Raw genomic sequence first — 135,544 nt, 5'->3', positions numbered from 1 at the left:
CTGGCACCAACAACCATGCCACGCTCAAAATTGCTTAAATCACCTTTCTTTCCCATTCAGACATTCAGTTTGGAGTTCAGGAGATTGTCTTGACCAGGACCACACCCCTAAATGCATTGAAGCAACTGCCATGTGATTGGTTGGTTAGATAATTGCATTCATGAGAAATTGAACAGGTGTTCCTAATAATCCTTTAGGTGAGTGTATATTACAGCTTCATTTTGAAATGGTAACATTCCGTTGAGCTTCCACAGATGTTTGGAAATATAGATCGCGGAGATATCCTTATATAATATTAACAATACATGTATTATGCAAATCAGTGAGGCAAAAAGTTAATGCATGCAAATATATAAAAAATATTCACAGAGTAACTTACTTTATTACCAACAGTACTCTTCAGTGTGACCAGCCAGATGTCATTTAACAATTTAATGTCCCAGGCGTATAGCTGAGAGGGTTCTTCTGACACCACAGATTTGATCAGAATATTGCACATGAAACAGCACTGAGTGGGCCCTGTGATTAGAATATTGTTGAAAAAACACAAAGAGGAAGTATTTGATGCACCTGCTGCAAACTGCACACATATATTACATTTTCTATGTATTATATTAATTGATTTTGGTAAAGGGCTGTTGGGGTTGGAAAAACCTGAGAGTAAAGCCTGATAATCCATGCCATGAATACCACTGCCTTTTAGATTTTGCTGTTCAGTGAAAGGGTTTCTAATGGGACTTTCTCTTTCTCTATCTCTATCTAACCCATCATGATTTCTAAAATTTGGTACACATGGAAATGTTTTTTTTTTTATTAGTTTTAATCTATGATGATGACATTTACACAAACGTGTATCTAAAGGAAAGTGCCAAATGTTTTTTTTATTTCTTTAATGATGGCTTTGCAGAGATCAAAAGCACAAGAGGAAATGGCCCATGACTCATCAAGGCTTTTGCTCCCTTGAAAAGCTGTTGTAATCACAGTTGTCTATCACTTGACTGTTCATCGGTCTGGATAAAATGTTCCTTTCTCTGAGAACTGACTCAGGTATTGCTGTCCAACAAGCTCCCCCTGCTGTTATCTTAACTACGTGCAAAACACTACTGGCACAGCATTTATTTTTGTTGATAATAAAATTCATGTGTGACCTTTTCCATACAGACTAAACCTCTTTTGAAAGTGGCTCCCCTTTGCATTTTACAATATTCTATAAATCCATAAATTGTATATGAATAATCTACAGCATTCATTTTATCAACCATTAATATCACACATCTGTGTGTTAAAGAAAAACCCTTATCTCTTGTCTGCACAGATTGTTCTTCATACATTGCAAGAGATACATCGGTGTATAGCCTTAAGTAGTTAGAGACAAAATATAGTATTATTGCATTAATAATTAGTTGTGAAGGGCAAGATATTAATTTAAGATTAATTGACTGATTAATTGATTGAAACTGATTTTTGTCAAAGTGTTTAAAACTGCATTACATTACAGTGTGGTGTTTCAATACCTGTTCACATTTTAAAAGAGTATTAGTTTAAATGGCAATTTGTTTATTTAATTTTACTGTTCGTTTTTTTGTTTGTTAGTTGGTCTGTTTTCAATCTGTAAAACGCTCTGTGGCATCCCTGCGAACGACTCTATACGGTACTAAACTAGAATTGAATGATTGATTGGAAAGGGAACATGCTCTCACCGGGTCAGGAAAAACCACAAGTCCCACAATGCACTGCGAAATGCCGGCCAAACGAACTACACGTCGTAAGAAGGCACACGTGGAATCCGTGCGACGGCGGAGCTCGTGTTTCTGGCATGTGCTTTTTGTAAATATATTTAGAATATAAACATTACAATGTCCGTGTTTCACGACGAAGTAGAGATAGAAGATTTTGAATATGACGAAGAAACGGAGACTTACTATTTTCCCTGTCCGTGTGGGGATAAATTTGCTATAACTAAAGTAAGTGGTATCTTATCTTATCTTAGGCCTTTTGTCGCTTTAATGGAAATATTTCAACTAGTACATAAAACGAATTGCGTGATTTGTGTCGTGTGTAGAAGCGTGGTAGCCTACTATAATCGTGGAGGCAGCAAGGTCTTTTTGAAAGTGGTATCTGATGTTGTTTTAATCTTTTAAGTGTCTAAAAATAAAAGCAATTGTGTTTCAACATAGATCAGCTTGCCTATGGACGGGTGTGGGTGTGGAGGGGCTGTCATACATGATTTCAGGTATTACTGAATGATTAATTACTTAATAAAGTAATAGAGATCGTGATAAATTAAGTTAATTATAAATCTGAACAGATAACAAAAGTCACTGAAACGCGAAAACTACATGAATTGCTTATTACTAGTTTGCTATCCTAGCGTGTAGCCTAATAAGACTTGTTGAGATACCTGACACAAAAAATATTAGAGTCAATTATATAACTTTTTTAACTCCCCCAGGAAGACCTAGAAAATGGGGAGGAAGTAGCCACCTGCCCAAGCTGTTCATTGATAGTCAAAGTAATTTATGATAAGGTAAGTTGAATATTCATCTTGTATAAGATTTAGAATAAAGTTTCCCAGACACAGCCTTACTGGTTTGCAACTTACAAAGCACAGCTCAAAAAAAATCAAGTTTCTGAATATCAAAAGACTGAAACTGTTTCTGAATGTTTCTTCATATTTTAACTGGAATTTGAAGTTTACAGTGTGGTGTAAAGTAGTGCTTTGTTATAGATTTAAACTAGTTAGGAATTGCTCAAACTGAGTGAGAATGATTTTCATTAGTTATTGACTTCTGTTTCCACAGGAGGAATTCATGTCTGGGGAAATCGTAGAAGCTCCTGCAACAAACAAAGTGGAGCTCGTGAAGAGCTCGTGAAGAGCTGATGGCGTACAGCGAACCGTCACTGACGAAATACTTACACTCCCGGAGGCAATCCTCTCCGATTGCTTTGGATCAGCAGGGGACAGATGCTACATCTCTGTAGACCTGATCTCACAGACTGTAAAGCAGGAACATTAAATATCCTTGGCTTGATGGACAGAAGATGTATAAATCATCAGAACTGCTATCCCAGACACTATAGAGGACAATACATGCCAATCAATTGGAGAAACAATTGAGTGTTGCTTTAAGCTTTTTTTACCATAATTTATTTAACGAGTAAAGCAATTAAAATATGCAAAACTTACTTGTTTTGTTTATGATTGCATGGGAAAATCATCTGCAGTACTTCTTTGCAAGTATTTTCTTGCATTAACAATTTTTTTTACAATTGTGAGCAAAACATTCTGTTCCAAGTGTGTCAGTAGTTCTTCACATTATAGGGAGATTAAATATAAATATTGAAGCTAAAAGGAAATTGTAATTAAACCTGCTTTGGAATGGCATGACTGGCATTACTGTAACTTGGTTCAACTATCTCATTTTAATTAACTTAAGCCAGTTTGCTAAGTTAATGGAAACTAGTCACGAATAGAAGTAATTTGTTTACTGTGAATAATCTCAGAATTAGAGGGGCCCAGCACACTCTGTGCTCTCTGAACTGACCACGGCAGTCAAGTTGCAGATGACAAGAAAAAAACATATTGGCCCATGGCTGGTTTAGCTACCATGCTTGCAAAAGAGTATGTGTAGGAAACTACTCTCCGAATCTCTCTCAACTTACTATTTCCCGATGAGTTCGTCATCTTAACAAAAAACACCCGAAGACCTGCAGCTTCAAATTCAAGAACTCTCGAATGAAAGCAAGATAACTGGACTGAAAATGACCTTGGATAAAATCAAAGTCATGTTTAACAGCTTTGTTAAATCTTAAGAAAGTTGAGGTAGATCAATGGGTACTGGAAGAAATCAAGATGCATTTCTAACTTGCACAAAAATCAGCACAGTTTTAGATATTACGAATCAAATCAAAAGAATAGTGAAAATGGGATGGAGTGCATTTGGAAATCTAGTAATTTGCCTGAAAAGAAAAGTATCTGATCAGTGCATACTACCAGTGCTCACTTATGACCGTGAAACCTGGTTACTTAATGCAAAAATGATACAGAAACTGCAGACGACGCAAAGAAGCATGGAAAGAAGCTTGAATTAAAAAAGAGAAAAAGAGTTAAAATATTAAAATGGCAATGGGCCACACTGCACTGCATGGACACATTGCAAGAAGAACAGATCAAAGATGGACAAAGGTAGCTATCAAATCCCAAGAGATAAAAAAAATAGCTAGAAGATGGGACAATTAAATAATAAACTTTGCAGGCATGACGTGGAAGCTATAGATTGACACAAGTAGAAACATCTTAGGGAGGCCTACATCCAGCTGTGGATCGATTATAGGATGATGATGAGATGTATACTTTTCTTTTACATTTTTCATTTTCAATTTATACCAGGTTTTGTGTTCCTTAAAAATTGGTGTATAAGCATAGAAATGTTATATAATTGTATTACCCCTAAACTACCACATGGTGGAACTGTATTCCTAATGTAACAATGTTTGGGCCCTCAGTCCTCAGTCATGAGAATTTGCATGCTTTTTGTTTTTATTGTGAAGCAGTTGTGAACTGCCAAAAGCGAGGATATACATAGGGTGCTTATAGTGATACTCATATAGGAAGGACAGAAGTTTTACACTACAAATAAGAATCTTGGTAGTTTGGTACTCTACATTTCTGAATAGATGTACCTATCCTCTTTGACAGTATGCTGATATGCAGTACATATATAACGTTGCGTCCGTGACACAATAGTGATTCAAAGAGATGCACTAAACCTGACTCGAGATCAGGTCCTTGACAAGAAAACAAAAAACATCACCTATTAAACCAATTGTTAAAATGTATTGGTCGCTTTGAAATGTCCCTGAAACCCAGAACAATACTGGCAAGATTGTTACATCTATTCCGATAACCCACTAATGCTCTCTATGAGTTTTTCAACCAGGTGTTCAGATGTGACATTTGTTAGATTCTGTGACAATGGCTAGATGGTGCCACGACTATAATGTGGGAGGTTCATCCACAGATGCTCACTGGCAAACTGCTCTCTCATCACCAGCAGACTGTCTGTGTACTACTAGACGTTCGGAGACTAGAGTCTGGGAATCCCTCGTTTAGGATACAAACATTGATTTCAGTCCAAGGGGCGTTTCTGAAAATAGGTCCGTAAAAAAGGTCACATGGCTTCATTCATTGTTTGACCAATGAAGGTCTGTCTTTACTATCAATTTATCATCATGTAAAAACACACACAAATATATATCTGTATGCCGCTAAATTTCAATTCCATCTCAACAGTCCATAATATTACCATCTAATAAAACAGCCTCACACAACCATGAGGCAGAGGGGCAGCTGAGTCCCTTCACACGGTCTCATATTACAATTAGATACAGAACAGGTCCAAAATTATTAATAGCAAAACATCAATGACAGGATCTTTTATCCACTCGTTTGATAGTTATTTGGAGTGAGAGCTGCCAAAGGAGGCAGAGCGATTAATTCAGGAGGTTAGTGCGTTCCTTTGGTTTTGTGTGGCGACTGTGGACCGAACTTACAGCTATTGAATTAAACCACTTGAAAAAGATTTTATGTATGGATGTAAAGTAATAGTCAAACAGATGCTACCTTTCAGCTTTTCACTTTACAGGCGCTTAATGTCTAGTTGTATTTCATCTCTCAAAAACTAGCGAACATTCGAAGACTTCCAGAATTCTGTGCAGCAGCTGCATCTAATTTTACTTTTAGGCTCAAAGGACTTCATGTGAGCACTTAGTTACAAAAAATCAGTGCTACATTTCTGGGACTACATTAGACCCAGATCTCTGTGAGCCTTAATGTGAATTGTGTACCTCAGACCTAGTAAAGAGGTTATTGAATAAGGGAGCATTGTGGCCTTAGGGTTGACTATTTCCAGGGATTGCAGTATTGCCACTTAAAGAGAGAGACAAACTTGTAATGGGAAAATGAGTTCATGGAACCTACAGTGTTGGATTAATTGGACCAGAGTCAATTAGTATCACTTATAACATTAGCCTTTCATTACATTTCCAGTAACGAATTCTAGGAATTCAAATAAACCCACATCAAAGGAGTAGTAAACATACCCACATAAATACGTTTGGATTTTTGCAGAGTTTAATGTTTGAAAGTTACAGCATTACGTATTTAATTCAATTTGCTTGTTCTGTTAGAAGGAAAGGGACATTTCATTTTTATTTTTAAAAGATGATATGATAAATTCAATAATGGTATATTTCAAATATTTAGTATTTTATATTCATCCTCTGAGATAACTTCAACTTTTAAAACCCCGGTTTTTGATTTCATTTAAGTTCACTTTTCATTTTGCCTTCAAATGTAAGTTGGTAATTCAAGAGGATGATTAAGGCCTAGACCAATTAAAAAGTTGAACCTGCCCACAAATTGCAAATTACAAAGTTATACCCTACTGCAGTGTATTGTCAGGAGGTTCAGCTATGTAGGGTACAAGTTTGTGATTTCAGGGTAGGTCAAAGTTCAACATCTCTATGGCGTATGGAGAGAATATTCACTGCAACACACCTGTATTTTAGGAACCCCTTTCCAAGTGCTGTAATGAATAAAACCTTGAAAAAATTATTCCCTCACTTTTTTTCTGAGGTTTGCAGCCTGTCCTGAATCTAGAAGTAACTGTTAAAAAGCACGCCAACAACAAAATTATAAGTATTGTAAAAGGCATCTGATTTAGGCTGTCCTTGACCCTTTAATATTGTTATGACGATAAAGCGAACGCAGTGACTCGGGATGCATGACTTCCATTTGCTGCAGTTCCCTAGTTTGGAAAAGCAGAAAGATCTGATAACCGTGTTTCCTTACTGTAATTCTGCCAAGGCCTATAATGTTACTGTGCTGCTCTTAAATAATGCCATTTCAGCTGCCTGTTGTGCTGAAATGGGCCCCAGCAGCACCTGCAGTGAGGTCCCAAGTTTCCTCACCCGGCTTGATGGATGTAGGGAAGCCGGAACATTTTTATCTGGAAGCGATCTACTCCGAAGTGTATCACGCAGGGGAGGTTTCATGACAATACCCCTTGAGGCTTTTTTCCACTCTCGATCTGCTTAAAGTGCATGCAAAGTAAATCGATATATTTTTAAAGCTGTTAAATATTTTCTTATGAAGCTCTATAGCCTGGGACCTATGTGGTACTCTACACCTGTCCAAAACAGCACATCACTGAGCCCTTGTGTTTGTCACCGGCTTCAGTTTCCAGTCCTGTCTGGGGACCGGTGATGATGGCTAGATTAGGGTATGTGTTTCTCTGGGTTAGAATGGGGGAAAGTGTATCACAGGAACCCTATCATTTCCCTTCCTAGCTGCAAATCCACATATTCAAAACTAAATAAATAAGGGGAATTTAACAATGTCAATTCTGAGTAGAAGTATTTGGCATGTAATGTTTGCAGATATTTCTTTTTCAGTTCATTCAGTTTTGAGATTTATATAGAGTATATTTCAGGTGTTTTTGCTAATTGCTTCATTGGTATGGCATGTTCTTATTATACAATAAAATGGTTGCATAAACACATTTCTGAGAACCAAGCCTTACAGCCGAGAAGAGCAACTTGGTGACTTCGCCATAAGAAGTGTGGGGAATTTGTGCCCTCCATAGATTGCAGGACCGTAACGTCATTAACATCTGCTGGCAAATAATCGTATTTTCATTAAAAATCCATGAAGAGACTCTCCTGAAATGTAAATCAGTACCAAATGATGAATATGTAACTAATTAAGTCCTATTACATAATCTGATGTTTTGCAAAAGTTAGGCTAGTTTGCACAACGTTTGGCAAATGTGGGCGAACAAAGAAATGTGCGCATTGTTTCTGATCGTGTTCATAGCAGCCTTCCACTGTATAAGTCAACTAAGGCCTTTCTTGATTGTTTAGATAGCTGAGACTCCCATTGCATTTTGTTTATTCATTTTGTTTATTTATTTACCAGGGACACTGCACATTTTTAAACATCAATATAGTGCATCATAATTCAGAAACAACCTAATTTACATCAGCAGTCCCTGGACACATGAAAACACAAAATACAATGCAGAACTTAAGTGCAATATAATTGAAACAACAGCCCATATAAACCTTATTTGTTTAAAATGTTGTAATAAAACTAATAAAGCGAAAATACTGTAAATAGCCTAAAATACAACTAAAACTCACTGCACCAATACATATCCATCCAACCGACATAATATATCTGAAATCTTTTACACAATGACACAATAGATACCAAAACAAAATAATTGCAGCATAATACATAATACTGTGTTACAAAACACAGGGCAAATACCACAGATTTGAAGTAAAAGAAAGGTATAAGTCATGATTTATATTTGTCCCATTTAAAAAATAATTGTAAAGAAATGCCTTTCAGAATTAAGAGAACCTTTATGACCTCAATAGAGAGTTCTTAATTACAGGACCCTTAAATGAGAGGGTTGCTCAGGCAATATTACTATCTCATCTGGAAACCATGCTATCACCTCTTGTAGTTGCTATAATAATAATAATAATAATAATAATAATAATAATAATTAATATCTGAACAAAGTAACCTAATCTAGGAAGCCTCAATGTGTGAGTAAGTGTAAATTGTTTTATAAAATGACTTCAGAAATCAGTTTCCAGCTTAGTTTGTATTTGCTTCTTTTTGAAAAACAAGCTTTAAATGTGAGTCTTGAGAAAGGTGGTAAATGGAATTTGGGGGGAATATGAAATACATTGTGTGTGACAGCATGCACATCATCATGAGCAAAAGTACACTTCAATATGGAGAGAATGAAGGTCACAGAAACTGCTTAAGTGGTTTCATCTGGTTCAGTTCAGCAAAGCTTGGAATCATGAGTTTTGATATAAATATTTGTTAAATCTTGTGGTTGTATTTTGGTTTAAAGACTTAATGAGAATCATGCATTGTTTTTTATAAACTCTGAAATGGCTGGGTAAGGACTTCAAAATTAAATGGTATAATTTAAAGCTTTTGTAGTAATGTAAACACATCTTAACAAGCAGTTTCATCTGCTGACCCTTTCCTTATTTCTGTGTTTGTGATTTTGAATTGGCAATCACAGCGTGATACCATTAGTTTCTATATTTTATTATCAGAAACACACATCAATCATGTTTTGTCACTAATATAATTAGTATTTAACATAAAGAAGAGCAGAAAATCTGTCTTTGCATTGCCTGTTATTATTCATATGAAGATTCGCTGAGGAAAATATGGTTAACATTAGTACCTTATGTTTCATTACATGCTGATCATGGTATTTGACATTTGTGTTCACACATTCTAGAGTATGCATCTTATAAATATCTTGATACATATATAAATACAGCTGCAGTCTAAAGTATTTAAGTACACAACACATATTTATCAATGATATATTTTTAGAGTTGGTTGAGCTCTGATTCAGCCTAAATTAGCCTAAACTAATAATTCCAGCTGGCTAAACTGACATTTTAAGGGGTAACTGTGACACAGGCCTGCTTTTACTCAGATGACTGAGATGGAATTTTAACAGTTTTCTGGGCTGAGTGTTCAACAAAATCTGAAAGATATCTTTGATATGTATCTTTTTTCAGCAAATGATAATTAAGTTTACCACATAATGAGGAATGACTTGCTTGTGATGATTTTTGTTCCTACAGTTATCCTCCAATCTAAATGAAGGCAATGTTTCATGATATAATGCAGTCTATAGTACCTTCATTTATTTTTCATTTTAAGATCATCTACATTTTCCCACAGTGCCTACAAGGGCTACTTCACTAACTTCTAAAGACAAATGTAATTAAATTACCCTGAAACTTCTAAGTAGATTTAAGATGTATTGTATTTGTCTTAGTTTCTACATTATTGCTGAATAATTAAATTACTGGTACAGTTACTTAAGTTAATGTCACTTGGTTGATGAAAGTCTTTCCTTGAATCTTAATAAGCTTGTTCCTAGTGTTTACATATGACAAACCTAATAATACAGTCTATATTTTACCAAGAAAATGTCTATCGTTGATAGATAGACATTTATGTAGAATATATTACTGCCCAATTGAATTGAATTCTGAATAACTGTTCAAGGAAATCCAAGTGTAAGCAATTGGTAAGATATTTAATCTCTTTTTATGAGAAACAGTGTATTGCTGTAGGGTTTTATTGTCTTTTTTGTCATCAGGGATTTAAAAACTGTTCATATATGAAAACATACCTGCACTTTTTGTATTATTATGAATTACGTTTCATGGTCTGTAGAACAGACACCGTGCTGTGATCGTCCCTGTTAGATTGACTGTTGCATTGGTACATTTGTAAGTTTGAAGCATTCATACACTTGACAATATGAAGTTGAAACAAAACAATTACAAAGCATGTAAACATTCAATAATGCTGGCTAATGGAAAGAAGCCCTGTTCTTTGTATTACCTTCAAAAACAAGCAAAGGATAACAGGGAGAGGTAAAGGCAACAGAAGGGGAAAAAAGCAGGGTGGCCCACCACATACCACACAACTAAACACTAACTAGCACGCATACAACATTGGAGCAATTGCATCTCAATCAATTCAACATCCCTTTCCTCCACCCCACAGTCCTTTGCATAAAGTACATTGGCAAGTCCCAGGATGAACCCTCCATCTGTGAATACTGGAGAAGGGAACTCCCATGGTGAACTACTGGCAACTGCTCGAGATTAATGCTATTTTGGAATATTGCAGCTGCATAAGTATTAACAATTTCCACTTTAAATCTACAGATCTATTATATTCAAAGTAAATGTGTTTTATGAAACTGTACTAAGGTGATGTTCATTTGATCTTTATCTGCATGAGCAGACACTGTAGTCCCAGATACACAAGGGTACTTTGCATAACACAAAGGGTGTGTCAGATAGTCTGACATTGTTCTCCAGAATCTATAACCTAATAATGATACATAAAGAACAATTATATTATTTATTAGGGGTGTGTATGATAACTGCAAATGCTTTCAATTGAATTGGGATTAATCCAAGTTTATTTTTATAACCCCAGTCTTACAGGAAAGATTGTCTGTCCAACTGAAACATTTCATGCACTAAATCAGCACATCCCTGTATAGCAACAGCAAGGGCAGTCGGAAGATTTCCCAAATTCTTCAAAGTTCTGCTTAGTTTTTTAGGGAGAAAATCTTGGCACTTATGAGTCCTTTATTCTCTGCAAACAATAGCTGCCTGGGGATTGTGGTACTTTAGAGGTAGGACTGGAACCCCAAAATAGCATATTAGAAACTATGTGGAATGGAAATATGATAAGACGACAGTCCCAATCTTTTTAATCTGATGACCTGCTGAGCAGCTTTGTGAACTCAGTAGCATTGCTCTTAGCCCCATGCCAAATGCACAGCTGTCTGCATTACACAACTATTGGGGCTGTGTCCAGCTTTTCAAAATTAAAAAAGGAAATTACTGGTGGACCCTCATCCAGGTTGGTTTGGGAGATTAAAGTAAATGCATTGTTAAGACAATAAAAATATAATTTCAAAGATCTTAATCTTCCTTCCTGGGTGAGGGTTTAATGATCTAGATGTCAGCTTAGCATATCCCATGGACTTCAGATATGTAACAAGTACATATTTCTCCTGGGTAGTCTTGCAGAGGGTGTGGTTCCTGTTTCTTTATTATGGCCCATTATTATCATGTCAGACTGCCTCTCATTGGTTGTAGACTAATGTTCTAATTCCGTGTTGGATGTATAAATATGTAATAGGGATATTACTTCATTGTGAGAGGGAATCCCTCACTTAAATTAGTCTCTGTCGCCTGTGCACGTTTAACAATGTGTGAAAGAATGGGTTTCTTAAGAGAGGCAATATAAATAGTTAAAACCAAGCTAGTATTTGTTGCTGACATGTAAATTTAAACAAGACTATTATTATACAGTACAGTTATATCTCCCCACTGCCCTACTTTTCCTGCAGAAAATACAGACAGAAGAAGTGTTCCTTGAAGACTGATCTTTTTCACCTGGAAAATAGAAGAAAGTCTCTTCACAATTTGACTTTCAGTTTACACCCTCTTGATTTTTTGTCTCGCTGAATGGAAAAAGTACTTCAGAAGAGCTGCATAGTTCTGTTTTCTCATACCAAGAGTCACTGTGGTCCCCAAGAAAATTCAATGGACAATAAATCTTCACAGATAGACGAGTCCTGGTCTCTGTTTCTTTCTTTTATTCTTTTTTATTGTTGTAAATGTATAATGCTATTGTTTTGTGCAGTCTGACAGGATGTAACTATAAAAGAATGTTTAAAGAAACATTTTTGTTTTCAAAACTCCAGATGCACCCTGAACCAATTCCTTCACAATTTAGAGAGTTCAATATAATCTGATAATAAAGTGTGGTAGTTCCTACAGTTTAAGGCAGTACACTTTATGTTCTATTCAAATGAGCCATAAGGACTTTCATACACTATTTGTCATATGGAGAATGGAAAGCCCAGGTCTCTAACACATTTAAACATCAAAACATCTCAGGGAGTCCCACACAGCCAACTGTACCAGCAATTCTATTACTGGCCTTCCAATGCACACATTAGTCAAAACGTCAAAGTGGTCTGGTATGCGTTTTTTACTGTGATAAAGTTTTGACAAGCAGCTCTGGGCACCAAAATAAAAGACAACTGTTGTGAGTTACAAAGCCTCTAAACTATTTGGCCAATATTTGGGAGGATTTAGGGATTAGTGGACAAAGAAGATTCAAATTGCGAGCGCTTTTCCTGCTGTCATACTCTCCTAAATAAAACTCAGTTAATTATTCTGAGCACATGTCACTGGCCAATCTTTTCGGCTAAAACGCTGTATTTAGTGTTACCGTGAAGTGAGGCTTTCTCTATTACTTTGTGCTGTGCCATGTTGTACGGGCAAGCCAATTGAGATTAACTGAGGGGAAAGCAGTCACACAGGAGGATGTTCTGCTCCAGTTTATTAGTTTGGGGAATACTCAAAAGGGAATTGCTGCAAATAAAGATAAAGAAACACAAGCTAACAAACAAGAAGCTTTGGAAAATGAAAGGATATTTCACATTTTGTATTAGGGGTGTGTTTTTCTCCATTACTTTTAATGTTTATTATTATTTTTTATCTTACCTTGTTAGTTTCACTTTGAATTACTCAAATGTAGGATTTTTGGTGACCCACGGTCACTCCAGTCAGTGATGTTTTTTCATCTTCATTACACTGAGCTGTGTGAAGGGGCCAGAGCTGTAAACCAGGCACAATAACAGGTCTGCATTTGTCTGTACATCGCTGCATGAAGGCACACTTTTCTGATACTTACAGGGAATAGGCATAAATCACAAACATTTATCTGTACAAAAATGATTCTCCGGTGGAGTTATTGCTTAATGAAACAAAATCACTGCCTCTTACAGAACTACTTTACAGATTTCCGACACAAGAACACAGTGCTTTTGACACATTAGGTTTGTCAAATAGCATCATTACAACGTGGATTTTACAACTGAAAATGACCCTTTGGGAGTGATTTGGGGGTTTATCTGAAATGCAATGCTTGCCACAAAAACATTGTCCGTCTGTCTTGGAAATTTGCTGGTGCCTCAATGATAAAAATACGCCTAACTGTGTTTCTTTTTTGGAGGTAATGAGGCCACATAACTTGTACTTAATGAGACTAAATGAATGATGCACTTTAACTGACCCAAGAGACATCCTACACTTTATTTAATAATGGACAAGGTCTTTCTTTATGTAAAAGGACTGTTTGTTTTCCTTTTCCGCTTTGATTTATTTTGCCACGTTGCATCTTCAAATCCATTTTCAGTCTCTGAATGTATAGCAAAGGAAGATAATAGATAACATGAACAGCTAACTTAATTAAACAATTTACCTATATATGACTAAATAAATAATGGCTGACATGTTTAGTAGCAGTATTCCAAGATATTTATTCTTTCTGATTAAGACTATTCCCACCCTCTGCCTGTGAGAAGTGTGTCTTAAAAATGGGAGATGCCTACAAAGTCTGCTCTATGAAAAATATATAATTTACCCTATAATAGTATAATATTTGTTATGCCTTACTAGACAATATTTATTCTTGCCACAACCACAGAGAGTCTATTTCAAAACCCTGGATACTTAATATAATGTTACAGTGATAAGAGGATTTTGCATGACCTTTAGCGGTATCTGTTTTTGAAGTGGCTGTAAGAACCTGATTTGTACCCGCCCACCTCTTACTGTAAGCTTGACAGCTGTTACTACCATCTCTGACCGACTGGCAATGATATCTAACAGCTAAGTAGAGGAGTGATGCCTAACTTCAGCACACATATTGAAGTGTGAACTTGTCAGAGTAGCATTTACTAATGCTCCTCTCTAAACTGACGTCAGTGAAGCCAGCCAAATGCCAATGAGTGATAACTTCAGTCCATCACTGTTTTTTTCTAGTATCTCAGGTAACCATTTGTGGATTCCCACCTCAAACTGTTGAGAACTGGCATACATGTTTCTCTCTGTATCTTTCGATAGCGGCATGGTTAACACCCCCTACGTTGGAGGTTGTGTATTTTCTACAAACAAATCTTTTATCCTAATCAGTCCATTTGAATATCTAACTGTGAACTGTGGCTTTTATTTCAAATGTAAATCAGAAAGACAGGGCGGGGGTTGTGTACCCTGATTAACAAAATCTTTTTTCCTGAATGATCCTTACAAGATCGAAAAGCTACATGTAGCAACTCACAAGTGACTTATAAGGTTAACATGTTCATAAGGAATGCAGGATCAGAGCTTGATATGTTGTTAAAAATCAACTGCTGGCCACTGACTGATCTGCTGGGAGGCAGTGCTTATCATACTGGATGTGTCTGGGGTTGGGCTGATGGAGAGATCCTCTCCTAGGGCTCATCCTCACCGTGATCAAGCATCCCGAGTCTCAGTCACTCCGGTGTGCTGGAAGGCACTCCATTGATGGTGGAGCCCTTACACTTTGACCCTCGGTGTGCCACTGGGACCAGTCTGCCACCGAGTGGTGATGATGACAGATGTCTCCAAACAAGGTTGGGGAGCAGTCTGCGAAGGACGTGTTGTCCGAGGCAGGTGGACGGAACCCGCATGGGCCCTCCATATCAATGTCCTGGAGTTACAAGCATTGCTCCTCGGACTGTGTAATTTCCTGCCAGTCCTGCGGGACAGACATATGCTGGTTCAGACGGACAACACAGCAGTGGTTGCTAAGATCAACAGGCAAGGAGGTCTCCGGTCACACAGACTGTATGGCCAGCACGCTGTCTGCTTCTGTGGGCACAGCTCCGCTCCATCAGAGAAGATCAGTTCCCTGGCCTATCCAACACAGCGGTGAAACTCCTCTCTTGGGGAGGCCCCCTGGTTTTGGCAGAGCAGAAGTGGATCTCTTTGCCTAGGCAGAGTCCACCCACTGCCCACTATGGTTCTCCGTCCAAGACCGCTCAGGAACCCTGGTGATCGACGCTCTAGCCCAAGCGTGGCCGCGCTGTGTCCTTTACACGTTCCCACCATTCCCCCGGTGGTCCTAGAGAAGGTCAGGAGAGAACGAGCGGCAGTTCTGCTGATAGCCCCACGGTGGCCTCGCAGATTCTGGTTTGCAGACCTGATCGCCTCCTCCATGGAGAGCCTTGGCAACTCCCAATGAGAATGGACTCATTGTCCCAGATGCAGGGCACGCTTTGGCACCCCAATCCGGGCCTCCTCAAGCTTTGGGCCTAGCCCCTTAGCTGGAGCGTTTGATTGCCTGGGGTCTGTCAGACGCGGTAGTAGCCACTACCAGGATCAGGATTTCCTGGCTGTGCAGTTTTTAAAGGGAGTTGGACGGCTGCAGTCTCCTCGCACCCCTTCACTGCCCGCATGGCGCTTTGATGTAGTGCTGGATGCACTTTCCCAAGCCCCATTTGAACCACTGAACTCAGCTGAGCTGAAGCTGGTGTAAGACTGCGTTATTGCTGGCAATATGCGTGAGCGAGTTACACGCCCTGTCCGTACACCCATCGTGTGTCCATTTCGTTGGAGATGGCTCCAGGGTCACACTACGGCCTAACCTTGTGTTCCTCCCGAAAGTGCTGTCTCCATTACATGTCAACAGGCCTATTGAGTTGATGGCTTTTCATCCTTCTCCCTTCACTTCAGAGCAAGAGAGTCGGCTTCACCTGCTCTGCCCTGTGCGGGCCCTCAGGTGCTATTTGGAACACACTAAGGACATTAGGCGCTTGGTCAACTGCTCCAATGTTTCATGGTGGTGCATGATCTGCTTCCTGCACCCCGCAATGTGTATAGCTGTTACGACAGCACAGTGGAGCTGGCCACTCTGTACCATTCATACTGTTATGTCCAGCTGTGGCTACTCAGTTGACTAGCCAGCTGTATGTTATTCAGTGGGTCTGTGGCCCCGCTCCTGCAGGATCAGGGGTTCACTTCCACGTTAATGCGTGGAGGACGCACAAGTTGCTTGATTGTCCGCGACATATATTGTGCAAGTAGATATACGGCCTCGCTGCTAGATGCACTAGAGCAGTTGGCCTTGCAATTGTAAGCGGAGGGCGTAAGAGTTCTGGGAGTAAGACCTCTGTAGCCCCGCTGTTGTATACGCTCCTGGACAGCCCAGGTTGGCTACAAGGGGCTTCTGTGGCCTGGAGTTGTGTTGCCGAGGCCCCCTAGCAGTACGCCTCGGTGCAGGCTCTCTTATCAACTCACTGCCTCCTGCCTGGCGATGGTTTTATTATATAGTAACCCCTCCCCCTTGGGCAATGCTTGAAAGATAACGACAAATTGCAAATGCAACCCCGGATATCTGAAAAAGGAAGCACTGCCCAAGGGTTGCAAGGTCGCGTGGGAGTCCTGTCTCCCAGCAAAAGAGGATGAACCTGTGCATTCACAACCCTCGGAGAGACTGAGGGAACTGAACCTTTTCACCCTGGAACAGAGGAGACTACGTGGGGACTTGATCCAAGTCTTCAAAATCATGAAAGGCATCGATCACATCAAACCAGAGGAGCTTTTCCAGATCAGCAGGGACACACGCACCCAGGGACACAAATGGAAATTGGGCTTCAAGGCATTCAAAACAGAAAACAGGAGACACTTCTTCACACAGAGAGTCGTCACAATCTGAACAAACTCCCCAGCAATGTGGTTGAAGCTGAAAATTTGTGAACATTTAAAAATAGACTGGATAGGATCCTTGGATCACTTAGTTATTAATGGACACCAAATGAGCACGATGGGTCAAATGGCCTCCTCTCGTTTGTAAACTTTCTTATGTTCTTATGTTCTTATGTTAGTCTGGGTCCTATTCTCGTCATAGAAGACGTAAGTGATCAGGGTCCCTGGGTTCAATTAGCAGCTAAAAAACAAACAAGTCAGATGAACCAAATTACATCCTACCATGTTACCTTTATTATGTTCTCATGATTCAGCAGGGGTTATTCAGGTCCAATTTATCACCTCCATTGGTCACTCTGGATAACGAGTAATTACATTTCTATTAAATGATTATTCTTGCTGGAAGATGGTATGGGGCCAATGTAAACTGTGCTTATCCTCCGACTGACAAGCTCAGCTGTTTCCATTATTGTTCAGATGTGCAAAAAGACGTAAATAACCTGCTACCACGTGGCAAGATTGCATTAGAATCAGTTACCCTAAATTGGGGCATAAAAGATGGAAAAAAAAGGTTTGCCTGTTCATATAAAAGGAAAAAGAAGCGGGACATGGTGCGTGCTCATGGATTATGTAATGCATACTGAATGATGCTTTCACAGCTGGTATGAACTGCGAACACTCATCTGACTTCAATTTCCTAATGAAAATGTTCAAGTTGTGTCTTAAATGAGGGGAATGTTTTTTTACAAGTGGAGTTACAATAAATTTTGCAAATTTGACATGTAACTTAATTAGTCCATTTGTACACCAGAGAAGATGATCACATAATCACATGTATTGGGGATAAGTGCATCCTTAGGTTGAACATTGTAAGGCCTACGTAGATTTGTTTTATTTTATTTTATTGTCTTTACCTACTCAAATCAGTGCATATATTTTAGAAAAATGCTTCTAAATTCTGTGCACATGTAAGAGGAATCAGTTTAGTTCAAAGAGCTGGTGTTGTATTAAAGTAATTTCAGTGTATCGTCAATATCCATATTGAAACGAATAAAATACAGTATATTTTGTTACTCTATCTGTGGAAACCTTGTGTTTCTTGATGATATATGACTTCTAAAACCACAATTCTCCTCTGTACATTGAGTGGAAATTCACTGACTTCTAAGAATGATATATGAACCTCGTTATTCAATATTAAATGTAATAGCAACAGGTGTTTTCAATGCTAGGCTTCCCAGGAGTCACTTCATTAATCCATTTGTTATGGCAAACATGCTTCTCACTACATAACCTGTATCCACTTAAGATTTACTGACCCTCAATAAAGTTAGTTGATGACAATGCCACCATTGCCAAGTGCATTAAAATACCTACACAAAACCAAATACCCTGTCCACACACAAATAACATATACATCTTCCATCTTTTAACTCCTCCAACTTAAATAAGACTTTTTACACTTATCTTAACATGCAATTCAGATGGCAACATAGGACATGCTTCCAGTGTAAGGAGAAACAGAAAAGTACAGTGTGATCTTCTTGCAGAAAGTAGTGCACAGACGTTCCTTCAGGCATCTCAGTGCTGTTTCTTTAATCACATTTCTTGAAAATGTTTAATCTCTCACAAATTTTAAGATGACTATAGCCTAGGGACATACAACAACAGACCCTAATCTTTAAGAACTCATAAGAGTTGTTATTATTAATAGTAATAGTACATCATCATCATTATTACTATTGTATATATAATACTGCAGGAGTTATCATAAGATAATACAATATTCAAGTTTTTAAAAATGAGAAATGGGTGTTTTACAGGAAAGATTTTGTTTTTTAGAATTCATCTGCAAGCTGTCACAGCTGCAGTGAGCTTTTTTTTTTTTTTAATAAATGGTTGTCCTTGACGTGGGGGACAGCAGGATACAATTTCTCAGATCAGGCTGCAGGTTTTCCATTCAGGGGTATGCTGGACTACAATACGAAGCCTTAAATGGCCAGTGTGGCACACAAGTGAAAGTGGACTTATCTGTTGTGGACGTCGGGTGCTTTGGAGACACAGTATTTATAGCTCATCTGGATAACGAAAGCCCGTCCCTCCAATTACCAGATCCATATTTTAAGTAATCCAATAGAGAACTTCAGAGGCACTCTCTCAACCAGTTCATTCTCTCGACGGGGCTCAGGAAGGCAGCACATCGTTACTGGAAGGTAAGGACCTCCCCACTTCCTACAGACTTGCCACTGCAGAATATGCAAACAGATGCTTGTGCAGGGCATTTGTTTTCTCCTTCTTCTGAAATGGATGGTAGCATATTTATGAAGTTGCAATTTCTCACCACAGGCTGTTAATTTATTATTGCATGGATTAAAACAGGCTTTTGTTAAAGTGGAGAATATATATGTTTTATAGCATGTGGCTGAATCTGTAGGCAAAGTTCTGTGATATTATCCGAGTAAATGTTCTTTGTAGTTGTAGTTGTAATAGTATATTTGCAAATAAGGTTGACTTTTAAAGCTTGTGTTATATTTGTACACCAGTATTTTAAGTAGATTATTATTATTTTAATAAACTCATTGTATGCTCTCTGAGGGGATATCATTAATGTGTTATTGAAAGCAGATATCCCCCATAAAATAATAAGCCCTCCCTTTAGAACTGCCAAATGCTTTTGACTGACATTGTATAATCTTAATTTCATATCATCCTTAATTACAATAAAAATGATTTATTTTACTTACTTTGTTTTAACTTTCAATCCATATTGGTACTGCTTTATGCCTGATTTTCTCTTGAGAACTTAATTTGTACTTAAAACAGTTTAACATTTAAATGTAAATGCCATGCATTCAACACACATCTTCCTCTGTCCTAGAGCCAAATCACATTGGCAGTGTCGAATTAAATTGGCAAAGCGAACAGGATAGTTCGGGCATTCGGGAAGAGTTAATGTGCTTCACAGGACCAGAGTGAACTGAGACTGAACTCAGTGTTTTCTTGATAAAATCCGGTGTTAAAGAAGAGGTCTTCAGACAGTGAGATAGGAGGACACTCTTTGATTTTGGCAACCTTGTGACTTTGAAAGGCTAAGCAACTTAAACAAAGTTATACAGACCTGAGTGTATAGCCCCTGCCAAAGGGTGTCAGGAATCATGATCAGTAGTAAAAAGAACCAGATAAGCAAGGCATGTACCTTAGACCAAGAAATAGCGTTATAAACCATGTTTACAACATAAACTTATTGCCACATACAACACTTTGCAAATAACACTATATATACTTGCTTTTTGATAGTTATGACAAGCTTACATCTAAAAATGTTCCACTAAGTAGCATCACCTGTGAGACTCTTACTTCTATGCCTCTTCTTCAGATGGAAAGTGTTATGGACTGTGTGCCTTTATTATCACTGACACTATGATCTGGTGACTTTTGGCTAATGGCACGCTGTTTCCATGCTTTGGCAGCCTTCCCTGTCATAACCAAACCAGCATTCCCCCAGGAGGACGACAGTGGAACGTTTGTTCCTTAATTAGATCACTGTATTGTTAGGATATCTATTGAAGAGCATTTGCTTGAGTGTTGAGAGACAACAGGGATTAGAGATTGAACCCCTTGCCAACAATTTAAATTAGAAAGTGATTGAGAGGATGTGTGTGTTGGTACCTATGGCTTTTTCATGCCTGTGTCTTTAATGGAGCCCTGAGGCAAAATATAATTTCAGTGCAATACTTTTTGCTCCACCTGCCTATGGTAAACATCAATACCACTATGTGAAACTATTGTTACGTACCATATAAACAAGTTGTTTGTAATATTCATGGTATGAACCAAAAAACTATCCACAACCACAAGTGGTGCAACCAGGAGGAACTAGTGAGGTTCTGCATAGTAGTGTAGAACAAACTGAAGTGCTACTACTCTTCCATGTTCTCAAAGCCTAAGTTGATTCACAAAATGCTGATTACTGGAGACTGGATAATATCTAAATAACTGAGTAGATGGTTTTGATAGATTTGTTGTTGATGTACAATATTGATAGTCAGATCATGCTCTACTTGATGATTTGTCTGTAACTAAAATACAGAAAGAGTATATCTGCATTTTCTTGCTAAATACATTTTGCTCATTTCATCAAGGGTCTGAATTACGGTCAGTGTTTAATTGGGAATTTTGTATTCCTGTTGATACTGGGTATACATTATATCCTCAAAGGTAAATATCAATAAACCAGCTCCAGAATCTTTTTTTTTTTTCTTTGAATGAAAAATAAATTAGCTCAGTTCCCATGTCATTACATATTTTATGAAATGCTCTCATGGAAATAACTGTTGACCTCAAACAGAATTAAAAAGTCCTGCTCAATAGTTTCTGTCAAAACAGATCCCTGAACCAAAATAAAATAAAAAAGCTCCTGTGACTAAACCTCACATAATTTTGTGGAATTCCCCTTTTCTTGCTCTCAGAAAGAATGTTAATTGACAAATGATGTAGAAACTTGATTCTTTTCTACCAATTTGCCTTCAAAATTGTATTAAGAAGGAGGAAAATTAGATTTGTTCCTTGAAAAGGGTTTCTGGGATGCAGACCTCATGCTACTAATGAAGATTGTCTAGCATGAGAAAAGGATGACAGCTTAAACATATGTTATTCTTTACATTATAAACTGCAATTCTCCCACAGGATTTAAAGTTATATTTAAATTTTCCTTTTCTACTTGATTTATTTATTATTCAATTCAAGAAACACCATCTATATTTCTCTACAAATGGGCAAAAAGGAAACTGTGTGATTCAAATCACCTCCAGCTACAAGCCCTCTAATTATACTATTTTAAGAGCTGATCTTACCAGGAAAATCAGATGTCAGTAGAGGTGTTGGCAGACCAATAGGTGGTCCAGGAATGTCCTGATATAGGGAACAGTAGTGCAATCATGCAAAAGAGTTGCTCAGACCAAGGTCCTGACAACTTGTGATATTTAGATCTTCCCGTGGAACTATCTCACATAGCATAGATGATAAAACGATGATGAATTCGAACTTACCCAATTTAGCCAACAGAAAATGTGCTTCGTAGTGTAACCTGCTAATTGGTAATTTATCTGTCTTTTCTACTTTGTAACAAGCTGCTGGAGAAAAATAGGTAGTGTATACCACTACAATGGTGATTTTATGTATTTATTTATTTAGCTTTTACCTACCACAAACATCAATCAATTAATTGCTTAATTGTATCATGCAAAACACCTCTTTGGAGGCATCTGCATTCGTTCCTCCACTCATTTATTTTGAGTCACCCATCTGCATATTTTTGTTGTTACAATTGCTATAATATTTGTTGTTAGCTTTTATAAAGTCTTCACTTATTTGCTTAGACTTTTTGTCATGATTTTAACTTGGTCATTGTTGATGCAGTATTTTATGTATTGCAAATGTCCAGACTCTGAAGAGCATATTTCTTCAAATCTAGGAATTATATCTGCTGCCTCCCTCCTGAAGGAACTGTACAGCCAATTAGACAGCTGATTTAAAGCTGGATTCTTGTATTGCAGATATTTGGCACTCTTAATTCAAAATTGTTGATGAGATTTAAACAGATCAAAGAAATAACCTCCGGCTGCCCAAGAGAGGGCGTCATTAAGTGTTGCTCATAGTCTGAGAAATACTATTTAAAAGACATTGATTTCAAATCAATCTGCAGGATTGTGATAGTTATAACATCTGACAAGACTTCACATATTCAAAAAAATTAATTCCTTAATTGTCATGTATATCCTTGCATCCAAATGTATACTACAAAGTATAGATTTGTCAGTACATTTTTGTTAGAAATAATAATAATGAAAAACTAAACAACTGGATTTAATTTTTAAATGTATATAATTAGATTAATGTTGGCATATGTATTATTATTTTATGCAGGGGGGTTAGTTATTGTATATGTAGAATAATCTCCAGTACAAAGAAATACAGTCTAATCTCATTATTATTAATTCAGCATTTTCTATATACACTAAGAATTGAAAACACAATTCATACATTACTATAAATGTTTGTAAATTGTAAACCTCCCCTTTTTAATTTCTCTACATTTGCCCATTACAGAAATAAGCATCCTCCTATCAAACAGATCCTGCTCCCTGTGAAGTATTTCTGTGCTTGTGAATGTAGGCCTTGCTGTTCTGACAGAATGAGCGTGTCTCTGGCATTTGGCAAGAGCAAGGAAAGGAGAAATAGATAGACAGGGTTTTTGGAAAAGAAAACAGGAGGAAAATAAATAAATACAGATAAATAAACCACTGGAAAAGATGGTGTCTGCTGCCAGCTGCAGTCAGCATGAAAAGAGAGAGATTTCCCAGCTTTTACATCCTTATATGGTAAAACCGTGGAGGGGGTTTCTTAAGGCAGCAAAGCCCTCAGTGTGAGCACTCGCTGTGGAGCAGATAGAGGAGGTGTCGCAGGCGTGCAGACAGCAGACTCCAGACAGTTCAGTGGACAATGCTTTCATCGGAACTCGTCAGTGCCTGATCTGGACTGGTTCATGGCTTTGACAACCTGGGCTTTGTGGAGAGGACATTGCACAGCTCGCTTCTTACTTGTGAGTAGTGATTACCACAGCATTTCAGCAATTGCTTTTAAAGCAGTAGCTTCTTATTTTCAGATCGAAGAGAATGTCTTGGTCTGTGGCTGAACAATTGCAAAGTGCAAGTGTTTATTTGAATATATATATGCACAGTATATATATACACACACGGGGAATATATATTTAAATATTTTATATATACACATACAAAGAATGTGTCTGTCCCTTCCATCTGTCAACATAAAAATGGCTTGACCATTTACTATGACATGACATCACTACTGTTTTTATGCTGCTCAGTGTGTGCCCATAGTAAGCCTGCAGTCAGTGCATAATAGATTCATATGGATAGCCAGTGTGGTCCTCTTGCTAGTTATTCTATAGGTTAATGTAAATATGGTAGTTTACTGTATTGTGGTGTTTTGTATAATGGAAGAATAATACAGAAATACATTTACATAAATATTTCACTCTAAACTATAAAGATAGCAGTAAATATACCGCAAATTTAAGAGGGATTTATTTCCATCCAGATTTTTGTCTTGTGCTAGATGAAGTGTCAGTCTTTTCTATACATTTTTATGATCTACTCACAATCGCATTCTGGATTGATTGAATGGTTATTCTGTTTTGTTTGAATAACACATATATGGAGGCAGAAATGTCTATAGTTTAGCATTTATGTACACATTTATATTCCCTCTTGTTCTGTTCCACACGTAGCAGATAGAGAGCAAAACTGTTACATTCCAAGGAATATTGTATACTATAATTATAAAAACCTGTCTCCCTTCAAATCTGAATTAGTACAGCAGTTTACATTTTCAAATGAAGGCACATTCCAAATCCGTGCCACAAGGACTTTTCTGGCATTCCACATTAATCCCAGCTTTTTCATTTTTCAACAAAGATACTAAAACTAAGAATGCACAACTCCTGCCTGCAACTGCAGTGTTTATGGAGTTTAATTCCACTTGATCTGTAACTACCTAATTAATCTAATTGCTGGTTTATTTGGAGCCATTTAAAAACATTTCTGTTCTTAAGGTATTACAGATTTTAAGCAACCCATTGGACTGTGGCCCTACAGCATGGGAGTTGTGCACTCAATGTTTTGATGAATGACTATGGTTTACTGTTATTGTAGTGTTTCCTGTCTACAACTGTTCAACTGTTTTAATGATTAAATAATAGGTTAATATATTTGTACAAGACTTATTATTATTAAATGGGATCAACCATTATGCTCATTATTGCAGAAAAATCTGAGTTATACAAATACAAATGAAGGCCAGTAAAGAGCTTGTTATTAAGGCACAATAAGGCTATTTATAAGGTTAAGTGGCTTCCTTTTTCAACTTGTTTGCTCTATCTGGCAACATTGATGTATCTAATTTAAACTTGTCCCACTCTTACATACAATAACTTGAGTTTATGTTTCTGTCTTCAAGGCAAAACACTGCTGTGGTAAGATGAAATCACATTCAAGAGGAAAAAGTCACTTTAAAGTTTAAAGTTTTAGTAAACAAAAGCATAGATTACAAGAAAGGATCTCAGGAGAACTGCTGTTGCATGGATGCTAGCGAGCGAGGGCATCTTCAGTGGTTTTCTGTAATTTATAGAGCATGTGTTAATTACACAGAGTGGGGTTTGAAATTTGCAGGGCAGGCTCAACTGCCAGTGTCTGACTGGTTCCTCTGCTGTGTGCATCACAAATCTATCTAATGAACACACTTTTATAAATGCGGTTTAGACATCTAAACTAATGCACTTCTTAAATGCATTATATATATACACTCACCTAAAGGATTATTAGGAACACCTGTTCAATTTCTCATTAATGCAATTATCTAACCAACCAATCACATGGCAGTTGCTTCAATGCATTTAGGGGTGTGGTCCTGGTCAAGACAATCTCCTGAACTCCAAACTGAATGTCTGAATGGGAAAGAAAGGTGATTTAAGCAATTTTGAGCGTGGCATGGTTGTTGGTGCCAGACGGGCCGGTCTGAGTATTTCACAATCTGCTCAGTTACTGGGATTTTCACGCACAACCATTTCTAGGGTTTACAAAGAATGGTGTGAAAAGGGAAAAACATCCAGTATGCGGCAGTCCTGTGGGCGAAAATGCCTTGTTGATGCTAGAGGTCAGAGGAGAATGGGCCGACTGATTCAAGCTGATAGAAGAGCAACTTTGACTGAAATAACCACTCGTTACAACCGAGGTATGCAGCAAAGCATTTGTGAAGCCACAACACGTACAACCTTGAGGCGGATGGGCTACAACAGCAGAAGACCCCACCGGGTACCACTCATCTCCACTACAAATAGGAAAAAGAGGCTACAATTTGCACAAGCTCACCAAAATTGGACAGTTGAAGACTGGAAAAATGTTGACTGGTCTGATGAGTCTCGATTTCTGTTGAGACATTCAGATGGTAGAGTCAGAATTTGGCGTAAACAGAATGAGAACATGGATCCATCATGCCTTGTTACCACTGTGCAGGCTGGTGGTGGTGGTGTAATGGTGTGGGGGATGTTTTCTTGGCACACTTTAGGCCCCTTAGTGCCAATTGGGCATCGTTTAAATGCCACGGCCTACCTGAGCATTGTTTCTGACCATGTCCATCCCTTTATGACCACCATGTACCCATCCTCTGATGGCTACTTCCAGCAGGATAATGCACCATGTCACAAAGGTCGAATCATTTCAAATTGGTTTCTTGAACATGACAATGAGTTCACTGTACTAAACTGGCCCCCACAGTCACCAGATCTCAACCCAATAGAGCATCTTTGGGATGTGGTGGAACGGGAGCTTCGTGCCCTGGATGTGCATCCCACTAATCTCCATCAACTGCAAGATGCTATCCTATCAATATGGGCCAACATTTCTGAAGAATGCTTTCAGCACCTTGTTGAATCAATGCCACGTAGAATTAAGGCAGTTCTGAAGGCGAAAGGGGGTCAAACACAGTATTAGTATGGTGTTCCTAATAATCCTTTAGGTGAGTGTATATATATATATATATATATTTCCAAGTGTTCATATTCTGCAGCAGTATGGATGTGTGTTACTGTATCGTCCCCAACTGTCATGTTCATTGCAATCACTGTTTCCTATCAGTGCTTCTGCCTGTTTGTAAATGATAAAAGCAGGCAGTTTTAGGTTATGCTGAAGGTTGTGACTCTTTCTTAGGTCTTTATGTCTTGAAGTAGCCTGTAACTAATTATTTTAAATGTAATGTGATTTAATACAAAATGAACAAGAGGAGCTGCAATGGCAATACTCTGGGGGTACTGATGTTTCTACCCTTTTGAGGGGATTTCTCCAGAGTCCCAATGTTAACGAATCTGTGAAGTAATTATGTTTACCTGTAATACTAATGAAGCAGCAAACTGCTTTAACGTGTTCCTTCTCCACGATTAGGAGAGAGCCGACTCCCTGGAGTCAAGATGACTGAGCGGTTCGACTGCCACTACTGTAAAGAGTCCCTGTTTGGGAAGAAGTACATCCTTCGAGAGGAGAATCCGTACTGTGTCAAGTGCTATGAGAGCCTCTACTCCAATGCCTGCGAGGAATGCAAAAAACCCATCGGCTGCAACTGCAAAGTATGTCACATTTCCACCCTGTGGCAGCCATCACCTGGCCCACCAGGGGAGACGGGCCTGCCTACTGTCAATTATCCACGGTGTCACCTTCTGCTCCAAACACCCTGTTCGATTCATTAGGAATGCAGAGGCATATTTCAGATTCATTGGCTCTGAGTGTAAACATTGCCACAGGAACTGCTCGTGTGCAAATTAATTCAGACCCCTTTTTGAAGCTCGTACACCTTTGGGACTTAATTACGCTAGACTTACTCCCATTCTTTGACACTTTCCAGTGAGGTGTGAAGGTGCAGAGGTGATGTTATTGAGGTCTGGGCCTGAATTTTGTAGCAATATAATAATGATTAAGACAGCGCTAGCGCGTGCTCATAAAATCCTATATTGACATATCCTGTTGGCATTTCATTACCATCCATTTGAGTCTCAAGCTGTGAATCAAAACTAAATCTTACTCCTCATTACTTACTCCTCATGCTGAAACCAAATGATAATTCAGTCTGCTCATTTAAATAGAAAATTTAGTTCCAAAGCATAGATTTGAAAGTCACTGAACCCTGCAGAATAACAATATTATACAGTAATCTATTAATGAAGTATAAAATAAACCCAAGAGGATTTTAAATGAAATTGTTGTTTTATTTCATTTTGTTTTACTAACAATACAAGGGTTCGATGAGCTGTGCTTAGAATATATATGGAATGGCTTTAACTGTTCCCCTGCCTGCCACTATTATGCGTCTAAATGTTACAATACAGCTAGCCAATACACCACCATACTGTAACCCTGCTGCAGGGTTGCCACACTGGGTGGTTTCACACTCAATTTGGGCTTGTTTGTTTTTCATTGTGCATGAAAAAATGGCTTTGTGTGGGTACCTAAAGCTGGGCTACTTTTTTCTACATTGCGCAGGTGTTGATGTAATGTAATGTAAAATTATTTATATTAAATTCTATTTTTCAAAATTCGAAAGTGACAGAAACAAGTTTTCACTGCTAAACGCCCCAGTGTCACATCCTCAAAAAATCTGATTCCTGTGAGCATGTGGCTAAATTGTTTTGTTTCTGCGCAGAATGATCCACAACAATAGAGTGTGACTAAATAAATTATGTTTAAGACCTGCCTCGCACTATAGCTATAGTTTAGCAAGTCTGTACACTCTCCACAAATTGCTTTTTAAAAATATAGGGGCTGCTATTTTTTTATTATATATATATATTTTTAATACAATTATGGGTAAACAGTTTCAACACTAAAAAATAAAAAAAGGAAATAATGGGAAAGTGGGTTTATTAATTTATGTAATAAGGGTGGAAACACCACATATATTGATTTAATTTGGGTCTGTCATAAAAAAAATATATTGGGCTGGTTTTAAGCTAGAATTATCTTGATTTTGGGCTACTAGTTCATAGTGCATTTTTATGCATTTTTATTTTTATTTTTCTGGCATGAATAACATATATTCATTAATGGACACAGTCAAATTCACAAATATCGTAATTGCAGGGTGATGAACAAAGGCACCTAGAAAGGTATAGTAGCATACTGAAAAGATTTCAAACAACAATTCTATATTTTGAGGGAAGATTACTTTAACCCCCCCGTCACACACACAATTAATAAAATTCACTACAATCCTCATCATTGCATCATTTGCATGGCTGAGGCCCAGATCTGAATGGCTGGGATTCTTCAGCTCAGTCGTAGAAGGGTCTGTTCAGGAAGGCCAAACAGTAATGATGACTCATGGCGTTTGTAGCCACCGAATGTATTTACGAGTGAAAATAGAGCGTTACAATGTGAGACGACAATCCAGCGGTTCTGCAGAAAAATTACGGAAGTCATTGGTATGCGAATGAATGCTCCTCAGGCTGAAATCACTCACTGTGTAAATTAGCACAGCAGGACTTGCTCTGTCAGGAGCTCAGACTATCAGATCTGTGTTAGATTTTTTGTATTATTATTATTGCACTTCACTGAGCAGCTAGGCCATGGGGCTGCAACATATTTCCCAGTAGCTGCTAAATAATAAAAAAGAAACCCTTAGCTGGAGCTGCTGTAGCATGAAATTACTTGCAATTAATTAACATGCGGCAGAAGCAATTTGCAAAATCCATCCAGTTTCCACATTACAAAGAGTGACTGCAGCAAGATAAAGGAAACCGTGCAAGCAGAGATTAAAATGATATGACTAATCGGTCCTAAAACTGTGGCAATAGTTAAATGTCCATACAAATGACCACAGAAGTCAAGGAAAGAACATTATTTGGAAATCACTGGCTTTTATAAAGAGGTGTACACTAAGCTGCAATCAATAGTACAACAAACTACCAATACATATGAGAAAGTAGTGGCTCAAATTACTATTTCACTAGATCTTTATGATCAATGTAATTAATTATTCCTCAGCATATCTCAAGAAGAAGAAAGATGAGTACAATATTACATTATTTAAATTTAGTTTGTTGGTTACTAAGCTTCTGTAGATGTATGGTATTGCTACATGAGATACCCACATACAAATGAGACTTGGTATCACATGGAAAAGTTTGTCAGATCAGTGCTCTGTCCTTGGCAAGGAAACTGAATTGTGCAGCAGGGCTTCCCCTCTGAGCCCTTGCTGAGGATGACTGTCTTTCCAGTACTCAATTAGAAAACCCACAATGCACTTGACTACAGGCAAAGACTTCAGTCAGCTTACCAATAAACAGAGACTAGAAAGAAATGAAATGTGTATCTGCACTTTATGAATCCAAAGACTAAGCCATTATGAGAGAAACTAAGATGTTTATTAGATTTTTGTTTATTTACTTAGATGCATTCCTTATTAATTCACTCATGTACAGCTGCTGGACAATACTTTTAAAATGCTTGTTTTCCAGGGGGTATGTACATACACGCACACATTTTTAGAAGTCATATTACTTAATCTAGAATCCTGATTATTTTGGAAGTGTAGAATCTGATTGGGACCTGAAATGAAGTAACTGAAGTAACTCCCCAGTGATGTGGTAGAAGCTGAAAATTTGGAAACATTTAAAATCAGACTGGATAGGATCCTTGGATCACTTAGTTATTAATGGACACCAAACGAGCACGATGGGGCGAATGGCCTCCTCTCGTTTGCAAACTTTCTTATGTTCTTCTTCTTATGTAACTGCAACACTAGTAACTATTTTAATTGCACTCTGTACTTTGTTTATATTGGCCTATCCTACCACTTGCTTTTTTTGCTTTCATTTTATTTTTTTGTTCTTCATTGCAAATTTTATATTCACATTTCCTGGCATTCACAAAGTCTTTTAAATCGGCCCGCTACATTGTTATAGGATTCAGGTTAGGTGGTTGTGATAAATAATCCCTCACAAGAGCCTAGGTGACTGTAAAAGCAATAAGTGGTTGCCCATCTGCATATTCAATCCTGTAAGTATAGGTTACTGAGCTTCAGAACATTTCAAATAACACAAGGCATATGAAGACAATTTCTGTTGTTGCTGTTTTGTTTTGTTTTTCTGTCTGAAAAATAGATACATGTGATGTTCAGTTCATCCTTTTGTCCCAGTTGGAGTTCAGTGGCCTAACATAGCTGGGACTGCACATTTACTAAAGACTAGAAACAGGAGTCTGGTATATGGGAGTTATTAATGGATTGAGGAAACTTTCCATATTGTAAAAAAAGGCTTCCTGCAGGGCTGCTAACTCATGGCTCAGGAATCCTGAAAACTATTTGTATTGAGCTTTTCCAGCTCAAATAATCTCAATCAAACAAAGTATGTTTGGATATTGAAAATGCAATATCAACACATGGTATTAATAATGGTTCTGGCATCTGCAGAGCACTTTACTGTAAACTGGGCTTTGCGGTTTTGTTTGGAAAGACCAAACATTTGACCCCAGACTGTTGCATTTCCTGTGAATTGTTTTTGCAGTAGAGAATATGCCAGTCACTCCAGCCATGATCTGGTTATCACAGTTTGAGTGTCACCAACTTCCTGTGACCGAGGAACTTTTACTGTCATGAGATCTGAAATGTCAGCAGTGATTTAAATGGGAGTCAAAACATTGAAAAGAGAAATGGATATGTGGGTAATACTCCAGCACATTATCTTGGTGTTCCCACACAGTCAGCTTTGCGGAGCCAAGAACTAATTAAACAATATCACCACTCATACTGGTAATAAACTAAAGAAACACCAATAAGAAGTTCAACACCAGAAGCCAAAAACAGACAGGATTACTTAGACATGGATAGTGAGAGAGTGTGGGGGCACATTGTTCACTAACCCACTCTTGCAATATTTCAGGATCTCTCATACAAGGATCGTCACTGGCATGAAGAATGCTTCCATTGCTTCCAGTGCAAGCGCTCCCTGGTGGACAAGCCCTTCTCCACCAAGGATGAGCAGCTCCTGTGCACCGAGTGCTACTCCAATGAGTATTCATCCAAGTGCTACGAGTGCAAGAAGACCATCATGCCTGGTGAGTCTACTTTCTACCCAGACTACTGAAACTGATCACTGTTCATGCCTCCTGAGACACAAATGTCTGATATAGTAATGTGATCATGGTTGGTATCGAGATTGTCTTACTTTTCTAGGGAGACATACTTAGAGAGGCGTACTTGTTGGAATGGTTTAACCAGCTCCACAAAGACAGAGACACATGTAGACTGAGTCTCTACCTGATGGACAGAGATGGTTAAATCAGTCAAGGGAAATACGGCTCATTAGGATGTTCAGAAATAACCATGAGATAAGTCATCATAGTCTTACTGCAAGAGTACATAATGACTTTAAAAGACCAGGATCAAGATTACAAGTAGTAGCAGCAAAGAAAAGAAAGGCTGTGAAAATATGATAACAGCTTGTGCGTGGGAAACCAAGAGGCCTACTGCTCTTATTTGCAACCAAACTCTGAAATGCTATTTACCCAGTTTAAAATGCTTAGTGACTTACCGATTTAAATCAAAGACAGACCTTCTTCAGCCTGCTTGTGTGTAGATTGCATCTGTTTTGACCTATTTCATTTCCTTTGCTTGTATATAATAAGTCGTGTTTGTTATGTATGAATCCTGTGTCTGCTTGTGTAGAGCTGTGGGATGTACTGGCACATTCGTTCTGCTGTATTCAATAATGAAAATGTAAGTCTGGGGAATCATACTGAGATTCAGGTGGTGGACCAAAGCATGTCTTATATTTAGTAGCTATTAGAGCTGATTTGTGAATGTCTTTAAAAATGATGAAAATAAAAGAACCAGTAAAAAGGAAACCCCAAGCCTGAACAATGAGGTCTTGCTGCTTTTGGATTCTCTCATTTCTTAAAGGGATCTGCCAAATTAATAAGCCTCTCATTAAAGTGAATCCAATTAAGAGCACAACAGGCATTCTTTGCCATTTTTTTTTTAATGATAGGACTGAAAACCTTGCATTTATCTCCAACAGGCACCCGTAAGATGGAGCACAAAGGCAATAGCTGGCATGAGACCTGCTTCACCTGCCACCGCTGCCAGCAGCCCATAGGAACCAAGAGCTTCATTCCTAAGGAGACCCACAATTATTGCGTGCCATGTTACGAGAAGCAGTTTGCCATGCAATGTGTGCAGTGCAAAAAGGTAGGCATCTCAAAGTGTATAGCAGAGATATGGATTTTTCTAAGCATTCTCTGTAGTCTCCAAATATAAAATGATACTATTTTTGCCTACCTTTTCTAAAAAACAAGGTCCAAAGGCTCTAAAATATTATTTCCTAGCTCTGACAGATTAACCGCTGCTCTTTCGTGTTGTTACCTTTATTTGTGATTAGTGTCATATAATAAAATCACAAACTGAAATTGACATTGTAATGGCAGTAGCACCCACTAGTGTTCCAGTATTTTGAACTGCAAGTGTCTTGTACATATTTGCCAATGTTTCTGTCAAGGTATAATTAAACAGCCACCTTGCCTCATAAGATTTAAAATGATCCCTTCTTTCCTGACAGCCCATCACGACTGGCGGAGTGACTTACCGTGAGCAGCCCTGGCACAAGGACTGCTTTCTGTGCACTGGATGCAAGAAGCAGCTGTCTGGACAACGCTTCACGTCTCGGGATGATTTTGCATACTGCCTGAACTGCTTCTGTAATCTGTATGCCAAAAAGTGTGCTGGATGCACAAACCCAATCAGCGGTATGTCCTGTTATTATCCTTTCGCTCTTTGTGTGTCTGGAAAACACATTAAGATTTCATTAGAAGAGTGTCTCATGAATATCTAATTTCAAAGGCCTTTCAACCCCCAAATTAAATTCAACATTAGACAGAGAAAAATAAACCGACCACTGAATGCAATACCATCAAAAACGTTGATTGGTTAGATAATGTCATTTCTTACTAATTATTACCAAACTCTAATTAGCCTTGTTAAATGGAAAAATAAAGACTAATACACAGACTATTTTATAAAGTCAATAAACTAACATCTTCATTACTGTTCATCTCAGGATAAATTAATCCTTTCCCCTCAATATGACTTAATCTAAAGATCTTAATTTATCTTCACCTGCTGATTGAGCCTTTTCTTCTCAGTATACCATTTTCGGGGAATTCTAACTAATAACTAATCTTTTCACATAGTATACCTAACTGGTAGACCATTACTAATGTTGCTTGTTGAATTTCAAACAATATTCTTTAGAACCACAAGAAAAACATTCCTTGACACAGAACAAAGCAACAAAAAAGTGTTATTAATATAAATGTAATGGATTGTAATCAAGTAGATCTTTTTATCACGTCATTTAGAATTCTCAAAGTCCCCTTTAAAGTGCAACCACCTAATACTACTTGATTAACAGATAAACAAATCCATCTCTGGTTAGTTATTTGTTTTTGCTGATAAAATACATTACAATCACTCTGCCATAAAAATCGATTATAATAATTTACCCAGTGGGAAAAATCCACAGATCTCACCTCCACTTATGATAAATTGCCTCGGTTGGTGAATAGTACAGCCTGTATTAAATTATAATTCTCTAGCGGTAAGACTTATTCTTAGGATGGCAGCTTTCCAATGACTTCCTGAATGCCCAATGCTTTTTTCGAGGTATAAATTATACTTCCATTGTAAGGAATTCTTTGGCAAGAGTCTGAAGTATACAGTGTGAACAGGAATAACCTCTTGAAACGAATAGTCCTAATACACACAAAGGTCTTTTAGTTCTTCTCACACTATCATACATTATCCCCCGATTTATTTAGGCATTCTACACCTTCATATGCTTGTTGTTCTTTCATCTACATAGGACTTGGAGGGAGCAAATACATCTCCTTTGAGGAACGCCAGTGGCACAACGATTGCTTCAACTGCAAAAAGTGTTCCGTCTCCCTGGTCGGCCGAGGATTCCTGACCGAGAGAGACGACATCTTGTGCCCTGAATGTGGCAAAGACATGTGAAGAGAATTTGATCTGGAAAGATGTCTAATCAGATGCATACTGATTATAAAGAAGTACTACCAGTATTAATACTTCTACTAACAACCTTACTATTTGAATTCATATTAAAAAAATAACTAACATGGAGCTCTAGTGGCCTGATAGATGCTTTACAAAGAGCGTTTGCATGCACTGACATGAGATTTCCTTTTGAATGCATTTGAAGTGTAAGCATGATTATTAAATGTAACAAAATATAGAAAACAAACATCATTTAAAAACATATAAGTTATTACTCCCAGTGCCAAATGAAGGCAAATCATGATTATGAACATTTTGTACACCTAAAAGTGGAAAAGGTATTCCAGTTCAAAATTTGATATACTATGAATACCTTTTACAGAGTTTTATATAAAGTGAACCAACACTTAAAACGACTAATGATAAGACACAAGAGTGAGATGTTATGGGATCTAGTGTGCATGTACACATGACCAATCGATTCCAGTATTGCTTTTATCTTTCTTGTCTTGTATGTTCAGACACAATTACAGGAAATATTTTAAAATGTCTTTGGTGTTTGAGTTTTCTTTTACCACTCAAGGTGTACTGCTTTTAAATCTGCAATTCACTTCACAATTAAAAATGGTTATTCCTATACAATCTACCATGTAGCGCTTTTGTGGTGCTCTGGTAATGATTTATAACCTTTGCTGCTTTAAATGCAATCCATTTGACGAAGGTTCAGATCAATTTATGTGGTTGTGGTTGTGTATTTATTTTTTCCTTGAGATTCAATGATATATCTTAGGCACAACTATCCTTTTTGGGCACTTTATTTTCATGTGCATTTGTGAGTTTGCAACATCAAAATATATGATCTGATTGATGAGAGTAGTTCATGCAACACTTATAGTAGAGAATCAAACTTAAATTAAGGTAATCCAGGTAATTTTTAAGGGATCTAAACTATCAAGTGCCTGTTCTCAGCCCTTTTTACTTTTTAAATTTAAAGGCATATATTTAATTTTATGTAGAATACATGGCTGCAGTTTTAAAACCTGCTAATCATCAGCTCAACCCAGACGCAAGCAATCCCCTAATTTTGGGATAGGTTGTTTCAAAACATCATAAATTAAGAATAAGCACGTTCACTGTGTGTGCTGGCTGTACGTTAACTAGTCAAGAATTATTTCTATAAGAAACAGATGCATATATATTACATTATTACACACACACACAGACACAAATATACATAATGTATTAAAACAAATGCAATTATTTGGAAAAAAGGTGCAATTGAAAAAGTTACATCATTTTAAAAGTTCTGATTAAATTTACCATCCCCTGTGTAAATTAGATGTTTATTGCTGAAGAGGAACCAAATCAGTCAGAATGGTTTGCCAGTAGTGTGTAAAATAGAGTATTAGTAACATAACAATATAAAAGGCAAGTGAAGTACATTTATTATCTTAAATAGGCATTTCATACAAAAGGTTGGTTTTATTTCAAAATGTCAATATATAAAACCAAGTATACCACAGTATACAACAATTCTAGCAGTTTTTCCAGGTATGACAAAGTAGTATAGTGAATGGCTTTGTATCTGTTTTGAAATGATATGAAGGGTAGAGTGTTAAGTCAATTCAAGCTGAATTACTGTGTGTTGATCACAAGACATCTACATTTAACAAGCTGAACAATTTTGAATATTAGTTCACTACTAAGCAAAAATATACCATGTAGCATGTGTTACAAATGGCCAAACAGACATGGGTGTATAAAAAAAAACAAAAAACAGAACAACAGCCATCAGGGGGAAGGGACATACAGACGGACGGACAAACAGACGGACAGCTTTCATATTTGGAAGAATGTATTCTGAATTATAGATTAAAAATACACTTTAGAAAAGTAAGACATTAGGAATATTCAGTCCTTTACAGATAATGATCTAACAAATAATAAATAAAAAAACACAATCTTATATTCTGATATTCTACAATTAAAAATATAATTTATGAAGTATTAATTTTCTACTCTTTCCGGTAGAAAAGATGAAGAATGATCAAACTGTGACATCAATTATAGTAAAAAGACATCTGATGAATAAGAATAATGAATAAGCATGGTGAATAAATACAACTGGATGAGATCAAACTTTATATATACATTTACTACATTATTAAATCAAAATGCAAAATTAAATTTGAACATTTTAGTATGGCTTGAAAAATCCACACTGTTCTACTTTAGAAGTACTAATTTAATTTAAAAAATTAATATATGTGACATGTGTAATGTAAATCCCAAAGCACAATATATCAATTAAGCTTAAAACCAGTATGAATTTGGGTGTGATTTTGGAGTCTTCACAGAAAGTAGTGACCTAAACCTATGCATGATGAGTCTGGATCAATATTGCATGTCAGGCAAAGCTTTAAAAGCCATCTTCTATAATCCATCTATCATCATGTTGGCATCATTGAATTTATGTAAATCAGATTTACTATTTTTCTAGAAAAGCTGAATGTCTGATCATTTCTGGTAGGAACTTTGACAAGAAAACCATTTATTGGGAGATACTCTGCTCTGGTCATTCAAGCAATAAAAAACAAAAACAAAAAAAAACATTGCAGCAACATTGACAATACTACAAAATATTTGACAAGTAGAAGAAACAAATGTGGAGTGAAAACTTATCTAAATGCATGCAAAGTTGATCCATCAGATACACCAATCAGCCGTAACATTATGACCACTGACAGTGAAGTGAATAACACTGATAATCTCGTTATCATGGCACCTGTCAGTGGGTGGGATATATTAGGCAGCAAGTGAACATTTTGTCCTCAAAGTTGATGTGTTAGAAGCAGGAAAAATAAGCAAGCGTAAGGATCTGAGCGACTTTGACAAGGGCCAAATTGTGACGGCTAGACGACTGGGTCAGAGCATCTCCAAAACTGCAGCTCTTGTAGGGTGTTCCCGGTCTGCAGTGGTCATTACCTATCAAAAGTGGTCCAAGGAAGGAAAAGTGGTGAACCGGCGACAGGGTCATGGGCGGCCAAGGCTCATTGATGCACGTGGGGAGCGAAGGCTGGCCCGTGTGGTCCGATCCAACAGACGAGCTACTGTAGCTCAAATTGATGAAAAAGTTCATGCTGGTTCTGATAGAAAGGTGTCAGAACACACAGTGCATCGCAGTTTGTTGCGTATGGGGCTGCGTAGCCGCAGACCAGACAGGGTGCCCATGCTGACCCCTGTCCACTGCCGAAAGCGCCTACAACGGGCATGTGAGCATCAGAACTGGACCACGGAGCAATGGAGGAAGGTGGCCTGGTCTGATGAATCATGAGTTCAAGGTGTTGACTTGGCCTCCAAATTCCCCAGATCTCAATCCTATCGAACATCTGTGGGATGTGCTGGACAAACAAGTCCGATCCATGGAGGCCCCACCTCGCAACTTACAGGACTTAAAGGATCTGCTGCTAACGTCTTGGTGCCAGATACCACAGCACACCTTCAGAGGTCTAGTGGAGTCCATGCCTCGATGGGTCAGGGCTGTTTTGGCGGCAAAAGGGGGACCTACACAGTATTAGGCAGGTGGTCATAAAGTTATGGCTGATCGGTGTAACACTTACCCTCCCAACTACAGCTTGCTTAGTAAATAAATGCATTCCATCTGCAATTCTGAGAAGTCATTTTTAGCACACCTTGAGAGGGGAATGTTGAGGGAAGCCAGATTATTTGCAAGGCAAAAATTAAAACTGAAGTACAAGCAATACCTTCTTGAACACTTAGGTTGGGATTAAATCAAAACTTTGACCCACCCACTAACAGAAATCTACAGAACTGTACTCAGTTGCAGCTGCATTTTTAGTAAGATGCCACTTTCTTCTAATCATAAATGTAACCGCTATGATGTACAGTTTTTTAGTTTGCTATTAGCGGGTGGGTCAAAGTTTTGATTTAATTAGTCCTTTGATTTGTGTGGTATGTCAATGACTTCCAGAAAACAATTAAAATCATAACCCAATAGGGATAGGGATAACTAAACAAACACCATATTCATAAATGTTGTCAAAAGCACACTTCCAAAGCTTTTGTCCAGCAAATCCAAGCATACCATCTTCTTACTGGTAATTATAATTTATTTGGGACCAACTGATTGTTTTAAAAGGTATTCTATAGTGCAGAGGTGGGTATCCCTGGTCCTGAAGAGCCACAGGGCCTACAATGTTTTTGGTTTATCCAGATAATGAATTGCTTAATTGAGCCAATTGCGGATCTTAATTAGGCACAATGTACCCGTTTTCAGGACATTCAGTTCTTGGTGATTGAGAGAAATCTTAAAACCTGCAGGATTGGGGCTCTCCAAAAACAAGGCTGGCCATCCCTAGTATAGAGGATCTTATGAGACTTCATAAACAGCTGGCAATGCCATGATTCCTTTGCACTTTGTTTTGCACTTATGTTGTAAGTCACCCTGGATAAGGGCGTCTGCCAAGAAATAAAAATAATAATAATAATAATAACAACAAAGGAATTAAAAGGTTGTTGAGGGGGTCACACGGAGTACTTCCAAACTAGACGTCTTTCATTAGCAGAAATAAGAAATTTATGGTTTGCAATTCATAGTGCATTTTATTAAAAACTGGGAGAGAACCATCAATGCATCTTTAATTAAAATTGTTTCACATCAGAAAAATGTATTGCACACAAACACATACACACAAAGAAACACGAAAACACCAATGTCATTGAAAAAGCTGCTTTTCTGACATTGATTACTACTCATCCAATTCTCAGAGACTTTTAGATTAATCTATTAACATTTGGGACTTTAAGGGCACTTCAAAGAAAGGTAATTAACAGTACGGGTCCCTGAAAAATGCTAAGGTTTTCTTTTCAGGCAGCCAGACTAAAGGTCCAGTTATCCACAGGTTGCTGAAACACCAAACTATGAACTGCAGTAGGCTTAGCCTGCCCTTTTCAGAGACAAGAGGTTACTCTTTTGGTTTTCTGCAGCAGAATCGACTCATGGCCACGTTACATGCTGAATTTTCCTCTTGGGCTCGGATGACTTCAGGTCTGCCTGCAAAATGAAGAAACCTTTAATGAGGAAATTAGGTCAACACTGAACATGCTTATATGGATATGATGACTGTGTATTTCGCCAACACAGAAGATCAAATTATTTAGTACTTGTAATTGTGCTAAAATGACAAAAAAGCAAGCAATTCACAAGCCACATATGCTTTGGCATTGAAAAATTATTTTATAATGGTTCGCTAGGTAGATAAAGGTAGGCCTAATTGTTTCAGCCTTTGGATTGCTTGGTTACCGTATACTTAAAAAGACAAGGGAAGAGAATACCTCCATACAGTTTGAATATAAACACATTCACACAAAAATAATCCAAGAATAACTAAAGCTTGCAGTTAATCTTTTGGCAGTGATTTAACTGTAGAGGAAATTCCTTCACGCTTTTAATTTAAAGCCTTCTCCAAGATAAATTATACTGAAATACGGCAACAATTCTGTTATTTAAAACAAATAATACAAGAGATTGCACTTCAATTGAACTTTTCTGGGATCTGTGGGGGATTATATATATATCTGCCTTTTTGTCACCACTCACAGATAGTTATAGCCCTGTATTTCTTCCATTTACAATGTACACTACATGGCCAAAGGTTTGTGGACAACCCTTCTAATTAGCAGGGGTGTGAAATGAAAATCCCAAAATTCTGTGAAAGAAAATGTAGCGGGGGGGGGCATAACTACATAGTTTTACCTTCTCTTCTTTAGCATCAGTTTCTTCAGTTTAATGCAAATTAAACAATGGTAAACGTTTAAAGGTAGGGTATGCAATCTTTTCCATTATCATTTTTTGTTCTACTGGTTGAAAGTCTCTTCACATCCTGATAGAAACCAATAATTGAAGTGGTATAAATGTAAAAAAATATATATATATATCTTCTGTGGAAGGGACAGGGCTAAAAAAGGATCGACAAATCTTTGCATTCGGTCCGAATGTAATGATAGGATGTCCTTCCTGTCTGTCAATCTATATTTGCATACCGCCGCGCAACCTCTTCGCGCAGACAATAACACGTCATCAGCGCGGGAACCTTGACGCTATGCAGAGCGAGCGCGAGAATGGAAGGCGAGCCGCAGCTACTATTTTTAAAAACATAATAACGAACGTATACAACTTATTTACGGTTATTATTGTAATGTCTAACATATGAATGAGACGTGGTAATCTGAAACTGTTGCGATCGATTCCACCCACACGTCTCTCCTCCTGAGACACTGCTCTGTGTGCGCATGTGTGATGGAGGGGGCGTGGCTTTGGAGACGCCTCTGAAGTGAGGGCGGGGTCTATGCTTTCAAAACAAGCTGCTACTGCTGGCTTCTCAGGATTGCACACCATGGCTTTAAATCTACCTGTGTAACAGTCACATATTTAATGTTTAAACATTTAACACTGCTTTCTTGCATTAACTGTCAGTGTGGCCAAAGTACAAACATTATTTGGAGAAAATAATATTTGCAGGGATCTACTGTCAAGTGAAGTACTGCCCCTTGTGACACCCAGCAAAACATTGTACTTTTATTGCCTCTTGGCTAACAGTAGATTACTAATATAGCAGGGTTTTCAAAAAGCAAACATCAATATTGATCTACCTGCTGGTAGATAACGCCTGGATAAGGGTGTCTGCCAATAAATTAATACACAGCTGTCATCAACGGCAACTTTGGTATATATAAACAATTTTTTTCTTCTACTTATATTTGCAACCGCTACAAAGTACAGGTTTATACCCCTTCATGCGCCATCGCTGCTTCTCACAGGAGCTCTTGCTCTTCTGCCTCCATTTTATCTTGAATAACAAAAAAACGTGGTTGGCTTGCGCTGCCTGACCATTGCGGAAGCCAAACCAGCAAAACGGGTCTCCTCCCCATTCACAGGTCCTAATATTTTAGATGTAATTCAGCACGAAGCTGCACTGTGAGATTCCTTCCTGCCACTCTATCACAACTTTTTGCATTCACATCTTGTGAAAAACTCTTCATTCGGTCTCAAAGTCTGCAGAATTTCACAAATGCGCTGATATTTCAAACCCTTGAATTAGTGGATTCAGCCATTTCAGCACACCCATTGCTGTCAGGTGTATACAAATCAAGCACACAGCCATGCAATCTCCATAGACAAACACTGGCAGTAGAATGGGCCATACTGATGAGCTCAGTGACTTTCAACGTGGCACCGTTATAGGAAGCCACCTTTCCAACAAATACAGTTGACAGCTCTTGCAGGGCAGAAATGTAAGCGCTGTAATTGTGAAGTGAAAACATCTACGAGCAACATCAGCTCAGGCGTGAAGAGGTAGGCCACAGAACGGGACCACCGAGTGCTGAGCGTGTAGTGGTTGAAACACTCACTACCGAGTTCCAAGCTGCCTCTGGAAGCAATATCTGCACAAGAAAGTTTTTTCGGGAGCTTCATGAAATGGGTTTCCATGGCCGAGCAGCAGCACACAAGCCTAAGATGACTATGTGCAATACCAAGCTCGCTGTGATTGGACTATGGAGTATTGGAAACACGTTCTCTGGAGTGATGAATCACACTTCACCATGTGGCAGTCCGACAAACAAATCTAGGTTTGGCAGATGCCAGGAGAACAGTACCTGCAATAATGCATAGTTCCAACTGTAAAGTTTGGTGGAAGGGCTTGGCCCCCCGAGTTCCCCTGAAGGGAAATCTTAACGCTACAGCATACAATGACATTATAGACGATTTTGTGCTTCCAACTTTGTGGTAACAGTTTGGGGAAGGCCCTTTCTTGTTACAGCATGACAATGCCCCCATGCACAAAGTGAGGTCCATACAGAAATGGTTTGTCGAGATCAGTGTGGAAGAGCTTGATTGGCCTGTACAGAGCCCTGACCTCAAACCCATCGAACACCTTTGGGATGAATTTGAGCAAATTCCCCCCCCCAGCAATGTTAAAACATCTAGTGGAAAGCCTTCACAGAAGAGTAGAGGCTGATATAGCAGCAAAGGGGGGACCAACTCCACATTAATGCCCAGGATTTTGGAATGAGATGTGGACACCTGCTCATCAAACTTTTGGCCAAGTAGTGTATATACATATACTTAGAAAAACAAGTTAAAACCAAAAGATTTAACCAACCGTATCACCACATCATATCCCATATTATTAACCTCATGCTGATGCACACATTTTCACCATTTTCATTAAGTTTGCAGGCATTTGTGTGAAAATAGTAATTTCCCAGCTTTCCCAAGATTCATGTGAACCTGGTTACTACCTCAGAACTAAAAAATTGCATATCGAGAATGTGGGGATATTAACTTCACTTACTGCGTCTTCAGACTCTCCCTCTTTGGGCGCTTGTCGTTTTAATTTGACCACCGCTGTGCCTCCTGGGGGAGATGTGGGTGGGGGCGACATTCCGTTTCCCGAGGGACTCCTGTGAATGGGTGCTTCACTGCATTGCTTTTCTGTTGCCCCACTCACAAGGTCGACAGCACTCCTGTTGGAGCCATCTGAAGAGGAATTGGTCGATGAGCCCGACAGTCTGCGAATGGTGTTGGTAAGGTTCCCCGACGGAGGTGGCTTCAAGCGGTCCACCGGTCCAGAGCCATCGTCTGCCTTCTTTAGTTTTATGCTAGTGCTTGTGGAGCTGCCATCAAACACAATCAGGGGTCTTTTTCTAGAGCTTTCACTCCAAGAACTAAAACAAAGACCCAAAAGACAGACCAATTCAATTCAGGCAAAACAGTAAACACTTTTCATACCGTAAAAATCTTACATTCGCACTTTAAAACAATTGTATTAATGCATATAAAATATGAATGCTTTCTTCACCTAGAATTAGTTTACTATGATTAATCATAAATTCAAACATTTCCCACACAATGAATAGCAAATGTGTCATAATGTATTCTATGCTACTGAGAAATAAACTGAACAAATAAGGGAGAGTGCTACTGCAATGAATCAGTCATGTAATGTTTGTTCTAAAGCACACTGTGAGTTTAAAGAAGATGGACGAATTACAAAAAATATATACATCTGATTTATGCAGACATTAAACAGGCATAAGCAGTACTGCACCAGCGTTTCTGTGAATTTGTTGCAGACTGGCACGCTCTGCTCTTCTGCATCCTTCTCCCCCAGCGGCTGTTGGGCAGGGCCCTTTGAGGCAGAGGAATGACATGCTGAAGGTACAGCTCTGTGAGGCAGTCTCTGTTGGCAGCCTTCTCATTTTCAACAGGGATTTTTTTCTGAAATGACATTTGACATGATTTAAGAAAAACCTATACACTTGCATTTGCACAATGTTGCTTTTGATTGTGGGAAAGGTTTTATACACTGCATTTAAATTAAGTTGTGTTTCCAGGTATAGCCATAATACCAGCTAGTTACTTAAACAAGCAGTTCATACAAAGTAATTTAGTGGCTACACAAATATTGCAAGACATCATGCTGGGTGTTTTTGACAAGCATCTTCTGCTAGCATAACTACACCAGAAAAATACTCCAGATTTCCACAACTGTCACAGTACAGCACTTCAAGACAAAGAGGCAAACAAGTATGCATTATGAATGGAAAAAACATGCTATATTCCACGTTAACATTTACATTACTGAAAGTAACTATGCCCTAATTTCTATAAAACTGGTTCTTGCATTATTATGGCCAGTGACTGTGTTCAGTACTTGGCTGGTTGGTGGCATGAGCTGAGTGCAAGAGCTATGTAAAATTCCCATTTGAAGAATCTGATAAAGCTTCATTTGGAAAGGCAGTTTTCAAAGCAAAATCTTTTTCATACAAATTCAATAAAGCAGAGGTAATGACATCATAAAAAAGGCAACTGGTTTTCAAGGTCTCGTACATAACTAATTTAAACCAAAATAGAATACAAAAGTGACTGAATTGACACGGAATATAACCGACTGATGCCAACCCTGATGCTTTAAACCTTCAAAATAGCCCATTACAATAGAAGCTGCCTTAAAACAATACATTATTTCAAAGTTACACATTTCTTCGATGCTAATCACATTTTAACGCTGTATAGTAGCATCAGATTGTGTGACATAAAGTAACTACTCACTTCAAACATTTTAAAACAAGTAGGGCCTACAGTAGCAGATACCAACGTATGCATAGCTATAAATAATAACATATAACTTTGTAACGAGTAAAACTAAGCAGTTGCTACATATCTACAGATAATATATATATATTATGCTGAAGTAGTGTTGTTAATCCTGTCCCTCGATATATCTATAGCGGGGGAAGGGAAAAACAAAAAACCTACTCACTGACCTCTTGTAGTGTAAGAAGTAAAAAATCCCGAGAGAGCAATTCGGGGTGCAACAGGAGATCTAGATTACCCCCGCTTTTGCCGATATGTGCACCTTTCCCTCCACTCAAATTGCAACCATCCGCCATTTTCATCTTCGGTTCTGCACAGACGCACATCCCACAATGCTCCGCGGCGCCGGTCAGATGTCTCTTTAAACTTTGCCATGACTAGATCCAAATAGCGGCTTTTTGGAAAATGTCCTGCATACTATTTCACATTGAATCAAACAACAACAAACTTAAAAAAATGCATGTTTCTCTCCATTATAAAAATGATATTAAGTCCTGTCTATCAGAATAAATTACTTGATTACCCTTTGTCACAAGTTCGAGAAATCCCAATTTTTTAAATATACAAAATGGTACAATACGAGCTCGCTTCTTGTGCACTTAGTAATAGTGCATACCTGTGTTTTCTCGCTCAAATGTCGCTAAATAAAATAGAAATGATGATCATTTTGGTGTGCAGGTTATTTCCTGTGCATGCAATGTTCACAACACTCATCTATAGCTTTTCCTTCTCAAAACCACCACTCAGTATAACCACATCGATAAGTGAAGATAACTCGCTGTACGGCACACATGCGCTCATCCAATGCGCTTCCACATCCACACCACAACACCGCCGTACAGTAGACCATGTGACCGGATGTAGCGTGACACGGGAGCCGGAAACAGAGCGCAGGATCTGAGCTTGGAAACAGGGGAGTTAAGTGAGGAAGCACAGAGGCCGAGGGACGTTGTCATCTTAAACCAAATTGTAACATACATGGTTTAGGTAAGAAATGATTTCCACACTCTGTTATCTGTGCCCGCATCGAATCGCTAGATATGTGCTGCGGATGCAACTTTCGTAGCTTGTACACATCAGGCTGAGGCTAACCAATTCATTGTGCACAGGGGAATAACAAGTGCCGTGTAAAGAGATGTGATGACAGGGTTTATGTCCAAAGACAACAACTGTTCCTCCTGTCGCTATTTCAGCATCTCCTTTATAAAACATCAAATACAAGCAGGCCGTCCTCCTCCAGTTTGCCTGGTTACACTGTGGTGTCCTTGTCGCATAAACACGAGTCCAGCAGATGTGTGTTACACATAGATTAATAAAATGTTAGATTGTGTGCCACATGTGGTCAACTGCATTTAGCTTTCGTTATATTTCTTAAATCTACTAGTGACGTTTCGGTTTTAAGTGTAGGGTTTTGATTGGTTGTGTATGGAAGACATACTTGACACGCTTATTGTCATGTAAGTGGTGGTGGTTATAAGATACGCCTTGAATGTGTCCTCTTCGCTTGGTTTGGTATCCTGGACATTTCAAATTGGTGCAAATGGTTTTGTAAAGCTGTAAGGATGGAGAGACGAAATAACTTGCCTGTCAACCGCAGCAGAAAAGATAGCAACCCTCAAGGCATCAGATGGTGTCAGGTCGTTTGTCGTTAACTTGTATCTGATCCATTGTGTTATATTCACTTCTGAATCCTGTTTGTTCTCTTGGTTGGGCGAAGTCCAGTGTTCTTGAAGGTGATGTGTTACTATCTTTGTAAATACTTTGTATAAGATATATTATTACATTTCCTATATAACTTATTACATACATGTACAACAATGCTACATCAATAATCTGACTCTACCAAGTCACTGACCAGGTCAAGAGTAAGTCAAGGAGACACAATCTCTCCAGAACTCTCAAAAGTTGTCAAGACTTTGGACAGGGAAGAAAAAGGAATCAATAAGGGCTTAAAAATGAACAAACAAAAGTCATGTTAAACAGCTTTGTTAAATCTTAGAAAATTTAAGTAGATCTACAGATACTTGAATAAGTCAAACGTTATGTCTAGCTTGGACAACAGTCCATGGAGATATTATGAAATAAATCAAAAGGAGTGAAAATGGGATGGAGTGCATTTGGAAGAAACTGCAGACTGTTGAAAGGAAATCTACCCACTTGCCTGAAGAGAATAGTATTTGATCAATGCATATTACCAGTGCTCACTCATTGAAATAATTAAAATGTTTAATGGCAATGGGCTGGACACATTGCAAGAAGAATATATAAAAGAAGCACGAATTATGCTATTGAATGGATACCAAAAGATGACCACATAAAAGATGTGAAGATTAAATCATACACTTCAGTTGTGTTATGGAAAAGAGAAGCTGTAGATTGAAGCAAGTGAAAATATCTTGGGAGGTCTTTATCCAGCAGAGGATCAATATACACTGATGATGTTTATGTATGAAATAATATCTACTGTATTATCATTTTTATATATTGTTTTTGATCTGGTACTATCTTAGACTTGTACTTGTATTGAATTCTTACAAAGATGTTCTATAGCATGTTAAGATCATAAAATTAAAGACATACATTATATGGCTGTATTTGTTCCTTATTTTGGAAGGAGTCTGTGGCTTGTAGTACAAAATGTATACATTTTCTTACTACACCTGTTGTAAAGTTACAGTTACATTACCATTCTGGAGTTTTAATGCCTGAGATGGAGGTTTCATTTTATAAATACAAAAGTGGGAATAGTTGATGGTGGATTATTTGTGCTTTGTAAAAAAAATAATATTTATACACATTCATGTTAATGAAAAAATACTCTCATATATATAGTTTACACACAATATTGATAATGGCACACGTTAAAGTCCATAGGTATAAAATATAAATAAATCATAAACCGTAGTTATTGAAATGACACTTGAAATGAAATGTGCACCATTTCAGTGTGGAATGGAAGAAGGTTGCCATATCATTTATAGAACATTCTGGTTCCCAATACCCACTACTATATCATAAGGGAAATGTAATTCAGTGAGATATGGTTTAGATAAACTAGGTATCCAACCTCAAAACCATCAATGACCAGACAGGTCTCCCTGCCAGCATTAGTTCTTTACATTGGGGGTTCAATGCATTCATTTTTTCTCGGGACTGCTACCTACAAGCCACTGATCAAAATGATTTCATAGTCAGTCAGGGTGTTCTTGTGACCATTCACATTGGTGATGGCTCCTGTTGAAGGATGAGTCCCATTATAAGATGTCCAGGTCACAAAGCTGAAATGAATGGATCAAGGTTAAAAGTGTTATAAATGTGTCACATTGTTTTAGAGTAATTACCTACATCTCTTACAATCTGTGTGATAACCTTGACTGGCAATCCACGAAAAAAAGCTAGAGAAACTTAATTGTCTCAATCCATTGTAAATTTCACTTTGAGTAATAGGAAAGCATTCCGTCAGCCATTTATGAGAAGTTGGTCAATCACATTCCTAGGGTTGCATCCATTAAGGCCAGGGATGGGCCTACACTCTGTGAAATGCATCTTACAGGTGTTCATTTATACTTTCTGTTGTTGCATTCCTTTTGATTAGTATAGGAATGTATGTGCATGTATGTACAGTGAGGGGAAAAAGTATTTGATCCCCTGCTGATTTTGTATGTTTGCCCACTGACAAAGAAATGATCAGTCTATAATTTTAATGGTAGGTGTATTTTAACAGTGAGAGACAGAATAACAACAAAAAAATCCAGAAAATGCGTTTCAAAAAAGTTATAAATTGATTTGCATGTTAATGAGTGAAATAAGTATTTGACCCCTTCGACTTAGTACTTGGTGGCAAAACCCTTGTTGGCAATCACAGAGGTCAGACGTTTCTTGTATTTGGTCACCAGGTTTGCACTCATCTCAGGAGGGATTTTGTCCCACTCCTCTTTGCAGATCCTCTCCAAGTCATTAAGGTTTCGAGGCTGACGTTTGGCAACTCGAACCTTCAGCTCCCTCCACAGATTTTCTATGGGATTAAGGTCTGGAGACTGGCTAGGCCACTCCAGGACCTTAATGTGCTTCTTCTTGAGCCACTCCTTTGTTGCCTTGGCTGTGTGTTTTGGGTCATTGTCATGCTGGAATACCCATCCACGACCCATTTTCAATGCCCTGGCTGAGGGAAGGAGGTTCTCACCCAAGATTTGACAGTACATGGCCCTGTCAATCGTCCCATCGATGCGGTGCAGTTGTCCTGTCCCCTTAGCAGAAAAACACCCCCAAAGCATAATGTTTCCACCTCCATGTTTGACGGTGGGGATGGTGTTCTTGGGGTCATTCCTCCTCCTCCAAACACGGCGAGTTGAGTTGATGCCAAAGTGCTCGATTTTGGTCTCATCTGACCACAACACTTTCACCTCTGAATCATTCAGATGTTCATTGGCAAACTTCAGACGGGCCTGTACATGTGCTTTCTTGAGCAGGGGCACCTTGCGGGCGCTGCAGGATTTAAAGTCCTTCACGGCATAGAGTGTTACCAATTGTTTTCTTGGTGACTATGGTTCCACTGCCTTGAGATCATTAACAAGATCCTCCCATAGTTCTGGACTGATTCCTCTGGTCCTGTAGCCCATTCCAGCCTTGTGTAGGTCTACAATCTTGTCCCTGACATCCTTGGACAGCTCTTTGGTCTTGGCCATGGTGGAGAGTTTGGAATCTGATTGATTGATTGCTTCTGTGGACAGGTGTCTTATATACAGGTAACCAGCTGAGATTAGGAGCACTCCCTTTAAGAGAGTGCTCCTAATCTCAGCTCGTTACCTGTATAAAAGACACCTGGGAGCCAGAAATCTTGCTGATTGATAGGGGATCAAATACTTATTTCCCTCATTAACATGCAAATCAATTTATAACTTTTTTGAAATGCGTTTTTCTGGATTTTTTTGTTGTTATTCTGTCTCTCACTGTTAAAATTCACCTATCACTAAAATTATAGACTGATCATTTCTTTGTCAGTGGGCAAACGTACAAAATCAGCAGGGGATCAAATACTTTTTTCCCTCACTGTATGTACCCTGGATAAATTAATTAAGGCATATTAATACATATGTGGTCCTCAAGGATGTGCAAACAGTGATAAAGATGCTAGGTCTCTCAGTGATATGAAGCGTTGGAGCCTGTGTGCCTGACTGTTTTGTCTGTTTTTCTCCCATTAGATGACTGTGTCAACATGAGCGTGAAAGCCTTTGAACTCCTTCCCGCAGTAGAGCGGGAGCTCCTGATGGGAGACAAACCGCGGATCAACATCGAGTGTATCGAATGCTGCGGCAAAAACATCTACATTGGGACCAATGACTGCTTCATCCACCATTTTCTGCTTGAAGAGCAGTGTACAGCAAAAGGGAAGCTGACCTTTTCAGCCCAAAAGCAGTTGCACAAATACCTAGGTCTCAAAAAGCCTGTAAACGAGTTGAAGGCCGCCTCTGCCCTGAACCGCCTAATCGTGCTCTGTGACAACACTATCATGGTTGTGAACATGCTGAACTTGGAGCCCATTCCGTCTGGGGCCAAAATCAAAGGTGTGGTCACTTTCACTATGAATGAGAACCCTGTCAATGGTGACCCCTTCTGTGTGGAAATTGGGATAATCTCTGTGAAGAAAAGGACCATACAGATCTACATGGTTTTTGAGGATCGAGTGCAGATTGTCAAGGAGTTGTCCACCCCTGAGCAGCCCTCAGCTATCAGTCTGGATGGCTATTTCCTCTGCTTGGCACTAACAACACAGTACATTATCCTGAATTATAACACTGGAGCCTCCCAGGACTTATTTCCCTATGACAGTGAAGAGAAGAAACCAATAGTAAAGAGAATAGGCAGAGAGGAGTTTCTCTTAGCTGCTCCTGGTGGTTTAGGTGAGTCAGTTTATACATGTATATGTTCACACTGTGTTTTTGTGTAAGGGAGGGGCATCTAGGCTGGTGATGCCAAAACCTCACACTGAATTAATGCTGGTCATACATCATTGATAACATGCAAGTCCAGAGTGCCGACTGTGGATCCTTCATGTCTGCAGTGTACCCAAGATAACCGTGTGATTTCCCATTATGAAAGGGATTGTCATTTGGGGTTTTCTCTGTTGATGCATCTTGCAGGGATGTTTGCTACCGCAGCAGGAATTTCTCAGCGGGCCCCGGTGCGCTGGTCAGAGAATGTGATCGGAGCCGCTGTGTGCTTTCCCTATGTCGTGGCTCTGGATGAGGGCTTTGTTACTGTGCATAGCATGCTGGACCAGCAACTCAAGCAGACTCTTGCTTTCCGGGATGGCCACATACTGCAGGATTTTGAAGGTACTATAAAAACTGCTCCATCTCACATTTTGCATTTTAGTTGTCAGCATATCCCTTGTATACACTTATACCGTAGCATAATTGAAACATTATGTATATACATTTCAGTTTTAAATGTCTTTTTTCATATACAGAAACATGATTGTGCTGTGTGTTACAGAAAATCCCATAATGTGCACAGCAGATACATCACTTACTTTTCACTTGCACTACATTGCTCAAAATCCAAAACCATTGTTCAGTAAATTGGTAGTTTATACTATTAATTGGCATTGCCTAACACAAATCAATTAATGGAGCATGAAAAAGCTAATTGAAGTATAACATCCTTTATTTTTCATCCACTTTGCTTTTCTTTGGCTTTCCTGAAATGCAGGGAAAATGGTTTTAGCCACTACAAAAGCTGTATATATGCTAGTGCCCTTACCTCTGGAAAGACAAATCCAGGATCTTCTTGCCAGTCACCGAGTGGAAGAAGCCCTTGTCCTGGCGGAGGGAGCCAGGAGAAACATTCCTAAAGACAAATTCCAGGTAATTTTTTGAACAAGTTTGTTAACAGTACTACAAAGTTAAGTTGAAGTGAAGCCACTTTATTTCCCCCCAACATTTTCTTATATGCTGAAAACAAGCCATTGTAGGTCAACTGCATCAGAATATCCTGAATATAAAATAAAAGTTTACTTTAATTTCTCCCTGATAGAAAATATAAACAAATATAGCCTACACAAATAATATAAAATAGTTACATAACAGACAATGTTGCAATTAAATTAGTTTGGTTATGCTATACCAATGTTTTTTACTGAATGTGATGCATTTTTATCATGATGGTACATCTGAAGGGAGATCTTTATTTGGTTTGAATTGTGTTTTTACTTTTAGTGTTCTTATACTAACACAGATTTCCCTTTTTCATCCAGATAATGTACAGAAGAATTCTTCAGCAAGCAGGATTCATACAGTTTGGACAGCTTCAGTTTTTAGAAGCTAAAGAACACTTCAGGTGACTTCAGGTTCTAACATAATTGATCCTACTGCTTATTGTGTGTCATTTTATTTTTTACAATGCAACACATTTAAACTAAAAAACATGGAGATTTAAATTGCTATTTTGCATTATTGAAAGTAGTGTTTATCATTATCACAGATCAAATGCAGAGTCCCAGTTGTTTGCTCTTTGAGGGTTTAGATGTCTTGCAGTATAGGGTTTATGTGTAATTTATCAGTGATCGTGCACTTCAATAATTTAAAAATTGGACAGAACTTTGAAGTACTTCAATATGTCTTTCCTAATTAACAAAGCAGTGCATTCTTCAAACCTGCATGTATGTAAAGTACTCGCGAGCAGGATTTTAGGTCTATGTATGTATTTTCTTTCAGCATTCTTGATGTGATCCTTGCAGGAAAGGCCATTTGGATGTGCGAGAACTTATTTCCCTGTGTCCTCTGCTCCTGCCGGCGACGTCCACCTTCACACGCTGCCACCCTCCACTCCATGAGTTCGCCGATCTCAACCATCTGACGCAGGGAGACCAGGAGAAGATCCTCAAGTGCAAGAGGTTTCTCATCAGTTACTTGAATGAGATCCGCAGCACCGAAGTGGCCAACGGCTACAGGGATGATGTCGACACGGCCCTGCTGAAGCTGTATGCGGAAGCCAACCATGAAAGCCTGCTGGACTTGTTGGTTTCTGAGAATTCGTGTCTCCTTCTGGATAGTGCTCCATGGCTAGAGAAACACAAAAAGTATGTAAATCAGATGTCCTCTCCTTAGAAGCTCTATGAAGCTGAGCAGAGTCAGGGATTTGTTCTAATCCCTTGAGGGCTTTTTTTGGGCACTGAGCAGTTCTTAAAGGAGAAATCCAGGTTTCATTCTAAAACCAGAACACAGTATGTATTTGTACACCAAGGGCTGTGATAATACAGGGTACTATGGTGCCAGAAAGTAACTGTGTAGAATAAGGGGTATAACAGATTTGTAGAAAGTTTTTATTTTCAAATCTTGTGTTACAATACAAAACTTGAGCTAGTGTGCGTAATTATTTTGGTCAGGTGATCATGTATGTGAAAAGCACACCAGTTGAAATAATGATTCCCACCTAGTTATATCAAAACATGTTGTCATAAACCCCATTTAATGTTAATTTGGTAAAACTTTCTTGGAAGCAATTGTGAAAGCTGGATTTCCTGCATACACCTTTAAATAAGAAATAGGCAAGGCTTAAGTATTACACTACCCTAGGCAGTTTCAGTATAAGGGCATGTTAATCATTATGTAGCATAAGATCACAAACCAAGAGAACTCAATACACTTTTTTTTTTTTTTTTTTTGACCCTGCAGCAAAACAGACATACAGTGGGGGAAAAAAGAATTTGATCCCCTGCTGATTTTTACGTTTGCCCACTGACAAAGAAATGATCAGTCTATAATTTTAATGGTAGGTGAATTTTAACAGTGAGAGACAGAATAACAACAAAAAAATCCAGAAAAACGCATTTCAAAAAAGTTATACATTGATTTGCATGTTAATGAGGGAAATAAGTATTTGACCCCTTCGACTTAGTACTTGGTGGCAAAACCCTCGTTGGCAATCACAGAGGTCAGACGTTTCTTGTAGTTGGCCACCAGGTTTGCACACATCTCAGGAGGGATTTTGTCCCACTCCTCTTTGCAGATCCTCTCCAAGTCATTAAGGTTTCGAGGCTGACGTTTGGCAACTCGAACCTTCAGCTCCCTCCACAGATTTTCTATGGGATTAAGGTCTGGAGACTGGCTAGGCCACTCCAGGACCTTAATGTGCTTCTTCTTGAGCCACTCCTTTGTTGCCTTGGCTGTGTGTTTTGGGTCATTGTCATGCTGGAATACCCATCCACGACCCATTTTCAATGCCCTGGCTGAGGGAAGGAGGTTCTCAGCCAAGATTTGACGGTACATGGCCCCATCCATCATCCCTTTGATGGGGTGCAGTTGTCCTGTCCCCTTAGCAGAAAAACACCCCCAAAGCATAATGTTTCCACCTCCATGTTTGACGGTGGGGATGGTGTTCTTGGGGTCATTCCTCCTCCTCCAAACACGGCGAGTTGAGTTGATGCCAAAGAGCTCGATTTTGGTCTCATCTGACCACAACACTTTCACCCAGTTCTCCTCTGAATCATTCAGATGTTCATTGGCAAACTTCAGACGGGCCTGTACATGTGCTTTCTTGAGCAGGGGGACCTTGCGGGCGCTGCAGGATTTCAGTCCTTCACGGCGTAGTGTGTTACCAATTGTTCTTGGTGACTATGGTCCCAGCTGCCTTGAGATCATTAACAAGATCCTCCCGTGTAGTTCTGGGCTGATTCCTCACTGTTCTCATGATCATTGAAACTCCACGAGGTGAGATCTTGCATGGAGCCCCAGACCGAGGGAGACTGACAGTTATTTTGTGTTTCTTCCATTTGCGAATAATCGCACCAACTGTTGTCACCTTCTCACCAAGCTGCTTGGCGATGGTCTTGTAGCCCATTCCAGCCTTGTGTAGGTCTACAATCTTGTCCCTGACATCCTTGGACAGCTCTTTGGTCTTGGCCATGGTGGAGAGTTTGGAATCTGATTGATTGATTGCTTCTGTGGACAGGTGTCCCTTTAAGAGAGTGCTCCTAATCTCAGCTCGTTACCTGTATAAAAGACACCTGGGAGCCAGAAATCTTGCTGATTGATAGGGGATCAAATACTTATTTCACTCATTATCATGCAAATCAATTTATAACTTTTTTGAAATGCATTTTTCTGGATTTTTTTGTTGTTTTTCTGTCTCTCACTGTTAAAATACACCTACCATTAAAATTATAGACTGATCATTTCTTTGTCAGTGGGCAAACGTACAAAATCAGCAGGGGATCAAATACTTTTTTCCCTCACTGTATCTCTAAAGTGGTGTCTCTTTTTTCTTTGATTTTTCAGATACTTTGCACTAGGATTGCTCTATCATTACAATGCCCAAGATGATGCTGCATTACAGGTAAGATTCCTTTTGAACAGCAGAGAATGTAAAAGTGTGGAATATTCATCTTAGGGTGCCATTGTGATACTAAATATAATTATAACCACTGAACTGAGATCATTTGTCTTTCATTATACAAATTGACATCATTCTGTTATGTTACTTGAATTACTTATAATTAAAGTTTATTTTTTGTATGAAAGACTGAGCCTTTATTCTGGATCATCCTGTTCTGAATGTGTAATGAGGAGATATTTGGGGATAAGTGAAATGTTATGTAGCCTTTCTTTCTTGCTCATTGATTCATCCCTGCTGGGAACATTGCCATTCATCCTCGATAATTGATAGACATATAGCTTGATGTCTGAAATGTTTGCTGATGGAAGCTTTTCCATAATATACTTAAACCATGTCTTGGATGTGACAATGACTGTTGAATAACTGAAATAGAAGGTCTTTTGCAATAATCTTTTTAAGGATTTGGTTTTGTGGAAGGAAACAATCTGGATTATGGGTTACTACCCCTATTTTGTGCTAATCTTTTTTTTTAATGTTTCAATGCACAATATTTACATAAAATGCAATTGTATATATAGTGGGAGCGCATGTATATAAAAATACAATAATAATATGTATTTCAAAGATTCAGCTGCCACAGTTCCCCTTAGTAGTTTCACTAAGTGTGTTTATTTTCTGAATCTCCCATTTTAGTAAAGGGAGATAAGGCAGTAGTTCCCTTTTCATTACAGATAGCTCTTATGCCATTTATTCAATGGACAACCAAGGAAAGGTGTAGCTGAGATGTACTTTTCACTTGGTTTATCAATCATGTTTACCTCTCTCTTTTATCCTTTAGCTGTGGGTACGAATAGTAAACGGTGAGCTTCAGGATGGTACCCGGACTGATCTGTATGATTATGTCGTGGATTTCCTCAGTTTCTGCTCCAACCAAGACCTGATCTGGAAATATGCAGATTGGGCTCTCAAGAAAAATGAGAAGGTCTGTAGCATTATTTAGTATGATGTTAGCTCTGCAGCTGTTTCTGTTTTTTTAGCTCTGGTTTAGTAGGCCTACTGTATTTGTTTTTGCATACACTCTAAAGAGAAAATAAAGCATTTAATTTAAGCACAATACAAATACTCAGTGTTTTTGGAGGTTTCCACAAAATCTGGTGCAAGGGCACTGCCAAGGCCCAGACTTTTACATATCATAGATTTATGTTTTTATATTTTGTATTTAGTATAAATACCTTCAGGAACCTGCAGTATACTTTGTAGCGGTAGCTGTTGAATCAGATGGTCATAAACAATTGCATGTGGTCTGACATGAAAATAGTAACCATAGTAAACATGAACAGAATGTATATATCATTCTCATCCCTGTTATTTGTGTCTGTAGGTGGCAGTTCAGATTTTTACAAGGAGGCCAGTAGATGAAGAGAAAGCGGGCAAGCTGAACCCAGACGATGTCATCAAGTACCTACACAAATACTCCCAAGCCATCATACTGTATCTCGAACACCTAGTTTTGGAAAGAAATATTCAGGTACTGATCTTGTATAACAATCTTTTGATGTATTAACTTCATAGTATTAATTAAAAAATATATATAAAATATAATATAATATAATAGGTCTCTTAAATGGTCAAATTCTTCATGTTCATTTGTTTCCTCCTTGGGGCCAGACGATTGTGCAAGCCACAATCTCTATACATCTATACATGTATATATATTGTGCCTTCCAAAAGTATTCAGACCCTTCTTATGGTGTCCCATTTGTGAAATCACAAAAAAAAACGTATTGATTGCTCAAACTGAAGATTTCTAGGATGAGATAAGTTACCCTAAATGTCATCATGAACTAAAGAGAAAAAACTGAAATCTGTTGATTGTGTGAGTATTCAGATCCGTCAACTGGAAGCACCTTTTTAGGTCTTTACCAACTTTGCACATAGTCTTGGTGAAATTTACTTCTAGTATTTGCCTTTACGTTGCTCCATCCATCCAGTTGTTTGGTGTTGTTGAAGTCTGTGACTGCAGCTAAATATTTGGAGCCTCTCTCTCTGTTTTACTGATTAAAGAGTCCGACTGTTATGACTACGCTAACAGCGCATTCACCTCGGGACAAGGCCCTACCTTTTCTTTACATATCAACAACGCTGATGTCTTGATTACAATTCCTCCTCACACCAGTCAGATTTTGCTGTGCTTTGTTTCTGTTTAGAAAGAAAAGTTCCACACTCACCTGGCAGTGCTCTACCTCGATAGCGTACTGCAGCTACAGTCTCAGAGCGCCACGCCTGCAGAGGATTTAACCTGTGCCAGGGCCAAGCTGCAAAACCTGCTGCGGCAGTCCAGTATCTGTAGAGTGCAGCTGCTGCTAGGTAAGGGCTTCTAATCTCAACACAGTCTCATTATTTTAGTTTTTAGTTTTTTGAGTGGTTAGAATGCAGATTTTCAATTTTATGAATATTTTCCTGAGTATGTCACAAAAACAGAAATGGTCTTCTCAAAAATAATTACAAAATAAATAAATTGATATTTATGATTTGTTTTGAAGAAGCATTTGGCAGAGTTTGTAGAATCCTCTCAAGTCATGTGACATGGCTTCCCCTCATAGGCCACCATAGTATCCATGTTATGTCACTATGACACTGAAGTTCTAACCACACAACCATGCTTATCAAGACACAATCTGAAGGCATCCGGTGTACACTATTAAATACCAAGGAAATAATGCATGTGAAAGTGCAAAGTTGTACTGCTTATTGCAATGATTTAAAAGGAGCATTGCTTCTGATCATGTCGGTGTGTCCGCAGACTCTGCTCAGTCTGTCTCGATATCCCTGCAGGTAAGATCAAAGACACGGGTCTTCACTTGGAGTGTGCGACGCTGTACGGAAAGCTGGAGGAGCACGACAAGGCCCTGCACATCCTGGTCCACCAGCTCAAAGACTTCCAGGCCGCAGAAAGGTATTGCCTGTGGACGTCTGAGGACAGGGACTCGTCTTACAGGCAGCGGCTCTTCCACATGCTGCTGGCTGTGTACATGGACCCCGCCATCTCCAGCGATGCCTTAGTCATGGCTGCCGTGGACCTGCTGAACCGGCACGCCGAGGTCTTCGACGCAGTCCGTGTTTTAAGACTCGTCCCGGAGAGCTGGTCGATACAGCTGCTCGGGCCCTTCCTGAGCGGAGCCATGAGGGAGAGCATGCACTCCAAGCGCATGACTCAGATCGCACTGGGCTTGGCCAGATCGGAGAACCTCATCCATAAATACGAGAAGGTGAGCTCGTCTCTTCTGTCAAGCAAGGGCTGGGCTTGTATTTGATTAAATGACAGTACAGGTGCTTTTCTTTACTTGTATAGTTTTGTTTTAATAAATACAAAATATTGGTTAATCGCTTTACATCACTCTGCTGATCACTTTCTGTAATTGCTTTGGTCAACATGCTTGCAAAATATTTTCTAATAGTAAAGCTTTTATACCTTGAAAGGTATAATCTTTAATACTCATTCAATATTTTATTTTTCTAAGCTCTCTATGAGCTGATTTGTGTAATGTATAATGTATTGTTCCTATAGATTGCTATATAAGTTTGTTTTATTGTGGGGTTATTTCTATATTGTATTAGTAGCCAAAGTAATACAATTGCAAAGAAAGATCATTACTATTTCACATACTTATAAATGTTTGTATCCAGTCTTCATGTATTTTTTCATTTTCATTATTTCCTCATTTCTTGGGTGTGAAAGTGTTTGAGCCATTCTTATACATGACACACTCTGAAAAGCAAAACCTCACTCTTTTCATCTTCATAGTTGAAGTGCAAAGGAGGGCCAGTCCTCTTGTCGGAGAAGAAGGGATGCCAGCTGTGCCACAACACCTTTAGCGAGCCTGAGTTTGTATGTTACCCCAATGGCATTCCAGTCCACACTCACTGTGCAGCCAAGAGGAACAGAGAATCTCCCAGCAAGAGGCACTTTACAAACGCCAGCAACCACACCTGAAACCGCCATTGCTCTCAAAACTGGTAATCCCTCCTGAAAATCTTCTGGAAGTGCAGAAATGGTGCTTGATTTGCATTTGTTAAACGCATGGAGAAGCACACACCCGCTGGGGTCCAGCAGAACTGCTGTCAGGATGTGAAATGTGAGCATTCACCCTTTCTACATGAACAAGTCTTTTGTGTAAAACTTGAAGCTATTTATTCTGTGTTCCTGTCCATTTAAACCGTAATAACCGTGAACACTGCTCTTTCTCCCAACAGTTCCATCCAAATGCAACTGCAAAATAAACTTTTATGATAAAAGATGTAACATAAAGGGCTGTACCAATTCTGTACTGAATTCTTCCCTTCAGATACCAGATACCACGTCTTCATGAGGTTTGTGATAGGAGTGTCTTTCTCTGCCATTTCTCTTTCTGGACAGCCCAGACACAGGTCCTGTCAGAGCTCCAGTTGGGAGATGATTGTGAAGTATTGGTATAAAACATTACTTAATTGAGCTTCCAGTTACTGTGTGGCTGCTGTAGTGATAATCTTCCTTGTGTGCCATCACGGTCAGAGATTTGTCATATTGTTTGACTACCCCACCTATCAGTAGCTGTCAAAATGGGGGACAAAGGAAATACAATATGACACTTGCCACTTAAACTACATATGAGAGTGGTTTGTGTTTCTTGCAGTTTGTGTTCTTCAAGCCTCGCCTATTTCTGTGAAGTTTTCAATGCTGAATCCTATATCTGATATCTCACTTCAGCAAAGTAAATATAAACCAGTTCTGCTTCCTCAACCCAGGGAAGCTGAAGAGTTTTTTTTCTCTCCACATGGTTCTAAAGCCATAATATGGCAGCTACAGGGATAATTACTACATTATATGAAATTAGTCTGATAACACATATTTTTGTTTATTATGTTCTGTAGGCAACATTTTGTTATTATACTAAACATTTTTACTCCACTGTTATCAGATTATTTTTAAGACCGATATCAATTTACATCCTAAAATTACTGGATTCTTCAGCCATTTTGGATTTTAGTTTCAAGTCTTTAAACTTCAAATGCACTGTTCTGCTTTTTGACTAAAAGGCACAGTGTTTTTACTAACATTTCTTATCAGATTTGACCCCACAGGCAATGAATGAACGTGTGCGCAACATCAAATGAATTGGTGCCACACAAATAGCAGTTGACACAACACAAATGTGGGTTTGGTTAAGGCAGAGCACGTGAATCCTTTTTCGTCTTTATTGAAGAGCTTTGGCTTTTTCATTAAACATGTAAAGTAGGAACCACATATTTTCTGTTGTGAGTAACGTTAAAAAGGTGTGGTGACAGACACAGTACAACCTTGTTCATTCCTTCTCTAGTAGATTTCTGCTGAAATACAAATCCCTGCCATGTGCTGGTGCTTTGAATGCAGAAAACATACAGGAAAACACTTGAACTAAGGATGCTATTAAAGCAGAGTAAGAATCAACGATGTTGTATTTGGCAAAGTTTGTATCACCATTAATATATCATAATGTTTTTGGTTTGCACTTAACGCAGAAAATAGTGCCCTCAATTTGATGTTTTTATAGTTAATTTTTAATATGACAAAATATGTTTTGCCCTTTTACAGATTCTAAAAAAATAGTTTTCCACACAAAAATTATATCTGCAATGTAGAATACCATTGATGGATTTTGATAATGAGCTTAAAAAGCTATACATATCATAAAAATATAGTACCCTGGAATAAGCTAAAAAAGTAAATTTTACCTATAGGCCATCACACTTTTATGATATGAATTATTTCCATCAAAGCTGAAAATCAATGTGTGTGCACGTCAGAAACCTAAAGATGCTTTTAGAAGGGTTTCCTGAAAAAACATGTAGAAGTTTGTCATTCTTATACTTGTTTTTTAATAATAATTAAAATAAAACCAAGGTTTGGGTATCAAGGGTTATTTCCCCAATTTAACTTTCTCTAATCTTTTTTAAGTAAAAGATCATACCATGAAGATAAAAAAAGTTCAATAAAAAATTCCAGTTATGTGCACATTTTTTTTTTATTGCCAATTTAATTCAACGACAACCAATATTCCATCTGTAACCCATCTCTTTGAGAAAGTTATTATTCACAAGTATTTTGAGGCTTCGCCCCTCATAGGTTTACTTCAGGAGATGTATAAACAAGCACAATATGTCTGAAAGCAATATGAAGATTATATTGTCAAGCCTAACTGGTTCAGCTGGTTCATTGTTTTTCGAATGGAGTCATGAGCAGTGCATGAAGCAGACACCAAACAGAAAAGGCATGTTGGAAGGCTCCTTGGTACACTATTCCACAAATGGGGTTCGTGCAAAACCTGTCACCCAGCATGCACTGCACCTTTCTGCCAGTTTCCAAACATTGTTTTTGTGTGTGTTGATTTGAGCTGCATTGAAGTTGATTATTTTTGCAGCGTAACCTTTGACAAGTATATGAAATTTCAAAACTGTAACGGCGCCGCAGAATTGGGAAAGCACTCAAGCCAAAACAGCTTTTTCTATTAATAGCCTTATAAACTACTCTATATGCCATTAAATTATCATAATTCAACATACTTTGTATTTTATAAACAGGATTGCTTTCCTAGATCATGTGATTAAAATTCATGCATTATAGTATGCCTGTAATTACTCTTACATTTAATTTTCTGCGTTGTATGCAGAACTGTATGTTACTTTTTTGTTTGCTAATCCTTGTACAGTTTATATTATCTTTCCAATTCTGCTAAGGAATACAAGAGTGAAAGAATAACTGGCTACAGATTTTAGATGCAGTGGTTGCCATCGAAGGAATGTGTTAATTTGTGCATTTTTTTATTTCGATTTTCTGTAGTCTGGTATGCTTAGCATCAAAATCAGCAAAGTAGGAGGTTTTTAAAACCTTTCAATATAAGTAATTCAAATATCTTAAAATATTAAAGAAGCCCTTTGACAAATCTTACAATAATTAAATATGTCCATAATTTCAATTATAGTTTGTCTACACATGGTTAATAATACATTCACTGGAATTCCCTACCAAAAATAATACTGTGTTTTAAAATGTTTTATTATTCTTTTGAAATGTGTATTTTAGGGGCCCGTGTCTGTACCAAAGATCATATTGTCACAGAGAAGTACACAATACATGGCCACCCACCCTCCACTGTGTCCACATAATTTGAAAAAATTAAACTATCAGTGCTTTTGAATTATTTAAGAACCCCTCAATAGAAGAGTATGATTTATGGATTGTTAAACATTGTTCCACTACATTAAATATAAAACAGCATATTTAATACGTCATGATAAATGCATTAAACCAATCTTAGTCAAGCTAGTTCATGAATTTTGAGATTGCCCTCATATATTTGTTTGTTTTATTTGTAATTCTCTAAGCTTGTTTTCAAAACCCTACTGAATAAATCCAGCGGACAATATCCTAGGTTTTGGCACATATTCCTTTCCTTCTTTAAACTAATAAAGTAACAGTTTTCATTGGATGGGGGAGAGTTTTCCAGTACAAAATAAAAGGAAAGAGAAAAGGAAGTGAATGCCCTGCCAGTGCATATATGTGGACATTGTCTCTTTCTAGCTGATGCAAGGATCAAAACAGAGACAACTCAATAGCAATTGGCAATTCTGAATTATTCGAAAGACACTAATTTAAAGATATAACAAACAAATAACAGATTTACACTTTTCTTAAATGTGTATAATATGGAATGGCAGATCTATTGAAGACTTTTCAAGACCAATCCATTGAGATACTGTGTTTTTTTTTTTTTTAATTACAATCATAAATTATTACATTTGTTTAGAAAACATTGACCAGGGAAAGCTACCATTGCATAAACTTTCCATCATCTATAACTGATTTAAAACACTTCATAAAGCATAACCTTCTTCTTCAGTGCCTGCATGACTTTATTTATGTTAAAGCCATTTCACTACAGAACCAAACATGAACCAAAGTGGAGATTTTCTTACAATTGAGATGATCTTAGTATTGTTCAGTGGTTTATACAGGGTAATTGGGCATTTTCTCATCCCCATCATGACATGAAGATTAAGACTTCCATTTTGTTTAACTCTTTGCTCCTCAAAGCCTTATTCTTTTCCAAATTAGGATGTTTAAACTCTAAAGTACTTATATGTATGCACATACACACACGTATAAATGTGTATGTGTGTGTGTATAAATATGTGTATATACTTTTATACATACATAGATATGCATATGTATGTGACATATATAGTGTATGTATGTATGTACTGTTTCTTACTTTGTAGATCTAAACCATAGTAGGTGGAATGTACAAATGTAAAGTTGTCCATTTTAATAAACTTGAATATGTTTATTCTACCAGCTGTTTTCTCATGATTATATTCGATTATCTTTAGGTAAAGCTTGACTTAATTATACATAAAAGTGGTGATTGAGCAATTCTATGATAAATAATTTGTATTTCAGTTCAGTGCTGTCCCTCATTGGTGTATTGGAGGATTTCTTGATTTTTTTCCCTCAATTTATTATGTTCCCAATTTGTTGCCGTCACTTCACAAGCCCATCTTGTGTCAGAGGCTGTGTCTCGCTGGTCTTACTCCACTGTGCTAAACCACCAAACAAATCTACTGCTCCTCACAATTAAATAGACGCTATAAACAGAATATATCATTTGTTTTGGGTAACAACTTGCTTCCAGTGGTGATCTCAGTTAATCTTTGATATCTTTCATCTTCCTGTCAAATCCACTTCTCCAGTGAGTTATCCAGTTTTGTAATGGTGCTGTTTCCTCTGTAGTTCTTGTTTGGAAATTTGCTGGATCTTTAAATTGTATTTTTCAACTGTAATATTGATTTATGTAACAGGTTCCCATCCCCTTTCCTTACACAATTTTAAGTCCTCAGTCATTACGTTGTATTGATTTATTTACTTCTGTGAGTATAAACTAGCATACATTTAAAAAATACACCAACCGGAGGGTATAAAGGAAAGGTACAAGACATAGGAAATTAAATCCTTTATAGCAACTGTGAATACAAAATCCTTTAAACAATACAGATACCAACGATGTTTGATCAGCCATCCACAAGTCAACTTACTCTTACATTCAATATAAATTTGTAAAAAAATGCACAGGTAAGAAATATGTGGCTTACAAAATAAATTATATCCTAGCTACAATGTTAATATTGTATGGGCAAAATTGAATATATCTAGGAATACTGGATGATAGCAAGAAACATCATCAATTCTAATATGGCATCACATGCATGCTGCCTCAAAAGGACAGTAGGTACAAATAAGAAAATCAGCTTAAATGTTTGATTCATATGAAATGTATAAAGAAGATGCAACAGTTTATTGTTTGATCGTGTGACTGCTCAGAGGCCGCCTCTCACTGGTCTTACTCCACTGTGCCGAACCACTCAACGTATCTACTGCTGCTCACAGTGAAATACACACTGTAAACACAATAGAGATAACAAGGCTGAGTTTATCTCTGTTTTGGCTCGGGATGTTTCTTTGTGTTTTTCTTATTTGTATTTCAGTAAGACTGTCCTGCAGTGACCACGTTTTTACATTAAAATGAAGTGGTTTGTCTAGAAGTAAAACATTTTGCATATTTAAAAAAGATACAATACATATTACAATTATCAATAAAATAACGAATCATAATATATTTTAATAAATAACTTTATTTGTATCTTTCTGAATAGTTTTATTGTGATGACCTGGTTTCACATTTTCTTTATAGTTACATATAACTATAGTTATAATATATTGTTAGATATGACATTTGTCATTAAAAAACATATTTTTGCATAGAATTTGTAGTCTTTTTAAACTCATTTATCTGTATGGGAACACTATAAATGAAATATTGCCTTATTTAGATAAATAATGAAGTATTCCTATTAAATATAAGTATCAGGTAATGAAATGAGGGACCTGCAAGTCCTCAACAGTAATGATACATGGTAATTGAAAGCAGATTCCAAGGATACTGAAGTCACAGTTAAATGACAAAAAAACCAAACCATACATTTCAATACTCTCATCATTTCTTAAAGTGTCAATTATTACGATTGGTTATTGTCCTTATCTGGCAATTCCACCAAATTTCAATAAAGATCTGCGTTTATCTCACAATGCTACAAGTTGTTCCTCTTCAACATTACTTACATGAATAATGATGAGTTGAGAATATCACCTTTATTTTAATGAACACATACATTCATGTTAATTACTTAAAGTGATTTCAATGACCTTTGTAAACAAAACACCAAAAAAGAAAATGTACATGTACATGTAAATTACACATTGTAATTAATGATGGAACAGTACATTTATGGTCCTGGTATTCTGCAGGTGAGGGTTAAAAATTGACGAGAAAAAAAACATACAAAATGTATTATGAAGGAAGTACCAAACCAGGCCACAATGTTGAAAACATTTTCCCCAAGGAATAAACCATTTGATCACGTTCATCAATGATAATTTGCAATTTACTAAAAGAAAAGTCATAGTTTGTGTTCCTCATGAAAGACAACCAAAAGATGCTCCTAAAACATATTCAAAACACTGTGATATAACATTGGATAAACTCTGCATTATTACATAAAGCAGCACAAATAGTGCTCGGCAGAATTATTGTTATTATGATTTTAATCTGAGGTATCACAAACGTACTTCAGTGTATAATTGTTGCTGGGGCAAGATGGATTTGGATCCTTATTGTAATGAAAGGCACTATACAAGTTGTAATGTGTAATCTATGTCTTCTGTATTTGGTTGAAAACATTTCGGTGGAGCACTACTTTGTGTTGCACTATCGAAACAAACAAAAGGGTTCTTTATTGTGTACATTCAATAGGCGACAGACTAAGACAATGGAAATGGAAGAGAGGAGAAGTAATCAGGGCTACAGATGAAGATGAAAGGTAGTTTCCAACTCAATCACAGGGGCAGGTACAAAACAAGCCCTAACTGTGGCTTGATTCAATTTCCATCTCGTTTCAAACGGAAGACTGAAGCTCGCTACAGACATAAATGTTACTGGGCCGAATCCTCCTACGGCTCCTGCCAGGCATTTTCGGGAAGATCTTGAAGGTCTTGGGCATGAACTCCATGCAGGCCTCTCTGAACTTCTTGATTCTCCAGCAGTAGATGATGGGGTTGAAGACCGTCTTCAGGTAGCTGAGCCAGAGAGCGCCAGCGCTGACGGCGTAGAACGAGGGGCTGAAGTAGAAACGGTGGCTGAAAACCGCCAGCAGACTGACCACGGTGTGAGGCAGCCAGCACACGGAGAATCCGATGAAGAGGATGAGGATAGTAGTGAAGGCCCGGGTCTTGAAGCTCATGTCTACGTTCATCTGCTGGGGCCTCTGCAAGCCGGTGAGGCCCAATTTGCTCACCTGGTTCAGGCACAAGCTGTCTGCGTGATTGTGGATGCGCACGGCGTTGCGGCGCACCGTGTTGAGGATACAGAGGTAAGAATACAACATGATGCCGAAAGGGATGAAGAAGACGGCCACAACCAGGAACACCGCGTAGGCCCGGTCGGCCAGGGATTCTGTGTAACCCAGGACACACTGGGGAGCCCGGGTCGGAACTTCAACCATCGTCCAGCCCACAACCGAGGGGAAGGAAATGCAGAATGAGAGCAGCCAGGAGGTGGTGATCATTATTTTCGCCCGGTGTGGGTTGAGCTTGTCCTGACGCTGCACTATGATCAGGAAGCGGTCCACGCTGATGATCAGGAGTATGGACACACCCTCAAGAACAAAGAACCAATAGAGCATGACGGACAGTCTGCAGAAGTGGGCACCGAAGTGCCAGTCCACTGTAATGATGGTCACCGCAGTGAAGGGCATGCACAGCAGGGACAGCATGATGTCAGAAAAGGCCAGCGTTGCCAAGAGCAGGTTGATGGCAGATCGCATGGCCGGCTTCTGGTAGACAATCAAGCACACGATCGCGTTGCCCAAGAAACCAATGGTAATCATAAATATCATGACTGCCGCCAACAATATCCTTAGAGTTATGGGCATGACTGTGTATTGAGCAGTGAGCACGCCTGAGACATTCACGTCCTGCAAGATGCAAGTCTGAGGCAAGCTGCCGTTGCACCCAGTCATTGTTACCAGGTGTTTTTCATTAGCAGCAGAAAATCGTCATTCTTTGGCATAGTACTCCACCATCTGAGCCATGTTTGTGACAAAGATCTGGAAAATAAATAAATAGATAGCATCATTTTCAGAACATTTATCTTTATATCCTAGTATTTCTTACTTTAATTCGTCTCTCTTATGCAAACTGTAGTGGCCGTATCTAAGACTATTTTATAACGTGAACATGACTTGTAGTCTTGTAGTCTCTGTTGCAAGGATAAATAATTTGTGATCATACAGCTCATATACTGCTGACTGAGATCCACATGGATATTGTAATAGTTTCAAACTGTGGGGGTTCCCAGACACAGAAACAGGAACTGCTATTTAATGAAGGTACGACACTTAACCGGATCTTACAAGAGCTACAGACTAGACACTGACCTTACCCCACACTCACAGACAGAGGGGGATGGAAAGAAGCTGTGTCTTCTGCACAAGCAGGGCAGACAGAGGAACACACAGGGAAATGAATGAATACACATCCACCCCCCACAGTACCCACAGCAACCATGTGCAGCAGGCACTGACCGTTGCCCTGGCCCCACAGTCCACCTAGAGCCCCAGGGCCGCTCCCAGGATCCCCCGGGCCCCAGGAATGTGCAGATACAGCTGTTGATGCTCCAGTCTACCAGCAGAGAACATTACAATACCAAATACATATTGCATTTAAAATAAGGGCAGTAATGTTCAGACTGTACAATGCACTAGTTAGAGCTCATCTGGATACTGTGGACAGTTCTGGGCTCCACACTTCAAGAAAGATATCGCTGCTCTAGAGGCAGTTCAGAGGAGAGCAACCAGACTTATTCCAGGTCTGAAGGGAATGTCCTACTGAGAGACTGAGGACCTGAACCTTTTCACCCTGGAACAGAGGAGACTACGTGGGGACTTGATCCAAGTCTTCAAAATCATGAAAGGCATCGACCACATCAAACCAGAGGAGCTTTTCCAGATCAGCAGGGACACACGCACCCAGGGACACAAATGGAAATTGAAAACAGGAGACGCTTCTTCACACAGAGAGTCTCACAATCTGAACAAACTCCCCAGCAATGTGGTTGAAGCTGAAAATTTGGGAACATTTAAAATCAGACTGGATAGGATTCTTGGATCACTTAGTTATTAATGGACACCAAATGAGCACAATGGGTCGAATGGCCTCCTCTCGTTTGTACACCTTCTTATGTTCTTATGTTCTAATATACATACCTAACATACAGTATTATTATGGATAGTCAATATAGTTTTAGTAAAAGATGGACCTTGTGTATTAACTCTGCTTCAAAACACTAGAGAAAAACACTTTACTGAAGTTACTGAAAGTCACCAGAAATGTAAATGTCAGATATAAGAGAGCTAAACGCTAAATGATAAGCATTGTTTAAGAGGTTGGCTTTCATCCCATGCCCTTGAATATGTTAACAGTTAGGGATCATGCCAAAAATTACAGCAAAAATATAAGATATTATTTGTACAGTGTAAGGTAAGAGAAACACATCTTGACTATGAGGATCAATAGCATTTACGCATCATTTGTCCCTGGTATTCTATGATGGTGGGACAAAGGCCTATGGCCATTATACACATAAAATACTACAGTGAACTCCTTTCTACTGCTCCAGCATTCCAGGCATTTGATGTTCTCAGATTAAAGTGATTCATGTTCAAAGCAGCAAATATAGAAAATGTATCCGTTGCTATAGCTACGCCTGGCTGTACCACACTAACAGAGATCTCCCCTCATGGCCTCCATAGCAATACATCAATGTGTAAACAGAGCTGGACTTTTCATTTAAACTGAGTAATCAACACATCCCTTCACTGGTTTGCTTGCCTTGTGAATAAAGGATGTCATGATACCAGGTTAAAATAAAACATTAGGATTCCAATACCTTTTCTATATGTCAATATGTTATACATATGAAGCCACGTGTTATTACCTTGTATTAGCTTAGAAAATACTATAGAAAATACAGGGAAAGCTATATATAAAGTTGTGAAAAATCAGGAGAAGGAAGAAATTAGTAGAAGAATGGTGAAACAATCTAAAGTACATGTTGTTAAATGTATATCTGATGCAGCGCTGTGTTTAATTAGCAAAATGCTATTAAAGCTAGGTCTGTTTTCATTGATTATAATCAATTCAATACTTGAATGCAGGTAAATATTTGGCATGGCCAGAGGTCATTAGTGTCATACGTGATGTCAGCGGACAACCGGTTTGGCAAAGCCACAAAGAATGTCATGATACGTGCCTCAACGTTTCCAAAGGCTGTGAAGAGGAAAAGGCACCTCGCTCTGATTTAATGAGCACATTTGTTAACACGTGTCAGTGTGCTGTGAGATCTCACTTTCTCAGTTCCCTTCCTTCGGGTTAATAATAGCGTGACTAAATTAACTTTTTAGGTTCACCAGGTAAATTGAAGATCCGAATTAACTAGACGATCTTGAAGCATCTTCAGTCCATCCTGCCCACCTTTCACCCAAATTGAAATGGACTTTCCAAACTATGAAGATTAGATTAGCAAAAACAATTCTGGGTCTGTGTAACTGCATTAAACTGGGTGTTGGTGGATCTACCGTACATTGAAACCATCTAACAGAAATCCAAACCTAAAGAAATCTGCTGGAGTTTCACACATCCATTTGTTTTCACATGCTGCCTGAGGTTAAGACTGTATCACGTGCTGAAGAGATGCTAATAAGTATTGCACTGTAGGTTACATTATTTCTAAGACTTAATTTTGATCTCCAGTACTCAGAAAAGTCAAAGTTTGAAAATATACTGTACCCAACTCTATAATTTTTCTCATTGTCTATATTGACAAATGTACACTTTTCTGGAACATACTCAATTATATTTTTGAACTCCCGAGCTCTCTGAAGTCACATCCTTTTAAATACTAACAACCTCCAGTGAGTGTGTGCTGAAGAATGAACTGCATACAGTGGGGGAAAAAAGTATTTGATCCCCTGCTGATTTTGTACGTTTGCCCACTGACAAAGAAATGATCAGTCTATAATTTTAATGGTAGGTGTATTTTAACAGTGAGAGAGAATAACAACAACAAAATCCAGAAAAACGCATTTCAAAAATGCCTTGGCTGTGTGTTTTGGGTCATTGTCATGCTGGAATACCCATCCACGACCCATTTTCAATGCTCTGGCTGAGGAGGAGGTTCTCAGCCAAGATTTGACGGTACATGGCCCCGTCCATCGTCCCTTTGATGCGGTGCAGTTGTCCTGTCCCCTTAGCAGAAAAACACCCCCAAAGCATAATGTTTCCACCTCCATGTTTGACGGTGGGGATGGTGTTCTTGGGGTCATTCCTCCTCCTCCAAACACGGCGAGTTGAGTTGATGCCAAAGAGCTCGATTTTGGTCTCATCTGACCACAACACTTTCACCCAGTTCTCCTCTGAATCATTCAGATGTTCATTGGCAAACTTCAGACGGGCCTGTACATGTGCTTTCTTGAGCAGGGGGACCTTGCGGGCGCTGCAGGATTTCAGTCCTTCACGGCGTAGTGTGTTACCAATTGTTTTCTTGGTGACTATGGTCCCAGCTGCCTTGAGATCATTAACAAGATCCTCCCGTGTAGTTCTGGGCTGATTCCTCACCGTTCTCATGATCATTGAAACTCCACGAGGTGAGATCTTGCATGGAGCCCCAGACCGAGGGAGACTGACAGTTATTTTGTGTTTCTTCCATTTGCGAATAATCGCACCAACTGTTGTCACCTTCTCACCAAGCTGCTTGGCGATGGTCTTGTAGCCCATTCCAGCCTTGTGTAGGTCTACAATCTTGTCCCTGACATCCTTGGACAGCTCTATGGTCTTGGCCATGGTGGAGAGTTTGGAATCTGATTGATTGATTGCTTTTGTGGACAGGTGTCTTTTATACAGGTAACGAGCTGAGATTAGGAGCAGTCCCTTTAAGAGAGTGCTCCTAATCTCAGCTCGTTACCTGTATAAAAGACACCTGGGAGCCAGAAATCTTGCTGATTGATAGGGGATCAAATACTTATTTCCCTCATTAAAATGCAAATCAATGTATAACTCTTTTGAAATGCGTTTTTCTGGATTTATTTGCTGTTATTCTGTCTCTAACTGTTAAAATACACCTACCACTAAAATTATAGACTGATCATTTCTTTGTCAGTGGGCAAACGTACAAAATCAGCAGGGGATCAAATACTTTTTTCCCTCACTGTACATTGTGTATTAGCAGAATAATGTTTCATAACTCAGGTTATCACTCTACAGTATGTGCTTAAATCAGATGATGACTGACTAAATAATCTGAAGCTTTCATCCTGGGAGCAGACAGTGTTCTAGAATGTAATTCTTTGCTAATAAGGAATTCTCACGTGGCATAAATATCTTCGCAAAATACACACATGATCTCTGAAGAGTATTATACTTGCCTGCAACTAAGGAAGCATACCAGAACTCAACATTTTACTATAAAATCAAATATTACTGTGAGTGTATTTTCCTTAATTCTTAAGAGAGGCTACACTATCTGCTTCTTGTAGATTCATTGGAATTTCTTAGTTCTCCATCCTGATATGTAGGTATCTAGAGATCAGCCTTTTCCAAGAGAAAGAAAGAAAGGAAGATTAAATTGTATCCCCCTAACATTTTCAATTCATCAGCAGGGTGTCTACAAGTATGATTTAAAAAATTTACAACAACAGTGGTTTGGGTTCAGGTCCAGGAATAGAACGTTACGTTGACAGGGCCAAGTGTGATGACAAGTTGAATGCAGTGAAGAGATTAACAGTTGCGGATAGAATTAAGTCCTGGAAGAAGATGGATGGAAGAATCAGAGGGAGGGAGCATCACAACAAGACAGGAATTGCAATTTCCTGAGGCTTCCTGGTCAAAGCAAAATTGCTGGTTGAAATAGGAAATGTACATCTTAATGAGCGAAGGACCAGAGCATGAACTGACAGCGATCCAGTTAGCGGAAATGGACATGGAAGAAATGGACTATTGCAAAATTAGGAGTATGTAGTTCAATACACTTGCTCTGGCAACAAAGACTCAGAGGTTGTCGGAATTCATCATATTCATATAACCTGTCTTAAGTAAAAGGAAAGTAATGCCTATTATAAAAGCATTAACTTTCAAGTTAAACATGGAGAGGCTTAGTAATCTGTATTTCACACAAATGTATCTTACCGAAATATACACCTCAAACTGTATTTTTGAGAAAAACATTTTTACATGTAAGGCCTTAAATAGCCAAACTAGATATGCTTCATGAATAAAATGAAAGAATACAATAAATATAACATAAATAATACAAAAATAAAATAAATAAAATTCTTAGTACAAAACTGTGAATATCATTAAATGACAAGGGCATTACATACATACATACATACATACATACATAAATAACATGTATTACACAATCCATTTTAATGTGGTATTTTTGGTAAATAAACAAATTAAAAAGTAGACCAAGTGTGAAAATGTGTATATTGTATAAACAAAAACTGTTTATTTTCTACATAATTGGGCCTGAACATATGATATTTATTATTGCTTTGTCAGCAGTAATTTGTTTTTCAACTACTGATGTAAATTACATAAGCTATATAAACAGGAACAAATATAAATACTCATGAAATATAATTGTTGTGCTTTTAAAACATGTCTTATGGTGAATGATGTTCACATTTCCTCCTCTGCTGCCTAGGCAACCAGTTCATTACTTCCATAGCAACAGGAAAATGCCAAATTGTTAGATTTGTTTTATAATGATGTTGAGTGAAAACAGTATTATTGGTCCCCCTTTTTTCTCAGTTATACATTTTGGGTGAAATTGTCATTGTTCCTAACATTCATCATCCCATTTCAGTACTACTTAATTCAGAAAACAAAGCTTATATAGGTGTGGCCAGTAGCAAGTGTTGTTATACAAGACTAAAAATATTCCGAGTGGGTAGCACAGAGATGATACAAAGCCATAATGTGAAAATATTACGTAAAGCTGTTATGTACAGTTCTGAACTTGAAAAATATCTTTCTTCCAACATAAACTGCCACTGCTTTTCCAAAAAGATACCATAGAGGGACAAGGCCAAAAAACCCATAAGAACCAAGCAGTGGAAAACAGTATCTTACAATGTGTTCAAAATCCAACAAACAAACAAAAGATCATATTTACTGAAACCATTCAAGCTCAAATGCTTAAATATGTATGCATTTCCAGATCTGCATCACTGTTTCCTTACTATCTTTTCATTACAGGGACTAAAGCAATATTGTTGATTGTCCTTAAACATGGTCTCTCTCCTGGCTTCACTTCTCTTGATGGCCCACTACCTTGTTAAGGATATTCACCCATGCATTATCAATAACAGTTCAAACACATGTATTTAAAAAAACATGGACCATTAAGCTAATGTTAAGGCTACTGCCCTATGCATAGAGTCAATCCTGAGAAACATGATCGAGGAATTCTCTTTCCAATGAACATAAATTACTAAGCTTCACTTGCGATCACAATACACCCTTATGGGTGATTAAGATGCTCAAGGGCTCTTTCAAAGCTTTTAGTTGCTAATGACTGGCTTAATGTATGCACAAACAAGGAGGAACCGCCTGCATTTCATTCGTATCAGACCACGAAGCCTAAAGACCACAGTGGTAAGTTTTCATTAACATATGTGTGTATTCCCAGGAGCACATTTTACACAGCAAACCCTTATAGACACTTCAATGTAAGACTTGAATTTCTAGTTACATTTCTGAAGAATTAATATGCAAAACATTAAATGAGGACTATAAAATGTGATTTTAGATGCAAAGTCTACTAACTGCCTTGGGTGTGGCCAGCAATGCCGATTAAAAAGCTCTGTCTTTAGTTTGTTGGTATTGTTTCATTGGATTGAAGAGAAAGATAACATTTCCCTCAATATACAGTTAGGTCCATAAATATTTAGACAGTGACACAATTGTCATCATTTTGGCTCTGTACGCCACCACAATGGATTTAAAAGGAAACAATCAAGATGGGCTTTAAGCGTAGAATGGTCTTTAATTTGAGGGTAATTACATCCAAATTGAGTGAACGGTGTAGGAATTACACCCATTTTTATATGTGGTCCCCACAATTATAGGGACTCAAAAGTATTTTGATGAACTAACATAATCATGAATTAAATTGTGAGTTTCAATACTTGGTTGCAAATCCTTTGCAGTCAATGACTGTCTGAAGTCGGGAACCCATAGACATCACCAGATGCTGGGTTTCTTCCCTGGTGATGCTCTGCCAGGCCTGCACTGCAGCTGTCTTCAGTTCCTGCTTGTTCTTGGGGCGTAAAAGAAGTAGAGTCTGGTACGTGGCATGTGCAAAAGCAGAAGGCTTAAATATAGTAAATTAATATTCTTAGCTTGCAGTGGATATTAGCTTCTCCCTGCACTACTCTCCCTTTTTCTGCCCTCTTTACCAGAACAAACTGCTGAACAATCTTACCATATGTTTACCTGCTTCAGAACCATTAACCCTCAATGTTGGTAGATCAAGCAATTAGGCTGTCCAATATGTTGCATCAATTCAAAACAGATGTGATGTAAAAGTTTACAGAAATCTATGTATAAACTAGAAAACACATCCTTTGATGATGATCAATAAATTGTGTGTGGAAAATGGCAACATTGTAAAATGCATATTAATAAAAGCTTGGTGAAAAAAAACACATATAACCTACTTAAATGATGGTAGTTTTAAGATGTGCATAACATGATATAATATATACAATGTAGGTTCTTTCTGATTATAGCCATTCTAGTGTTACAAGTTGAAGCTATGTTGTAACACAGACCTCTAGCCAGTGCTTTGGCTCAGAGTGACCGCTGTCACAATTCACCTGCTCCTGATCGGCGTGTATCTAATTGTGCACAGGGATGGGATGTGTTTCTATTTCAGTGACTACTCACAATGAACACCGTTATACACTGATATTTATTTTGTAACACGTTTATGTGTTTACCGATTGCTTCAGCCAAAGAAGTGACCACTTCGTAGGGTCCCAATGAATATAATGAATGAACACCGCACAGAAGCAATGCGAAACTATACAAAGAGGAGAAAACAGGTTAGGAAACACAGCAATGGCAATGGCTCACTGAGGGCAGCGCTTCTCTCATGGGTTTCATAATGGGTTCATGTCTGACTGATTCTTATGAAATCTGTTCTCTGCAGCTAAAGCACTGAAATAATGGGTTTCATAAGCAAAAACACAAGATAAGCGACAATCGGATTAAATAATAATCTTACAGTAACATGACGCTAATTATAAATGATCTATATACGAGCTACAAAAACACTAATTCCGTTAACAGAAAAATAAGTTTTAAATATATATACATACACACACATAGATATTTCGTCATAAATGATCGCCGTACCTACAATACATAAGTGCATAATGTACATATTATGTACATAATCTCAGACTGGAGCCCACATATGTGTCAAATACTCACATTTACATTTGCAGCATCTCCAGCAACCCTTTGTCCCATGCTGAAGATCATTTCACGACATTTCCCCCGTGTCCTGGCAAAAGACATGAAGTTTATTCTGAGGCAATGCTATGCTGCTCTTCACACCACAATCTGTCCAGAGGATGCGCTGCAGCAGCCACACCGCCATACCGACTCCTTAAAGGGAACCAGTGACTGTTGCTTTTATTGTTGGCCGACTCAAACGAATTTAAAGGAACTGCAGTTCTACATGATATAATTATGATTAATTATTATTATTATTATTATTGTTTAAATTGTAATAATTACATTTCACGACATGTGTTTAATGTGCCACATAAACATAAGACACGTACCCATGTTTTATATAAAACTGATACACACACTGCTGGTAGTAAAATAGTAGGTTTTCAAAAGGTTTCATCTCAGCCAGCCTAGACTGACAGCTGCCACACATGATTCAACACAGAGGTTCTCTTAGCTGACCAACATGCAGCATGCATTAGTCTGAAGACTGTAAGAACGATTACAAATAAGGTGAGGCAATGTGGCCCAATTTAGCCTTTGCATCCTGCAGTGTCCCCTTGGAAAAGCCTGGGGCTCAATGAGATTGCGGATTGCTTTTGAAATGTGGATGACACCTGCCAGTATCATGCCGGGTAACAGCCAGCAATATTGCCACTCTGTATAACACAAGCACTTTACATAAATCAACAGATTCATATTTGAAAAGACTGCTGTTAATTCTGGGACTATACATTCCACTGGTGAAGCAGGAGTGGATTAATGCTATGTGTTGACACCCTATGCCTTATTCAAGAACTGCAGTGCAAGTATGGCCATATCATCTGTATTAGCATTACAATCAATGGGATTCAGGTCTGGTGATTGTCCAGGTCATTGCTGATTTTTCCCTCTTAGAACAGATGACCAGTGGTATATACAGGGACAGTTCCTCACAGATAATCAGCTCAAAATAATTTAATAAAACATAAAAATATTCAAATTAACATTTTCCATGCATCTTCCATCACAACCATTTAGAAGGATATAAGTATGAATGTCATTTAAATACACAAAACTAACCATACAAACAGGACTCAGAGACATTTACCTTTCTGAACCTGTGTGCCACAGGTGGAAAATAGCTGGAGTGGTGGCCATTGGGATATTGTGGCTCAGGGATCTCTGAGCCAAAATGGTTTATCCTACAGAGGAGTCTGTGGGTATTGTCAGCCTGGATAAACATCCCCTCTCTTTCATGATCATTTATTTTATAATATTATTTTATCTATAGTCTGCGGTGCGTAAACAGATTTAAATTGTGTACAGTACAAAGCCACACAGTACATAGTTACAATAAAACAAGACAAATTCAGACTGGTGATTAGCCATGTGTTCTCAGGCATTCCCTTTTAATGTGCAGTACCAGGAGGTACCTGGAAGCAATCTGAATAGATGGGAAATAAAGACAGCAGACAAAAACACAGTATGTTATAGTAGGGGCAGGAGTAGTTGTTTCCATAGTGATCGACTGACCATAAATCCAGTCAATAATTGGCGAAATACAGTGCACTCTGTGTGAATGATGCATGTATAGCGCAGAATACATATCAACCTGTCTCTGTCAATACACTAAACAGTCGTAGAAGTATCAAGTGTAGCCGGACAAAAGCTTGCCTCTCGTCACAGTAATGAAATAAAGACATTTCTGATAAGGTTTCCAAAATAGGTTCACAATGATAACAGCTTGGTCTTACATAAAGAAACAGAAAACAACAGTTGCCTACAGTGACAACGAGCGGGACCAAATCCCACATAATAGACCAATAGACAGTGCAAACAATTACAAGTTGTACTTTTCATCAGGAAGGTTTCCACATTTATTTATTTTTTTAGATCTTCCTGTTCACAATTTACAAAACAAAGAAAAAAATGTGTCCCCATGCAAAAAGGATTTATGAATTAAGTAATGCAGCTTGGAAGGAATATGGGGATAATTTAAGGAAGCCCCTCATTTGGTAGAAAACATTGTGTTTATTGTGCAGATTAATCAAATCTAGCTTTACGCATGCTTTTACTTTTTAACTTATTGTGAACAATATTTACACAATTTGTCATTGGTTAATAGTACAAATAAATGGAGGCAGACAAACTGCAAACAAGTGTAATGTATAAGAACAATAATAACCTTTAAGATTTAAAAGCTGTCATTTCATCATGAAATTGTGAGGTCTGTGAACAAACAGAAAATGCACTTCAGATTTCTTCTGCTGAAAGGCACATCTTTCTTTAACTTCCCCTTTCTTTTAAATGAAGACATTTTTCCTTGTTGCCTTCCAATGTGTGACCGATTTCTTCTATATTAAGCTAATCTATTATAACGCAAAATATAACCTGAAAAAGAGCAAAGGAAAGTCAGCGAGATCTTGCCCACCTTGAGTGGTTTCTTTTAGTTGTGTAGAAGTCTGTGCATCTGATTCATAAGAGGCCTTGGCCAATGTGGGAGATTGCATTACAATATCTTCAATATTATAACCCACACAGATTGAAAGTTAGGAGTTAAAAATGAAAAAGGACATTTAGTAAGGCACATGGAGGTAAAAATATGTTGGGGTGAGAAAATGCTTACATTCAAAATATTTTTTCTTTTAACCTTCAGGACAACTTCATGGATCATTCATCAACTGAATTATACACCGCTGTCTGCTGCTGACAGACACAGAGAAAGGCATATTGATATAGCAAGAGCAGTTGGCTAATTTTAGTTACTTGGATAGCAGAGCAACAGGACGTCAAGGGCGGGACCAGGTCGGGCTGAGGCCACCCCACTGCACCCTGCTGTCGCTCCAATTTTCATGAGAAAGTTATAAATGAATAAATAATAAGTGGCAAAGCTGGAGTGTAGATTCACACAGCTGGCATTTCTTCAAACAACTAAATATGTATAAACTACTAACTAAATACTGCAACACCAAATAAGTCCATTACCATTTTCCATGATATGAACTACCAAGTCCAAGTCCTCTTATTGAATCATACATAACAAATTAAATATTAGCTTTTGATTAAAACCATTCTATGAAATGAATGTGAGAAAGGGACAGCTGATATTACCTGGTGTGAAGGGAAGATAATTTTGATTGCTCTTGGTAACTGCAAGAAAAGTTCTGCTACTTGTAATTGCAGCTGTGCAAATGCTCATTGGCCTTAATAAAGGATGCATAAAATCACACACAATGAATACGTCTGTTTAAGCTCATAAACTAAACAAAGTCAATCTTGTGTAGAAAGACAAGCTGGTTTCAGGGACAAAATAACCCTGAATCTAGTGCCCTCTAGTGGTACTTTCAAAACCCTGCACAAGAAAGAAAGAGGAAAAAAAGCTCAAGTAACTAAAAGCTAAATCACAAATTTTCGATTATTATTTGTATTTAAAATTAAAATATGATTTGATGATCAAATGAAATACACTGATTGTCTATGTTTTTGATGGTTATTTATCTTTCTATGTGTAATGTAAGTTAGCAGACACCCATATCCAGGTCAAGTTACAGTTTACATGAGAAACATTTTACATTATTAAAAAACTGCAGTAATACAATCAGTACAGAATCGATTTTAAATTGTAATGTCAAAATGTGTTTAACTCTACTTTAATACTAACATTTCTACTGACTGAGGTCATTACAAACATCGGCACCTGGCGGTATTATCTGCCTCCCCTTCACAGTGTGTTCACACTGCTTTTTCCCTCCTTGCATATCCAACTGATAAAAAGGTTTACATTTGTTAATTGGGAAATTGTGAGGGAAAAGAAACATATGGCTTATTTATAAAAGAAACTACCTTGCAAATGCCATAGACACCGTACATTTATTCTAGTGAATTCTCATGATTTGGAAACACGTGACATACGTTGGGGAATACGGGTTAATGAACTCATCATTGCATCGTTTTCAGTAAACAGACTGTATCCAGAATTAATTTAAATATATTTATTTCCACAGATTGTTAGAAGGCATGTGGACCTCTTGAGTGTCGAGACTGACAGCTTGTCCACACAGCCCTATCGCTTCTTCCAGGTGAATTTCTTGCGCGCTCCCTCCTGCCCAGGCTTCTTCCGCTCCTTCACCCGGGGGTCAGAAGTCAACAGCCCAGCTGGGGAAGGACAGGGAGAAGAGACGCTTTAATAATACAGCCTCCATCAAATCACAGGCTGCTTGAGGCTTCGCAAAATCTCATTCTAAGGGTTGTACCGAGTTGCACTACTTCTCATTAAAAACACCTTTGGGATATTCATCTCCATAGTTAGTACATTTTAAACTATTGCTCTTGTATATAGGATGGCAAAATACACTGGTTTGAGACTCCTGCACTTAGTCACATATCATTTATTAACCATAACATGATAAAAATACAAAACATTCTTTGTCGAACATACAGTTTCTTTCTATGCTTTAACCTTCTCTTCACATTATTATGAGGTTGCTGTAAACATCGTTCACTAATTTTAGCTGAAAAAATAAACTTGCCAAATGCAAGAGAAAAATTAATTTGAATATGTATATTATATATATATATATATATATACACACACACACATTATATATATATATATATATGAATGTAATGAAATTTGCTAAAATAAGACAATCAATAAGAAAAGAAAGATTAAATAAAATGCAATATTGAAACATCATTCATCAATATAATACACAGTGCCACAGAGCAGACAGTCCCTCACCCTGCCTCATTGTCTCCACCTCACTCTCCTCCACAAAGCTCAGCAGAGCTCGTGAGATGGCCAATCGCAGGGCCCCTGCCTGGGCAGACCTCCCACCCCCAGTGACAGTGCACTGTAGGTCATGTCTGCCCAGCCGGCCCAGAAACTGCAGGGGGAACATCAGCTGTTCCCTAGGAAAGAAGAGAAAGGCTATCACATAAAAACTAAAAGACCTGCCTATTCAGTGCTTAAAAGTAGTAATTTATAGATGCCTGCTTAAAGGCAAATGAGCAGAACATTTATAGACTCAAACAATGTATTTAATTCACATGAAAAAGTAGGATGAACATAATATGTAGATGTTTTTAACTCAAAGTCAAAGGTGTTTTCTGCTTTTGCCATTAAATTTCATCTGGACTTGGGCCACTTATCTCTGATCAGATCAAATGTTATACTCTTATCCTGAGGGTGTCTATAATTCCATCCCTCCCATCTCAGACTCCAATCCCTCATCTCTCCCTGTACCCAGTTTAGTTCTCTGCTCATCCTTTGCTAGCTTTGTTATTTCTTCCCTTCCTGCTCCTGTTTTCTGTGCGTCACGGAGGTGAAATCAGCTACCAAAGAATAACTCGATGGCAGCATGTCGGATCACCTCCCAAACACTCATCTTATCCCACTGCCTTGTACATCATATGATGCTTCTCTCTGCATTGCAACCTATAAACTTATTAGCATTGTAGTGCATTGTATTCTAGCCTTTCCCCATCACTATTTAGCTTTTACTCTATGTAATGTTTTGCAGGTCCCCATGAGCTAATGCAATGTTTTCAAGGTTTGAAAGGCATCAGCCAAATAAAGACTCAATAACAATAATACATTACATATATAAATCACACACACCCACAATACATGCTAATAGATGAAAATACATCTACAACAATGATGTTTTCCAAGCAGTATTATTTAAATTCTTGGTATCCACTGGTTTTATACCTGGATTAACTCTGAGAGCATTCTTGCCCTTTTTAACAGGAGTGAGCAGTAACAATGCACGCCTCCATTCATGCCTGTTTGTCCTTCAATGCATCTTCTATTGCTGCCATTCTGCTGTCCTTGCAATAAATGGTGTGAAGTCTATTTATGCCAGTCACACTAATAATGCTTTTCTTGGACACTGATAAAGCTGCAAGGCTTTACGAAAAAAAAGAACTTGTTGCAAACATAGCAAAGTCAAGTGACAAAGAAAGCCTTATGCACTCAACTGTGTAATTAACTTTTAAAGATTAAACTGCAATTAAGAGTAAAAATGCAGAATTTCAACTTTTATTTTAGCTCATGTAACGTGGTTTGAATCAAAAGTGCAGAAGCATTCTGGACCGAAGTTGGCAGACAGTTAAAGTACTATCGGAGGAATGGTCAACTAGACATGACAAAGTATTAAAAGAAAGAATTTAAATAAATGAGATTAGATAACTGTAGTGAAGGTTTAAACATGCTGGTAAATGCTTACGTTTTACCAATGAAGGATCTATGTTTTACACATATAAGTTTATAAATTATTATATTTCAATAAAACTGGCATGTTGCACAGATTTGTTGTACTTATGTATAGCTATGCTACTCAAATTCAGATTTTGAGAAAGAATAAAAAGTCCAAAGGAACATCTAGAATAATTTCACAATAAGTATTAAATATTTATAATAATTTATTTGATCATATTAACTACTCTGCATCTGCATGACTTTCTGCACGCATAAACTATCCACTTGAAACTGTTTTAATCGGAAAAGAAAAATGACAATCGGCCAGTAGATGGCTATATTGTAATACAGAATGTTATTATTAGGTGTACTGGTGCTTTTCCATCTAGATTGCACACTGAACAAACGGTTTCAAGATACGACTTGCATGAAGGAACATTTTAGGTTAAATCTGTAGTTCACAGTGCATCCACATTTTGTTTAATGAATTTCAGGGCAACAACTTCCACTGGAAGGAGAACAAAAACCTGAAGTAGACTTGTAAAGATCAATCTTGGTATGAAATTTACTCAAGGAGCAATGTAGGGCATATCATTGCTTTAGATTTGTAACACTAGAGAAGTTCCCAGTTTTAAATGCGCGCTGCAGGAAGCTGCCCAATTCTCAAAACAAAAACAGCATTTCTGTTCTGTTTCTGTTCATCAATGAAAAGTAGGTGTAATGTTCTGGATAAATGTTTGGAATTTTAAAGCTTTGAGATTTCACAAAGAGCTTGGTTAGTATAACATGTAACGCCCATCAAAAAATATAATCACAAGAACAGAAATATACCTGTCCTGGAGAACTGGGAAATACTGGAGGTAATCAACTCCATTGATAGAGATTTTCCCTAAGCCATTGTCTCGAACAACTGTGGTAGCAGTGGCAGTCTTTCTTCGGCCTACAAGAGGAAAAGTTAACAGACCATTTTACATCAATGCAAGAGCGGTTAAGAAGGTCTTAGAAATGTGCTTGAATTTCAAACATAAATCTTGATATAAATCTTAAGATTATGTAAATGTAACAACAACTCTACCAGGATCGGGGTCAATTCTAATTCCCTTCTTCAGATCAATTCCAAATTCCAATTCCAATCATGTGTGCCGTTGACATAATAGGCTCTACTGGAATTGGAATTGAATTGAAAAAACTACAAAACGAATTGAAATGGAAAAACTGGAATTGACCCACAACCCTGCTCACATCACACATAGGCAAACTACAATTATTTAAAAAAATGAATATTAACTTGGAAATGAACAGGAGAGGGCTGCAACATTGTGTCCACTGTTGTACAGAACACAACATATTTATGAATCCGATCCATAGCTGTCCAATCACGATCATAGATGCCAAAACCCCAAAATCTCTGAGGAAATGTAATGCAACCTTGTTCTTAAACTGTTTATTAACATTCAGACATCCGAATCTTAGTGACCACTGCTCGTGAAGTGTAAAAACGGAGTAGAAACCTTCTCCCATGCTGAAGGCGATGCCGTCAGCGTCATACTGCAGCGGCTCAATCTTCTGTTTCTTGGATTGCACCTCCAATTGCCTCCTGAACTTGTGAATGTATTCCTCCTCTATAGAGCAGTATGGCTGTGCCAGGATCCGCTCCAGCAGCTGGACAAAACGAGTGTACTACACACACACACACATACATGGAAATGAGTGTCAAGGATAATTGTCTTTTTTCAACAAGCCATTAAAATAACAGGCCCATCATTATCAAAATTGCCTTAACTTACAAAAGAATTCTAATTATAAGCAACAGAATGGTATGGGTCTCATTTGTATGGAAGGTTAAAAAATGAAAAAGAAGAAAAAAAACAAAAAGGGACGTCTGCTACTGGAATACTGAATTCCAATCTCGAATAAACAGGAAGATATGCATCCGATGGTATGCAAATATAATAAAGTGCATTTTCACCTGCATGAGGACAAATGTACTTAGGATATATGAGGCTGCCTTGAGCAGGTGTCACACTAGCAGTGGCCATGTGAGAGCAGCAGAGTCTTTCTGATGGCTTATGTTTGTGCTGCTCTTCAGACAGTGATTTCTGCTAAATTCAATTCTGTAACAGTGACTGACTCCTGTAAGTGGAAGATCTCTGAAAGCCGTAAAATAGATCTGTTGGGCAACAAAGGGTCTTGCCATAGGGGAGCTGGTGAAAGATAGTGCACTGTATGGCACTCACTGTCTTAGGAAAAGGAACAGCCCAAAAAAATGTAAAACACTTAACATTTTAAATTTTAATTTTTAAAGTTAAAACATAAATTTCAACCATATTAATACAAGAACAGATGTTAGTTAACAACACATTAAATGTTTCCTAAATAATGGAATGTTCTGTCAGGGATGCTCCAGCGATTGCAGCAATTAAAACAATGTTTACTTAAGACCTCTTTATTATACTAACACAATTATGTTAATGCTATTGTCCTTGTTTTGGTTTCATTGTATTTATTGGAATTCCTTTTCATTGCTTATGGATTATTTTCACTACTGTTTATATCATATTTTTAGCTATGCAAAGGACTTTGAAGCCTACTTTTATTTAGTAGTTTTGTTAGTTGTTACTTAATTTTCTTTAATGAGTTCTAGATAGTCTAAACCACCAGCTCCAAATATGTAATAACATCATATGATGTATATGTAAAACTAAAATTGTATATACCTGACAAGACTATACATTTTCATTCTCTCACTTTAAATGACAAACACCACCCTCTGCTGTTCTTATTGAAAACAGCAGTCTCTACAGATCAACTAAACACTATTCCATAAGGAATCTAACCACTCTTTTTTATATTTATTTTACCTCAGCATATAATGTTGTGACCCTGAAATGCTGCAGAAAATTGAGGAGCACACTTGCAGGTATAATTCACAATGAGAAAGAGAAATATACTGCAATACATTTTCGTCAAGGGAAAATATATTCTTACATCATGATCAGAAATGGGTTCCACAAGAATTTCCTCGAGTTCCTCCTTGGAAAGCCACCGGCTGTCAGCAAGGGTGCTGGATTTATTGAAGGTGAAAAAATATATACATTAAAAACATGCATATTTTATAACCTTAAAAAAACACCAATAATAATAATATACTGTGAATTTCACTTACACTTCCTTAGTAACCTCTGAGAAAAGCCCCTTTGCTCTCATTCGATCTTGGTACTTTTCAATTTCTAGGAACTTTCCATACGTGTCCTACAAAGAAACACAGTGTTGGTACCATTTCAGGGAAGCAATCTCTCCACAGGTACTGCGGACTCGGAAAGCAGAGACAGCCAGGAAGTGGTGCAAATTACGCTAACTATTGATAGTTTACAAAAGTGAACACAGAGTTGTCACTTGTTTCTAACCAATGCGATTAGAGACGCTAAGCAAGGAGGTTGATTTAGAACAAATGCTATGGTCACATTTTATAGAATATCATTACTTAGTTAGGCCATTGCAAATGTATTTTGAAATACAGTTTTGTCAAATAAAAATCTGTTCCACACGCTGCTTATTCAAAAGTATTGTTAGAAACCACAGATTAACTGAACTGTAACTGTACTATAAATGTTCATCTGTACACAGGAACACAATGTACAGTTATCACTTCTGTGCTTTCAGTTGAAAATGAACAAAATTTGAAAAAAACTAAAATACAAAAGTGGCAATGCATCCTTTATATATGAAGTAAATACTAGTGACACAAACACACAAATATACACAAAACCAAACTATATCATATATACTTAAACATATCAAATGGAAGTAGATTACATCTTTTTATAAAAACCTAAATGTATTTAATTGTCTGAGAAATTGAATTGTATGAGCAATCTACTCGCCATTCCCCCCCTTTTAACAAAGTCTGTGATGCAGAGCAGGCTGCAGTGGCTGACATGCTTGTCTAAATTGGCATCAAGCCTTTGAGCTTAGAGTGCCCATCAACTGTGCATTTCATGTATTACATTTAGTCAACCTTACAAATGAATGCTTGTCACGTTGTAAATCGTGAACCCCAGTGTGAGAATTCATTTCCCTGTCAATTATTCTGCAGATGTTTGCTTTAATTCTTTCTTGATAGTGTGCATTTAATCCTCCAACAGTCATCAAAAAGCAAACATCAAGCAAAAGCCAATTTTCTACTAACAAAAAAAAAAAAAAAACAGGGAAGCAAAGTTTATTTAACACATTTCTGAAAATGCCATTTCAGTGTGACTAAATTAATTCAAATAGCCTCAATATTGGAAAAAAGGTGGTTCATAGAGAAATGTATTCTTAGCACTGGATTTGCTTTGTTCTTCTAATGCTTTTCAGCATTTAAGATTTAAAGTTCTGAATGAACAAAAGGAAAACCCCCACCTTTTGTTTCCAATGCATACATGTTAAAATTCTTTATCATGACTGAAATGTTAATGATATCTTGCCTGAAGGAATTTCAGAGTGTATCATATGAGCTTTTACACTTAGCTGCTGCAGCTCTATGGCTTCGTCACGCAAGCATTGCTCCGAGTACACTACTGAGAGTCTCTGCCAAGCAGTTTTGTGTACAGCAGGCTGTGTCAGTGCTGCAAGACTGTTCACAAACTATGAGGCTTGTTGGCACTAACAAACCCTACACTACCCCTCAAATCTATTGTATAGCTCTACTTACAGACCCCATAAGAATTCCATAGTTGCAAGTGAACAGATATCAAAGATGAAGTCAACTGAATTCCAGGACATATACATATAAGTTTCCTGGCTGTTGCTAAAAAAGTGTTAAACATTCTATAATCAAAATAAATATGAAGACACATTTTCAATAAATCACAAAACTGGAGATTCGATATGAGAACATCACAGAATACCTGACTGTTGTTGACCTCTATAAAGTGTCCAACAGCGTGAGGAACTCAAGTCTGCAGTTCAGATTCTTTATAATCTCCTCCACAGGTATTTCTTGGCAGCTGAGCTGAGCAGTATGTTTGATAGTATTATATTTATGAAGTTATATTTAAAGGTTATTAATATTCCATGGTGTGGTACTCACAATAAATTTGCCCATGAGATTTTGGATTCCACAGACAGGGCTGACAACCTGAATGGTTTACACAATTGATCCTGCCTTTGTAGAAGCCTGTCACTTATTAAGTTACACACTGCATATTCAAACAAATATTCAATACCGAATCCCAAATTGTATGATATTTTTGTTTTTAATGTTATTTTGACAGCATTGATCAACTGCTTCCAACTTATACAACAATACAATAATAAAATAGAGTATATGTGCACAAACTGAACCGAGTTTATATAACAGGTGATGCCCTGTTGTGTTAATTGTGTTTTTGGAAACTGAAGATTTAGCAAATTAATAGTTTGATGGTGACCTTGTTCTTCCTTCAGATCAATCCACATTAAGATGGGCATCTTTGTCTTCCCCTGCAGTTATTTCCATGCATGCATCAAAACTGTAAAAATGTGGCTAAAAGGGCACTGTACTTATCGATAAACAGTATCTTACACAAAACTATTCCGTTCTGGCAAAAGGCCACTGAGAACATTCTCCCTGGAAATGGTTTCTAAACTCTATAAAGTCTGAGTAAAGTGTATACTCGTGTGTGGGTATCAATAAGCTTTTCAGTAATTTATTTGACAGACAATCAATAAAGTGACAGAGTTCACCAGCTAACTAACTAACCAACCAAGCAAAACCATGGAAAAGCACCTGAAAACCTGCATGTCTGTGTAAACAAGGTCACGGTCTACAATGTCTTACTGTGCTATGGTACTGTGCCATAGTTTAACCCTGATACCCAGAAGAACAGGGTCTGATAAGAACCAGTTTTCACCAGCAATTTAAGTTCGATACACCATACAAGCCTCCCTTATATTAAACATTTTGTATGCCTTCATTTTCCCATTTCCCTCATGCTTACTAGGATCGTTTGAATTGAGCTCACATTTGCACAGTGGGGTTCATGTGAAGTGAATAGCCAGGTCATAGCAGTTGTGTAGCACGGACTCCATTTCTTTTGGGCTACGTGTAGCCTGAGAGAACATAGAACATAAGAAAGTTTAGAAACGAGAGGAGGCCATTGGACCCATCCTGCTCATTTGCTGTCCATCAATAACTAAGTGATCCAAGGATGCTATCCAGTCTAAAAGAGAGCGAGAGAAAAAGTGGTCTTTCCTTCTTGGAAATACATTTATATATTTCTCTAATATCTTCACTACAGTGTATTGGAAGCATCATAACACCACAGTCCCCTATGTTTATAATATGCATTCTCTCTATATAAAACTAAACAGTTAAAATGTAAAAATCTGGCACCTTTTTGTAGTACACCTTAAATCAAAACATCTATCTTAAGCCCTGCAAAATAGAGTAAAACGACAGAAATGTCAAGATATCCCTTGTCATTGGACTGCTACTATGAACATTTGTAACTGTTTTGTTAGATGAAACAAAATATTCATACGGTTTAATCATTACAAATTTCAACTTCAAAGTCCATAATATAGCCTATTATTTACTTAAAGCATTGTATAGCTAGAGTGATACAGCTATAAGATATATACATATACATACACACAAATAAAAAGTGTCACACCAGCAATTATACTGGAATACATATGTTAAATGTAATGTAATTATTTGTGTGATTAGACCATTGTATTGAGCTTCTCTCTCTCAGAACATCACTTTCCACAGACGGGCCTTTCACAGTTCCATGTGATTTCTAAAGTATGCTTTCTATTATTTCAAACAAGAAACACAGAAAAAGCAAAACTGCATAAAGAGAAACGCTCTGCCGTTTACCTCATGCCTGCTGGTTGTAAAGATCCTGAACCAAAAACAATTCCTTCAGGTTTCCCAGCACTCTGCTATTTTCTGAACAGTGGTGCCACCAGCTGAGCTACATCAAGACCCAAGACTTCAGCTCACACCTCATGCCAAAATCTTGTATATTTCTCCATCTTTGTGAAATACAAATAAGAGGGTACTGGGGCAAGAAGGGAATTAATGTAGCATGTACTCTAGAGGCATGATTTAGTGGGAAAGTTGAAAGGCCACTTTTTTTTATTTTATTTTTTTATTTGCAGATCACTCAGCCAGGAGTCTATCTACAATGACAGCACCACCTCTCTCTGGCTCCATCACCATTTCTGACAGCAAAAATGTGATGCACTGTGTGTGTGTGTGTGTGTGTGTGTGTGTGTGCGCGCGCTTGTGCGTTTTCCTCTTTCCCCCTCCTTATAGAGAGAAAATTCACATCTGCACCATGAAGCGTTGTACATTATTTCTTTGCACTGCAGGGGGCTCAAGTCCGCATGGAACCTTTTTCAAATATTACCACAGATCAAACAGGCAGCGTTTCAAGGCAGATTTGACATACCTATTTAAATGAACAGTAGGGGTCCTTGGGCTGCTTCAGGCGGAGCTGCAGCAAAGCACAGTGGATAGTCAGAGCAGCAGCTCCATTACTCAGCAAAGACACTTTCTGCATTTATCATTCATTTCATTTCTGCCAGGGCAAGAAGCTCATTTGCCCAAGGTCGACAGAAAGCACGGGGGGGGTGGGGAAGGTTCTGGAGAATGAATTCTCTGGACAAAGTCTGGGAGGTAGACTTCAGTCCTCTGGGTGTATTATTTCTTCCTAACCCTGTCGCAAAATGCAACCGGTATAATACAACAAAGCATGACAAGCTTTAAATTGTTGAAAATACAAGCCTGAAATACGATTTTGGGGTACAGGGGACTGCCACGTTAATTCTCTTTTCAAGTTTTTTTTGTATTCTCTTATTTATTTATTTATTTTAGTTCCAAAGCCTGTGAAATGAGATCTGACAGGGTTGCCGTAGGGGAATAGAAAACCCTCTACATTAAAAGGCTACGGGCTGGGACTATACACCAGAACATATAATCACAGCACAGAGCTCATTTTTACCCTTCTCCCTGGGGGGCAGCTGCTCAGTAAGCTCTCTACTGCCAAATCACATCTCCACCACCTCGTACTCGGCTGAGACGAATATTCTCACAGCCGGGTTATTCCATCGAAAATTAGATTTATCAGCAAAATAAATTAATGTTGAATCTCCTTCCAGGTCTCCAGAATTGTGAACACATTTAGTTTTCATAATAATTAAGCGTATTGTGTGAAGAGAAAAACAAAAACCAAAGATGCATTAAGGCCCGCGTTCCGTAATACTGATAAGATTCAGGAAAGTGCTGTACTGGAATGGGGGGTTTGTACTTCGTGCGAATCAGCAGAAGACACGTTTTCAGGACGGGAGTCAGAGAGCATGCACACTTGACAGAAAAGTTGTGCTGATGTGACGGTGGAAATAAGGACAACATGGAGCACCATAACTTAAAAACACATCACCCTTGGTGGTTGTTGTAAGCAGTATTTTGTCACAGCAAGTAAACACCTTCTTTAATATGTAGGCTCCATATTTATTTTTAATGTATACAATTTTCATCAGTTGGAAAGTTGCAATTTTAAACAGATAATGGAAGATAAATGATTTATTTTAACAGGTTGCTTTATTATTAAAGTTAAACTGGTGCATAATTGTATTCAAGACAAATTTCATACAAAATAAACTTGAAAAGAGCAAGCCTAGATATTATTTAATTATCCAAGTTTAATTGAATTATGGAAAGTGTGGTGAGGTTTGCTTGCAGTGCCTGCAGGCTATTTTCTATAGCCTTTCCAGAAAGTTTACTCGGCATATTTAGAAAAGTATTCTGAAATCCATCCTGTCCGAAACATGAACTCAGGTTTTAAGAGAATAATAGGATGGATTCTGGAATGTAATGTGTTATGCAACATATTCTCAATACAAGTTAGTGCAGAATCGGTCCTCTCATTCTGGTGTGAACACCTCTTATTAAACATGATAACTTACTGTACAAATCCTCAGAATTGTGTAGCTGTACTGGACAAGGGTATGTCAAAGTGTGTAACACAGAAATCTAAGAACTAGGAACTTCTGTTGTTTCAATTCACTATGTCAAAGAAAAGTAAAGAATAACTTACACATTCAGGCTAGGAGCATATTATAATAATGCGTGCATGAAGAAGACTTAAATACTTTGAATATTGGGACAAGATCAGTTTCACAAGTTATTGGTAGGCACATATTTTCACCACTTCACCAAAAGTAGAACAACAATAACAACCCACAAATTCGGAGGTGGACCCCGAGGCCCATATCCCTCGTCATTCAAATACGAATGACTTACTGGAAAGTAGGGCTGTGCGATATGACGATAGAAAATTAGATTTATCAGCAAAATAAATTAATGTTGAATCTCCTTCCAGGTCTCCAGAATTTCATATCGTATGACGATAGTAAAACGTTTCATATTATGCTATATCGTGATGTCACAAATTGCAATCTTTACGGCAGTATTTTTCGTCATTAGGACGCTTCCACACGTGTCGGATGCGTCAAGACATGAGCATCAGAAACACAGAGAGAAATGAGGAGAGAGACCTGACACACAATAACACACAACCAAGAGAGACTTTAATGCGCAAGCGCACACGCTGCGCCCCTCGCCCCTCGCCGCCGGGCTGAACAGTTTTTAGGACAGTTTTTAGACGGGAGCTGCTGTACCATCCTAATATAATACGGATAATTGTTCTATATAAAATCCCTGGGATAAGGCACCCCGCATTTAAGATTTATTAAAACTATTGTAACGCCAGCTATTTTTAAACTTATGCGTGTATATATATATCCCATAACAACATAACACACATAATAGTAATCACACAACACTTGCCCTGTGATGTGTTGCATTCTGCATATATTTACCATGACAGCCTGCATGTAGTATTTGTTAGTTTTGCTTATTGAAGGATTAACGAAATACTTGTAGTTTGAATGTCTTTGGTCTTATTTTGTGGCTTGATTGGATAAAATCAAGAAATACCGAGATATATCGTGTATCGCCCAAACTTCTAAAAATATTGAGATATTATTTTTAAGTCATATCACCCAGCCCTACTGGAAAGGAATGTCAATTAGGTTATAACTTTTCAACCAAAGATGTTTCTATTTTTCTTCATTGCAGTGCACACTATACACTGTAAATATTTATCTTAAAGTGAACAAATGGGTAATGGCAGGTGTGTCATTAAACATTACTACACTGGCTTTGTGTGCTGGTCGTCATCTAACGGATTAGTCAAGAGTACTGTGCCAGCTATTTGGAGTCTTTATTGTTTAATACAAATGTCCCAGCACTGACTATGTGAGGTAAAAAGAAATGCATAAATAAAATACTTACATGCATGAGTGAGTAATAAGACTGCTTTCCGGTGTAGAAAAGGAAATGAAAAGGACGCCCATCTTTTCCCCATTGGACAGCTGGAAAAAGAGGAAAGTGAATTTACTTGAATTCCTCAAAACCATGATTTAAAAAGGGTGGTGAAATTCCCAATAGGCTTTGAATTCATCCAAATAGGATCAGTTAAACAGACTTGTTGTTGTTTAACTAGTATCAATGTATTTTGTTAGGGTGTCACTGGGATACCATGTGAGGGTTATTTGACCGTCCCTCCCCTGTCCCAGTGGTAGCAGGAAGCCGTAGGGAAACCGCTGAAAAACAGACTGACTAATAATTTGGAGGGTTGTCAAATCATAACTTCCACTCAACTTGCCAATTTCAATTCAAAAATAAATCTTTCTACACAAGTGAAAAGGGCACAACTCATAGATGACAAGGTGATTGCGTCTGTTTTGTTGAGATGGGGAATATGTCAGAAACAATCAGAAAACTAGCTAAATCATAAAGTATTCAATACTGTAAAGGAGCTATATGGACAAATACTGTAATATTTCACTTGCAAGACTAAACAGTGTGTGAAAAGCAATAAATGTTGAATTCCTACATTCAATTATGGAAATGATAAAGGGAAGGTTTTGCTTCTGCACAACCAGGAGATACGGAAAGGCACAATTTCATTCCAGCCCTGTATGTACATAATATTAATCCTAAACATATGGTCAGCATGTAACTTAAACAGAAAGAATGACATTTAGTACAGATGAAGCTGGTGAATTGCTAAGAGTGGGGGGTATTCAAATGAGAAATGTTCACAATAATATGATAGAGGACCATGTCATATATTTCCATTTTATTTTGAAAAGGTTAAACATGTTCATATGAATCAGTAGTTTATGTTTTTAATTACCCATTATAAGTAATGAATATTATTATGCAAAGTGAACACAGTGCAATAATTAATTTACCTCGCTGCTTTGGAAATATATCGTCTGGATGCTGCAAATGAACAAAATAAAAGTTACAAAGCAGGCACATATATTTAAGTTAATTAAACAAACAAATAAAGAAAGAAGAAGTCATCTGTACCTTCATAAGTGGTCTAGCCTTTTTCTCAAAAAGCCCAGAAGGGAAAAGGTAGGAAATGCTCCTCTGTGAAAGACAATAAAACAGAAAACAACTTAAGATTTGTTTGCTTCTATCATTTCTATCCCCATGACATACCACAAAATACAATAACAGCACCTTATATTCATTTTTTCACCCCTCCATGTATTCAATAAACTTTTCCCCATTATAGACTGGAATCTGATTGATGGATATATTCAGCACAACACAACACATAGGGATCTGTTCATAAACTTTTAATGTTCCAGTAAATCCTACGAGTCCTGTGGATTTACAGGCACATGACGGCTTTAAGAACGAACCCCCCCGTCTTCAAAAGACACACAGCATATCTGCATAGGGAAGAGACAGATATAAAGGCTTATATTAAAAGTGGACATGGCTATAAAACGCCTTTGCTCTTTGGTTTGGTGCTAGAGATAATTAAAGATTTATGCAAGACGATAGATTTTAGATATGTAGTGTGTAATGCTTTTTTGAATAATGTGTATTAATAGATAACTTAACTGAGGGTGGAAATATATTTTGACTCATTGATAAATGAGGCTCAAGAACAAATCTCATACTTTTTGTGTTTTTTAAAAGCCTGATTGTGTGTATACTACAATTGCAAAAACTGTACTCCAAAGGGCCTTTTCCAAATTATTATACACACACACACACACATATATATATATATATATAAATATAAATAAAAAGTACTAATGTTTGTAATATTAAGTTTTGGCAGTGGAATGATTTGATTTAAGAGAGGCAGTAATTTGTATTTGCATTTAAATGCATCTCTGAATATAGAATGCTGGGTTGGGGTGGGACACACTAATAGCTTAGATTTCAAGCTGACAGTTACGTTTACTGAGAGAGAATTAAAAAAAAAAAAAAAAAAAAAAAAAAAAAAGTCAAATTGAGTAAAATGTTCACTTTTGTATTACGAATGACAGTCAATGGGTTCAAACAAACCTGGAAAACAATGAGTTCCTTTTAATGTAATGGTTTATTAGCAAACATGCAGATGGTAGCTGCTGCAAAGAAGCTGAATTTTCACGCTAGTCACAAACCATGACAATTTGTCTTAAAGTATGTCCATTTCATTACAGTACTGATATGAAGCGGGTTTTATCTTTAACTTGTATTCAATTAAAAACAGCAGATGCTGAAGTGGGATCAGACTCCAGCCTCTCGAGTTGTCAAAACAACAGAAATCATAAAAGAAGGGGCCAGACAAAAAATAAATGCACAACAGCAGCAGATGAATGTAGCACCTGTTCATACCTCAGGCTGCAATATGGCAGCACCCTTGGGACCATGAATAAGGCTCCCTGTGCTTCTAATTTGACTGTGTTCACTATATTCCGGATGTATTTAAATTCCGTTAGCCAGTAAACATGAAAGAGAATACAAAAACAATGAAACCACTATCTGGACTACTACTAGTGGTTTCAGTATGTGGTCTGAGGGCATCTGGGTACTATCTATTGTTAATTTGGGTGTCTTCCCTTTTGGGCACACTCTTCAACCCAGAAACAAACAATACAGAAGAACTTCAAAATTAATTAAACATTTAAAGAATTACACAGATTGAATATGCATGTATTTGATAGACGTAGTCATTGAAGAGTTAATGTTCTTCCCAAAGAAACAAAAACAAAGAAAACTTGAAAAAACAGACCCTTAGTAAATTCATGTTATTAAATTCCTGAAATAACCTGTTGGCAAACACTTGTTGGTTTGAGTGCAAATTGTCACTTTAAAATAAGGAGTTTATTATTATTATCCAAATTAATTGAGGTAAGCATTTAAAAAGTTGCTACAAGTAAAGCAAAACAGTGAAATATGAAAGGAGTAACAGTAACACATGACCAAAAACACTTTAAACTTAACTCATAGTTAATACACAATAGGTCAGCTGTGGTTTCATTATTTTCTATTCACTTTGAACTTGTAATTTTATTATATTTTTATCTGTACTGTATTATTGGACTTTTGTATTGCTCTTATATTTTGTAGTAAGGGTGTCTGCTAAGAAATAAATAAAAATAATTATGATTATTATAAAAAGACAGTCAAACAAAATCAATTATGTAAATTAAATATAGCCTATTAAATATATCTGCATCCCTGGTCTGACTGGAAGCACACATATACCTTAAGAAAAAAGTCTGACATGATTAATGAACTTATTGTTCTATTCACTTTCATGTACATATTTAGAAAATCAGAAAAGTGACTATACAAGTACAATTAATGTTTCAAGAGTATGCCAGTAGGACACAGCAATGTTTGAATAATGGTTTGTGTAAGCTCTGGTTCATTTGCATTAGCAATTACCTTACACAGCAGGTATTTAACACCTCCTTTGACACTGCCTTAGCATTGATGCCTGATCTCAGCAAAGCAGCCAGAGCTGCAGTGCAATATCAGAAATGCTTATCTTGCCATTGATGTAGAAAGTCATGTGGCGTTGTCTTCCTGCACATAGTTGTCTCTAGTATTTGACATGACTGCATTTTCAAATACTGTAAAAAAAAAAAAAACTAAGCATACCTAAACGGATGACTGCAGTTTGCAATTAAATAAGTGCAACAATTGTAATATACAGGTTTCACTCACATACAATTAATTTGTACCTTTTGTAGAATTTTAATTTCTCATTTCATACACACCATAAGTTAACTTAAAGTTCAAAGCCTTGTGTAACCCTGTATTCATTTTGGACACTAATACTTTCCATAATGATCACACTAAAACATCTCAAAATATTTTCTATTTCTTTGTTGCGTATTTTGTATGGTTTATTATATTGCTTTATTCACAATTCAATATTTGTCCTTTAGAGGTTGCAAATACTGCATATAATTGTAGTATGTCATTGAAGTGCAGCATTCTAGTATTGAATTGTAGATTGTTTTTAAAATGTTGGCAAAGTACTATAAAAAACGATAAAATAAGAACTGGATGGCTTTGCTCATTATGTAGCCTTCAGAAAGCCTTTATTCACACTAGATGTCCAGACTAATCTAAAACCACTACTAAAACAACATTGTTTCATAAATTTAAGGGTTAAACATTTTAAATCTTGACAATTACTTTTATTTATTACATTCAATCACATTTATTAATATGTATTTTAAATATTGTAATTGTTGACAGATATTACAATATTTAATGAATAGATCAATAAATGCATGTGTCTAAACAAAACTTCAGATCCCATTGCTTGGGTGTGAAATATAGAAACCAATGTTTTCCTTACATTCTCATACCATTTATTTTATATATTTTACCAACTGATCTTGTAGGCCTACTTGATCACAAAAATAATGCTGAATGGAAATGAGGGTAATGTATTCACAGATTTTATTATGTAATGTATCTCAATCCATTCAGCAAGCGAGTTATACCATACAGTGCCTACAGTAAGTCTACCCCGCCCTGAACTATTTTGTGTCAGTGCCTCAGTGTTTCATGCATTTAAATTAGGATTGTTTTCCACTTATCTACATACCATACTCCATACTGGCAAGGGGAAAAAAAGCTTTTATTGTGGAATATATATAGTCCACATTAGTAAAATACTGTGGGGTTCTGGGCACAGCAAGACTCAAACCACGTTCTCCAGCACAACTAAAGGCCCAGGCCACTTAGTGAGGCTCCAGAATCGATACAATATATTAAAAAATATAATAATTGGATGGATGAGTCTCCATCCCAGGTTCTAATTTCTTGCAGTGGGCAGCAGATTTTCCTCAAGGACTTTTCTATATTTTGCCCCATTTAATTTCCCTTTCTTGCCATGTGGCTACAGAATCTCATACAGCAAATTGGATTCAGTGTGGGCTCTTGCAAACTTGCCATTGGCCTCTTGGTAGCCTCTCTGATCAGTCTCCTTCTTGCTTGGTTGTCCAGTTTGGAGGGACAACCTGATCTAGGCAGGGTCTTGGAGGTACCATACACCTTCCAATTCTTAATAATCCTCTTGACCATGCTCCAAGAGATATTCAAGGCCTTTCATACATTTATTTTTAATACCTATCCCCTGATCTGTGCCTTTCAACAATTTTGTCCCAGAGTTATTTTAAAAGCTCCTTGGTGCTCACAGGAGGAGGCTACTTAACTTGGAGCTAATTTAGGAATGCTATTAAAAGGGTCTATGGACACTTATCTAACCAAGCTATTTCAGTTTTTATTATTAATCAATTTTCTACAAATTTCATTAATATTTTTTCACTTGGAAGTTGTGGGGTAGGATGTGTAGATTTTATGATTATGATTTTTTTTTAACTACATTTTAATTAAATAAGGCAACAAAAGGTGAAATTTTGATTTTAACTTTCTATAGGCACTGCATCTTATTATAACTTATTATATCAGTTTGCACATTTTACAATTGAATTAGATGCTCAGCAGTGGATTAGCACTAGAGACAATTTTCTGAACTATTTAACCAAAGTGTTGCCTGTGAAGAGATAGCTGAGTGCTATGAAGAAACAGTTACACTTTTCATTTTGTTTTTCGTTTGTTATCTTTTCCTTTTTACACATGAGGTAGGCTGTTTACCATTCCTTTTAATGTGCGCCACTGAATCAGAATTGACTCTGGTATCGACTGGGGAAAAGCAGTGGGTCATGTTTGTTGTCTTTATTAATTAGCTTTCCCAGCTGGGCAGTAGAATGCAGCTGTTTATTTGATCAATGACTTACACAAATGTCATCTCTACTGATTCGCTTATAAATTACCGGCAAGTGCAACGAATGTACAGGTGCTAATTTATTTAAACTGGTCTCTACAGCTCCACATCTCTCTCTGAAATGCATCTGGCATCCGCTGTTAGCCGTCAATTTTGCTTAGGCATGCCTGTCCTAATGACTCTATTCATTAGAAATGTGTTGAAATCTTAATATATGGTGAATAATGATAGATAAAAATGAATCAGCAAGGCAAATCAATTAGAGGATTTTTTTACACCCTCTAATTGTAGATGTGTTTTTTTAAAATGAGCTCCTTTCCATGCTGGTATGGTAATAAACGATTAGATAAACACATTACAGAAAATAGGAGAAAGCTTCAACTGGATATTTCCTTCCTGTTTGATAGGTTACATTACAAAAGGTTTCTTGCGTTTACATAAAAGCAGGCTACAACTGCCCTAAAACAAGCGCCTTGTGCCACACTTACATTCTGATAAAGTATCAATTACTGTATTCAATCAATGTCTAGCTATTTCTCTACTTATTAGATGCAAATGAATGTATTTATTTGGAGGTGGGGAAGTCAGTGAAGGTCTCAGTACTTGTGAAGTAAAACAAAACTAAATATTAAATAACATTTTCACCAGGAAAAACAAAACAAAAAAGCTAAGAAGAAACTAAAATTATTGAAACTTTGATTTATAATAACCTAGAATGAGTGTTGGCCTTCATATTCAAAGATGATTTACGGACCTCTAAGTTTACTCACTGTTGCAATTGCATTGCTTGTTCAGCTTTAATTCAACCAATCACTCAATACAGAAAATGTAAAAAATAAATAAGGGAAATCAAAAAATGTCTTATAGACTGAGTAGGGCAAAAGTACAAAATATTGTTGGTTAATCCATATACTACCTAGATATCTAATACACCCATATGCCCAAAGAGAAAATGAAATGCACTTTTACAGTGCTGAACACATGGTCTCAGAAGTTTAATGGCATTTTAAAATGATCCCTATTTGAAGAAGGTATGCATCTTTTTTAATAAATAAAAAATATATATAGTTTGCTTACTCCAAATTCTAAAAAGCCAGATAATCACCCCTCAGTCTGTAAAACAAAAAAATGTTTTAGCTTGCACAAAAATAAAGTGTATGCCTCTTTGCCATTATTTCACATTTCATACACTGGGAATATTATATAAAATAATAATTAAAATATAATCAACTTCTAAATACCTCAAAATAATGAAGTATTTATTTGATGTTTCAACACAGTAACTGAAGTGCCACAGAGAGAATTGTTTACTTTACAGGATTTAGAACAAAATTTCTCAATGGATATTTAGGTTCTTAGAACATAAGAAAGTTTACAATGGAGAGGAGGCCATTCGACCCATCGTGCTTGTTTGGTGTCCATTAATAACTGAGTGATCCAAGGATCCTATCCAGTGTTTCTAAATCTTCCCAAATTCAACCACATCGCTGGGGAGTTTGTTCCAGATTGTGACGACTCTCTGTGTGAAGGACTTTCTTGAAGAAAGTTTCACAATTGTATTGTGTTATTCATCTAGTATAATTTCCAGATATTAAAAACAGTAACCCTCCCCCCGATTAAGTAAAACAACTTACTTAATAAATGGTTACTTATATGAAAGAAGGAGATCAATTACAATAAATAGTTAAACAAACAGAACTACATATGCAAATCACGACTAAGGTCTGGATGAAACTTTGAGACTAGTAATAGAGACTAGTTCTAATAGATAAACACTTGATAAAGCATTTTCCTTTACGTTCATCCAGATATGTTTAGTACCCACAATGCTATCTGGAATTAATATATGATTAATACATGAATATGCCCTCAGCCCTCAGCTATGAATTATGCAACAGAAATGTACAGTTCGCTCATTGAAACGAACCTCCGGGTGCATCAGTAAAACACCTTCGTTAGCAGTTACTCACGTCAATGTCTTCCTGTGTGAACGTTTCCGGATCTTCGCCCATCATGTTGGCCAGGTGCCTTTTCCCAATATTAAACTCCTCGATCTGCTTCTTGATGAACTCATCGGTGTACTTCTCAGGACCTTCCGCAGCTATGTTCCTTCTCTGAAGTGTTGAGGTGGTGTACACTAGCCGTGCCAGCACCTGAAGGGTATGTAATAAGTATAGGTTGCCTGAGTAATGCAGTTTGTCATCAGGTTGTAGTGCATTTAGCATGGAAAAATCTTCCTTTGCATTAGCCTATCAGAAGGTTTGGACGGGCACTTTTACATTGATTCCAGTGCACTTCCACTCAGGATAGCTAAAGTATTTTCAAACCATTGTAGTACAGACCTTCATAAACCTATTGTGGGTGATTTCTTTCATAGATTTTTTTAAGAACATGAAAACAAACCATGAGCTAGCTAATAACTAAACCAGGTAAAACAAATAAGTGGAACATTGTTGTGTACTCAAAGGTTTGAAAAGGTAAGATCATACTTTTATGTTTATCATGGACAATGCAGTAATATATACATGTCTGTGTGGTTCAAAGCTTACAATTCTGATTCTGTCTAAGCCATCGATTAACATTTGAGTTAAAATCTTTAAAATATGTGAATGTGTTTAATCATAAAAAAAGCTAATCTTTTTGGTGTCTTGTACCAGAATCTGTGTTGTGACAGGAAATACAAAGTATTCCCCTGATCAGCATAAGGTGATGAAATGACCCTGCTAGGTCTGCAGCAGTCGGTAGGGCCTACAACCCAATACACACATTGTACACATCTTGTTATTTCGTCTGGTGTGCCAATATCGGTAATTTACCGTATATATAATACAATCAAATGTGCATATATCAAATTGTGTGTATCTGAGTTTATAACACCAGGTATTGACTTAACACTTGAACAACTCACCTGACACTAGCATTTGCTTCTTGTTCTATTTCCTGACATTTCAGTTACACAACTGCTATAACCTTATACAGATGTATAACTGAAATACTAGTTTCTTTAATTATTATGGTGTCTTGCTGTAACCGGTTAAGTTTCACTGCATAATGTTGCGTATTGACTACACTAAGGTTAGCACTGACACAACCGTCTGGTTAAAAAAATAAATAAAGACAAAACATATTTAAAACGGTAAGTATATAGCACGCAAAAGTGACTTACGGGAAAGGCGAGATTTTGTCGAGTTATAGTTGTTCTGGCAGACGGTGCTATCACAGAGTAACAGCCACAGCATCCCCTCAGCAAGGACCTCACGACTCTGCCACTGGAAGCAGCCATGTTTGACACTATGAATCCACAACGCGCAGGCGCAAGCGTACGCCAACTCACGTTCACACGTATACGTGAGCAGCGGTGACGTCAGATGCTAAATCTTCCCCTCGAAACCAAGCCGAAGGGAGAGCGACTGGTTTGGCTGCTTTCCAACGCCGGGGTCTTTATTACAGGTGATGATAAAACATCCTGTCTTGTAAAATACACAGAGTGAAATCCAATATGTTTGTTCCCCTTGAAATGACTGCTGAAAAATAGAGTGGGTTTTATGTAAATTAAAGTTGCAAGAGATGTCAGTTGAACTAGTGCACTGTTGTGTGTTTATGCATTTTTAAAGTTGAGCAGATACATTTATTTTACGTTTGTGGTAATTCCATCTCAACAGGTCCCAAGCAATGGAGGTTGGAGCAGTAGTGCTTCATAAAGCTTTTAAATGTGTTGAACCACCTTATGACTTTTAGAACTGAATATCATCAAATATTATGCAATCTGAAATGGGGTTAATTTTAATCCCAAACGGTTTATTTTGTCAGATGAGAGAATAGGTGGACTGGGTGGTAGTCCAGCTCTCAAACAACACTTTATTTGAAGGATGCCTGATAATTTTATAGCATGAGTTATTATGGTCATACTAATTACACTGCTACACTTAATGACAGTATAATTATTGTTGCTTTAACAAAAAAATTAACATTTAACTAACATTTTCACCCCCTAATAGTTTAGATTAAAAAACAAACACAAACTATCAAGAGTAAAGTAATAATAATAACTACTGGCCTCCTGTAATGGTAATATTTATATTTGTACAGCCATCCTGCCCATTAAATAAGTTAATAAATTGCCACTGTTAAGTAAAGGAAAGCTATTTTAGTTCAATGTGGTTGTTCCACAAGTTAATCTTTATTTTTTATTTTTATGCATAGACCAAATCAAAACTTGAACATATCCTCAAATAGCAAATTACCAACTTGTACCCAGTTGCCTTCTACTACTTATAACTAAAAAGGGGACACTGTACAAATCTGTAATTTGCAATTTGCGGATAGGTCGATTGTTATTTATTTCTTCTAGGCCTTTCATGCTCCAAGATTATTTCTATACTATACATTTACTTCTCTATTTTTGCAGAAATAAGAATTTGCTAACCAGCTTTTGGGTATTAAAAAACAACTGGGTTGTTTGTTCGAATTTTTGCTAAGGGGTGCACCAGCAGTTTAGACAATTTGTGAAGGACACTGACTTGGGACACAACTATTTTCTTGCTGAACAAGGAGATACGAAAGTAATTACTTCACTGAAAAATCTATCCCACAGACGATAGATCCAGGAGAGAAGAAGAGGGAAAACACTGTTCAAATGGCCTGACTTCAGCTGACAACAACATATAACTACAAAGATGAGTAATATCTACCACTGGTGAAGTTAGAGTTTCTGATGCTAATAGAGTTTTTCTTGTGTTAGATTCTTTACATAGTTTTAATTCAATATCTGTTAAACTATAAAGCTGAATGTCTGTCTATTGTTACACCTGGGACTATACATTTTGAGCTTTTTCAAATTTTTCTAACACTGTGCTAGAAGGTCTTTCCAGTGATTTTTAATTTTCCTTTCCCAAAAGTGAAAGGTCTCTTAAAACAAGGCAAGTCTAGACCTCACCCAAGAAAATATGAGTTATAGATTTAAAACATATTTTGCACACATGTTGTTTGCCATGTTTCTGAATTAGTAACATTATTAAAGTGAGTAGAGTTAACAAGTTGTTGGTATGATTTTTCATGTCATAACATTTTTTTTTTCACTATTTGTGAATGCCTGGCCCCTCTAAGACCTTTGGCTGTCATTTGGTGAATGTCAGCCCCACACGAGAGTCACTGCTCCGACTTCTAATTGGAAGGTGGCTGTAGTCTGTGGTATTTTTTTGCATGCCGGCTCTGTGCCCCCCAAATGTCAATGTTCAGAATCCTAATGAGCAACATTTATGGGAGTGCCTATGATATGCAATACATGTTTGGGAAATCATTTCAAGCTCAAGTGGTACAGTGTTGTGATGCCTGTCACCAAATTACAGTTGCATTACTGCAGTTAACACTAATTAGAATTTTAACAAAAATCAATTTTTAATTGTTTTAAAGAAAACCAGACGAGGGCTTCAATCTCTTGACATCTGGCACCATTCCCAGTCGGTAGGAATCTTGTTTTCTGTTTAAATATGAAACAGGAAAAAAAACAAGGAGGAGAGGAGTATTTTGACATTTTCTGTGTTTTCTTTCTTTTCTCTTTTGTTTGTTTTTGTGCAATAGATACTATTTCTATCACACTTTTGAAATATTTGAGAAATCTGTTGCTATTTTTATTATGTGACATTTGGCTAAACCAGCTGCTTTTCTTCGATGTCTATTTTGGGTCTCATACATTTTTGGATGCTTTAATTGCACCCTGGCACTGAGACACTGTCCTCCAAAGCTAACGGAAATCAAATGGAAACATATAACCTTGTGTGCCAACCAGAGTTGCACTGACACATCCTGTAGACACCTTGTTACTTGTATGCAGGTAAATTAGTATCTCAACAGCTTAGCCCTTCCAAGCTCTGTTTGTCTGCAGCCTTCCCTCGAATTGCATATCTCCAGGGATTGGATCTCACATGGCACTGGAAGCAGGGACAGTTAGCAGAAAAGCCATATGATACATTTGCCAAGCTTCACTTCCAGCCCACACCGAAGCATTACAAAATCTATTACAAAACCTATTCAATTAACGCCTTAGCGCATATTATTGTTTGATGTGATTAATATGGTTCTGATATGTTCCCCACAGAATGCAGTTTCCATGGTGGGTAAAAAAATAACAAAAGTTTATTTGCCTCAATTCCTCTCTGCGCTCGGTGATTCACTGACTGCACTCTTTTTCTAATGTGCAGAAGCAAACATATTTACCCTAATTCATCATTGTTACTTTGTGCGCCCACATCATATATATAACAAATGCAATATTTAAAGGAGAGCAAACTCATTTTAATGTTTTGTATGGCGTAAAAATGGCAGGGAGCAATTTAATTTAGAGATAAGCACTCAAATGGTTTCTCACTGCAACACAGTGTAGAAGGACAGCTCTGATTTCCTCTATTATCTATTAATACAAGGGTATCAGGGGAACAGAGCATTACTTTTAAGTTGGATTCTAATAGCAGTTTAATGAGACTGATATATCATTTTTTAACATGCACTTGTTTTTGTAATTTAGCAAAATATTATTTGCCTGGAAACATTTCATGTTTGTTTTTTATATTGTTTATTAATCTTGGTTGTTCATTGTTATCTCCATATCTTGGCATTCTTGTATGTATTGAATACATTAATAAAGAGGATTTTTCATACTAGAAATGGGAAATCAACCTCATTTTTTAGGAAAGTCATGTAACTGGGGAGAGTATGTACATCAGTTAAGTATATTTTAGCTTGGGTTTATTATGTATAGCCCATATAGGAAGTCATAAAGATAGCAGAATTTAATTTATAAGATGTAACTGGATATTTAATGTACAACTGATAATAATTAATGTCTGTGAATGTACTTCTTCTGCATAAAATATGATGAATAATGTGAGACCGTTTAGATGTTACAGTTGATATTTGTCTAGGGTAATATATTCAATTAATTTTAAGTACATGGAATAGGTATAGAATAAGCAAACCAATTATTGTATTAACATTAGGTTTATTAATTAATGTATGTATGTTTTGTTTTCTTATTCTTTCACCAGTGTTTGAAGTAAAACGAGGTTTAGTCACAGATCAAGATTACATTTTTGCAGTGCTGCTGGTGATAGAGTTAGAATTGGGGTTCCAGGAGATAAATCAAGTTGAATTGGCACTCAGAGCTGCTCTAATTCCAACCTCTCTCAGTCAGTGTTGTCAAATGGCAAATACACCCAAGGAAAGCAATTGGCAGGAAAATGATAAACTGTGCTTTCACTCATTTTTAGCCACAAGCACGATTTTGCTTGCTAAGAAAAATACTTTCATCCCGTGGTCACTAATTCATAGTAGGGGGTGAAAGGTATGCCATAAATCACAGATTTGCCTCAGTCTTGGTCCGATAACAATAAGCCACCCGCGATGTGGAGTTTTGTTTGCAAGAAAGTGCCTGTTTTCTTTATTCCTTGGCTTACATTTTTATTATTATTATTATTATTATTATTATTATTATTATTATTATTATTATTATTATTATTGTATTATTATTATTATTATTATTATTATTATTGTTATTGTTATCTTGCTCTGGAAAAGACAAAAAGGTGAATCATTTGGTTGTGATCAATTCTAATTACCAGTATCTACACACAGAAAAACTATAATGAAATAAAACAATTTATTTTAATAGCTTTTATCAACACTTGTACATTATCAGCTGATTCCTAATTGAATTCTGCACATCAAAGTTTTTAGCTTAAGTAGCACAGATATGTTTTTAAAATAGGTTTAATGATTCCAATATCCTTGAACACGATGATCACTGCACACTGAAATCTTACCCACCAGGGACTATGGATGCTTTACTTTTAATTTTTTTTAATTTTAACAGATTGGTCTATGTATGTTTTACACAAACATACTTGAAACAAAAATGAAATGTATTACACAGTTAAGTACTTTTCGTGTGAGAAAACAGGAAAAACTGAATATATCAGTGTTGGTTGTTGGAGAATTATGGAAGGAAATGTTATTTGATTTATGCCATAATTATAAGCAAAGTACTAAGCTTTTAGTACATTATCTAAATGCTGATAGATAATTGGAGTTAATTCTACTTCTTCAAATATGATGTCTTCTTGTGAAATAAAAAATAATTATTGGTTGAATACTGATGACTATTGTTAGCCTCATACAAGGGTAAAAGGCAGAATGACTCATCTAAGCAGACATATTAATTACATTAAATAAAAATACTAAATTGATAACAATTATGTTGATTATATAAGCATTGCTGTATACCATGACGTATCTAGTATATAATCACATATAATCATATATGTTGAGATGATTACAGTATTAATATTTCAATGCCCCCCTAACCTAGGACTGATCCTCCAAGGTAATTCAGGTTAATTTCCATACTTGGTCTGTTTTTTATAAAATACATGAAAATCATTGATGTTACGAATCTATTCAGGTTATAATAAACATAAATGCTTGTAGTGAATAGTGTGCTCAGCAATATCCTGCTTGAGACTCCCAACCGTTAAATAGTCAATGAGTAGAGACCTGGAAACCATGTTCAGTTATTCTAATTAAGTTTTACATAATATATCGTTAGTCAAATTATGTAATTAAGAACTCAGCTGGGATGAAGACCAGAAGACAGTCTGGATCTAGGAACAGGAAACAGACTGTAATATTTTAACACACATATCTGCAGTTTAAATGTTTTGTTGTTGTTGTTTTTAAAACATTAAGGTCCAAATGTGACAACTATAAGAGCAGACATGTAAATGACAATGACATTTCCAATGATTAGGAGATATATATATATCCTAAAACTGCAGTAGTTGTGAATAATTTGTATTGTTTGTTTCTCTCAGCAGGTCACATAAAGAAAGGGATGGTAATAAGACTTACTCATAAGTGACCACTTGGGGGCATCAGTCTGCAAAAAGATGTTTGAGATTTAAAATTACTACAGTGAAGAAAAGGGTCATACATTGACTATAATGTGTCTAAGTAAAGCAACTAGTTACACATATGTTAATATACACAACCACATTTTATTCTTTAAAAAACAAATAGTTCATAAAATACCCCTTCCATACTGCAATGTGTTTACAATCATTATAGAATATCGTCAAAATAATATAATATACTCTTGATATCCTTCTTACACAGTGGTAAAATAAACCTGTAAGACATTGGTCTTCTATACAATAATTTGAGGGGCTATAGTATGCCACTTGAATAAAATCTAAATAAATAAAAAAACAGTAAAATGTTATAGTTGCACCAACATTAACTATTAAAACTCTTCATAATATTTATATATTTTCACTTCTAGCATCCATAGCAAAGTTTAAATCATTGACTAGTTGATTCTCATTGGATATTTGTATGCCATTGTCTGCTGTGTCTGAACTCTGGGGAAACAATAAACAAATAAAAAATGTGTGCAAACTCCATAGCATTGAATTTGAAGCCTGGAGATAAGACAAAGAGCAGAATTAAATGGGCATTTTGTGCCCCCAAAAGTGGAACTCTGTCATACCACCTGAAATGATAAGGCTGGAAGCATACTGCATTGATCAGAAACTGTCCAGGGAAGCAAAACAATAGATTTCAGCTGCCAGTCCTTGGGCTGTATCAATGTGGTTTAAGCATTACTCAAAATGTCCAGTTTACAGGAGGATATAATTTTAAATAAAAGCATTTGACATCTAAAGGGAAACTGAAATCTGCCGTCTGGGAGTGAAGGCATTCAATAAGCTATCTGAAAAAAGAAGGGGAAAATGTACAAAGGCCATCATTAAGATATTCTTCTAGTGTCATTGCATACTACTTCTGACCAAATCTTACTCCAGGCTGATACCCTGCTCAATTAATACATCAGCATCGCCTTTTTTATGCATATAGATTGTCATAATACTGATATCTTCTATTGCTAATGAAACATCAACAACCGAGTAATATACACAGTAAACAGTATTCAAGAGCTAGAATTTATTTATATAGCTAGAATATATATATATATATATATATATATATATATATATATAAGAAAAAATAATAGACATAAATGGCAAGATATATATCATCCAATTCCATTCACTTTGATTAATGTTTTAGGGCACCACAAGCTCCACCCTAAATAGACTATGAAGTCGCAATGTCCATTTAAAATCTGGATTTGTGCAGAAACTTTCAGAAGCAACTGTGTGACAGATACAACAAAGATTAATGAGCCACGACTGAAGGTTTCATTTTTCTGTCAAGCACTCCCAACCATTTTTAATAAACCGAGCAGCACCAAGCACCAAGTCAAACCACCTTTTCACCACATTTCAAACTGAGTGTGTGTAGGTTTTTCATAAAACGTTATAGTATGAATGGCTTGTTGATTTAAATTGTTGCTAAATGTGTTCCAGGCTCTTTCAGATTTTAATGTTGGGTGCTACTGTTCTTTGTCACAGTACACACTATAAATATAACAAGTGCATTGATGGAACATACTCTATGTAGTGTTTTTCAGAATTGTAAATGGTGTTCCAAGACATCGATTTCCAGTGATTAGAATGATCAGCATTAACAGTATAACACAAGCAAATTTGCATAATTAAAACCATATATTTGCTGACAGTAAGCTGCATTATCTGCTAGTGGTGTGAGAAAAGTGTCTTGATATGATCTAAGGACTCTGCAGGTTATGGTTTGTTTTTTTAGCTGTTTTGTAATGTTCGAACATGGACGGTGTCTGTTTGCATTGTATTGGTGTTTCTCCATCTTATTTTTGGGATATGGGGAAGTGCAGACTGCTCACAATAATTCTATTAGTATTCAAAAAATTATGTCAGGAAGTGGGACATGTTGTGAGACCATCATGACCTTGACTTTTCATGTTTGTGTTTAAACGCTTTCTATATAGTTAAACCTGTTTCAACCTGCTTACTTATTAATAATCCAGCGCTGAGAACTGTGATTGGCAAAGACGATGCCCCTACTCCAGAATTAAAAACTACAGAAGACTTAATATTGAACAACACACTCTCACTCCATTAGCTGAATCTCATCAGCACGCAATGCCGGTGTAATGGACACTGGTAGAAGCTCTTTAAAGGTGATTTAATCCCCACCGAGGAGCTGTTATCCCTGCACTTGCCTGTTAAGTTGCCGGTGTCCTGCGCCTTGTATGCAGCAAGGCTCTGCAGCAGTTGAAGGATGCTGCTGGATGTCTTGTCTATATCATGCTATGACTGGGGTCTATAAATTGACTTCAAGCCGAGGTTACTCTGGAAAGTTGTAAATGGGAGAGGGTTACATGAGTTTGTCACACCAAGGTACTGATGTAAAAAAAATTGAAAGTACTGCAGTAACCATACCCAGAGGACAAATTAAAGAGTAGAAAAGGGAATACAAGAAACATTTTATTTCAAATGCATTATATAGACCCTATGCAATATTGGTACATTCTACAGTTTTTTAAGCAATCAGTATTAACAGAAATTGTAAATGTAGCATGTTTTCTTAAGAAAAGAGATACAGTAGAGTGTGTATATATATATATATATATATATATATATTAGGGCTGGGTGATATGACTTAAAAATAATATCTCGGTATTTTTAGAAGTTTGGACGATACACAATATATATCTCGATATTTCTTGTGTTTATCCAATCAAGCCACAAAATAAGACCAAAGACATTCAAACTACAAGTATTTCGTTAATCCTTCAATAAGCAAAACTAACAAATACTACATGCAGGCTGTCATGGTAAATATATGCAGAATGCAACACATCACAGGGCAAGTGTTGTGTGATTACTATTACGTGTGTTATGTTGTTATGGGATATATATATATATATACACTCACCTAAAGGATTATTAGGAACACCTGTTCAATTTCTCATTAATGCAATTATCTAACCAACCAATCACATGGCAGTTGCTTCAATGCATTTAGGGGTGTGGTCCTGGTCAAGACAATCTCCTGAACTCCAAACTGAATGTCTGAATGGGAAAGAAAGGTGATTTAAGCAATTTTGAGCGTGGCATGGTTGTTGGTGCCAGACGGGCCGGTCTGAGTATTTCACAATCTGCTCAGTTACTGGGATTTTCACGCACAACCATTTCTAGGGTTTACAAAGAATGGTGTGAAAAGGGAAAAACATCCAGTATGCGGCAGTCCTGTGGGCGAAAATGCCTTGTTGATGCTAGAGGTCAGAGGAGAATGGGCCGACTGATTCAAGCTGATAGAAGAGCAACTTTGACTGAAATAACCACTCGTTACAACTGAGGTATGCAGCAAAGCATTTGTGAAGCCACAACACGTACAACCTTGAGGCGGATGGGCTACAACAGCAGAAGACCCCACCGGGTACCACTCATCTCCACTACAAATAGGAAAAAGAGGCTACAATTTGCACAAGCTCACCAAAATTGGACAGTTGAAGACTATAAAAATGTTGCCTGGTCTGATGAGTCTCGATTTCTGTTGAGACATTCAGATGGTAGAGTCAGAATTTGGCGTAAACAGAATGAGAAAATGGATCCATCATGCCTTGTTACCACTGTGCAGGCTGGTGGTGGTGGTGTAATGGTGTGGAGGATGTTTTCTTGGCACACTTTAGGCCCCTTAGTGCCAATTGGGCATCGTTTAAATGCCACGGCCTACCTGAGCATTGTTTCTGACCATGTCCATCCCTTTATGACCACCATGTACCCATCCTCTGATGGCTACTTCCAGCAGGATAATGCACCATGTCACAAAGGTCGAATCATTTCAAATTGGTTTCTTGAACATGACAATGAGTTCACTGTACTAAACTGGCCCCCACAGTCACCAGATCTCAACCCAATAGAGCATCTTTGGGATGTGGTGGAACGGGAGCTTCGTGCCCTGGATGTGCATCCCACAAATCTCCATCAACTGCAAGATGCTATCCTATCAATATGGGCCAACATTTCTAAAGAATGCTTTCAGCACCTTGTTGACTCAATGCCACGTAGAATTAAGGCAGTTCTGAAGGCAAAAGGGGGTCAAACACAGTATTAGTATGGTGTTCCTAATAATCCTTTAGGTGAGTGTATATATATATATATAGCTGGCGTTACAACAGTTTTAATACATCTTAAATGCGGGGTGCCTTATCCCAGGGATTTTATATAGAACAATTATCCGTATTATATTAGGATGGTACAGCAGCTCCCGTCTAAAAACTGTCCATATTCACCGATGTCTCAAAAATGATTTATTAGAGAAAAAGTGAACATCATAATGCTTACGCGTTTCGACTTCTCTTCCTCAGAGCACAAATATACACACACAGTATGATTTACTGTCACATAACAACAGTAACACAAGCGATAGTGATCACGCAGCACATGCGCAGCACAGCCGGGTCTATAGCGGCGCATTAACATCTGCTGGACAGACATTTCTCCTGTGACTGTCGCGTCTCGATTCTACTTACAAATACAGCACGATGTTAATACAAAATAGTTATAATAATAATAATAATAATAATAATAATAATAATAATAATAATAATCAATATTATTTTTATACAAATGATATCAGTCTAAATTAGCGGGGGTGGGGGTGCCTGCAGATCCAGTTCAGCCCGGCGCTTGCGCATTAAAGTCTCTCTTGGTTGTGTGTTATTGTGTGTCAGGTCTCTCTCCTCATGTCCGTCTGTGTTTCTGATGCTCATGTCTTGACGCATCCGACACGTGTGGAAGAACCGGGAAGAACGCAAGAGCGCACAGACCTTATATATATATATATATATATATTACCATCACCAGCAGCCTATGTCGATCCCCGAGATGCTTCCGCTTCAATCTACATTTTCCCTTTTCCAGGTCATGTCTGCAAAGTTTATGATTTAATCTTTGCACCTTATATGTGGTCGTCTTCTAGGTATTTTTTCATCATTTAGTATTCCTTCCTTCCTTCCTTCCTTCCTTTGCCCATCTTTCATGTGTTCTACTTGCAACTTTTCCAGTCCAATACCATTTTAACATTTTCACTCTTTCAACAATTTTGTTTCAGATCAATTCATTTATTTTTCTATCTCTTCTTGTTATTCCAAGCATACAGTGAGGGAAAAAAGTATTTGATCCCCTGCTGATTTTGTACGTTTTCCCACTGACAAAGAAATGATCAGTCTATAATTTTAATGGTAGGTGTATTTTAACAGTGAGAGACAGAATATCAACAAAAAAATCCAGAAAAACGCATTTCAAAAAAGTTATAAATTGATTTGCATGTTAATGAGGGAAATAAGTATTTGATCCCCTATCAATCAGCAAGATTTCTGGCTCCCAGGTGTCTTTTATACAGGTAAGGAGCTGAGATTAGGAGCAGTCTCTTAAAGGGAGTGCTCCTAATCTCAGCTCGTTACCTGTATAAAAGACACCTGTCCACAGAAGCAATCAATCAATCAGATTCCAAACTCTCCACCATGGCCAAGACCAAAGAGCTGTCCAAGGATGTCAGGGACAAGATTGTAGACCTACACAAGGCTGGAATGGGCTACAAGACCATCGCCAAGCAGCTTGGTGAGAAGGTGACAACAGTTGGTGCGATTATTCGCAAATGGAAGAAACACAAAATAACTGTCAGTCTCCCTCGGTCTGGGGCACCATGAAAGATCTCACCTCGTTTAGTTTCAATGATCATGAGAACGGTGAGGAATCAGCCCAGAACTACACGGGAGGATCTTGTTAATGATCTCAAGGCAGCTGGGACCATAGTCACCAAGAAAACAATTGGTAACACACTACGCCATGAAGGACTGAAATCCTGCAGCGCCCGCAAGGTCCCCCTGCTCAAGAAAGCACATGTACAGGCCCGTCTGAAGTTTGCCAATGAACATCTGAATGATTCAGAGGAGAACTTGGTGAAAGTGTTGTGGTCAGATGAGACCAAAATCGAGCTCTTTGGCATCAACTCAACTCGCCATGTTTGGAGGAGGAGGAATGACCCCAAGAACACCATCCCCACCGTCAAACATGGAGGTGAAAAACATTATGCTTTGGGGGTGTTTTTCTGCTAAGGAGACAGGACAACTGCACTGCATCAAAGGGACGATGGACGGGGCCATGTACCGTCAAATCTTGGGTGAGAACCTCCTTCCCTCAGCCAGGGCATTGAAAATGGGTCGTGGATGGGTATTCCAGCATGACAATGACCCAAAACACACAGCCAAGGCAACAAAGGAGTGGCTCAAGAAGAAGCACATTAAGGTCCTGGAGTGGCCTAGCCAGTCTCCAGACCTTAATCCCATAGAAAATCTGTGGAGGGAGCTGAAGGTTCGAGTTGCCAAACATCAGCCTTGAAACCTTAATGACTTGGAGAGGATCTGCAAAGAGGAGTGGGACAAAATCCCTCCTGAGATGTGTGCAAACCTGGTGGCCAACTACAAGAAACGTCTGACCTCTGTGATTGCCAACAAGGGTTTTGCCACCAAGTACTAAGTCGAAGGGGTCAAATACTTATTTCCCTCATTAACATGCAAATCAAGTTATAACTTTTTTGAAATGCGTTTTTCTGGATTTTTTTGTTGTTATTCTGTCTCTCACTGTTAAAATACACCTACCATTAAAATGATAGACTGATCATTTCTTTGTCAGTGGGCAAATGTACAAAATCAGCAGGGGATCAAATACTTTTTTCCCTCACTGTATATCTTTTCATGCTCCTTTGTGTCGTTCGTAGATTCTGTATAGTTTTTTGCATTAAATGACCAGGTTTCACAGCCATAAGTGAGCACTGGTAGTATGCGTTGATCAAATACTTTTATGTTCAGGCAACTGTGTAGATTTCCTGTCAGCAGTGTGCTGTTTCTTCCAAAGGCACTTTATTTTTACTCTTATTTTAATTTCTTCCATCATATCCCTGTCTGTGCTGATTTGTTGTCCAAGGAAGACATAGCTTTTGACTTCTGTGAATTGAATTGTTTTTGCAAACATAACGATGTTATCGGCAAATCGTAATTGATCAAATAAGCTCCGTTTAACTGGATTCCCTTTTCTTCTTGAACACTTCTTCAGGAGTTGCTGTGAAGTGTGTTGGAGAGATTGTATCTCCTTGATGTACTCCAAATCTTGATCTGGTCTTGGTGGTGTAGGATTGTTAATGTAGTATTGTTGTAGATATATACAATAAGAGTTTATAGGTTTCCTCAATGTTTTGATTTCTTAGAGCTCAGATGACTGAGTTTGTATATATTGAATCAAATGCTTTCTCATAGTCAACAAAGCCCAGGCACAGAGGAAGCTCATCATTTTTGCATCTTTCTAATAATTCTTGTATAATTTGTATATGATAGTTATATCCACTTCTGAATCCTGCTTGTTCTCCTCGTTGGGAAAAGTCTTGAAGGTGATGTGTTAATGTTGTCATAAATACTTTGTGTAAGATGGGAAGTAGAATAATGGGCCTATAGTTCTTCAGATCTTTGTCTTCTTTCTTGTGAAGGAGAAGGATGATTTCATTGTTCCATTTATCTGGTATTTGTTTATTTTTGAGACACTGAAAAGTTTTGCCACAATCCATTTCTTCTCCAGCTTCTTTTAGGATCTCCACTGTGATTCCATTTTCATCTTCTTTATGGTATAGCCTACGTCTTCTGCAATCACATCTGGTATTTCACTGGTGTTCATTGAGACCTCTTCTTCTTTACTGCTGTCATACATATTTTTTGTAGAAATCTTCAACTCTTCTGCTAATTGCATTTTTTTTTGTTATTTTATGTCAGTCATCTTTTAGCAATTTGCAGTTTTTTAATTTGGCAGTATTGGCACTATACATGGCTTCATACGTTTCATCTAATGTTCTTTATTAATCAATATCTTTCATTCAGGCTTCTCAAAAAGTTATAGCTGAATGCAGACTGTTGATAAAATAGAAAATATAATGTTGTGAACCAATGTTGTGTAATGTTGTATATGTAATGTTTTGGTCTCATCAAGGTTCCAAAACAAGCAAATGAGTTGGTAAAACCCATGCAATTGTTGAATGTGTTCAGTTGTTGGCTTGGAAATATATATAGTTTATATGTAAAATAAAAATAAAAAACGTGAATACACAATACAAATGAAAATTAAACTGAACAAATGTACACACTCATATTTCCAGCTAGATATGCTTTATGTTTATATGTACCAACACACTGTGCCCTAAAGACATTTGTTCAGTCTTTCACCAGGAATAACAGCATGTAAGGTATCCAGGACTGATTGGCTTCTTATCTGTAGGGAATAAATTGCTGATTGGAAAAGGTAGCCAGGGGATATGAGTATGCCACATGGTGCCTTTGCCACTGCTGGAGACCGAATGAAAGCCAGAGGCAGTGTAACCTAAAGGAAGCCAGCAAAAACCTTTTTTTTTTTTTCAAGCACTTGCACACACACACATTCGCCAGCCTGCCAACATGGGAGCTTTGCATGTATTTTTTCTGTATGAAATACTGCCATTCTCATTTTAACTATTAAAAGTTCCCCTGCACCTTTGCTGAAACAAGAGAAAGACTATAGAAAGGAAATCAATTATGTTGACATGCCTCTTCAATCTGCACAGTATGTATCTGGTCAGAATTAATTTCAGGGTCCCTTGCTCTTCTCGGCTTGCTTAACAAAAGAGAACAATCCTGAAACAAAATATCCAAGGTCCATATACTTGGTCTGATTTTGTTTTCTCATGAAAATCAGATGCAAAATAACTGCTTCTTAATTCACTGACCAGGTGCATAACGTTTCCAGTAACTAGTATAGTTGCATCAATGTGTTAAGGTTGCTTGATGCAAATCCTAAAATTCAAAGAACAGTTAAGGTGAAACTTTACTTGTTTTTTTCTTGCAGCTGGCTGCAGGTACCACTCAAAGGTGGAAATGGCAGGCTATCAAAATAATATCCCCCCTGCAGCTCTAATGCTTTGACTTGGCATGGCTATTACTTGTATCAACAACCAGGTTTTTAAGCATTAATTTTGACCACAATACATGGATGTTGGCTTCAGTTCAGAATACCCATATTAATCTGTGAACCCCAGTTTCTAAACCTTACAAGCTATAAACAAGAAAAAAAACATATTACTTATATATTACATTACAGAGTTCCTTACTATAATACAGCTTTAACTTACATACATACAGACAAACCTACATCTATGATTCGATGCAAAAAGAGGTCCTTGCCCACCCTAGAAATGCCGTAATATGAAGAAATCCCAGCTGATTTGTATCCACCTTCATTGAATAAGTGGGGCAGTGTTTTCAAATTACCAATGAATATTTGCCAATCAAATGTTCCCTTTCCCCCACAGTTTCTTTAAGAGCTGAGACTCACATTTGCAGCACTTTTAAAGTTGTGAATTAATTGTTTGCAATTAACTGTACTTTCACTAGTATTTAAAGTACCATGCTGTGGCAAATGCTATCAGGAAACTTACAGTAGCCAAGAAATACCAGAAACCATAATTTGACTGTAATTGACTCCATTGAGTACATCAAACATTCCATAGTAGATGGAATCTGTTGACTGCTTCGATAAAACAAACATGTTTAATTTGGAATCACATTGACATTCTATTTCTGTTCTGTTTAGCCGGAACACAATTAGGAGGGATCACAGCTGAACACAGAGGTGCAGGAATGACCTAATACATAAGAAATGAGCTAACTAATAGCTCGGGCCATGGGCCAGCACCCTGTGGCACATTTGCAAACTAATTTGCCTCCCTACCTACACTGTAGACAGTCTTGCCAACACATTAAGTAGGTGGATAGCTCACTCACTCAAGGGGTTGAAACAGGAGATATTGTGTGATAGCCCGTGTTTTCCAAATTATTAAATATATCACTGTCTACACTTTCAATGACACATTTTGCAAATCATGCTGTGCTGACAGCCAATGCTGAAGTACAAGACTATCTTTTTTTGTCACTTTGGAAAATGATGAAATTCACTGCTGGTATTAATATAGAATTAACATTTTTTTTTACCTTGTAAATGGAAATCCAAATGTACTAGCCAGTTTTGTTAGTATCAGAAGAAGACTATCTGCTTATCTCACTTGTTATTGTTGTTGAGATTCTAAGTTGTATAAAGTTAATATTCATAATTCTTAACCGGCCTTAATGGTCCTTAAATCTAGGAACTGCCAATGGATGTCCTGCCACTGCAATTACTCTACTCTATGAATGGGATTTTGTTTTCTTTTTAAGGGCCTTGCTATCATTTAAGACAAAACATCCAGAAGCATACATAAAAAAGATACATAAATGTAGAAAGATGTATATACATACCTCATATTGTACCTCATACATACTCATATTTTACAGTATATGCAGGTACCTGCTTAAATAATGTTTGATCAATATCTATCTAATTACCAAATACTTCTGGCAGTCAGTGTCTGTTGCCTTGACTGGAGCAGGCTGTGTTGTAGGCATGGATGTCCAGAAATATTAGTCCTGTTAGGTTCACCAGCAATGGGACTATACTGCACACCTGAGAATTACTCTCTAAATAGTTATAAAGTGGATAAAAATGATTCAGACCAGTAAAGCATAAAAGTGCTTCATATACCCTGGGAGTTAAAGCTTCAAACACATTGGTGTTTTTCAACTAAACACTTTCATAGCCCTCTTACATACACACACACACACTCGCACACACACTTTAGAAGCAAATACATCTTTCTTCAACTGTATTACACGATTATACAGTAGTGTGCCAGCAGTTAGCCCCCCTGATGCCACTGTTAAGCTTTTCAGGTTTAGGCTGATTGATGGCGGTTCTCAAATAGACCTACATTGTTAGATGTTAGTGCAAGTTTCCATTTACCCTCTGTGCTTCTTTGTGTACTGAAACAGACAAACTAAAAAACACAATTTTAATAGGTAACACACCAAGTATGACATGAAATACATTGTCAATGTCTACAGTAAAGATTACAATTTGATGTTTATGGCCAACAGACACTAAGCACCAGTGTCCAGACAGGGGGGTGTCAATACTTATGTCTCCAACTCCATGTGTGTGTTTGCAGACATAAGTATTGACAACACCTGTGTTTAGTTAGTTCAATCAGCTGGGATCTTTATGACTACTCCCTGGGATGACTCAGTGTCCAGTAAAATCGTCGCTATCGTTTCATCAACTATACTTATTGAACTAAATGAACGAATCGTAAACAGCTGAACATAATGTGGTCAGTACCTCCAATAACGAAGAGCCCGTTGTCCACCCCTGGAGTGATGATGGTCGGAAATGATGAAACACTGCAGTATGAGTCAAACCTGAGCAGTGGTTGACCAGGGTTTTTATTTATTTTATTTTATAGCAAATGTGCAGCAAACAACTCTTCTTCTACTTAAAACTATAAAACAGGTTATAGATTTGTGTGTGTGTGTGTATATATATATATATATATATATATATATATACACACACACACACACACACACACATTCATACATATATATTTTAGTTCATCACTATATTTGTTGAGTTTGTGTAATGAGTACAAAAGAGCAGCTGGCAACAATGTGGGATTCATGCTCTGCCAATGTTTTAAGGAACCAACTGCTGTCAGCTCTGAATCAGTTTAATTCTGTTTTGTGTGTGTTTGTGTGTGGGAAGTGAATGCTAAGCAGTATCATTATATCTATAATGAACTTTGTGCATTTTATTATTACTAGCAAGGCACTTACTCTACCTAATGTGACCTGTTCTGGTCATTTTGTTCATAAGACTCTTGTTCACATTTTTGTTTTTTGACCACTTCAAATAATATACAGTACACAGCTCACAACGGGATGTGCAATGAGCCCTTATATAATGTTTTAAACTGGAATTACAAAATTGTCAACAATAGTCATAATTCAAGGTTACCAAGTGTCTCCACAGAACAGTGTGATTAGATTTTGTGTATGTTGTTAATAAAAAGTCAACCCCCATTAAGGTCTAAAGAAGACGCCTTCGGTCTCAATAGATGCCTTAATATTGTGACTGGTGACCTTGAGCTACAGCACAACCCTGACTCTGACCTTCTCCACCATCAAAGGAAAAGACATCCCTTGTTATTAAACAATAAAACAAAATTGAATATCAGCTACGGATACCAAGTTAAGATTTACACATGAGACTAATAGTTTATGATGTGAGGAAAGTAAATGCAATTTAATTGGCTGCCTGTTTCATGCTTGGGAATTTTAAATTATGTTAGAAATTACATTCAATAGCTGAATGATTATAACAGCAATGTGCATATATGTATATGTCTCCAATACTTAATAACCTAATTAATTAATTGTCCATATTCAACTGATTTTATTCAACTGTTGTTATAAAACCATTATTAATGTTTCTTGCAATCTCTACATAAAGGTAGCCCATAAACCCCATCTGTTGCATTAAATACTGATCAAATGCCTCTAGAATGTTATTCCATTACGACCTGCACAATTTTAGACCAAATGAACACAATAAAGCAGCAAACGCACAACATACTGGTATTGTTATCTCCCTTCATTTTCAACACGCATCAGCTAAAGGAGTATCAAGCAAACTTAATGAACTTTAGTTAGTGTCATGGCTTTGCTGTCATTATTTTCACTCTGACCCTGAATTGCTTAAAGCTCCTGAGGTTTATAATTTATTCAAAGCCATTAAAATAGTAGGATGTACCGTGTTGCAGATTACTCGGTTTGTTTTATTGTTACTTTATTGTTCTCTGTTTGTTTTCCCTCAGAAATAACATTAATAAGTAAAATTGAGAATGTAGCTCTTCGACTGTAAACAACTCTATAAAATATGAACTATCTTCACAGTTGTGGACACATCTTTCAATACACTATATAATTCATAGTGAGGGGAAAGAAGAAAATTAGGCGATGTGGAGGAAGATAGCATACTTCTCCATTTACAAAGGGGTATTTGGACTAATGCGCATTACCAATTAATCAATCCACAAGAGCAACCTTTAGGTGTGAAAGGTTGGATTTTAATTATTTATTTGTTTATCTGAGAACTAACCAAGACATATCTAACTGAGCAGGGTAATATATTTATTATGTTCAGGAATTTGATAGCTCCAGGGCCCCTCTTTCGATTGCAGCCCTCGGTATCTGTGGAGTTTGCATGTTCTCCTCATGTCTGCATAGGTTTTCTCCCGGTGCTTTGGTTTCATCCCAAAGACATGCTGCTTAGTTTGATTGGCTACTCTAAATTGCCCTGTGTATGTGAGCTGCCCTACGATAGACTGACTTCCTGTCCAAAGTGTACCTTACCTTGTGCCCCGTGCCCTGTGCCCCGTGCCTGCTGGGCCATGGCTCACTGTGACCCTACACCGGATGAACTGTTTATTGATAACGAATGGATACTGGGGTTAATGTCTCTGTTCTTCTAAGTAACATAATTTTATTTTGCGCAGTACTGACAGGTTTCCAGTTTAACACCTCATATAAAATATGGCACCTCCTACAGCTGGGCGCCTTCAGTCACCCCGCATGGGAATTTATTTCTAATAAAAGTAATATAATTATACTTTCAAAGCATTTCTGTCATTTTTCTGAGAAGTACGTTGACCGTGTTATGTAAGACAATGTTAACTCTGCAGACAAACATGCATGACTGCTGCAAATTACTTTCAGACTGAAATAATTGAAACACATGAAATTGTAATTAAAAAAGCTTTGGTCACTTAATTTGTGAAGTATTTTTATTTACACAAAATATAGACTCACATGGGGTTGAAATAGTTATTTAATTCAGAGAGACAGAAACCAGACAAGCCTCCATTCATAGCAATAACAATATTTTCAATAGGGCAAGGGTTAGAACTGGGATACTTTTTTTGTCTGTTATTATTTATTTGTAGTTACTAGTAGGATTTTATTCCTTTTGATATTTTCTGGTCTACGATTCCACAGTTAGGGTTTCTGTGCTCACAGGCTCCCAAGATGCTGCTGTCTACATCCTGTGCGATCACGGCTGCTCTGTTTGCTTTATTAATCCCGAAGACCACGGCAGAATTTGTTCTTGGCTGGGCGGGCTGATTAGCGAGACAGCTCAGTCGGGCTTGCCAACATGTCTGCCCTAGTCTGCAGGTGCATGCGAAACAGCCTGGGGCCCACTATGTCCAAGCCCGTCTTAAAGAGTCCACCGAGCTTCTGTCTCCCAGATGGTACCAATTTGTGGCCTCCTCTTTACCTAGTAGTTGTATTGAGTTTCTACCCTGAAAGCAGCAAGGCCTGCTTTGGCATTTCGCTTGGAAGACAGTTTTTCTTTTTTCTTTTCTTCTTTTTACCTTTTTTTTGTGGCGATGTGGGGCAGAAGAGGGAGTCCCTATTGCCACAGAAGGAAGGAAATCATTACAAGGCTGTGAAGGAGTCAGACACAGGCTACAGCTGCTCATAGTTTAAGAGGAAGGAGCATGGGACCTGAAACAGGGGGGGAAACCTGACACCATGAAAATACTTGAGAGCGACCCAAGAAAAACTTCCTCAGAGGCTTGTTTAATAAACATTATGCATAATAGTCTCAATGTGTGCGCATATTTCCTGAGGATCTCACACCTACGTCCCCAAGCTAACGAGATTCCAAAATAGAGTGGCAAATAATTTAATGAAGGGATTTTAATAGTTTGTGTTAAACTTAATATGCCCCATTAGGAGCTGTCATTTTTATAAACAATGAAGATATATTACACTCCTCCCGAGTCTGTGCGATACCCAGCAGGATTTTTAACCCAAATGAGTAAAATGAACTGTACCGAATGAGCTCGAGTGAGGGAGTTGGGTGTGCACACTTGTGTGTCTTCTTAAATATTTATATTGATTTTTTTTTCAGCTTCAGTTACTAACTGTCAAGTGTATTTGAGAGGAATCTGGCATGTTGTTCCACATCAATCATGGTTTATTATAGCAGGATCAGTTTCTAAATAAAGCCCTATCTATCTCATTCATCCCAAGGTTTTGAAAGCTGGCAGAGCAGCAGGAACTGTTGAGCACAGCAGTCGTGAGAACAGTTCTTTATTTTTAAGATTTCTTCTAGCAAGGATCCAATGATCAGTATTAAGCTGTAAAACTTCAAGATTTTAAGAAGGACCTGTTTAATTGACTTCTACACAACAACAACAACAACGATATATTATTATTATTATTATTATTATTATTATTATTATTATTATTATTATTATTATTATTATTATTATTATTTTATTATTTCAGTCTACTATTTCCACCACTGAAGAGTTTTGTCCACTTGCTTAGAACCTTTTTCTGACACTGTGATTTTTAGGTGATTAAAAACTGTACCACTATTTTTACTATTATTAGTATTATTTATTTCCTGGCAGACACCCTTATCCAGGGTGACTTACAAAATGTAAGAGCATTACAAAAGGGCAATCATACAGTACAGTTCAAAACATAATACAATTACAAGTTCAAAATTACACAAGTGTAGAGGAAAATATACAGTAAATACAAAATATATGTCCTACATCCTAGATTGTAGTAGCTAATAGGTTGCAAACATGGTGTGAACAGACAGATCTGATGGATCCATGAATAATGTGTAAAACAAAGAGAAAATAAATAATACATCAAACATAAAGATTAAAAATGAGAAACTTAATAGTGCAAAGATAACCAGTACAGTTAAGTAATTATCCAGAAATAATAAAATGAATTCTCAAATGAACTAGGTCATGCAAGTTCTCAGCGAAAGCCTTCAGCGGTCTTACCTCAAATCAAATTAGCACTTATAATAGATGTCAGGTGTTGAATTCTTTCTTTGCCTCACCTTCTGTTAATAAAGTTCTTACAATAACTTTAAATATTCTGCTCTGTTTTTATGTCATAATACACAAGTCCTAAAACCCTCTAAATTTAGCTTCAGTGGCTACTGGGCCAATACTTATTATCTGACTATTTTATTCATTAAAATAAATACCCATTTATACCTGCACTTGTTGAGCCGACATTGCCTCACTCTGTTTACAGCTTCCCAATTGTCATGCAATGATAACGATAAACAATAATACTTTGATTAGTATTATCTCTGCCAAATTATGATTCATACAGTGTAACAGTAATACATTATTATTATAATGATGATGATTATTATATATTAATGACTGCCAAATTATACAACTCTTAATTGCTCAGTATAACACAACAAAAAAATGAAACAAAAGGACAAAGTCAAAAACTGTAACTGCAAATCCAGCTCTGATGCCCTGGAAACCTCAGTGGGTGTTTACTACCTGGCCATTAAACATTAACATCGCACATGTGTTTCATAGCTTTTGTCAGAGGCAATGCTTCACTTCCATTGACTGCAGTCTCTAAACTAGTATATGGCAAAACACTCAAGCTGACTCATGCCATTTGTTTTCAGAGACTCGAGGAGCATCGATGTGAGTCGAGAATGTGCTCATTTTTCAGAAATGATTTTGGTTGATGAAGACAAAAACTTGTGGGCTGTAAAACAATGGATAAATGGTACAACATTCAGTAACAGAAGTGTGAAAGCACTTGATGAATTCAATAATAACACTTACCATTTTCCGATATCATCTCGGTAGGACAGAAAACCTGCTACTGGACCTCGCAAACATCTGGTCAGACAATTTAACTGCATTCTAACTTGCAAAGGTTAAATTACCGGAATCAGACTTAAAAACACATATGAGCCTGGAGGGTTTATAGTGCTTCAATTACAAAATCCAACATAAAGACTAATCAGTTAGCACAGCTTTAAGAAATTGGGGCAGCGAGTAAAGTCAAGATCACAGGATCAGATTAGCCTTTCTTTGTTTATTGATTGTAATTGTTCAATTTTAAATTGTCCATTGAAGAAACACATCATTCACAGGCATGTCAGATTTGTGTGAAATTTTAAATACCTTTGTTTACAATCTAAAATTAGATACTAACAAAGATAAAAGTACAAAACACATGGTCAAGTCAGGTTAATAAGCATTTGCTTCCCTGTAAATGTTTTCAGTGTATTTGCTGAGCTGGTAATCATTAGCACATATAACATAAAAATAGATGCCCTTAGTTTAGCCTGATTTCAAGAAAACGGAAATAAAACTATTGTGCCAATGTATATATTTCTCACAATGTGAGATCACATTCTTTCGGCATGTGGATGCATTTATTAGTGAACTTTGATATAAAGACCCTAATGACTATGATATCAAAAGTGGGGATTAGTACTTTGAATGCATAATCACTGTCTAGTGTACAATACTTCTGAATAACAAGGTTTTGAGAACAATTACTAGTAATTAAATATGTGCTGGTTACCAAAAAAGATAATTATGTCCTTTGTGTATTACACCAATTAATTACTTTTATTTCAGTGAGAATAGCTCTTAAACGTCGCTGCTTCTATTTATAACTGAGCGCATTTTCAAATACATTCACAACAGGTATTTTGCACATAGATTCCTTTTTTTCTCTCTGTAGAAAAACACAAACAAGTATAATTATCAAGTAGACTATAATCTACATATATTTGCAACATTATTTCTTGTTTTAGAAAAGGATCTGCATGCAGCAAATATCTCACATTCTGGTTATGCACAGGGTAGGCTATACGGTACGGTATTTCATAGAGGCCTGTATTTTGTAGGGCCTCTTATCTTCTCATTAATATTTAATATATTATCATTGATATTCCAAGTGCAAAGGAAACATATTTTTACACTTAGTAAATTAATGTTGGGTTTCAGAACACACAAAATCTGTGAATTCATGGAGAATCTGTCTAAACATTCAATGGTACATTTTTTTTTTATACATTACATTATTTGTCATTTCGCAGATACTCAAGGGTACAACAGGACTGCCCCACCCAGGATTTGAACCCACAACTTTACAGTTATGAATCCAGAGCCCTAACCACTACCCCACAGTGCTGCCTAATTTTTCTACATATGCACAACATGTATATTTGAAATGCACAAAAAACAGGCCATAATGATAAGCTCCGACCTTTTGTCTCCATGCACAGTTTACATTTGCGAGTCTTGTTAGAGCTGTTTAAAGGGGAACTATTACAGTCCATAAGATTATTGGTTTATATATTTACTCGTGTGTTAGTAGGTAAAGTATGTGTGATTTTTCTATTCCATTCTGTCAGTTAAGTATCATTTAATACTTAAAAGTGTCACCTTCATCACAATCATGATCAAAGGACAGCTCTTCTGGGTTTCAGGATGTGATGTCACGACACTTAGCGGATAGCAGACAAGACCATAACGTTTCTATGGAAAACACCACTTATTCAAGAGCACAGGATCTGTCTTCCACACAGCAACTCGAGTCATATTACATCCCCCAGGCATTTTAAAACGTTACAGGATTTAAAGTAACATTTAAATGGAAATACATTCACTTTTTATTCCAGCATTATGAACACTGATGTCAAATGGAGACTTTGCACTGAAATAAATACGATGAATCAAGGCTCATAACACATTTGTAATATATGTATTTGTTTTGCAGTAGTAATACGATAATGTTGCTGTTTATGTATGAATAAATGATAGGCTAACTATAAATGGTAATTTATAATTATGCCTGACATAAGTGCATTGTCTTACTTTTTAACTTCAAAATGTACAATCACCGAATCTCATTAAAAAAAAAAAAACTTGTAATAAGGGCCAATCAATTTAACCGTGAAATGCTAATTTTTGTATTATATATATATATATATATATATATATATATATATAATTTAATTTTTTTACATAGCCCAATCCATAAACTTGAAATGTTTGTTGTGGGTTGGACATTTTTGTTTACTTATGTCATTCCCCCAAAATGAATGAGATGTTTAATTGCCATGCCATTTCACATGGGGGAACTGTTTCTTTATAAATACTTAATGTTTTACATGTCTGTCAGGTGGAGCAAAAATTGAGCAAATTTATATTAAGTCTGTCAGAAGTCCAGCTGTTCCGATTTATTTCCCTTTAAGTCTTTATCTGAATCTACAGATAGTAATTGAAAACGTTTAAGTTCTTAAATTGCCTGCTCAGTCTTGTGCTTCTAAAACTAGCTGTTGACTAAAGCCTGGTCAATCATTGCCATCTCATCCCACCTTGTTTCACATCAAACTTTCAAATCAGTTTCGAAGTAAATGGTTTTTAGCTAATAATGGGAAGAAGATGGGGCACATTTATGTTGGTTAGTAGCGGATATGTTCATTTTCATGACAGTATGTAAGTTAGTATGTAAGTTAGATCAGAAATCCATGTCCATTCTATTATGTAAGTATATGTACCTCAGAAGTTTTAATCTTATGTGTAGTTTAGTAGTAGTAGTGTATGTAGTTTTCAATCCATTAGTGTATCAGTCCTTCAGTCATTAAAATGTGGGAGAGGGAAATGGTGTGTCGCAGGGGACAAAATTGATGCAGCCTTATCTTTGGCCCATATTCTATCCCTGTTTATTATGTTATCATGACACACTGGTCTGTGTATATGTATATGTGAGTCAGTGTGTGTGTGAGGGATGCTTCATTACAAATAGACACTTTCAGACCTCCCACCTGTCCAAAATACAGTGAGTGCAGCGGGCAAGAACAGAACAGTCCCCTTCTGAGGCTTTCCAGTCACACTGTCCCTGTGTAGGCAGTTGCAAAAGGCCAACACTGTAGCAGGAGATGGCTTGGAAGATAAACTTTACATTGTAGGGAACAGACAGAAGGACTGTATATCATGTATATCATATCAGTGTTATTTAATTATATTCTGAAATATAGGCATTTGCGATCATTCATTGTGTGTGTCGTTGCAGTGTAATGTCTGTCACTGCTTCTGAGATACACAGACTTGGCAGTAAATAAAGACTGTTATATATTAATTATGATGTATAATGAGCATTTTGCTGAAACTTGCAACAACTAACTATGCAATAATATGGATGCAATCTGGTTGTCCTCTACGACACCTTTTTTAGTCTCCTATGGCACTTTTTGGTCACATATGGCATTTATTGGTCGGGTATGACACATTTTAGTCCCCATATGGCATTCTTTGGTTGTGTTAGATATTTTTGGTCAGTTGGTCAGTTTGTGTACCACACCATGTCTGTCTTTCCTTATTGGGGGAGGGCAGCATTTTGGCATGGGAGGTCTCCTGCATATACTTCTCTTTGTCAGGAATTTGTGCAAAAATGTGTATTGAGAGCTGATGGTTGAATTTGGATCATTCAAACAGCAAGACACTCTATAACACACGGTTTTAATTCCTATAATTAAGTACACTTCACTTAAAATGCCTTTTAATATTGTATGACTGGGTTATACTGTATACCGATTTTAATGTGTGAGACAAAGACCTACTGAACCTAAGAGCCCACCTCGAGGCAGACCATACAGAGGGGTTACGCTTTAAAATGCGAATGGTTCAGACTGTACCACACTGTATAATTCTCAGTTGACATTACTGAAAATTAAGTGCAGTATTCATGAAACCACAGGTAAAGCAACGTATATTGCAAGCTGTGTTTCCTCGACCCTTGCCAAAATGTGCAGCAGAAGAACAGCACACTGTGTCCATTGATGCAAGGTTCCTCAGCCCTCCATCATGAAAATACAGATTGTTGTTGTTGATACAAGGAGATGAAGGCCTGGCAAACCCGCTGGAACACTATAAATCCTGGCAGACAGCACTGATTTCCCCGCTTTACAAAAAATGCATGTATACATTCTCTGCCTTGTGTTGACCTCTAGGTGAAGCATGAACATGTAATTAGTTAAAGAAAGAAAAGAAAAACTTTGCATGTCATTTGAAATATATGAATATATAATTATTGGTGAAGGCTATATACCTAAAATATTGTTTTACAACTCCGCAACAAGGGATTCATTAGTTAAAACTAAATTACAGTGATCCTCGCAGTCGTATCTGATTGGAAATGTATTTGATATAAACAGTGCATTAATCATGAAGATGGTATCTGAGTGTAAGTAACTATATTTGAATAATACATTGATTACGCAGTTACTGTTTAATACTAATATACCTTAATTAGGCTCAGTCATATGTGGTTTTAATGCACCTCAAGCAACCGAATAAAGAAATGACAGCATTTCTCTGTGCACACCACAGTTCATGTTGTTTCCAGGAGTTCATTTAGTCTCAGATGAATAGAAGTTGTCACTGGTAATAGTGCAGTGCAATAAATTACATTAGTGTCACTCCTATTTAACATATAATAGCCTACATTTAACTTTTGTAACAGGGTATGTGTATTGTATTGTTTGTATTATCCCATGCATTGTTATGACGTTGATGTTGATACAAATAATTAAGGTAGAGAATTTATCTGATGATTTTATTTTACAATTTCCAGAAGATAATTAGTTAGACACTGCACCTGTGCTGTCCAGACTGCATGCATTGGGTGATTAGCTGGATGTGAGCTGTATCTATACAAATAATAATAATAATAATAATAATAATAATAATAATAATAATAATAATAATAATAATAATAATAATAAAGTCCAAGTACCTAGGTGCTCCTCTCATACATCAACAGCACTTCCTTTGATAAACTAAAGGGGTCCAGGCATCTGCATGTAGTTGGTTGTTCAAAATGTGTGATTGAATACTGCAGATGAGCAAAAATGAACAATGCATGTGTTCAGAAAAGTATAGACTAATAACTTGATGAATATTTTTCTTTAGTTCTAAAAAATCCCACTTACAGTATCGTCACCGAGTAGTATCTATCTGTCAAATGTGGCATTTTAATCAGTAGGTATCGTTTAAATATTTGAGAATCAACACAGCTGTGACAAAGCAGTCAAAACTAGTCACACATTCCTATAGGTTGTTGCAAAAAATGTGAAATAAGTGTTCTGATATGAATCATAATTGTTTGAAACGTCTCTATATGTGTTAATTTATGTACATATGCAGATGTATATTTTATGCAAGGAGTTTCACTTCATTGCAAATGTAAGGGTGTACTAAATACAAGACCCTGACACTCTCTGGTATCTGTGTCAATCCTGCCAAGCCCACAGAAAAATATGTATAGAAACTCCTGTTAACATGTGATTTTACAGCTGAGGAATAGTCTACAGCTGAGGAATGTTTTATTCCTCTTCTTGATAATGTATACGATCAAGAAATAACGTTATTCACATTTGCACGTCTATTATTTACATCATAAACCCATGACAAATATTTTATCTATTTGTCCACTTTAAATAATGTGGAGATACAAAGAAAAAAGCAACAACACGAACAAAGTTAATTCATATTCACAGTTCGAAATATTGGAGCATGACAAAGAGAGAAAGAGAGTGAAGCGTATTGCAATTAAAGCCATTAGAGGAACGTGCTGTTTGCATTTCACTCTGATATATTTCAGGGCCTGGGGGATTAATGAGAAACTTCAGATACCTGCGTCCAATTATAAGTAATACATTAAATCCCATAAACCATAAATGGTTAATCTGCAATTTTCCTTTTTCTTTTCTCTTTTTTTCCTTTCCTGGGGACCGCCGCTGACTCTCTCTCCTTCCATTCTTGCTTGGTTAATGTGATACTAAGCCAGACAGCCAACCTTGTTGTTCTTTGCTTCTCTCTTTTCCTGTGGGCTTAGCGTACAGTAATTCTATCTGCCGGCTTGTGCTAGCTGTACCACTGCTTAATCCTTGCATGTATGCAGAAGCACACATCTCTTCAAACAATTAAATCACCCTGAACCGCTCAGGGACTGTGGACCTGCGAGTGCTATGTGAGCAGTTCTCCTCCCCTGCTAAGTATTATTGACAAATCCATCAAAGGCAGTGATGCATTGGCTTCCACCGTACCCAGCAGGACACTGGGGCAACAGTGACATGCTGTCACCTTGGTAACTGCTGCTGAAGTGAACAGCCTGTTGGGATAGATGACCTCTGTTGGCAGCTTGCCGAGAAATGTAGCAGTCGTGTGGCAGCTATGTCACCAGGACCCCAAGGAGAGGCCCACTGCCCTGCAATTGATCTATTAGGTCTTAAAGCTATCGATTGGTTCAATTTGTGTGAATTTATTATAGTGATATTGGGCTGATTAACATTTTGTGCCAGACTGGTTCGATGAGGGCTGGTAACAGCTTTTAATGATTAATTGACTATTATGATACCGTTCTGAGGAGCTGCACGCTTTATACTGTTGGCGAGCTCATCCCTGAGACAATAATTTTGTGGCTCGGGGAAGAGATTGAATACCTGGTAAAGTGGCATTCTTGCTGACTCTTTTTCTAAGAAGAAACACCAGTATTTTGTCTCTGTGCAAACTTGGAATTTTATGAGGATGACTATGACGAAGAGCTACTTCAACGAGAAGCAAACAAGCAAAGATGAAGAGGTTAATTTTTGGAGGCAACAATCTTGTTGCTCTCAACAAAACAGAGAGCTGATTTGCATTCAGAGCTTGCAGGTGTTCTACAGGTCAATCCATTTATGTGTGTTTTTCCCATAAATTAATTTAATCTGTAATGTAAGAAACCCTTTTAGAAATGTGCTTCTTTAAAAGTAGCAATGTCCTTTATACAACACATAATTATCCAAATCCTTTCATACCCTTTCTCGAGAAGTGAATGGCCATTACGAAGACAACATTGTGTGGGATCTTTTTCCCTGGGGAAAGCTGGGAAAAGTAAAAATACATACAAAAATAAATAAATAAACTTGTTTTTTTAAGTTCTTAAAGTGTTTTTTTTTGTATTAATATTGTCTTTTTACAGAAACAGCTCAACAAGATTATAATGCCCGCAAGTTTGTTCTTCAAAACCATGTTCAGGTAGTTTTCTAAATTCATATTTCCCTCACAATTGAACTTATACCTTCTTGCTGAAGTATATGTTAAATATCTGTATGACCCGTGTGACCATTAACTTTGGGTGAGATGGCAAAAGATGTTGGGCATTGTTCTTAGCCTTATCTTGGACCTGTGAACACATTTTCCTTGAGATTGATTTTTCTAACCATGCCAGATCAACCAATATGAGTTAGTTTCTAATAAAACTAGGGGAGTTCAAGCAATCTAAACTTTTTTTTCTGATTTCAGTCACATCCAATTATAAAGTTCATTTGGACAAAAGAGATGGCTTGCTAGACCGGGAAATTGGGTAAAACTCATCTTCATTCATCCACCAAGTTGCTGGAAATTTTTAAATGTTATTTTACTTCATCACTGACTTTTCGAATGTATCAAACATAGAACATAACTAACTGAAAGAGAAACATGCTGGCTAACAATTGGTAGGGAGAAAGATTGCATCAGTTTGAATTTTATATCACCTTGTGTTTGAGAGCTTTGAAATCCGCTCCTGATTGATCTTATAGATTGTCAATAAACCTGCTGTATCCTGCAGTGAGGGAGTTGTTGCGCAGGGATACGGTAGGAGGGGTTTTCAGGCTTCCCCAGTTATTGAGACAGCAATTTCAGTGAAAGACGGCACAGTGTCTGTATGTTTAGTTTTTATGAACAGTTATCAGGAGCAGTCTTTCCAATAAAGACTGGAACACTGTAAATGAAGTTGAAAAGGATAACTCCTGAGTTCTAATGAAATTTGTTGTTGGTTTTCTTTATCTATGAAACTGTAGTTATGCAGTTTACCAGTGTACAGCAAATGTTTCCCCAACTCCTGACAGCAACGGCAGCTCATGGGAGACATTCACAAAACATAAATGCAATGCAAGAGTCTGTGTTCATGGTACAGAAAAACAGATAGGTTATCAGAAACTGTTCATGATACAAGCCAGATTCCAAATCAGGTTCATAGCTCAAAACTCATCAGAAGCTAGGAAATATTTGTTTTACCTCATCAATTTCTTGATGTCAGCTTATGATGAGGACGGCTTGGGTCCTTCTTTATGTGCAGGCATTGACTGCATATCTGTAACTGTTTACAGTCGGGTAACTGGCAGTGCGGTGGCACAGTGGAGGCTTCTGGGACATGTTGTGTAGTCTTTTCCTCATGCAGTGTAGATCTGGGGGAAAACAAAATGAAAAACATAGGCAGGCGCATAGTGATGCCTGATGATATGACTTCACACTCTTACAGTGCTTACCCGATAGTACAATATGGTCTTGATAATACTACATATGAAATATAAATGGGCACAAACAGGACTGAGTAACTAGATGACCGACAAAACAATGTCCAGTAAGGAATCTACAAGGTGTTTGACATTCTGCTTGACTGAAAGACAATCAATAATACTTGGATGCCAACAATAAAAAAAAAGTAAAGTGTCAAAAATGAACCCTACACATGTGGTAGAACAGGATGTCCATGAAAATGATCAGACAGCTCCACAGCATGACATTCTTATGCTGGAGTTACGCTGTCAGTGAAATTGCAATTTTTTATCCCATTTTTCTGGACCACATGACAACATCCTGAGAGTGTGTATTGGCTTCTGCCAGTGATTCATTGGCCAACTTTAAGAATGTTCCTGTGAACATCCCATTAGTTACATTGATGTCTGGAAACTCAGCTTTTCTCTAGTCTGTTCCTACTCTGTGTAAATTAAAAGGCCTGTTTAGAGCTTATATGTAGTTATGTCAAGACTGTGTTTTACTAGACGGTAACAAAATATTCAAAAAGGACACAGCAGGTTTACTGACAATGTGCTAGAAAAGCAGGAGCATGCTCCCAGGCCCTGACACCCAGGGTAATAAAACATGCTGAATGATGCAATCCATTTGCTCATACCATTCTGAAGCCAGCCTGTTTGTGTTTGTTATTGATGTTCTGTTTGTTACGTTTGAAAAGTGTATCACGAGGTAAAATATAAAACACCATTGTCTGCTGAATTGTTTTTTTGTTAGATTAAGATAAGACTTTTGTTTGTTGGTATCAATTTCATTATTTTTGACTAAAACTGATTAACATGACTGTGATGAAAGGGGTATTAGAATTGTTACCCAGTTGGTTTTTGATTGAACCTAGTTTTAAGACACTTTTTGTTATTGACTGTGAACAGGTCGGTGCATTCTGGTTGTCAAAAGCCAAAAGGATGGACACTTTGAGCTTTGTGGACACTGGACCTTTTAAAACTCATAACTCTTTCTATGGCTTTTCATAGATAATCACCCGACACAAACGCAGGTGAAAATGTATCTGTTTGCTTAGACCTGTCCCTGTTAAGGTGTCACACAATAATGAATTTTCCAATACTTCATAATAGACAGTTCTGTACCAGGAGTGAGTAGTTATGCTACAGACTACCAGTCTATAGCACAATACTGTTATGTGTAGTCCTTTCCAAACTTGAAAGATTATTTATTTAGAACTCTGTGAGTATATATGTAAAATAATCAACATCAATCTAAAAAAAAACAGAAGAAATAACAGAGAACATTCAGAAATAACTCAATTAGATGATTTTTCTTTTACATAAATAAACAACATCATCAGGTACTGGTGATATAATATGCAATCGACAATTTATTCTCTAATTTATTTAGACATGTTCTGTGTCAGGGTCTTCCAGCTGGCCAGTTATGTAATGAGATGGGCTGTGGTACTAAGATGTGTGGAAGGAAATGTTGGCGGAGTCTAAATAATGTGGACTTCTTTCTTTTACAGTGGCACAGCATTGTGAATCACAAATTGTATCTAGTATATTGAACTTGTAAGACATTAAACCCTCATGTTCATTTGTGTACCCCTCATCAGTATTATTTCTAATGAGGGTATTAGTAGTAGTAGACCTCCTAGTAATAGTAGTGCTGGTAGATGTAGTTAATCTGTGGCACCATCATTTTGGATGACACTACTACGTTGTAAATAGCTGACCTGTTGTCAGAGCATCGTCTAATTGATTCATTAAACACCTCATTTGTTTTGGGTAAAGATCCTATGGATTACAAAGCTTGGGGAGAGTCAAACTATCACTTATGATGGGATGGCAAAGTATACATGTGTTTGCTATTTTACGTGTAGTCCATAAAGTAAGAATGTAAGAATAAGTTTTACAGGTACACGACATTTTCACCCGTTCCTTTCTTCATATTGAGCACGATTTATTTTTCTTTTTGAATAATTATCATCTGATTATAAAAGGCTAAAAATATAATAATCTATACCTTGTAGTCAATACCAATCGTCCTTACTGCTGCGACGACTTTTAATATGTATTATTATTATTATTATTATTATTATTATTATTATTATTATTATTATTATTATTATATACAGGCTTGTAGTTTTATATTAGCGGGTGTATTAAAGTTTTTATTTTATTCCCCAATAACTTCCCCAGTAATTGTTTGAACATATTTAAAATTCAAGTGTAGAGCGTTTTAATGAAAATTGTGGATTATAATCTTAGAAAATTACATTTAAGAAAAAGGCAAGAACTAAAAAAATAATAATGAAGTAACCATACCTAGGCTAAATGAACTGGTTAGGGCAGGATGGTGGAGGAAATGCAGTTGAAAGGCGAATATAGTGAAAGGCATGATATAAGTTTCTCTCATTTACAAAAGTTGAACTAATAAAAAAAACAGGTCAGAGTGATTTACAAATACAGTCAACCATGCATGTTCGATACATTTCCATTTACAATTAATTGACAAAACACATGTCAGATTGGTGCCAAGTCCCTTACAGTTGGGTTTTGTTTCGGACTTTTTTCGGATCACTTTTCACGATGTCTGTAGTCTATAAAAGTCCTCTCCAATTAAAAATATCATTAAAATGTATAAACTATTTGTACAGAAATATATTGCATCAAATACGTTGTTGGATGTTGTCTACGTAGGGTAACCTTTATAGTTCTCCCTTACGCCGATAACTTTGTATTACTGATTAGTGTCGGATGTCTTGATTTTGCCATGTGCAGTTAAAATCGGTTTGAATCGGTAATTTAATTTAAATTGCTACAGTGCAAATACAGTCAAATGTATTAGATAGGAACCTCTGTGGTACCCAATACAGATTGGATGCTCAAAAAAGTACGAGAAAAACGTATATCAATGCATGTGTATCTCTCTTTTTTGTTCTAGCACAAATACAATCAGTTTTATAATGATAATACTAGTGACTATGAATTTAATTTGGATGACGTTTACAGAACCAAATTAATAAGAAAGCGAGAAATACTGGACTGCAATATAAATGTTTGAGGCATTGGGGTTGTTATTATTATTATATTTAACAT

At 37.3% G+C, this 135,544-nt stretch overlaps 6 protein-coding genes across 8 annotated transcripts; 3 read left to right on the top strand and 3 right to left on the bottom strand.

Annotated features, from left to right (window-relative positions):
• Positions 1 to 1,742: 1,742 nt before the first annotated feature.
• dph3 (diphthamide biosynthesis 3) lies at positions 1,743 to 3,186 on the top strand. The gene is made up of 3 exons (XM_066706146.1): positions 1,743 to 1,964; positions 2,453 to 2,527; positions 2,802 to 3,186. The coding sequence occupies exons 1-3, from the start codon at positions 1,857 to 1,859 to the stop codon at positions 2,871 to 2,873; spliced, it is 255 nt and encodes an 84-aa protein (XP_066562243.1). The 5' UTR covers positions 1,743 to 1,856; the 3' UTR covers positions 2,874 to 3,186.
• A 16,088-nt stretch (positions 3,187 to 19,274) lies between these two features.
• Positions 19,275 to 35,351, top strand: LOC136750955 (four and a half LIM domains protein 2). Of its 2 annotated transcripts, none has more exons than XM_066706144.1 (6): positions 19,275 to 19,382; positions 27,186 to 27,367; positions 31,673 to 31,847; positions 32,810 to 32,979; positions 33,347 to 33,533; positions 34,649 to 35,351. In XM_066706144.1, the coding sequence occupies exons 2-6, from the start codon at positions 27,212 to 27,214 to the stop codon at positions 34,798 to 34,800; spliced, it is 840 nt and encodes a 279-aa protein (XP_066562241.1). In that variant the 5' UTR covers positions 19,275 to 19,382; positions 27,186 to 27,211; the 3' UTR covers positions 34,801 to 35,351. The 2 variants fall into 2 exon arrangements, with proteins under 2 accessions (XP_066562241.1, XP_066562242.1); XM_066706145.1 differs by lacking the exon at positions 19,275 to 19,382 and adding an exon at positions 23,635 to 23,770.
• Positions 35,352 to 36,222: 871 nt separating this feature from the next.
• c6h2orf49 (chromosome 6 C2orf49 homolog) lies at positions 36,223 to 45,752 on the bottom strand. Its single transcript, XM_066706143.1, has 4 exons — positions 45,151 to 45,752; positions 43,932 to 44,101; positions 43,176 to 43,548; positions 36,223 to 39,874 (listed from the first exon to the last, which is right to left on the bottom strand). Exons 1-4 carry the CDS (start codon positions 45,304 to 45,306, stop codon positions 39,818 to 39,820), a joined length of 756 nt encoding a protein of 251 aa, XP_066562240.1. The 5' UTR covers positions 45,307 to 45,752; the 3' UTR covers positions 36,223 to 39,817.
• A 112-nt stretch (positions 45,753 to 45,864) lies between these two features.
• tgfbrap1 (transforming growth factor, beta receptor associated protein 1) lies at positions 45,865 to 63,683 on the top strand. Of its 2 annotated transcripts, XM_066706141.1 has the most exons (12): positions 45,865 to 45,967; positions 50,182 to 50,880; positions 51,121 to 51,315; positions 51,692 to 51,846; positions 52,236 to 52,318; positions 52,719 to 53,060; positions 55,258 to 55,315; positions 56,154 to 56,297; positions 56,697 to 56,843; positions 57,523 to 57,682; positions 58,151 to 58,584; positions 59,121 to 63,683. In XM_066706141.1, the coding sequence occupies exons 2-12, from the start codon at positions 50,196 to 50,198 to the stop codon at positions 59,307 to 59,309; spliced, it is 2,592 nt and encodes an 863-aa protein (XP_066562238.1). In that variant the 5' UTR covers positions 45,865 to 45,967; positions 50,182 to 50,195; the 3' UTR covers positions 59,310 to 63,683. The 2 variants fall into 2 exon arrangements, with proteins under 2 accessions (XP_066562238.1, XP_066562239.1); XM_066706142.1 differs by lacking the exon at positions 59,121 to 63,683 and having other exon boundaries at positions 58,119 to 58,502.
• A 1,480-nt stretch (positions 63,684 to 65,163) lies between these two features.
• gpr45 (G protein-coupled receptor 45) lies at positions 65,164 to 76,145 on the bottom strand. The gene is made up of 2 exons (XM_066707559.1): positions 76,002 to 76,145; positions 65,164 to 67,549 (listed from the first exon to the last, which is right to left on the bottom strand). Exon 2 carries the CDS (start codon positions 67,460 to 67,462, stop codon positions 66,341 to 66,343), a length of 1,122 nt encoding a protein of 373 aa, XP_066563656.1. The 5' UTR covers positions 67,463 to 67,549; positions 76,002 to 76,145; the 3' UTR covers positions 65,164 to 66,340.
• Positions 76,146 to 79,984: 3,839 nt separating this feature from the next.
• mrps9 (mitochondrial ribosomal protein S9) lies at positions 79,985 to 101,660 on the bottom strand. The gene is made up of 11 exons (XM_066706139.1): positions 101,515 to 101,660; positions 100,319 to 100,501; positions 93,623 to 93,685; positions 93,502 to 93,532; positions 92,537 to 92,616; positions 85,376 to 85,461; positions 85,198 to 85,273; positions 83,721 to 83,889; positions 83,041 to 83,149; positions 80,749 to 80,918; positions 79,985 to 80,162 (listed from the first exon to the last, which is right to left on the bottom strand). Exons 1-11 carry the CDS (start codon positions 101,629 to 101,631, stop codon positions 80,071 to 80,073), a joined length of 1,176 nt encoding a protein of 391 aa, XP_066562236.1. The 5' UTR covers positions 101,632 to 101,660; the 3' UTR covers positions 79,985 to 80,070.
• Between the last annotated feature and the right edge of the window lie 33,884 nt (positions 101,661 to 135,544).

The sequence above is a fragment of the Amia ocellicauda genome, chromosome 6 (genome assembly GCF_036373705.1).
Source record: "Amia ocellicauda isolate fAmiCal2 chromosome 6, fAmiCal2.hap1, whole genome shotgun sequence".
In the NCBI taxonomy this organism is placed as follows: Eukaryota; Metazoa; Chordata; class Actinopteri; order Amiiformes; family Amiidae; genus Amia; species Amia ocellicauda.
The sequence above is the reverse complement of the archived record's forward strand: the minus strand, read 5'-3'. Positions and strand labels throughout refer to the sequence as shown.

Bases quoted from the DNA above. Each gene is read 5' to 3' on its own strand.
- dph3 (XM_066706146.1), top strand. From the start codon at position 1,857: ATGTCCGTGTTTCACGACGAAGTAGAGATAGAAGATTTTGAATATGAC. The intron at 1,965-2,452 runs GTAAGTGGTATC...TAACTCCCCCAG, and splicing joins ATAAATTTGCTATAACTAAA to GAAGACCTAGAAAATGGGGA. The intron at 2,528-2,801 runs GTAAGTTGAATA...CTGTTTCCACAG, and splicing joins TCAAAGTAATTTATGATAAG to GAGGAATTCATGTCTGGGGA.
- LOC136750955 (XM_066706144.1), top strand. From the start codon at position 27,212: ATGACTGAGCGGTTCGACTGCCACTACTGTAAAGAGTCCCTGTTTGGG. The intron at 32,980-33,346 runs GTAGGCATCTCA...CTTTCCTGACAG, and splicing joins AATGTGTGCAGTGCAAAAAG to CCCATCACGACTGGCGGAGT. The intron at 33,534-34,648 runs GTATGTCCTGTT...TCATCTACATAG, and splicing joins ATGCACAAACCCAATCAGCG to GACTTGGAGGGAGCAAATAC.
- c6h2orf49 (XM_066706143.1), bottom strand. From the start codon at position 45,306: ATGTGCGTCTGTGCAGAACCGAAGATGAAAATGGCGGATGGTTGCAAT. The intron at 43,549-43,931 runs GTGCAGTACTGC...TCTTTGTTTTAG, and splicing joins ACAAATTCACAGAAACGCTG to TTCTTGGAGTGAAAGCTCTA. The intron at 39,875-43,175 runs GTAAGTGAAGTT...TTCATTTTGCAG, and splicing joins AGGGAGAGTCTGAAGACGCA to GCAGACCTGAAGTCATCCGA.
- tgfbrap1 (XM_066706141.1), top strand. From the start codon at position 50,196: ATGAGCGTGAAAGCCTTTGAACTCCTTCCCGCAGTAGAGCGGGAGCTC. The intron at 51,847-52,235 runs GTAATTTTTTGA...TTTTTCATCCAG, and splicing joins TTCCTAAAGACAAATTCCAG to ATAATGTACAGAAGAATTCT. The intron at 57,683-58,150 runs GTAAGGGCTTCT...ATATCCCTGCAG, and splicing joins TAGAGTGCAGCTGCTGCTAG to GTAAGATCAAAGACACGGGT.
- gpr45 (XM_066707559.1), bottom strand. From the start codon at position 67,462: ATGACTGGGTGCAACGGCAGCTTGCCTCAGACTTGCATCTTGCAGGAC.
- mrps9 (XM_066706139.1), bottom strand. From the start codon at position 101,631: ATGGCTGCTTCCAGTGGCAGAGTCGTGAGGTCCTTGCTGAGGGGATGC. The intron at 100,502-101,514 runs GTAAGTCACTTT...CATACCCTTCAG, and splicing joins GACAAAATCTCGCCTTTCCC to GTGCTGGCACGGCTAGTGTA. The intron at 80,163-80,748 runs GTGAGGGACTGT...GTCCTTCCCCAG, and splicing joins GGTGGAGACAATGAGGCAGG to CTGGGCTGTTGACTTCTGAC.